The sequence below is a fragment of the Aotus nancymaae genome, unplaced genomic scaffold (genome assembly GCF_030222135.1).
Source record: "Aotus nancymaae isolate 86718 unplaced genomic scaffold, 86718_ANA_hifiasm-v0.15.2.pri h1tg000019l, whole genome shotgun sequence".
In the NCBI taxonomy this organism is placed as follows: Eukaryota; Metazoa; Chordata; class Mammalia; order Primates; family Aotidae; genus Aotus; species Aotus nancymaae.
The window spans coordinates 47,877,063-47,995,915 of record NW_026988431.1 but is presented as its reverse complement, the minus strand read 5'-3'; the positions used below and the strand labels follow the sequence as shown (position 1 = coordinate 47,995,915).

The following is a 118,853-nucleotide window of genomic DNA, read 5'->3' as shown; positions in this document are numbered from 1 at the left end:
GCAACACTTTAACCCAGCCTCTCTGGCCAGTGTAGCCTTGTAATTGCTTTAATTTTACTCTGCTGGCTTCCAAGTAAGATTATTCTTTATAATGAAAGGAAGCAGATGATAAATAGCAAGTAGACTTTTTATAGGGAGAAAGTTTTTTTCTGCCTTGAGAGCTGAAGAATTGCTATCTTATTAGAGGACAAGTGGTAGTTAAGAATAAAGGTCCTGGAATCAGGTTGCATGGGTTCAGATCTTGACTTTCACTATCCCTAGCTGTGACCTTGGGCCAGTTATTTCAACTCTCTGGGGTTTGCTGTTCTCTTCTGTTAAATAGGGTTAATAATAGGGCCTTCATATCAGGGCTGTTGGGAGAAATAAGTAGGATTTAGAAGAGTTACATAAAATGCTCAATAATATTATCTATTATTAAATGCAAGCCCTATTCTATGATGACCTCAATAAGGATTGATTTGAAATTAGCCCAGGATTTAAAATTTGCTATGTTCCTATGTATCAAGATCACCAAAAAATTATAACACAAAGCATAACTTCTAATGACTTCACCTAGTATTTCAATTAGGGAAATATATTCTTCTTCTTTTTTTTTTTTTTGAGACAGAGTCTTGCTCTGTCACTGAGGCTGGAGTGCAGTGGCACGGTCTCTGCTCACTGCAACCTCTGCCTCCTGGGTTCAAGTGATTCTCCTGCCTCAGCCTCCTGAGTAGCTGGGATTACAGGTGGCTGCCACCACCCCTGGCTAATTTTTGTATTTTTAGTAGAGATGGGGTTTCATCATGTTGGCCAGGCTGGTCTCAAATTTCTGACCTCATGATCCACCCAGCTTGGCCTCAGAAAGTGTTGAGATTACAGGCGTGAGCCACTGTGCCCGACCTGGGAAATATATTCTAAGAAGAAAGTAATTCAAGATGAAAACGTACTTAGGTACAGAAATATTAATCACATTAATTATTCAAAAAAGCAAAAAGCCACTTCTGGATGTAATTTTCATTCAGATAGTAATATACTTACAAGTATCATAAAAAATTTATACATTATATAAAATTAGAGAATTTCCACAAATGTAATGTCAATTATTTTATTTATATTATACAATAATTTATAACTTATTTAATAAACATTCAAACTGTATTTATAAAAATTCTCTAATGGATGGAAAAAACTTATGACAAAACAGGTTAAAAAAGACAATAAAATTGGCCGGGCGTGGTGGCTCATACCTATAATACCGGCACTTTGGGAGGCCGAGGCGTGTGGATCACGAGGTCAAGAGATCGAGACCATTCTGGTCAATGCGGTGAAACTCTGTCTCTACTAAAAATACAAAAATTGGCTGGGCATGGTGGCGCGCGCCTGTGGTCCCAGCTGCTCGGGAGGCTGAGGCAGGAGAATTGCTTGAACCCAGGAGGTGGAGGTTGTGGTGAGCCGAGATTGCGCCATTGCACTCCAGCCTGGGTAACAGAAACTCCGTCTCAAAAAAAAAAAAAAAAAGACAGTAAAATTGTATATATTGTACATGCTAAACCGAAAAATAACACACACAGAAGAAGAGAAATGCACCAAATTTATCTGAGCAATTAACTCTTTCTTGGTGGTGAGATTATAGGTAGTCTTTCTATTTATCTGCATTGAAACTAATATATTAATTTATAATATAAATGAAAAAATATTTTTAAAAGTTAACATGGATGAACCCGTTTTATAAAATGGCATTTGACCAGTGGGAATTTTAATTATGTTAGGTCAGAAAGGGAATCCTAAAATATCTGAAGGAGGGAGTTGCCTGTTTTTAATAATCTTCACTTAATAAAATGGTTTGTACTCTGTGAACAGTTATTTTGAGATGTTGACATACCTAGAGATTGGTTGGCTAAATCTTCAGACATCTAAATTTTAGTAATATCAAGCAGAGCAAACAGAAAAATTAAGAGCTCTTAATTATACATCTGAGTCTTTTTTCTGATTCCTTCTTTATTTTTATTTTTTATAAATGAGACTACTGGGTCTAATAAAAATCAGTGCCCTATATATTGTGTATTTATACAAAGCTAGTAGCAGAGGTAGTGAGAACAAGAGAGAAACCTTGAAGTACTGAGGGAGACAAATGTGAGGGTGAGGCCATCAGAGGTGATAGTAAGACATCTGACACTGGTAATTGGTAGCATCCAGGACATCTGGGGGCTGTGCAATTTCCAAGACCACTGAAAGTTTCCTTGGAGAGTGAAAGATACTAGATTTCTGCTCTTGGACCTAGAAGGGAAGGTAAAGGTTACTTGGCCTGCATCTACTGCAGCATCTCAAGAATAGACTCATCAGCTTTGTTGTCACTGCCTGACAAGATCCAAGATGACACATTAAGGTTCTTCATCATATTTTTCCTGGAACAGGAAAAATAAGTGGAGTCAGAAGATAGTCAGGAAGCTGCAAAACCACTGCTAGCTTTAACTTCCTCAGGATTCCAGAGCCCTTGTCCTGTCGCTCCCCTTTCTTCCAGGAATAGATACTGTCATGTTCAAAGGGCAGAACTGGGACCACCCCGATTCTGATGTATATCCACAGCACCGTCTCTGTGTTCTCCCATACACCGTTCTCTTTTCTTGTGCTTAGACTTCAAGCTTTCATTTAGAAGGTATGAGAGAACACAAAGAATGGCAGAAGAAAACTTCAATTTTGCAGGAAAAGGCACAACAATAGAGATTCTCAACAAAGATGGCAGAGACTCTCTAGATAAACCTGAAGATTTTAACGTGGACTGAATTCCTTCCCCTATATGTAAAGGCATCCTTGCTTCTAAAGTGATTTCCTTTTGCTGCTTTCAGTTTATCATTATGATGAGTATCGTCATCATTATTATCATTGTATAGTGGCTTACATTGGACAAAATACTTTCATATATATTATTTTATTTAATTCTTATAAGACCCCTATGTCAAGTTATTACTAGCTTTTTACAGTTGAAGCAATCAAAACTTAGAAATTACATGATTTTCTCATGTCAAAAAGGTCAAACTCATATGTTTTGACTGTTGTTCATCTGTTTGGTCCTAGAACTGACATACACTATCACGTCAATTGTCCCAAATGACAAAATCCTGAGACTGACTGTATTACCGTTAAAGCATGTCCCAAATTATTTAAATCTTCCTTTGGATACTTTGTTAGTCTAGTACTCAATGCTTATAAAACTCAGAAAAGTCTAAGTAGAATAGAAAGAATTCTACGTTTTTTTTTTTTTTTTTTTTTTTTGCTTGAGTTAAGAATACTATTTTAATTTATTTGCACTATCCTAAAGTGACAGTCTTGGCAATATTCTGCTCTGAAGTCTTTCTTGATATATTTTCCATAAATATACAGTTTCCCAAAATGCTTCTACTTTGGTAGCAAAAGAGAAAAAAAATGTTATTTTAGGCCCAGAAGCAAAGACTATGAAGGTTATGGGCAAAAAATATATATATAGATATTGTGCACAGTTCTCCAAATCTTAACATAGGTCCAGTAAACATTTCCAGTTCCCAGACTGCCTTTTGGCTCTCATCAAAGAACTCCGAGCCCTGTTTTTAACTCAAAAAGACCTCCTGTACCCTGATAACACCCTTGGTGTCAGATTCTAAAAACAGAGCTGTCAAGTGTCAACATTTGTGGAAAGGGGTCAAATTAGCATTTCCTCTTGAGAATTTGCACCAGCTTTTTCTGTTACTGGCTCTGGCACTCAAAGAAAGCAGGGATGTTTGTTATTCCTTAGACCTAGGTGAGAAAGAACTCAGCTCTGTTGCTTTCAGGGGATGGTAATATTTACTTGATGGCAGAAGTAAAAAAGATATGAAAACTCCTGACTTTGGGAGGATTTCGTTTTTTTCTCCATCTATGGTGTCTCATTCAGTATAATACAACAAATCTTAGAAGGGTTATTGTTTTTGTTAGGGCTGCTAGAACAAAATATCTTGGGCTAGGTAATTTATGAGTAGCACAAATTTATTGCTCACAGTTCTTAAGGCTGGAAAGTCCAAGATCAAGGAACCACCAGACTCAGTGTCTGGTGAGGGCTTGCTCTCTCCTTTAAAGATGGTGCCTTATTGCCATGTCCTCACATGGCAGGAGAGACAAGTTCCCTCAGGCTTCTTTTATAAAGGAGCTAATCCCATTCATTAGGATTGAGCTCTTATAACTCAATCAACACCACAAAGCCTCATCTCTTCATTCTACCACATTGGGGATTAGCCTCCAACATATGAATTTTTGGGAGACACAAACATTCAAATCATAGCAGTTGTAACAAAAATTAGTAAAACTGTATCAATTTGAGATTTACTGAAACATATTTTTGTAGGATTTTATGTTTTTGATTCAAACATTTATTGAGTACCTATTCTCTATAAAGTACTGTGGGAGGTTAAAAATATGACTTTTTCAACCACACTCCTCTGGTAAGCCTTCTCTACACCTACCCCAAGACAATGTAAGATAATCTGTACACTTCAATGTAGCCAACATTTACCTTGATCATAACAATCATTCAAAAAGTATTTATGGAAGGTCTTCTAAGTGTCAGACAATGTGCTCAAATCTTGAGAGCCAACATCTTTCCTACTAAGCTGTGAGCAACCTAAAGACTGAGATTTAAATGAAAAATATTAATACATTAATTGAAATGATGTTGGCTAACTCTCTAGAACAAAAGGGGAAATTGTAGACCCAGCGAGAGATAGGCACTAGAAGTTCAAGTGGCAGGAAATGGTGCAGTTGCTTCCATGTTTTTTGTTTTGTTTTGAGACAGAGTCTTGTTGTGTCACCAAGGCTGGAGTGCGGTGAAACCATCACAGCTCACTGCAACCTCTACCTCACGGGTTCAAGTTATTCTCTTGCGTCAGCCCCATAAGCAGCTGGGATTATAAGCGTGCATCACCATCCTTGGCTAATTTTTGTATTTTCAGTAGAGACAGGGTTTTGCATGTTGGCCAGGCTGGTTTCAAACTCCTGACCTCAGGTGATCCACCCACCTTGGCCTCTCAAAGTGCTGGGATTACAGGCGTTAGCCGCCACGCCTGGCCTAAGTTTCTGCCGTCTTAAAATTAAACCCTGTCAGGGTTTTAGGTCTTTGCATCTTTATTCAATAGTTCAAATCCTTCAAGGGAGAATACAATTAGCCTAACTTGAGTCATAGGCCCACCACTTGAATAGCGGCACCTGGACAAATAATCCCGTGAAGGCAGCACACACAGCAGTGGAGTGCAAATTTACTCCAGGGATTGAGAATGTGTTTCCAAATCAAAGAGGAACAGACACAGCTAAAACACAACAAATATACATTGTACGTGGCAACACTACACAAAAACCTTTTATGTCTAAATTCTGGAATTTAAAATGGAAATCCTTACTTTACGTTTTCTCCTGCTTTCTGATTCCTCTCATTTGCCTCTGGCCTTCATTCAGGAGGAATGTGGACATAAATGCCCACAAATGCATTGCTGGGATGTCCTACCAAACCAGGTAGACTAAGAATCAGTAAATCACAGAATTTGGAAACAACTATTGACACGTTTGATTCTGTAGTTATCTAAAGGCTATTTGCTTTTTATCTGGGCCGTATTTTATATTTTTGCTAAGTATAAACTTATTTATTTGTCCTCATAATTCAGACAAGTGAATTCCCTCATCTTAGAGTCCTCATTTTTTTTTTTTAGGTACTATGAAAGCCACATTACTTAACATTTTTGTCTCAATTTTTCCACCTACAAAACAGGACCTAGGTAGAATCATTATTAATGCTGCCATATTTAATGCTTGTCTAAATATTTACGATATTCAGACATAGTCATCTTTGCTTTTCCTTGAGAAGTGTCAACTTTCAGTCAGGTTGGCCCAGGTAAAAAGATGAAGACAAGTCAAGTCTGATTCTGGGGCTTTCTGTTCACAGTTCTGTCTGGTTTTCACTTGTTTTTTTTTTCATGCCCTTTTTCCACATTTCCATTTTCTCTCAGAGTGAGATAATTAGTGTAAAAAGTGAACTAAATGGTGCCTGGGGACAGTAAGTCTTGAGCATACTGACATTGTGTCCCGAGTCCCACTTTTACACAAGTTGCTCAAATCTCACTGTAAATGTCGTCAAGTTTTCCACAGCCCAGGATGGCTGGCTGGCTTCCAGCTATGAGAAATGGCTTCCTGAACATGGTCTGGTGAATCTGGTGATTTCAAGATTTGTGCAGCCTGCATCTTCTCAGCTTTGAGGATTCAACAGTCATTAAGTTCTCAGAAAGAAGGGGATTCTAGAGCTTTTTATATCACGTAGTACAAACCACATTTGATTATGTGAAACATCAGGAATTCACTTAACTCCATAGACAAATCAGGATTCCACACAGTATTACACTCATTTTTTATGACTCATGAGAACTCTGTTCTTGTAAATTCAAGTATGAGTGATTTAAAAAAAAAATTCCTAAATGTGTCTCGTTGTTCCTAGATCTTTTATAATTCCTTGTTTTTCTCTTTTAAGAAAAAATGGAAAACCTTGCTCCTTTATCCTTAGAATATCCTGCAGGTCCTGTTTCTCCTTTTCTCTTCTATCACTTAAGTGACTGATTAGGTTTCTTTAATATCAGGAGCTTCATATCTAGAAAAAAATTATTTTTCCAAGTGAGCTCTGGAAATTTCTGGAAAAGAAACAGAATTTCTTAAGACTGACATTTCATAATATTTATGATAGCTCATAACATATTATGAATGTCACAGAATCTCTAGCTTTACTTAGCCTCATAGAATTTTTTTAATTACTTGTTTAAATGCTCTGGCACCAACATCTTTATTAAATTGCCTTTGAAAATAATGTAAAGTTCTACACATTTAGGAAGATCAAAACAAAGCCATCTTCATAATGATACATATTGCTGAGCCAGATTTGGAGAAAATAGTAGTAGTTATCGAGAACCTACTCTTTTTACTTATTTATTTAGAGTATTTTTAAGTTCATAGCAAAATTAAGGAGAAGAACATAGATTTCCCACACTCCATGCCCCTACACATGCATAGCTTCCCTTATTATCAACATCTTTCACCAGAGTAGTACATATTGTTGCAATTGATGAACCCCCATTGACATACCATAATCACCCAAAGTCTGTAGTTTACATTACAGTTTGTTCTTGGTGTTGTACATTCTATGGGTTTAGACAAATGCAAATATGAAGATACATATGCATAATTACAGTACCATATGGAGTATTTTCACTGCCCTTAACATCATTTGTGTTCCATGTATTCATTTCTTCCTTCCTGCAACCCCTGTCAACTACCGATCTTTTAGTCTACATAGTTTGGCCTTTCCAGAAGATCATGTTGGAATTGTATAGCATATAGATTTTTCAGATTGGCATCTTTCACCTAACAATATGCACTTAATATACTATATATAATATGCATTCCTCCATATCTTTGTAGTTCATTTCTTTTTAGCACTGAATAATATTTTAATGTCTGAGTGTGCCACAGTTTATTAATTTCTTCATCCACTGAAGAATATCTTGGTTGTTTCCAAGTTTTGGCAACTATGAATAAAGCTGTTATAAACATGCATGTGCATTTGTGTGTGTATATGTGTGTGGACATAACTTTCCAACTCCTTTGTGTAAATGCCAAGAAATGTGTTTGCTAGATTGTATGATGAGTAAGTTCAATTTCGTAGAAACTCTCAAACTCTCTTCAACAGTAGCTATATGATTTTGCACTCCCACCAGCAATGAATGAATGTTCCTTTCATTTATTTATTTATTATATTGATTTTTATTTATTAGCTTGTTGATGTGATGGAATACAAAAATTGATTTTCAAACGTTGAACCAGCCTTGTATAACTAGGATAAATCCCACTTGGTCATGATGTATGATTTTATATACATTGTTTGATATGATTTACTGAGGATTTTTACAACTATTTTCATAAAATTTATTGATCTGTAGTTTTTATTTATTCTAATGTCTTTGTCCAGTTTGGGTATTAGGGTAATATTGGCCTCATAAAATGAGTTAGGAAGTATTCCCTCTGCTTCTCTACTCTGAAAGAAATTGTAGAGAATTGGTATCATTTCTTCCTAAATATTTTGTAGAATTCATCAGTAAACTATTTGGTTCTGGTGCTTTCTGTTTTGGAAGGTTATTATTGATTCAGTTTCCTTAATATAGGGCTATTCAAATTGTCTATTTATTTTTCTGTGAATTTTGGCAAATTGTGTTCTTCAAGAAATTGCTCCATTTGATCTAGGTGATCACATTTGTGTATGTGTTGCTCACAGTATTTATGATCCTTTTAATGTTTATAGGCTCTAAAATGATGTCACATCTTTCTTTTCTGATATTAGTAGTTTGTGTTTCTTTTTTTTTCTGGTTCTTTTCAAAGAACCAGGTTTTGATTTTGTTGATTTTTCTCTATTAATATCCTATTCTCAATTTCATTGACTTGATTTTTGCTCTAATTCTTTTTTTTTTTTCTTATAGATTACTTTGGATTTAATTTGCTGCTCTTTTTCTAGTTTTCTGAGATAGGAACTTAGAATATTGATTTTAGGGGTTTTTTTAACTAATATGTGCACTTTAATACCATAAATTTTCCTCTAAGCACTGTTTTTGCTCCATTTTATAAATTTCATATTTTAAATTTTCTTTTGAGATTTCTTCTTTGACCCACATGTTATTTAAAAGCATGTTGCTGACCAGCCTGGGCAACATAGCAAGACCTTGTCTCTACAAAAGTTATTTTAAAAATTAGCCCAGAATGGTGGTGTGTGCTTGTACTCCTAGCTACTCGGAGGCTGAAGCAGGAGGATTGCTTGAGCCCTGGAGTTCAAGGATGCAGTAAGCTATGATTATGCCACTGAACTTCAGTCTGGGTGACAGAATAAACCCTTGTATTAAAAAAAAAAAAAAAGCATGTGGCTTAATCTGTGTGCATTTTGGGATGTGGGATTTTCCAGTTATCTTTTTATTATTGATTTCTAGTTGAATTTCATTTTGTCTGAAAGTAGACACTGCCTAATTTATATTCTTTTGAATTTGTTGAGATGTGTCATATGACCTGGAATAAGATCTATATTCATGAATGTTTCATGTAAGTTTGAGAATACTTTGTAATTAGCTGTTGCCTGATAAAATAATCTATAGATGTCAGTTATGTACAGTTGGACTGATGGTGTTGTTTAGTTCAACTAGGTTGTTACTAATTTTATGCCTGCTGGATCTGTCCATTTCTGACAAAGGGATATTGAAGTCTCCAGCTATAATGATGAATTCACCTATTTCTCCTTTGCAGTGCTATCAGTGTTTGCCTCAGCTGTTTTGACACTCTCTTATTAGATGACTATACATGAAGAAATGTTAGATATTCTTAGCATTGACTCCTTTATCATTATGCAATGCTCTTCTTTATCCGTGATAACTTTCCTTGCTTTGAAGTCATCTTTGTCTGTCTGAATTTAATATACCTATTTCATTTTCTTCTAATTAGTGTTAACATGCCATATTAATTTACTTCTAAATTATATGTGCCTTTATATTTAAAAGAGGCTTCTTGCAGACAATATATATTTTGGTATTTTTTAAAAATCTACTCAATCTGTCTTACAAATGGTACATTTAAACTATTGATGTTCAAAGTGATGGTTGTATTAATATCTACCATATTTGTACTGTTTTCTCTTCAAGGCTTTCTTTTTTTTCTTCTTCAGATGTCTCTGTCACCGAGTGTGAAGTGCAGTAATATGATCACAGCTCAATGTGGCCTCAAACTCCTGTGCTCAAGTGGTCCTCCTGCCTCAGCCTTTCAAGTAGCTAGGACTACAGGCATGTGCCACCATGCTGAGCTAATTTTTAAATTTTTTGTAGAGATGGCGTCTCACTATATTGCCCAAGCTGGTCTCAAACTCCTAGCCTCAAGCAATCCTCCTGCCTTGGCTGCCCGAAGCACTGGTATTACAAGCATGAGCCACCATGCCTGGCCCCTCTGTCCTTTATTTCTGTTTTTATCTCCTGTTACTTCTGCTTTTTGTGGTTTTAATTGATTATTTTACAGATCCATTTTCTTTCCCTTTTTAGCTTGTTATTTTTCTTTTTGATTTTTAAAAAAGATTTTTCTAGTGCTTGCAATGAACATCTGCATCTAATCCAAATCCACTTTCAAATAACACGATAGCATTTCAGAGATAGTGTGAATAACTTGAAAAATAATTTGAATTTCTTCATCACATTCTTTGTATCATTCCTGTCATTCATTTCACTCATATATATCATACATAAGCATATATAATCAAAAACATTGTTATTTTGAACAAATTATTATCAGATCAATCAACAATCAGAAAAGTTCTTTTCTTACTTTCACTTATCTTCTCTTTATTGGTCTTATTTTCTTCATGTAGATGCAAGTTTCTGACCTAGGTCAGTTTCCTTCTTTCTGATGACCTTCTTTTAACATCTCTTGCAAGGCAGGCCTACCGGCAACAAATTCTCTCAATTTTTATTTGTTTAAGAAAATATTTATTTCTTCTTCACTTTTGAAGAATAATTTCACAGGGTACAAGGTTCTAGATTAGTGGTTTTTTTCCCCTCTCAATATGTCATAGATTTGATTCCATTTTATTCTTGCTTGCATGGTTTCTGAGAAGTCAAATATAATTTGCTCCTCTAAGCAGCAGTCCCCATCCTTTTGACATCAGGGACCACTTTCATGGAAGATAATTTTTTCACAGATGGGGTCAAACTCTTCCACCTCAGATCATCAGGCATTAATTAGATTCTCATAAACAGCGTGCAACCTAGATCCCTTGCATATGCAATTCACAATAGTGTTCACACTCTTATAAGAATCTAATGCGGCTGATCTGACAGGAGACAGAGCTCAGGTGGTAATTCTTGATTGCTGTCACTCACCTGCTGCTGTGCAGCTCAGTTCCTAACAGGCCACAGACCAGTACAGGTCTCTGGCCCAGGGCTGGAGACCCCTGCTTTATAGATAAGATTCCCCACTTCCCCTTTCCCTGCCCCGGCTTCTTTCTATCTTCCATTTTCTATAAGTTGAATATAGTAGGCCTAGCTGTTGCTTTTTGAGGCATTTATCCTGTTTAATGTTCTCTGAACATCCTAAATTTTATAACTTGGTGTCTGACATTAATCTTGGGAAAATTTTAGTCATTATTGTTTCAAATATTTGTTCTGTTTCTCTCCTTCTCCTTCAGGCATTTTTCATTATGAATGGGTTACATGTTTTATAGTTGTCCCACAGGGCTTGGATAGTCTGTTCTTTTTTTTTTTCTTTTTTCGCTTTGCTTTTCAGTTTTGGAAGTTTCTATGGTCATATCCTCAGGCTAAGAGAGTCTCTCCTCAGCCTTGTCCAGTTTACTGATGAAACCATTAAAGGCATGCTTTATTTCTGCAGATGCGTTTTTGATATCTAGCATTTCTGTTTGATTCTTTCTTAGAATTTTCATCTCTCTGCTTATATTATTTACCCCTTTTTGTATGTTGTCTACTTTTTGCATTAAAGCCATTATCATATTAATTGTAGTTTTAAAAAATTATTGGTTTAATTCCAACATTCCCACCGTATATGGTTGGTTCAGATGCTTATTCTGCCTCTTGAAACTGCTTTACTGCCTTACAGTGTAACTTGCAATTTTTCTGTTTAGAGGAAGACATGATTTACTGGGTAAAAAATAATTTGTTTAGTAGGCCTTAGTCATGTGGTGATAAGGTGTGAGGGGAGAAGTGTTCTGTAGTCCTGTGATTAAGTCTCAAGTCTTTTAGTGAGGCTGTGCCTCTGGGCTGTGGCTTCAAATTGCCTTCCAGTCCCCTTATTTAAATGGAACATTACGGATAGAGGAGGCTGGAGTTGGGTATCTTCCTTTCCCCAACATGGAAAGTTAGAGGATGCAGAGTTGGATATTTCCCTTCTCCTATGTGAAAGCCCAGAGCTGAGTGGATTTGGATATTTCCCTTCCCCAGGTTAGTTAGGCTCTGATATAATGCCCCAGAAGGTTAGACTTTTGTTAACTAGTTTCTCCTGTGGATCTTGTTATGAAGCGTGGTGACTCACACCCGTAATCCCAGCACTTAGGGAGGTCGAGGCAGGCAGATCATGAGGTCAGGAGATCGAGACCATCCTGGACATGGTGAAACCCCGTCTCTACTAAAATACAAAAAATTAGCCGGGCGTGGTGGCGCGCCTGTAGTCCCAGCTACTCAGGAGGCTGAGGCAGGGGAATCACTTGAACCCCTGGAGATGGAGGTTGCAGTGAGCCGAGACTGTACCACTGCACTCCAGCCTGGGTGACAGAGCAAGAATCCGTCTAAAAAAAAAAAAAAAAAAGAACAAAATACTCTGATAAATTTCAAAATGGTTCATTTTCTGCTAAAAGTGTGAGGAGATTCCCGCCCCTCCCCCACCACCAACCCCCGGCATTTACTGTGGTACCTTGCTTGATCTCCTGAACATAAATGTCACAATATTGCCGAGGCCTCCCTATGACTGGGTTCTCCTGGAGTTTTTCTCTCTCAGAAGTGTCCACCGTGAACCTCCAACAACTGGTCCACTGCCGTCTGTGTTCTCCTCCCCCGACGCTGCTTCCTCAGGCCTCAGCTTGCACATCTGCTCTGGCACTCTCTGTAGCCACCTGTCTCTCTGCTCCGTGTCCTCCTCTGCCGTTGAGATTCAAGAAGAGTTGTTACTTTTTCAGTTCAGTTTTTTTTTAACTTGTTAGGACACAGCCACTACTTCCGAGGTCTTTACATGTGGAAAAGGAAACCAGAAGTTAGACATACTCTTTTTTACATGGAAAAATAGATTTTATATGGAAATAATTTCAAACTTTTAAAAATAAAAATAGTAAAAGGAAAACTAATGTATCCTTTTACCTAGATTCTCCTGTTGTTACCATTTGCTCTGTTGGCTTTATTATTTTCATTTTCCCTCTCATTAACTACTCTTTTGCCAGGTTTTTTATCGTCTCCTTATTTCTGATCTTCAGACCAACATTATTCAAAATTCATCCATATTTTAGATATAAAGAAACTAAAGCCTTATGAGATGAAGTGGAAGTCTATTATTTTTTGCCTCTTGTTCTCCAAGTGTTTTCTAATTTTCCTCTGGAGAATTTTTTTTTTTTTTTTTTTTGAGACGGAGTCTTGCTCTGTCGCCAGGTTGGAGTGCAGTGGCACAATCAGGGCTCAATGCAACCTCCGCCTCCTGGGTTCAAGCGATTCTTCTGCCTCAGCCTCCCGAGTAGCTGGGACCACAGGCGGGTACCACCACGCTCGGCTAATTTTTGTATTTCTAGTAGAGACGGGGTTTCACCATGTTGGCCAGGATGGTCTCCATCTCTTGACCTCGTGATCCGCCCATCTCAACCTCCCAAAGTGCTGGGATTACAGGCCTGAGCCACTGCGCCCGGCCTCCTTTGGGGAATTCTTACTCTCCACCTGTGTGGTTCAGATAGATGGATCCTCTCCAGGTTCTAGGGGTGGGTGGGTGGTCCATGCTTAGCAAATGAAGGCACTGCATCCTCTTTGTTATAGCAGTTGGTTCGGATATGGGCATATGATTCAACTCAGATGAATTAGAACCAATCAACATTAGCCCCAGGGCATTTTTCTGAAACAATTAGAAATGCAGTTCTCTTTCCCTGGGAGTTGTTAAACTGTAGAATACAAGTTTGGAGCAGTTAGAGCCCTTTTTTTTTGCTAACACAAAGAGACTTACAGTGAGATTGAGAATAAAGCTAATAGAGAGAAAGGAGAGTTCTGAAAGCAAGAGTCATAGATGCCTGGAATCATTATTTGCAAGATAATGACACAGTCATGTTAGACTTAGATTTCACTTTTTGCCCAAACCTGGTTGATTTGAGAAGCTGTTACTTGCCACTGAAAACATTCTGACTAATTAAGACACTACACTCTTTCTCAATATTCCAAGGCTGTTAAGTGTCAGGAGCTGGAATTTAGACCAAGTTCTGTCTTAGACCAAACTCTTCCTCTTGCAAATAGAAGAGACCTCTCAATTGTACTAAGTGCTGGCGAATAACGAGGAGAGAATTGCACACATGCAGCTTCTTAAGAAGAATGTTTCAGTAGACAAGCTGTATTTTTTTTTTTTAACATTTCTGTCATCTATGTTTTTATAGAACATCATATTCAGTACTGTGGCAAATAAAGAAAGACATGGAAATCAAAATAACTCCCTGTGTAATGCTTATGAATTAATAGAAAATAAAAGTTTTTTTTTTAAGATAGGGAAAAAGACACATTGAGAGTTTGATCATTTTTAACTACATAAATGGATAAAAATTTCTGTCTGAAATAAAGAGTAAAGGGCCACATCATACCCTCGAATCATTACCCTTTTCTGATATTTCCAATACTCCCCACAAAGTCACTGGCTTCGGATCCTTTAGATACATAACACGAGTCGTTTTCAGCTCTCTCTTGTTCCCATCAAAAGGTCCCAAGACAAGTCATGATGGTTCTAATTATAGAATATTATTTTATTTTTATACTTCCACAGGCCTGGGCTATTTTTTTATATTAAGTTGGGACTGCTGCAACAATATATTATAATAACAAAATATAATATTTACCATGCTTCCGTTTTCAAGCAAAAGGACTTTGTCACCTAAGCATTTACTAAACCAGCATTTTTTTCCAAGCTATGGGCCTTAGTAGGTCACAATGGAATACAATGGAATGGAAATAATTGAATAGAGCAAGATAGAATAGAGAAGGACAGAATAGAATAGAATAGAACAGGAGTGTATTCCATGTTGCAAGTGTAAATATTGTAGCACAACAATTTTATATACCAAAAAATATGGGTATTGATATGGATATAAGTATTGATATAGATCTAGGTATATGCGGTGAATGTGTTTGTGTGCATGCTTATGTATACTGGGTTGCCACATATAAAATATATTTCATATGTGAGTTTTCAACAAAAATGTTCAAAATCCAACAAACTAGACAGAGTAGTAACTCGCAATCAATCAAAGAAAGTATATTAGCAGAATATCTAGCTTATGCAAATATTGCTATAGGAATAATCATTATAACACATAAGTTTGACCTTGCAATATCCTGTGCTGTGAAAACTACAGTGAATACAATCCTCCATAAGTTCTGAGCTCTTTCCAATGTGCTTCAAAGTTGGCCACAAAATTATGCTTCCTGTGAAGTAACCCTTATCAGTCATTGTTCTCTGAGCATTGCTTCTCTCTTCTCATCTCTGCCAAGTCACAGCACTACCTCCATTCAGAATCTTGTACAAAACATACTTTTCCACAGAACTGTGATAAATGTTGTCCCAAAAGAAACTTAGTTTAGGCCAGGCGCAGTGGCTCATGCTTGTAATCCCAGCACTTTGGGAGGCCGGGCAGGTGGATCACCTGAAGTCAGGAGTTTGAGACAGGCCTGGCCAACATGGCGAAACTCCAGCTCTACTAAAAATACAAAATTTAGCTGGGTATGGTGGTGGACACCTGTAATCCCAGCTACTCAGGAAGCTGAGGCAGGAGAATTGCTTGAACCTGCAGGTGGAGGTTGCAGTGAGCTAAGATCAGGCCACTCTACTCCAGCCTAGGTGACAGAGCAAGATTCCGTCACACACACACACAAAGTTAGTTTATATGTTATTTGATTAAAATATTTTTAACATTGCCAATTTTGTAGAAAGTTTGAAAAGTGCAGAGGAAAAAATGAAATACAGTATAAAGAAAGAAAGAAAGAAAAAGTAATCCATGTCAATCTAGTGGTAGCTATTCCTGTTAATATTTTAGGTAGGTTGAAATTGCCTCCAAAGGCCAAAGAAAAAAATATATATATATTTTGAGCTAGAGTCTTGCTCTGTTGACCATGCTGGATGGAGTGCAGAGGAGCAATCTTTGGCACACTGCAACCTCCGTCTCCCATGCTTGTGATTCTCCTGTCTCAGCCTCCAGAGTAGCTGGGATTACAGGTGCACTCCAACATGACTGGCTAATTTTTTTTTTTTTTTTTTTTTTTTTTTTTGGTATTTTTAGTAGAGACAGGGCTTCACCATGTTGGCCAGGCTGATCTTGAACTCCTGACCTCAAGTGATCTGCCTGCCTTGGCCTCCCAAAGTGCTGGGATCACAGGCGTGAGCCACCGCAGCCAGCCAAAAAAATTTTTATTTGAGATGTTGAAGAGGAATCATAATAATTCCCCCAAAACTATTCCATTTAAGGTTTAAATTAAATATAATCGATGTGAGCACAACACTTCGATAATTAAAAAATTATCACTCCTGAGTTATAAGAACAAGGATTTAACCAAAAGATTACTTGTGATTAAAAGATATTTATAAAAGCTGATGTAACTTACTAGTTTCATTAGTAGTCTGTGCCAGTTTCTCTTTGATTCAAAGTATTTTCAGAGTGTCACAATAATGTTTTGGGTTGACGAAAATATGATATGCACAGTGGTGAAACCTGATGAAGAAGGACTGAAAAAATTCGTGAAAACAAAACATGTGAGAGTGTTAGACTAAGTCCTGGAGAGAAAAACAGGAATGGATCTGTAATCCTAGTTCAAGTTTCTAGTCTTTTTCCTTGTATCTCTGCCAGCTATCTTTCTACATAAATTAATAATAAAGCTCGCAAGAATAACAAATGTTTTGCTGAAATGCTGATATATTTTTATTTCTCTATTTGAATATCATGGAAAGTACATTTGAGTTTATGAATATTAAATTTCATGTCCTCATTCACGATCTCATCCCTGCATCTTGTCCTCACATTTCTGGGCCAGACTTGGAGCTTCCATTAATGTCAAACAGAGTTTTGCCCTAAGGCAGGGAACTGAAAGGTTGTAGTAACAAGATGAGGATTTGTCCTACTGGGAATGAGTAAAAGAAAAGGAAGTTCACTTTTGTTAAAGAAAGCAAAAAAAAGTCTCTCTAGAAGTTGGAATAAAAAAAAACTTTTTCAGATATCTTTGTTGTTTGAGATACAAACCAAGGCTATGGTGAAGTTAGCAATTTAACTTTATTTGCCTTTCAGCAACAATGTCATCTGTATGCAGTAGCATCCTGTGGTCTCCAGTCTTTTCTTATCATGGGTCATGAAAACTTATGATAGGAATTTAACAAAACAGTGTTTAAGAAATTAAGATTCCATTTTGGGCTTTCCTAAAGAGAAAAAGATGAAAAAACGTTCCTGTGTACTTCAGCAATATGACCCATGGAGAACTGGAGAACAACTAAAGAAATGAAAAGATTTTCTTTTCCTCTAGAAAGTCCTGTAAAAGATAGGGCAAAGTCAGCTTTTAGTGGAGTATCTGTCAAAATTAATGAAAACTTGTAGTAAAGGCAAAAAGAATCAACCATCTTAGTTGGCCATCAAGGTAAATACCTTATACTTAGGTGCTCACCTTATTTTCTATGAGCTTTGCATGAAATAAGCTGCATTTAATCTCAGGCAAGCCAACTACCCTGCAAGTCCCTGCCCAGCCAGACTCTTCCCAGGGAAAACACAGAAGCCAGAATCTGTTGAACCCTTGCAATTGAGTTGAACCATTTGAAGTTGCTGGTAAGAAGTACTAGGCACATTAGATAGGTTATTGCTTTAATTACCACAATTCGGCTTTGAGATAGATAACATTCACATAAAGCTGATGAGAAAAGAGGTCAGGGAGGTAATGTTATTTGCCTAGAATAGGGTCACTTGGGTTGTCAGTGTTGGTGTTGGGGTCAAACAAGATCCGACTCTAAAGCTAGTGATGAGTTAATTTATCAGGAAACAAAAAGTTATAAAGACATTCCTGAAATGTTTTGTTTTTTGGATGGCAGAAATTAAAAGTGTTTCACCAAGATCGTTAAGGTAAAGAGGGGGTCTACTCTCCTTGGAAAGAGAAAGGGGGGAAATGGGGAAAAGCTATTAATAATGTAAAGGATTAAAATAAAAATTCATTACTACAATGAAGGACAGAGTTAACTGTATACAAGCCATATGCCTGGGACAAAATAAAGCAGTAATTTTCCTCTTAATAAATAAGAGCAAGATGTGCTATATAAATGCAATGATACTTGGCATACAAAAGGAAATTTAGAAACTTGAGAACAGATGAATTCATTGTGAGTTGGTTTATTATGGGTAGTTCCTTCACTCTGAGAATTAGACCAAATATGCTGAGAAAGATGTTTTTCTGTCTTTGAGTGAGACTAGTACGTATATATAATAAGCATTGAACTTTTTTAAAAGAAGAAAACATTCACTGAAAAGCAAACTTTCACTATATTTCTGTGTAGTTGATCCAGGCCACTTAGTTGAGTAAAATGTATTCAGTTAGTCACTTTAGATGTGATATGTTCCACTTGGCATAATCTATAAGTGAGGTTAACTGGGGCCTCTGTATCACTCAGTGGACTTTGACAGTAGAATGCACAAAATTTATTAAAAAATCTATTACTTTTGTCATTTTTAATGACTCAATTAAAAAACATTATTTCCTTTAAATCTACAGGAGGGATTTAATATACTCAACTAGGCTTTAAACAAAACAATGGTTATAACAATCTTTCTGAAAATATGAAAGAGTTACAGTATCACCAAATAGCAACCTCTTAAAATAAGATTAAACAATTCAAAATGCCACCAATAAATAACTGTAAAGAAAATATAGTTAACTCTCAAATATTTAGTATATTGTGGGGTTTTTTTTAGTTTTTTACATTATCAGTGTTCATCTCTTTTTTTTTTTGAGATGGAGTTTTCTCTCTTGTCACCCAGGCTGAAGTACAGTGGCATGATCTAGGCTCACTGCAACCTTTACCTCCTGGGTTTGAGTGATTCTCCTGCCTCAGTTTCCCAAGTAGCTAGGATTACAGACATCCACCACCATGCTTGGCTAATTTTTGTATTTTTAGTAGAGACGGGGTTTCACCGTGTTGGCCAGGCTGGTCTGAAACTTCTGACCTCAGATGATCCTCCCTTCTTGGCATCCCAAAGTGCTGGGATTACAGGCGGTACCGTGTTCATCTTTTAAGCTTCTTTTCCATTCATTGTCTGATGTTTTAATCACCTGACTGTGCCTCAAGAATCAGTCTTGGTTCAATGAACAGGCTGGATGAGAAAGAAGTTTTGAAACTGAAGTCAACATTAGATAAATTACAATAATGAACAGGGCTGAGCTGAGATCAGCATCACTACCTCAGAGCAAATTTAAGGAGGCACCAAACACTCAGAAATGAAAATAGTATTTTTAAAATTAATTTATTTATTTAAGTTCTGGGGCACATGTGCAGATCATGCAGGTTACATAGGTACACATGTGCCATGGTAATGGTTTGCTGCATCCATTGCCCCGTCATCTCCGTCATCTACATTAGGTATTTCTCCTAATGCTATCCCTCCCCAATCCCCCCACCCCCTGCTATTCCTCCCATAGCCCTCCAACCACCAGGCCCCAGTGTGTGATGTTCCCCTCCCCGTGTCCTTGTGTTCTCATTGTTCAACACCTACTTATGTGTGAGAAATTGCGGTGTTTGGTTTTCTGTTCTTGTGTCAGTTTGCTGAGAATGATGGTTTCCAGTTTCATCCATGTCCCTTCAAAGGACATGAACTCATCTTTTTTTATGGCTTCATAGTATTCCATGGTGTATATGTGCCAACCTGCTCCCGAATGACTACTGGATAAATAATGAAATGAAGGCAGAAATAAAGATGTTCTTCGAAACCAATGAGAACAAATACGCAATGTACCAGAATCTCTGGGAAACATCCCTCTAGAGGGAAATTTATAGCATTAAATGCCCAACAGAGAAGTGAGGAAAGATAAAAAATTGACACCCTAATGTCACGATTAAAAGAACTAGAGGAGCAAGATCAAAATTCAAAAGCTAGCAGTAGGAAAGAAGTAACTAATATCAAATCAGAAACGAAGGAGATAGAGACAAAAAAAAACCCTTCAAAAAATCAATAAATCCAGGAGCTGGTTTTTTGAAAAGATCAACAAAATAGACCACTAGCCAGACTGATAAAACAGCAAAGAGAGAAGATTCAAATAGATGCAATAAAAAATGATAAAGGGGATATCACCACCAATCCCACAGAAATACAAACTACCATCAGAGATTACTACAAACACCTCTATGCAAATAAACCAGTAAATCTAGAAGAAATGGATAAATTCCTGGACGCTTACACCCTCCCAAGACTAAACCAGGAAGAAGTTGAATTCCTGAATAGACGAATAACAGGGTCTGAAGTTGAGGCAGCAATTAATAGCCTACCAATCAAAAAAAGTCCAGGACAAGACGGGTTCACAGCCAAATTGTACCAGAGGTACAAAGAGGAGCTGGTACCATTCCTTCTGAAACTATTCCAAACAATACAAAAAGACGGAGTCCTCCCTAACTCATTTTATGAGACCAACATCATCCTGATACTAAAATCTGGCAGGGATGCAACTAAAAAAGAAAATTTCAGGCCAATATCCATGATGAACATTGATGCAAAAATCTTCAATCAAATACTTGCAAACCAATTGCAACAGTACACCAAAAAGCTTATCCATCATGATCAAGTAGGCTTCATCCCAGGGATGCAAGGCTGGTTCAACATAAGCAAACCTGTAAACATAATCCATCACATAAACAGAACCAAAGACAAAAACCACTTGATTATCTCAGTAGATGCAGAGAAGGCCTTTGATAAAATTCAACAGCCCTTTATGCTAAAAACTCTCCATAAACTAGGTATCGATGGATCATATCTCAAAATAGTAAGAGCTATTTATGACAAACCCACAGTCAATATCATACTGGACAAAAACTAGAAGCATTCCCTTGGAAAACTGGCACAAGACAAGGATGCCCTCTCTCACCACTCATATTCAACATAGTACTGGAAGTTCTGGCTAGGGCCATCAGGCAAGAGAAAGAAATAAAGGGTACTCAAATAGGAAGAGAGGACTTCAGATTGTCCGTTTGTAGATAACATGATTGTATATTTAGAAAACCCCATCGTCTCAGCCCAAAATCTCCTGAAGCTGATAAGCAACTTCAGCAAAGTCTCAGGATACAAAATCGATGTGCAAAAATCGCAATATTTCTATACACCAATAACAGACAAACAGAGAGCCAAATCATGAGTGAACTCCCATTCACAATTGCTACAAAGAGAATAAAATTCCTAGGAATACAACCAACAAGGGATGTGAAGGACCTCTTCAAGGAGAACTACAAACCACTACTCAAGGAAATAAGAGAGGACACAAACAGATGGAAAAACATTCCATGCTCATGGTTAGGAACAATCAATATCTTGAAAATGGCCACACTGCCCGAAAATAGTATTTTAATATAATATTTAAAAAATCAAAATTAATGCAAAAATTCATGACAAAAATAACAAAAATGTAAATAAAGACATCTTGTTGTTTGTTTGCCTGACAACCCTGCATTATTATGCAACAGAAACAGTTGTTTCCAATCAGCTCACAGTTCTCAGCCAGTGCAACCCTTTTGGCTTCTGCCAGGAGGGTCTACGAAGGTTGACAATTGTGTGTAAACTGTTTTAATTCTGGAATTTTTGTTACCTTTCCCATTTGGTTCAAAATACAGGAGGATATTTTGTTAGGTTTATGTAGATCCACACTTTTATTTTTTCCTTTTATCTCAGGCTCCTACATGGTTTCAGTTAACACTGATAACAGAGTTCAATAAGTGAGTCCCAGGCAGCTGGAAATTCAGAATTCATCAGCATTTGCTTTTTGGTTTCAAGACGGATGTGGTTCATGTTTTGGGAATTTCTTTCATACAGAGCTAGAAGTTACTTTGTGGAAACCTAAAGGAATTAAAACATTCTAGTTTCTCTGTCAACATTTTACAAGGCCAAGATCAATCTGAGCACTGTGCTAAGCAAAAAGATGTATGTCTAATTCCTAGTGTAATCCTTGAGATGGATTAATTGCCCAATACATGTTTGCTCTTTGAGCTCTGAAATTCCCACAGGTGGGATAAAAAGTTATTTTAGTTGTAAAGTAGAAAATAATAGTAATAATAATTAATAATTCAAATTTATTAAGAATATTTTAGTCCTTAAATTATTACACTGACTTAAAAAATCAATATTATTTCTAGTCTCCTATATTTATTTTCAAGGCTATGAATATCTTGCTTCCAGCTCTCAAAACACAAAATTAAGAATATATATTCCAACTTCTCTACCCTATAGACAAAAAAGACGTGGCATGTAGGTTTCTTTGACATTCTTCCTTATCTTGATGTGTGAAACTTTTTTAGGTCAGCTTCAATGTCTTGAACATCATAACTCTTTAGTAAATGCATATTGAATTAAATGCTGTGAATCTAAATTGTGGCAATAGCCTGACTACCAGTTTTTGTTTTATTTTAATCTAGGTTTCAAGGAATGGTGGTCTTCATGTGCTTGGCTAATTTGAGCCTGAAGCAGCACAATGCTTCATGTGCAGCTGATCAGAAGTACCTGGAGAAAGCCAAGTCCCCAGGTACCATGTTGTATGGGATCCTATGGAGAAGTTCAAAAAGATTTCTAGGCAAAATAACCTTGTTGACTGCCTAGATGGGTTCAGAGTAACCTGAATCCCTCTCCTACAGCTTATGAAAATCTTTTTCCTGCAATTCAATATCAAAATTAGAGAAAAATAGAGTTTCATATATTACAGAAACTCAGAAGTAGAAGGTAGCATCAAATTGCAATGCAGTTTCTATGAGTGGAAGATTAGGGAGAAATCTTTCATCTGGGTGGCTTGAAGATCCTCCTACAAATGAATTCTGAGTTTTTGGTATTTCTTTTTCTTTCAGTTTGTCAAATGTGCCCATAACATTAAAAAAAAAAAAGTCCCAATAAAACAAAAATGGAAGACATTTTCTATCTGGTATCAGGCTGGTAGACCACAGATTTGGGATGAAATATTTCTGCTGTCCTTCAAGATACCACATAAGCAACAATCTCAAGCATGTGTAGCGTTAGAAACAAGTCAGAAAATACAACCTAGATCAGGTAAGGTAGGAAATTTTTATATAGAGCATCTGCTTTTTTATTCTAAGGGCCATGGAGAAGTGACTAAAGGAACTGGTTGAGAATACACAATAGTTATTTTCACACAAATCCCAAAAGTGTGCAGCAAGCCTCTTGAGAAGCAAAAGTCCAACATATTTTGTTGCCCAAAATTTAGTGGGATCTTATGTGCATGCTAAATATTCAGTACTTTTGAAGTTAGATTTTGATGTTGGTTATGCTTATATGCAAATCTCTTAAAAACCATGTTATGTTGTTTTGAACTTGTTACTCAGTATGGAAATGTCATTTGCATTTCTTCAGATCAAAATAACATATTTTTTCTTTTTATTACATGGTTATTAATAACCCCACACATATAAAATGCATTCATTAATATATGAGCTATAAATAATAAATTTCTCACTGGTGTTTCTTAAGGTATTCAAAGCCTGTGATAAAGTACTATTCTGTTTGCTCACCCCAAAAAATAAATAACTATAAACCTTATAAAACAGTATTATACAGGACAAAAATTTGGCTTGAATTAATGCTTGTAGAGAGGTAATATTGGACTATATAGCTAAGTATGTAGCTAGCTTAGAGTGTCTTAAAACATAAAGTTATTAGAGGAAATATGTCTGATGTGTTGACTTGGATTTTGAAAGTCACAGAGCCTTGTTTAAAGGTGATATATAGTGGCATAGTTGGTATTACTGTTGCTCTAAAGGAGAAAAGAATTTTAGTAGTATTTTTTGCTTGAAATACATTGATTGAAATGGAAGGAGAGTCTGTGAGAGTGACGATAATAGCTAAGAATCACTTGCATTTTCTTTCAGCCTAGTTGTCTGGTACAATAATAGGTACACAGCATTTGAAAGTAAAACCTTCCAGAACTTCTAGATTTTTTTGGTTTATCCACAATGGAGATGTCTGCACTGTTAATCCAGTGGAAGAGATATGATAGAGCTTTCTCAGGCCAGTGTGTTGCTTCATGAGAAAAGAGAAATCTCAGGCTTTCCCATGTTGTTAAAAGAATTTCTGTGAAACTACTGACATTTAGCTTGGTATTCAGCTGGAGGTTGAGAAGTTGTCAATTCCCCAGATCAGTTTGAGTCATGTTAAAAATACTTTGGTATGTGTGGTTGGTTAACTGCAGGTGTTTGGCTATGAAAGTTGAGGAAGCACAAACATGCAGTTAGAACATTGTGGCTCACAATGATTTGAATGGAAGCTAAGAGAAAACATTGTTTATGACCAATTAATTTATTTCCTTTTTGGAAGTGTCTCTGTGATGCCAAACAGCTTAGTGAAAAATAAAAAGCACCAGAAAATCCTTTGCAAAATTTTTTTCTCTTCATCTATTCAATCATTCATTTATTCAACATTTACTGGTTGTTTATAATACATATGGCCTTATCACCAAGGAGCTTAGAGTTTAAAAGGGGAGAAAGTTATGCATGTATACTATAATTGTTATGGAAGTTATAAAGATATTAGAGTGCCACAAAAGAGATGTAAATAAACTCTTATGCCTAAGCAGATTACTCATACATAGGTGGGAGATTCAGGAATGCCTTCTGGACAACATGACATTGAGTTGAGCTTTAAAGTGAATATTTTTCATTCTAGCTGGAGGTTAGGCGATATAACAGAGAAGCTTTGATTGTAAAAATGCAGAAAATACAACTTAAATGAGGATATTGGAGAGAAGGGAGATTGCAATCCATTAGAACATGATGTTTCCCATTCAAATCATATATTGGAACGTGGTAGGAATATTTTTGGTTAGACTGGAAAGGGAGAAAGTGTGGAACACTTGCCCCAGAATGTGAGAAGGGATTGCTTCATAAAATTGGTATCCAGTAAACAACAGTCTGAGATGTAAGGCTGTAAAGGTAGCTGGAGCTGTAAATGTTAAATCAGGGATTAACAGTAGGCAAAGAAAAGGAAGCAGGAAGTTTGCACTAGTGAGGGCAAGGGATGATAATTAAGATTTGAATTAATATCATGAGAATGAAGTTAGGAAAGGGTATGTATTTTAGATCTGCTAACTGTAGAGTCAATGTCACTTGGCATTCAATTTGAATGTGAGTATTGATGATTTTCATGGTGCCATAAACCAAATTTGTATGTACATGTGAAGGAGTCTATGTTCAAGGGATGAGAATATATTAATTTGATGCATATTGAGCTTAAAGTATAAGTAGACTATCAAAGTGGAAAGGTAGAGCAGGGTTTTTATTAGTGCTGGGCTGATATCAGGATAGAATCATAGATCAAGGAGTTCTATAGCGGTAATAACAGAAGCCTAGTGATTGTTAAGAGAGTATATGCTGAGAGAAAAGAGGGAAAAAGAGAAGACGGTCAAAATGTTTAATGATTTAAGTACTAGGACATTTGAAAAGTTACGGATATTTTATATTCCTCAACTACCCAAAAGCTACTTGGATTTTCACTTTTCATTTATATGGTTTAGTAACATGGGGATGTTTATATTAAATTTTTTGGTGATTTTAAATTTAATATTATATGTGGAAAGGTGTGGGTGATTTCTAACATATAGGCTTGATGTCACGGCCTATATACAATTATCATATCCCCTTTCAATCTTTATTTCTTCAATTGGAAAAGTCTGAACAATCAAAGGGCATTTTTTTTTTTTAATTGCATTTTAGGTTTTGGGGTACATGTGAAAAACATGCAAAGTTGTTGCATAGGTGCATTCATGGCAGTGTGATTTGCTGCCTCCCTCCCCCTCACCCATATCTGGCATTTCTCCCCATGCTATCCCTCCCCACCTCCCCCCTCCACTGTCCCCCCCACTCCCCCGCAACAGACCCCTGTGTATAGTGCTCCCCTCCCTGTGTCCATGTGTTCTCCTTGTTCAACACCCTCCTATGAGTGAGAACATGTGGTGTTTGGTTTTGTGTTCTTGTGTCAATTTGCTGAGAATTATGGTTTCCAAGTTCATCCATGTCCCTACAAAGGACGTGAACTCCTCATTTTTAATGGCTGCATAATATTCCATGGTGTATATGTGCCACATTTTTCCTGTCCAGTCTATCATCAATGGGCATTTGGGTTGGTTCCAGGTCTTTGCTATTGTAAACTGTGCTGCAATGAACATTCGTGTGCATGTGTCCTTATAGTAGAACGATTTATAATCCTTTGGATATATGCCCAGTAATGGGATTGCTGGGTCAAATGGAATTTCTATTTCTAGGTCCTTGAGGAATCGCCACACTGTTTTCCACAGTGGTTGAACTAATTTACACTCCCACCAACAGTGTAAAAGTGTTCCTATTTCTCCACATCCTCTCCAGCATCTATTTTCTCCAGATTTTTTAATGATCACCATTCTGACTGGCGTGAGATGGTATCTCAATGTAGTTTTGATTTGCATTTCTCTAATGACCAGTGATGATGAGCATCTTTTCATATGTTTGTTGGCCTCTTGTATGTCTTCTTTTGTAAAGTATCTGTTCATATCCTTCGCCCATTTTTGAATGGGCTTGTTTGTTTTTTTCTTGTAAATCTTTTTTAGCTCGTTGTAAATTCTGGATATCAGCCCTCAAAGGGCATTTTTTAAAATGGCCTCCTCCTGTCTTCTGTGTTTTGGTCGTATTCAAGCATATTTTGATATTTTGTATGTTGGTCTTCAGGCTTACTCATTAAACCTCTACCTGACTTCTTTATTGGAGACTTTTGGAAGCTGCTCTGAAAATGCCTTTTTGGTGAGCATTAACTAATATTTTAGTTTTTATATCATTTGTATTGATTAATACTTGGGATAAAGGATATTTTAAAACCCAAAGTCAGAAGGGTATTTGGACACATGCAAATTTTTACATAAGCTTACACTTTCTTTTGTACTTCGGTGCCATTCATAAAATTGTAGTAAATAGTTTTATTATGTAATATAATCTCATTCAGGACTATTTGTATACTTGTGTGTGTGTGCAAACAGAAAGCAGGATAACTCACATATAGTAGACACTTAACAAATGCTAGTTCAAGTTAAATCTAAAGCGAGTTAAAAAGGAGGTTGGCATTAGTACCTTATGTCAGTCTTGTCTAGCTCTGTAAGTGGAGCAACAGATCACCACTGAGTAACAGACTGATGGAATCATAACTCCCATGGTTAGAAAACAGTATTTTTGTAATGACAGATTCTTTATGTGTAGAAATATGCCTATACAGATACAATGCAATCACTATCAACAGACCAATGACATTCTTCTCAGATAGAAAAAAAAAAAGAAATGCCATCAGAAATAGAAAAAACAATCCTGATATTTATATGGAACCGCAAAAGACCCAGCATAGCCAAAGCTATCCTAAGCAAAGGAAACAAAGCTAGAGGAATCACATACCTTATAATACAGGGCTATAGTAAATGAAACAGCATGGTACTGCCATAAAAACAGACACATAGACCAATGAAACAGAATAGAGAACCCAGGAACAAATCCACACACCTACAGTGAACTCATTTTCAACAAAGGTGCCAAGAACATACACTCAGGAAAAGACGGTTTCTTCAGTAAATGTGCTGGGTAAACTGGGTATCCATATGCAGAAGAATGAAACTAGACATCTATCTCTCGCCATACACAAAAGTCAAATCAAAATGTATTAAAAACTTAAATCTAAAACCTCAAATTATGAAACTACTATAAGAAAACATTGGGAAAAATCTCTAGGCTATAGATCTGGGCAAAAATTTCTTGCACGAGCAAAGGCAATGAAAGCAAAAATAGACAAATTTTTGTTTACACACTACATCAAGTTTAAAATGTCTGTACAGAAAAGGAAACAATAAAGTAAAGAGACAATTCAGAGAATGGGAGAAAGTATTTGCAACCTATCCATCTGACAAGGGACTAATAACCAGAATAGATAAGGAGCTCAAATATATCTATAGGAAAAAAATCTGATAGTTCAATGAAAGAAATGAGCAAAATAGTTAAACAGACATTTCTTTTTCTTTCTTTTCTTTTTTCTTTCTTTTTTTTTTTTACACAAATTCTCACTCTGTTGCCCAGGCTGGAGTGCAGTGCCATGATCTCAGCTCACTGCAGCCTCTACCTCCCAGGTTCAAGTGACTCACCTGCATCAGCCTTCTAAGTAGCTGGGATTACAGGCACCCACCACCATGCCCAGCTAATTTTTGTATTTTTAGTAGAGACAGGGTTCACCATGTTGGCTAGGCTGGTCTTGAACTCCTGACCTCAAATGATCCGCCCACCTCAGCCTCCCAAAGTCCTGGGATTACAGGTGTGAGCCACCTTGCCCGGCTGAATAGACATAGAGAGTAGTAGGATGGTTACCAGAGGCTGGGGCTCGGGATAGGGGTGGAGATAATTACTGGGTATAAAAAATGGTTAGAAAGGATGCATAAGACCTACTATTTGATAGTGCAACAGGGTGACTATAGTCAATAATAACTTCATTGTCCATTTAAAGCGATATTCTAATGGATTGTTTGTAACTCAAAGTATAAGTGCTTGAGTGGATGGATACTCCATTCTCCTTGATGTGCTTAGTTCACACTGCGTGCCTATATCAAAACATCTGATGTACCCCATAAATATATGCATCTATTATGTATCCACAAAAATAAAAAAAAAAAATAGAAATATGCCGATGAAAGTGAGATAAATTCAGTTAAAGCAATAAATGATTTGACATTTGTGCCGGAAAACCTGAAAAAGCACTAAAGAGATTCACTTAAAGATTTTTAAGACAGTTAAATGATGAACATATTTCATAGACAGCAACATAAAATGAAATGTATCTGAGTGTATTTTATTTCCTAGAATATTTTGTTGAACAGAACTATAAAGGTTACATTTTGGGGAGAATACCTGTAAGTTTGAGTAAAGAAGAAGGTGATTCAGTGTAAGAAATGGAAAGCAGACGAAAGTTTGTGTGCATGGATGCCTCTAGTTCTGTGGATCTATAGAGTTTATGTGAAGAAATCTAGAACCTTTCATGACAGAAATGATTAAAAGTTAAAGCAATTTTATTTATGCAGAATAGAGCTACAGTTGGCCATTTAAGAATTCATTGCCCTTTCCATTTAATATATTTCTTTAACAAGACAACTTTAATTTTGCACTTGATATCAGTGGCTTGAAAACATGTAAAAAAAACTTCAGTACTCCAATAAATTTGTTTTCTGAACTACCTGTCCGCAGCTTAATCTCCATGTCTGAAGACATTTTTGCAGAACACAAAGAAGAGTAAACATTTGGGAAGCTTACTTTGTTAATAATAGTATATAAAAAAGTAAGTTTCACAAAATATTGCACTATATATATATATTTAATCTTATAACTTCAATCTCTCTGCCACTCTCTTCACATAGCCTCCTCTTCGGTGTCTCTGTATGGGAACAATAATTTTAAGTGGAGCTGCTTACATGCTCTCAAGGAATAAATGAACCTATTATGTGAATAAACTCTGTTACCTTTCTCTGTAGGTAAATCCTGAAGACAAATCATAATCCACCTTCAACAGAAATCACTTTTGGCTAAATGTCTTAATTTTGTTTGTCATGAAGCATTCCATCCTATTCTTAAAAATTCAAAGTAACTAGCTCAATGTTTAGAAAATATTTCTCCTCTAATTAAAAACAAAGGCGATGAACGAATGCTTATTTTAAGGGAAATTTAATTATGTATTTTTGGATTACTTAGTTCTTTATTCACTCACGTGTTGTTTTGTGAAAACTATAAGGAACTCATTGAGCCTTTTGTCTTAAGAATAAAAAGTTCTAAGTTGCCAAGTAGGAGTGCCAAGGGTTTCAAGTTTTACTTAAAATTAAATTACAACTCATATTTGAGGAAACTTGGCAAAAACCTGGCAACACGTCATCGTTAGAAAACAAAAGCGATTTATAAACTGTGGATTTCTTGGCACCTAACAAAATAACACAAAGACAATAGAGTAACGCACATGGAGACTGGGCTTCTTCATGACTGACTGCTGAGCCGTCATGGATCTCTGAAAAAAAAAAACCTGGCAAATTGGGAAAAATTATTTTCTAGATACAACATTTCACCACAATTATAACAATAGCTATAAGCGCTTACATTTTTTAAGTGTTTTCAGAGTGCCAGGTACTTTGATAGGGGCTTTGTGAACTTAATGTAACTTAATCCTCTTAACATCAGTAGGAGGAACATATCATTATTATATTCATTTTATTAATGAGAAAACTGAGCAGGAGAGATGTTAGGTAACTTCTCTCAGCTTATGCAGCTGGTAAGAGGAGGGTTTGGGATTTGAACCTGAGGATCTCACATCAGAGCCAGGCTCTTCTTCAGTTATGATGAATTCCCACTAAAATATAAACGTATGCTTTCTAAGGAGAAAGTATGAATCGTAACGACCAGTTTAACCTCTCTCTGGTGAAAATTCTTTTTGATATCCCTCCAATTCAGTGTGAAATATTTAGTAGACACAGCAAATTATAAACTTGAAAAAAATCTAACTTATTTTCTTTTTACCTGTGGTTCTTGGTCTTTTCTGGGTTCCAGACTGCTTTGGCAATTAAAAATAGTTAAACATATTTTTCCATCAAAAAGCATATATACATAAACCAGAATTTCAGGAGATTGCTGATTCCAGGTAACTTAGAAGGTTAATTCCTTCCCCTCACCATCCTCTCCCTCTATAGCACCACCTTCCTAGAAAATTAAAATTTTTGTTATTTACCAGAATAAAAAATTCCCCATTACTCTGTCACATACTTCACCTATTTATTAGATGTGTCACTTATTTGATAAGTAAAACTGTAGTGCATAATTTCTCTTTTTTTCCAGATATGAAGAAAACTCATTGACTTGAGCTGGTGTTCATGGTAGTGGGGAGATGTTTCAATTGAACTGGATGATCTCATATATCACCTGGAAAGTTGATCTAAATTTGAGTGACATCTTAGAAATATTACTACATAAATGCCTGCATCCCAGTATCTGTGTGTCCTTAAACTTCAAATGGAATTAAATAAACTACTTGAGGAAGTTTAAATTTACCTTGTGTGAGTCACTCCTTGCTTAGTCTAGACCTGTCCCTCTAAGATATTGGTAATTTTCCTTCTTCCTCAAATGGGATTTTGCTCCCAAAGGTTATGGCATTTGGAGCAGGATTATTAAGACTGACTTCTATATAGGGGTAATCATGACCTTTCTAAATGTCTACCATTGAGGTGGCCCTATGCTCCTTTATGATATCTCGGGAGTCCAGGGTAATTCCTAATCTTCCTTACTGTATGCTATCAGAATTGCCTGTACCAATGACTACAGTGCTAATTCCTTTGTTCCATATCCTCTATTCTTGGTGTCTCATGTTTTGATGACCTCTAACTGTTAATGGATGCATTTTCCCTGTGACTTGGTAATTGTAAGTAGCCAGATCTTCCCCAATAAGAGTTTAGGATGGCGGGTGGGGGGATCTTGCACGTCTCTTTCATTCTTCCATGTCTCTCTATGCCTCAGTTTCTCCATCTACAATATTAGGATAATAATAATTACCCCACAGGATTATCAATGGTTACTAAATGAGCTAATACATATGAACAACCTACAACAGTATCTGGAACTATGTAAATATTGGTGATGATTATTACAAATGGATTGGTAGTATTTTGACTGCCCCAGCTTGAGCTCAGGCCTTTCAAGAATGTTTATGGCCAGTTCTTAGCCACAGTTAATAGTAGCCTACCGTTTATAATAGTCACTTTGAGAGTTAAAATTCAAGTATATTTATTTAATAACTTTTCTGGTATCTACTATGTGTCAGCGTATGTTATTTGCTAACAACTCCCCATAATCTAACACAGTCAGAATAGTTTCATTCAACAAATAATTCAAAGTGTCATAAAGGTAAACCCCAGAGTTTTATGTAAAGCATACCTAGAAATCTGTCTTGATTGGTAGAGTGAATGGCATTTCCTCATGTACCATGGCTGAAGCATGGGCCCCCTTGCCAACTGAGCTCTTTTAACTGAACACATTGACTCTTTGTTCTCTTCTCTGGTGGAGGACAGTACTTCTCTGCACTGTCAAATAAACACAAACAACCACATTCCCCCACTTGTTTGGATAGGGTTAGTCATTTCCCAGGTATGGGCTATGCTATGCTTTTCTTCACCTCTTTAGGATGACAACCCCTATTGCTTATAAGTTCAGTCTAATAGATTTATTATTTACATTATGTCAGGTATTGAGGTTGAAAAATGAGTATGCTGCTGTTCTTGTCCTTGAGGAGCTTATAGTTCCGTGGAGGAGACAGACGGCAGAGTAGGGCGACATAATACGTAATGCATTGTGGCAAGCCTGAGCTCACAGGATGTGATGGTACCCGTTCACATCACAACTTTCTTGGGTCCCCATTTCTCACTACAGTATGCATCAACCAACATGTGAAAACCTGGTGTTCCTGACTCACAGTCTGTAGAAGTTGTACACTCCAATTTTTTCCAGTACTGATGATGGATTGTACTAAATCATTTGTTTACTCTTTCTTGGCCAGTGCATTTTGGCATAAGACATGTATTTACTAACAGAGAAAACATATGGAGTTTGTGAATGAGTATAGTGAAACATTTTTCCTCTGGAAAGAGAAGCCAGTGAGACCTCATTTAAGTTTTACTAGCTAGATAGTTATCTTTATGTTCTAAAATTAGTCCAAAGTAGTATATTCTACATAATTCCTTCCATGTTTAAATACCTGTGTATATAAACATCTTATGAAAAATGGGAGGGATATGGCACCATCCAGCATATTACTCATTTGAATTCTTTTACATGTTTATTACGACTTTTGTATGTTTGGACAAGTCACCACTATCTTCAATAATCCTTAGTGGTTGCCTATAAAGTAATTTCTTATCCCATGCATTTTTATCAATGGGATGTAGGTTTGGTCTATATATATGTGTGTGTGTATATATGTATGTATACATGTGTGTGTATATATATGTATATATATGTGTGTGTGTATATATATATATACACACACACATATATATACACACACACACACACACATGTATTTTGAGATGAAATTTCATTCTTGTTGCCCAGGCTGGAGTGCAATGGCACGACCTCAGCTCACTGCAATCTCTGCCTCCCACATACAAGCGATTCTCCTGTCTCAGCCTCCCAAGTAGCTTAGATTACAGGCATGCACCACCATGCCCAGCTAATTTTTTTTGTATCTAATAGAGACTGGGTTTTACCATGTTAGTCAGGCTGGTCATGAACTCCTGACCTCAGGTGATCCACCTGCCTCGGCCACCCATTACTATAACATTATGGTAACAATAGTCCATGATACAATTTCTTACACAATGCTTCTTTAGCTAAAATATAATGCTATTGGTTTTCCACCAATTTCTCTGACTGCTTCTTCTTGCATGATTTTGTTGTCTCCAGTCCCTGTTCTGGTGTTTCCAACGTCTCAGTGTTCCCCAGGAGTCTATCCTTGGTCCTCTTCTATTTATCTTTTTCCTACACACACTTCCTTGGTCATTTCATTCACTGTCATGATTTTTAATTAACACCCGTAAGTCATTAAATATCCAGTCTGGATCTTTCTGGCTTCCTAAAAAATTACCAGGACTTCTCACTGGTGCTGCAAGCCCTGCCTGTCTTAATAGAAACCTGTCACTTTCTCCTCCTCATCAGCGCCTTCATGATGCAATTTATCCCTCTAGAAAGAAACCAAAGTCATGCTTAATGTTCTCTCTCCTTTACCATTCTCATGGAGTCCAATCATTTAAGCCCTCAGAGAAGTATCTTTTTTTTTTACCGTTTTTTTTTTTTTTTGAGACAGAGTCTCGCTCTGTTGCCCCAACTGGAGTGCGGTGGTGTGGTCTCAGTTCACTGCAGCCTCTGTCTCCCAGGTTCAATTGATTCTCCTTCCTGCCTCAGCCTCCAGAGTAGCTGGGATTACAGGTGCCTGCCACCACACCCAGCTAATTTTTGTATTTTTAGTAGAGATGGGGTTTCACCATGTTGACGAGGCTGGTCTCAAACTCCTGATCTTGTGATCCACCCATTTGGCCTCCCAAAGTGCTGGGATTATAGGTGTGAGCCACTGGAGGCAGGAGAATCCACTGCACTTTTTCCTTCCCTTGGCTATGTGGAGCTCCGTCACTCAGTGCTGTAGCAATTTATTTCTGTGTTTTAACTCACAAAACTTTGAGTTCCTTTGGAATAGAAACCTTAGAGTCATCCAACATTCTCCTATGACCCAAAATAGTGCCTGCCATTTACCACTGTGAACCAGCTGAATAAACCTTATAGCAATTTTTTTAATATCAAAAAAATACTACGTGGATCTTTTCTCACACCCATATTCAACTGTGTCAATCATTGATTAATCAAGCTTTGGGCTTCCTTATTCTACTTTAATGCTGATCTTTATCTTTCACCTATTGGATTTTAGTATGGCAAAGCATTGGAACTTGATATGTTTATAGTTTTCTGGTGGTTTAGCGTCTTCATATTTTAAGCACTTACATATTTACTAGCGTTTCTTTTTCTTTCTTTCCTTTCTTTCTTTCTTTCTTTCTTTCTTTCTTTCTTTCTTTCTTTCTTTCTTTCCTTCTTTCTTTCTTTCATCTAGCTCTGTTGTCCAGGCTGAATACAGTGGCGTGATCTCGGCTCACTACAACCTTCACCTCCTGAGTTCAAGTGATTCTCCTGCCTCAGCCTCCTGAGTAGCTGGGACTACAGGCACCCACAACCACACCTGGCTAATTTTTTTATTTTTAGTAGAGATGATGGTTCACCATGTTGGCCAGGTTGATCTTGAACTCTTGACCTCAGGTGATCTGCCTGCCTCAGTCTCCCAAAGTGCTGGGATTACAGGCGTGAGCCACTGCACCTGGCTAGGGTATCTTTTTCTAAATCAGGCGCATCAGTGAGTATTAGGTGTCTTTTCAGTGCTCCCACCTTTGATGTGCTCTAGCTATTCAATCCTTGTCCAGATCATTTTAAAGGAAGAAGATACTCTAACTTTCTGTTAATCTAAGAAATAACTCTGAATCACATTCACCTGCCTTAGGGTTTCCACAGCTTCATTTTTTTATGCTTAAAATTCATACCTAAAGATCAGGACACAATTTTTCTCAAATCTTCCTAAACTGTTATAATCTTTTTTCCAGCCACAACAAGATTTTCCTTGCAATTTTGTTTATCCCTCCACCAACTTCTCCCTCATGATAGAAGCTTCATTTATGCTGAAGGGGCTTCATGTATTCAGTTTCATTATTATTTTTAAGCCAGACCTTGTCAGATACCTGCTTTCTGTTCACAAAGCATTACCATTTTCTTTTGAACTTAACATGAGGGGAAAATATTCTTCTAAATGAAATCATAAAGCAATCTCTTTTTTTTTTTTTTTTTTTTTACATATTCTGGTATAGAATATAATCCCAAAAGGTAGTTCCTTTTGTGATAAATCAAACTCTAATTCGTACATTTAAACAATTATTCCTACCTGCTGTGAACATGGGATTCTGAAGTGTTTGTAAAAACTAATTATTGGCAGAGACAGAACTAGAACAAATTATGGCAAAAAATTCTTTTAATAATATCTATGTCCATGTCTTTTTCCTCTTCCCAATCCTATTTCCTTATTATTTACTGCTAATGCGTAAATGTGCCTATGCTAAATGTATAAATGTGCCCATGCTAGATCATCTTTTTACCTGAAAGGTAAAGGCTGCGAAATATAAGCACACTTTTAGGTTAATAATAAGCTAATGTTCACTGAACATGTCCCATGTACCAGACCCTTTAGCAAGCACGTCACATGAATTATGCCATTTTCAGCATGACTAATAATCAAAATGGAAACACTAAATACTTAAAAACAAAGAAGTATGACACTTATAAAACATGGAAACTACTTGAATAATTTATCTTTACATAAGCACAATCTGCATTTAGTCCTTCTTTATCATAAACACATTAATCTCTCTCTCTCTTTTTTTTGCTTTCATTTTATTCAAAGAACATTAAGGAAATATTCAGTATTTCTGGGATATCAGTCCATATCAGTCATTCTTAGAGTATCAGGGTGCCACATACACACAGGGGAATTGTCAGTAGATACGGGAAAATAGACCTGTAGAAACAAGGTCTCAATTCATCCTACTTGACTATTTTAACCTTCTAAAACAGGCGGTATTCAAATAGTACTTTGCTGTTTTTCACTGGTTCATTATTGTTAAATTTTCAGTGGTTAACTCTAGCAACATAGAAACAAAGAAATGGAAAAGGTCTTCTCTGAAATAATTTGAGAACTTGAAGTGGGCTTACATTTCTGAAGCAAAAGGGATCTTACGGAGGTGGAAGTGATACCCAGATAGAATCATTAACCTACAGAAAGTCACATAACTAGTGGTGAACAACAAGTGAGACTAGACCTGTGTGGCTTCCATGCAACTCCCTTTTAACTCCAGAGAATACCTACCTTTTCTTGAATGTCTCTCTTTTACTTCGACTCCCTTGTGCCATGGATTTTATTTTTCTTGGCGAGAACATTCGTTTTTACTATCTTTTCTCTCCACTTAAAATTTTTCTTGCTGGTTTTCTTATGCTCTCTTGCTTTTTGCCTCTTCTTGGTTTACCAAAAGGTTTTATTTGCCCTACAGAATTTCTTGACTTTCTTTAGTTGGATTTTTGTGAATTATCCCTTACTTTTTCTATTTTTCACTCAGAGAGTCTGAAAGGGATTTAGGAGTTTTAAGATGTCCAGTGTCAATTGTCCAAATCAAATCAGCTAAAATAACAACCACCAGAAACCAGCAATGAACATCATGGGTTTGAATTTCCTATTTCGTTTAATGGTACAGCTGCTGCAGCTGAATTCCATAGGTTGAAACTGGATGGTTTTCATTTTGGAAGATAGTAATAAATCTAATAGACTATTATTCCAATAGAAATGTTTTTTAAGAATGCATTTACATAAGAGAAAATAAAGGTATTAATTAGTTGTTTTTAACTAATAATTTAGTAGTTAATTAACATACAATTTTACATTTATTCTCCGGTTAGTCTATGTTGGGTCTGGTTTTTTTTTTTTTTCCAGCTAGAGTATAATGGGGCACTACTACACCTAGTTTATATGCTGACTTTAAGTTTTAAATGTACTGACACTGTTTATATGCATTTTGGAAAAAAAAAAACATGTATCTACCAAAATAAATTTCATATCCTATTTTGTCTGAATCACTTGCCAGCATCAATTTCAACTAAGAGGGCAGCCTGACCCATATACTCGCTTCACTGAAGAAATGTTTCTACACACAAGAGCTGAGAAAGGGTAAGATTCCCTTTATCTTTTTCTTATTTCCTCATGGTGGTCTCCTTTGACTTAAACCTGTGACTGCAACACAGAAAGGCAGAGACAGGAGAAGGATAAAGATGGACTTGGGAGAGGCCTTTGTTGAGCACAGGCACCTTCATGTCTTAGTGGCCACCACTATCACTATTAAAATACAGTAGTTTGTTCAAACTGCCTTAGAAACAGAAAAGAAAAAAAAAAAAAACTAACTAAAAGCAGGGACATTTAAAACCATTTTAGCTCTGCATGCATGTGCATTTGGTCATTTTGTTTAGCCCAAAGAGGATTCAGGAATCAAGAACATTTCACTTATCCTATCCAAATGTGCCATTTTGCAACAAAATGTCATTTCTGATCATTGTCTAGTTAAACATGTGCACAGAGCACATAATTGTTTTCTGGGTTCATCTGAATAACACTTCCCGAAATTTCTGGAATTATGACCAGAACACAACCGTGATAAATTAGCCCTGGCCCACAGCAGGCTCAGTGCTGGAAAAAATCCAGGTAGTGGGTTTAGTGAAAATGAGGAAGTGGCTCTAAAAAACAAGTCATGTATTCACCTCTTCATTAGTCTTTTCCACAGTGTTTTCATAGGCCTCTTACTTGGTTTCCTATCCACCTGCCTTTAATAATGCCTTCTCACCTGTTAATTATGCACTCGATCTACACTATAAGGGAGCCAAATAATGAGTATTGAAGTGTCTAAAGGACCTAGCTGGGAAAAACAGAATTTACAAAGATAAACTAAATAGAAAACAATATGTTGCAATTCAAGGAAACTTTCTCCACTACTCCAGGCCACATTGGTTTCACCCTTCTTTGTTCTCTGTGACATTTTAATCTGCCCTGCCTGTATTAGTCTTCATTGTTTGCTCTATTACATTTGAGCCAGTTCAAAATAGAACAGTGCATAATCAAGGTAATGATCAGGGCTATGCTCTGTGTATTTAAATTTATTTTATATCTTACTTCTGGCTTTCAATTTATGGCATAATTACTTACAAATTTGTTTCTCTTGTTTAGCACTGTGCTGGACAAGAGGAAGTTCTATGTGTTGGCTCACTTAATAATAAACCGTTAACTTTTGAGAAATATAATTAATTGGAGAGCATACTCTACTCAAGGCTAATGTTCATCAAAGATGATTCTGTTAAAGCCAGATACAGCTTCTGAGGGACACATCAAATTTGAAATGTGAGTTAGTTTCCCTTATCATTAACTTCACATTTCTTTTCTCCCTTGAGTAAATTAATTAAATTTTCTCATATAAGAATGATTATTTCTATATTGCTACATAGATTCCAGAGATAATGAAAGATTTTACTACAAATAAAACAATTACAAAAATGGAATCTAATGATTATCAATAATCCCTGAATACTCATCTCCTCGAAGATAGAGACACTCACATTATCTTTGCATTGCTCTCAACATCTGGCATAATATAGGGGCTTAATTAAGGTATATTGAACAAAAAGATAAAGGTCTGTTATAGAGGCTTAATTAAGGTATATTGAATAAAAGGATAAAGGTCTGATAGATAGGACGTTTGTGACCAGCAGACCTTGGCTGTAACTATTGCTGTCAATGGAGAATTAACAGCATGAAAAGTATCTAGTCATTAAGAGAGAAATAGTCTGGCAATGCCTTTTAATTAAGGAGAGGCTCCTGTGCTAATCACTAAACATAAATTTGTCTATAATAGAAAAATATTTCCTGTGAAAATGATTAACATTCATTCCACGATGGAGGTTTTACATTGCACAATACTTGAAGTTTGTTCTGATAGGGATTTCTAGTTGGAATTGTCACCTTATAGAAATGTTATCTTACTAATGGAAGTATGCCTAAACGAACTGGGAAAGACAAAGCACGTACAAAGTGTAAAATGAAGAAATGATAGTGATAGCAGGAAAGACCTATAACTCAAAGAATTTCTTGATATTAAACTCAATTAAAAATACATCAAATGAAACACTCCTGTGCAACACTTTATCAGTTTCCTTTCTGTCTCCTCTGCTGAATCCTGCTCCTGTTCCCTCTCTGTAACTGTCTCCCAAGATATTATTTACTGTTTGTTCTTTTTATCCCATTTCTCATTGAAGCCAGTTACAGAATTTGAATGCAAGCCCATATTTGCAGCTATATGCAGGAAATTTCTGCTTTAACTTCCTATTTTCATCTGAAACCCAAGAACAGAAAATCTTAATTTATTCATCTTAACTCTTATACCTAACATCCTTATTTTCCTCTTTATTTAGATACCTAGTTGGGTATGTGGTCTCATTCTTTGTTTGCAATAGCCAAATCATTTATTCTTTCAAACACATGTGGAAAATGTCAAGACATTGTCATGTTTATAAGAGTTTCCTCCTGATAGCAATAAACTTAACAAAATAACTAAATAAGAGTGACCAAAACTATCTATGCTGAACTTTAGAAAGGTTTTAACCTCATGCTACAAATCCAATAATTATCAACAAGGCACAACTTCAGTTGAATGTATATAGGACACCAGTTTTGCAACACAGCAGAAGTATCGCAAGTAAGAGAAGGAAATAGAGACATTACAGAAAAAACAAATAAATATGAGGATCCCCAAGAACATCCAACAGGTAGAGAGACATGGGCAATAGGCATGAGTCTATTGTAAGGCAATTTCCCAACTGCTGCTCAGCCAGACTAGGAGAGACAGCTCTAAGCTAAGCAGCTTCTTACTTGGGAGGGCTAAGATCTGGAATCAGGGCTAATGTGAAACAAACTTTAGACCAGAGGTAAGCATACACTCAAGGACCTAGAAACAAAAGTACAGTATGTAAGTCTGGTTGACTTTTTCGTCCAAGGGCTAATACACTGAAGCGGGAGAACAAACCTGTTTCCAGCAACACCATATGTGCTGTTATGCTGCCAATTGGGCCCTCATCCAGGTTTGCTGGCTGTAGGGGCAGAACTTCCAACATATTTTAAGAAAAATAGCAGGAAAAATCTTTTCAACCACACTGCCCAGTCTCTATCTTCCATTCTTTGGTGCTCAGGAAAATGAATGAGAACGTATGCCAACAGCAGGCAGACCACCTTGTTTTTGAAGGGAAAGTTCTAAGTAGAATCAGAGGTGTCATCCATATTAACTTTGGGAAAATAGTAGAACATGTATTTGTTTTCGGTCAAAGGTAAAGAAGTTGCATGAGGCAACCACAATACTGGTTTTGTTCTTTACTGTTAAGTCTAATACCTCTGGCAGTGCCTGGCATAGAAGCAGCTCGGTAAATATCTGACAAACTAGTTACTGTTGGGGAAGGTAAGGACATATATGGACTTACTTAAGTCAGAGAGACTTGTAAAGAGGTCCAGATCTGTAAGCTTTTAGCTCTGTGTTCTTGTGTACATTTTATAATACTTTGTATCTTCATATGTAAAATTAAGGTAATAGTAACATGTATGTCTTTATGGAGATTAAAAAATATATATTAAGATGTCTGATGCATGACTCTGCAATTTATTTCCTGTTTGGCCCCCAGCTTGGTTCTTCAGTAAGAACCACCTCTTCCTGCCTATGGAGTGGTAAAAGTAAAAGCACCCCGTTGTTGCTGATCTCTGGGTCCCTCGATATCCTCTACTGGTTCCCTTAATTGTGACCACAACTCTGTAAGTTCCTACGTTAATGTTTCTTGAATCTTCTTATTTGTCTTTTGTTTTGTGCTAGGCTCTTGAGTGATACCGGGTCTATAAAGGAGTAATAGTCAAAAGGGATTAATTTTTGGTGGTGTTGGTGGGTGTAGTTGTATTTGTAGGAGTCATAGCAGCAGTGGTAAGAGTAGTATCAGCAATAAGAAGACTGACAACTTCTTCTACTGATGCTATGAGCAGAAAGACCCAAAATATGAAAGAAAAACAGCTACAGCCAAAGAGTGCCTAAAATGAATACAGCATTCCATAAGATAAGAGGCAACTTTAGACTATAACAGTACTGCATTATCAAGAAAACTAAAGAAAAAAATTTCTGAATACTAAAATTTAAAGTTTTGGATACAAAATGATTAGTTGATGAATTAATTAAAAATAGTAGTGACAAGAAAAATAATAATGGAAAAAATAATATTACTACAAAATATAAGAACTTTTAAAACCAGAACCCATACTGACAATTTTTAAAATAAAATTAGTAATGTACTTCAGAATCTAACTTTTAAAATACTAAGGATGTTTTAAAAATAAGAATTGTAAAATAGATGTAAGAATTCAACATATGGATAACTGATGATCTGAAAAACAAAACAGAAAAAAACTATTCAATGAAATATTAGGATAAAAATACTTCAGTTAATTAAAATGGCCCTATAATTTAGAGGTCTCACTGCCCATAGTTGGAAGGGGAGAAAGATTACACTGGTGAATCTGATACTCAATGATTTAAAAAATCATACATTCCGCAGTAGAAGCAGCAGATCCCTAAAAAGTAAGCAAATGAGTTTATATTAGACTTTTCAGCAGTTTTGGGTTAAAAAAAAAAAAGCAACAGAACAATATTATTAACAAGTATTGAATATAAAATTATATCCAATTAAATATTAAATCAAGTTTTTTGCATGTGAAAACTTTGAAAATGAGCTCCAATACATGATTTTAAAAGTTCATATGCGTCTTGTAAAAAAGAAATTATTTGAAGATATACTCTGGACAGAAAATCATGCATCAAAATAAGGAATTCACAAATAGGCAAGCTAAGGAACTAAACACGTAAATACTGGTGAGTTTAAGATGTCCACAGAAAATATAGAGTGGAAGGATAAAAGGTGATAATATTGCTTTAATTTCTTTGTATTTCATGGTAAGAAACTATATATATATATACATATATATATATATATATATATATATATATATCTTTACTCTCAAATTCACAGAGAGCTATATTGAAATTTGTATAGGTAACCACCAATGGAAAATGTTAAAAGAGTTTGTATCTTGCAGATTACTTATATGAATGTGTAGGGATATGGGCTAGCAGTCGAGGGTGTCAATGATGCACACACAGGGTAGAGAAAAAAAATAAAATATAGTTTATATAGAAAACTATCAAAAACAAAGGAAACACAAAATGAGGATGTCAAATGAAATATGCCTCTTTAATAAGAATTGGAAATGAAATAGTCACCTTTAAAATAATTATTCTCATTCAAAAAATGAAAGTTAATTATATGCATTTTAAAAAGAAGAAACCAGAAGTGAATATTTCAGAAATAAAATGAAAGAATGCTCCAAACAAAATCAAATGAAAAACCAGTAAGAATCATGCTATATTCAACAATTTGATTATGATATGCTTCAATATAGTGTTCAAATTTCTTCAGCTTGGTGTTTATCAAACTTCTTGAATCTTGGGTTGGCAACTTTCATCAAATTTAAAAATTTTCTGATCATTAGTTCATTAAATATTTCATTCTGCTCTTTTCTTTTCCAGGACTGAAAATACACGTTAGGCTGTGTGATATTGACCCACAGTTCACTGGCACACTCATTTTTGTTTAGTCTTTCTTCTATCTGTCATTTTAGTAGTTTTTATTGTTATGTCTTCAAGTTTTCCAGTCTTCTGTAGTGTACTATTTATTTTAGGTATTTTATTTTTCATCTTTAGAGTTTTTATTTGGTCTTTTTATTTCTTTCATTTCATATCATGTTCATGCTTTTCTTTACCTTCTTGACTAGATCTTTACAATAACTCTTCAAATATTCTTGCTTAATTTTGTCATCTGTGTAATTTTGAAGTCTGCTTCTATTCACTTTTTTCTTTCTGGCTATGGGTATATTTTCCAACCTCTTCGCATGCCTGGTAAGTTTTGATTGGATGCTGCATATTTTTCCCTTTCTGTTTCTTGTGCTGGATCTCATTTTTTGTGTGTATGGTTGTTGTTTCTTTTTAATAAAACTTGGTGCTGGAGTTTTTGCATTCCTTTAAATATTTTTGGTCCTTGTTTTGGAACCAGGAAGTTACATGAAAACAATTTGATCTTTTCAAGTCTTGCCTTTAAGGTTTGTTAGAGCAGGTCCTGGTGAACCTCTAGTCTAAGGCTACTACTGAGGTAATGATTTTTTGAGGACTCTTGATTGATGCTCCATTTATTACAAAAACTTTACACTCTGGCCTTTGGGAGCACAAAACTATGCTTGGCCTTTTGTGAGCTCTGGGGATTATTCTGTTTACTCCTTTCCAGCAGTTTTTTTTTGTCCAGCCTGTGGCTGTTTTCTTCTACACAGGTGCAGATTAACATTGAGCCAAAGACTTGAGAGGACCTTTGAGCCGACATCAGGGCTCTCTCTACACAGCTCTCTTCTCTCTGCTTGTTTGCCTTACAAATTCTATACTTTCTTGAACATCAAATGCTATTTCTTCAACTCAGCAAGACTGCCAAGTTCTATTGGGGTTCCCCTTCCTTCTAATACTGTTCAGAAACTTGCTCGATGTTGGGGTATTTAAAGATCTAAACTCACATGTTTTCCTTCTCTCAGGAATCACTGTCTTAAGTTGTCTGTGGTTCAATGTTTGAAAACCATTGTTTTATGTATTTTGTCTGGTGTTCTAGTTGTTGAATTTGGGAGATAAATCTCCATCTATGTTATTCTATCATGTACAAAAGCAGTTCTCATGTTAATATCAGACAAACTTGTATTTAAGGCCAAAAGCATTAAATTGGAGAAAAAAGTTACTTTTTATTATTCAAATTTATAAGAAAACATAACTGTCCTTTTATTTGCACTTTACAGCTTTTATTTATTACACAAATATTGAATGTCTACCATGTGTCAGGCACTTTTCTGTTACTGGACAATTTGAAAAGTGAGTCAATATTCCTGCTGTCAAAAAGCTTCTAGTGGAGATGCAGAAAGACATATGAAATTAGCAATAAAGAATGCTGTAGGAAGATGTAACGTAGGGTGATATAATACAATCATCTATCAGACAAGGGATTTCTGGGATGCTATTATTAACCATGCATAAAACAGGAAGTAGTACATTCCAGAAAGTGGGACTATCTAGCAGAGATGCTCTAATATGTGAATGAGCTTGTACTGTCTGAGGAAGAAAGAGATGACCAGTGTAGTTAAGTGTACTGGGGAAGGGGGAGATGGTCACTGCTGCCAAAGAAAGGCATAAGTCACATCTACATACTTTGTAGGCAGAGTTAAAGTGTGGACTTACTCTAATTGAGGCTGGGACAGAAATCTGTTGGGAGGTTTTAACAAAGAGGGCTGGAGAGTTTAATGAACTTACTTATTTTCTACAGCTCATTCTGAGTTTTATGTGAGAAGCAGGAGTAGAATCAGGAAGATCACTTGAGAGTTGATTTTAGTAACCTAGGCAAGAAGAGATAGTGGGCTTAGATTAGTATGGTATAAGTAGAAAGAGTGGGAAGTAGATAATTTGGAATTTGTGTGGAGATACAGTTATCAAGACTTAGTGTTGGACTGGATGGTAAAACTTTTGATTTTTGGTTTGAGGAGCTAGGTTCATGGTCTTACCATTCATTGAAATGGAATAGAACATAGAAATAGAAAGGAATGAGAGAAAAGTCTGTTTGAGAGATATCAAACAAAGAATAACATTAAATACAATGAGAAATATAGACACAGCAAATGAAGAACTCTAAAAGATTTATCTCCATATTTTATTGACCAAGAAAAAAATAAGTGAAACTATAAAGACCAAATTCTAGCTAATATAACTTAATTTAATATTTACTTAACTCTATACTACTTCAAAAGAGAATAAACTTTTTTTCCAAAGGCTTATCTTAGATAACATTCATGTAAGTTAACTGTATATCAGACCTGAAAGGAAACATCAAAAAATTTGAATGTATAAAACTAGTAAAATGAGATTTTCAAAAATCATAGCATAATAAAATAAAAATAAATTAGAAAATTAAATTAAATTTAATATCAAACACTTGGAAGTTTTAAAAGTATTTTCTAAATAAACATTGGATCAAAAATGATCTCATGATTGTAATACAAAAAGAAATAGAAAAATATTATTAAAAATCATCATCCACCTATGGGGAATTCATAGATGTACTCAGAAACACCCATAGCTTTGAATATGTTTACTAAAAAATAAAAAGAAAAGTATATCAATTACTTAACTGAAAAAATAGAAAATGATCAACCAAATAAATACTAGAAAAACACCATAAGGAAAAACTCATGGCAAAAAAAAGGGGGGGTGTGTGGCTAAAAAAGAACAAAATGGCCAGGTGTCTTAATTCACACCTGTAATCCCAGCACTTTGGGAGGTTGAGTCAGGCAGATCACCTGTGGTCAGTAGTTCGAGATCAGCCTGGCCAACATGGTGAAACCCCATCTCTATTAAAATCCAAAAATTAGCTGGGCATGGTGGTTCGCACCTGTAATCCCAGCTACTCGGGAGGCTGAGGCAGAAGAATCACTCAGGAGGCAGAGGTTGCAGTGAGTTAAGACTGCACCACTGTACTCCAGCCTGAGAGAGAGCAAGACTCCAACTCAAAAAAAGAAAAGGACAAAATGAGAAATCTAAGAATAGTTTATTGGAAACGCCAACACATACACAAAGCATGAGCTGAAACAAAAATTACAAAGTTATACGGTATTAGAAAATACATAAAAGAGATGAAAATATGCTTCACACACCATATAGTAAATGAAAAATAACTGGTCTAAACATACAAATTTCTAGGAAAACATGAATTACAAACTTGAGTCACAAAGAAAAAGGAAACAAATGAGAAAATTATCTAATAATAATCATCTAACTTCTGTCCTCTAATTTGTTTTACAGCTCCAAGCCACAATAACCTCTAAGTGATTTTAACTGTTCGGTACCATGAAAAAAGGGAGCAGTCTTCATAGTGTTTTGAATGAAGTCCGCCAAAACCTACAAACAATATTTTACAATAAGAACTGAAAGGGGCAAACTTTTAGTGCAGTCCTGCTTATATATATTGATGTAAGTATCTACCTAAAATATTAGCAATTAGAATTCAAGAATACATGAAAAACCTTACAAATCCATAGTCAACAAAAGCTCATTCCAAGGATGCTAGTTTATTTATTATTAGGCAATCTGTCACTACAAATGACTATTATTATAATGAGTGAAGGAAATACGATTGCTAAGGTCTGAATATTGGTGTCCCTCTAGAATTCATACGTTGGCACCTAATATCCAGTGTGACAGAATTAAAAGGTGGGGCCATTTAATCACTTTTAAAAGAAGTGGTTAAGTTGTAAACCCAAAATAGAATACTAAGCCCCCAACCAACTGAATGGACTCCTTCTTGGCCAGAGACCCCAAAGAAACCTGAAAATCTGAATTCCCAGCCATGATGGTGAGAAGGGAAGTCAGACATGTCTTGTTTTATCCTCTCCCTTTTGGAATTTAGCATTAAGGTTAAAATGGAGAGCATATTAAAACTAACAAAACAAACTCTTTGTGGCAACAAGACAGCAAATTATAAAAAAGACCTAAGGCCATGCAAGGCCAAGGTTAAAATCACACCCTACAAACCATAAAACTGTGTTTTTTGTTTGTTTTAAATTAACCTGCTATAATGTAAAGTTTACTTTCCAACCTGACTCTGTTATAGCATCACATGATAGATAGCAGACCTTGAAGGAAATAAAATATTTTACCCCAAAATATATTTATTTGACATATTTTTAAATGGCCCTACAAAGCCATCTTCTGGGGGTAACTTGCATCTATAGAGAATCTCTATTAATATGACCAGGCCCTTCCTTTCCAGGCCTTTCAGAGATCTAGAACACATTAACTGAGAGTCTGACACATTTACAAGTCTGAATAGAGACATTTTCTACTTATTCTCTCTGAAGGCTATTACCTATGAGGCTTCATCTACATAGTGAGGGCCTTGGCCCCTAAAATCCCCTTGTCTTAACTCAAGCGTTCCTTTCTACTGACTTCAGGTCTTCAGACAATAGCCACTCTCAACCAGTTGTGAACAAAAGAATCCCTAAAATCCACCTATGACTTGTAAGCCCCCATTTTGATATGTCCTGGCTTTTCAGGCTGAACCCATGTATACCTTCCATGTATTGATTTATGTTTTGGCTGTAACTCCTGTCTCCTCAAAATGTATAAAATCCAACTAACCTGACTACCTTGGCATCACTTACTCAAGGGTTCTTAGATCTGTGTTTACTCCAAGCTATGGTCACTATTATTGGCTCAGAATAAACCTCTTTAAAATATTTTACAGTTTCTTTTGTTTTGTTTTGTTTTGTTAACGAACCAGTGAGGGCTCAATTAGTGCCATTATAAAAGAGGTTAAAGGGCACATCCTTGCTCTCTTTCCTGCCATGTGAGGAAGAGAAGAAGCCCTTACCAACCACCGAATTGGCTCCTGCATTGATCTTGAACTCCCCAGCCTCCAGAACTGTGAGAAATACATTTTCATTATTTATAAATTACCCCGTCAAAGGTATTTTGTTATAGTAGCAGGAACAAACTAAGACAACAATCACGCCCACATATTTCCCAAGAAGGATTTGGTAACACTCAATTTAAAACACTCTCATTAAAAAGGCAAGATTTTAAAAAAAAGTTTAGTAGGATAAAACTACATGGATTATATGGATCGGTGCCTGACACACACACGTGTGGTATATATTCTATTCGTAAAACTAATAGTCTGTGTTGGGCTTAACTGTGTATCTAAAAAGGCTAATTATAGGAAAGGTGGTCAAATAAACTTAAGAAATTATCCACTTTAAATGACCTTCTTAAAACTGATAAAATATAAAAAACACAATGAAAGCTCTGAGACACTGTATAAAAGAAATTTGTTCAATTTAACATAAAAACTAAAAAAATCTGAGACCATTTTTCTCAGCACATCTATTATATACTGTGAAAGACTGTTCTGTCATTGTTTAGCATTAAAATTCTGTACCAGAAAAGTTTCATTAAAGTTAAGAGCATCATTGCCATGACAATTGGATTAGAAAATAAAATAAATACCTCACTATTAAACAAAAGAAAGTGATCACTTTTCTAGATAAAATGTTAAATATGCTTTCTTGAAAAATAACAAAATGAACATACACAAATATAACTTTTTAAATAAAAGATAACTTATTAGAAATAAAAGTAAATATATAAGCTACAATATTAAAAATATGAAATCATCTAGATAATTATAAACTTAGAAATACACAGAACTATATACTTTTATATAGTAAAATGTATTAGAAAAGAATAGTTATAAAAATAACTGAATGGTTCAAGAAGAGACTTACATTAATGAAAAAGATGATTATTCCAGAGAAACCATGGAATATTCTCATATGAATATTCTCATATGTATGAGAATATAGTGACATAATAACTGGATAGCTATTGGGAATAATAAAAATATCCAAAACAAATTTTGAGTGGATCAAGTATTTAAATGTAGGCAATCAAGTTCTAAAGTTATTAAATTAAGTATAAGGCAAAATTTGTATAATATCTTGTTTGGGAAGTTCTTTCTAAGCTTCTAATCATGTTGCAAAAAGGAAGAGAAGAAGAGAGAAAGTGAGAGAGCGGGAAAGAAAAGAGCGAAGAACTTTGCCTGCCAAAATACAATAAATGAGTTTGAAGATAACCTCTAGGAAAAGTATTTGTAATTTATGTGACAGATGGAGAGTTAATTCTCCAATTTTGGTAAATAGATTAAAGATAAAATACAAATAATACACACCATGATAGGAAAAAAGGCAAAGGAGTTGAAAGGTATATCAGAAAGGAAAAATGTAAATGATCAATAAACATGTGAAAGGATATTCTACCTTTTAGTAATCACATAAATGAAAATAGCAATGAGTATTTTGAAGTATGACATACATGACAAAACTCAGTATTTGTAAGGTTTGGGAGACTTAGATCTAGACCCACTTAGTTGAGATATACATTTCACCAGTTTTCCTAACCACCTTTAAAATATTTATTAAAATGCAAATACAATCTTTTTAAGTCTAACAACACAATCACTATGAATAAAACCAAGAAAGCAATTTCGTATGTCAACACGCATATGTAAGGAGGGTGCATAGTTTTTTGTGGTGTGTTCTGTCAGTTTTGACATCAGCATTCTGATGTCTCCGATCAAAGAGTTTTAAAGATTTTTTCTTTCCTCATGTCCCAAAATATTTTAGTGAAAAAGTAAAAAAAACTAAAATAACCTATCATTAACATTGATGGTGTAAATATTGACATTGTTGAGTGAAAAATAGCATATGAGAAAAGAGTATGGATTGTGCATTTACATAAAACTGCGTATTCTTTTCTATGTGTGAGTGTATATCCATGGAAAAATATACTAGAGATCAAGAATCATAACCATCTAATAATAGTCTTCAGCTTTTTACCCTGAGCTGTCAATTTGAAGTAACTTTTATTTCTTCTTAGCATTGTTTTCTTAAACAATGACTATGTACTACTTTTATAATTAGTAATTAATAGTGAAGTACTTTAACTTTGGGAAAAAAGTGATATGTCTATATAGCTTCATTTTTAAATGGAACAGAAAATGATGATGAAAAAGGCCTTTGGATTTAGAAATTTAGAGGCCACCAGGGACTTCTGAAATAGTTTCAGAAGAATGATGAGAAATGAAACCAGATTTTAAGATTTTAAGGAAACACTTGTCAGAGAGGCAGTAGAAGAGAGAAATTTATCAGACTATTTTTATTTTTCTTCTATTAACTCCTTTACATTGCTTTGATGTTCTCATTTCTTTTTTGTAGTTCAAAATTAATGTCCTCTTCTTCCTTACCTGTGAGCTGGCCTCTGGTGAAAAACGTCAAGCTTCCCATGTCTTTACTTACATCTCACTAGATGATCTATGCCACTTCCCCACAAAAAGAAAGGCAGACATAAGAAATATGTATTATGTAGTTTAAAAATACACAAACAAGGTCTTGCATAGAAATATCATGCATTGGGGTATGAAATATACTCATTTAAGTGCTACTTTGCTGTCCATTCTCAAAATGGAGCCCTGATTCTTTAATACTGATTATCATCCTTCATTGTTTTTGTCAAATTCCCTCAGTCCTTCACTGATTTCTCTATGACCCGCTGGCCTTCTTCCATCTTTTACACTTAGCCCAGCCATTTTCCTTCTCTCTTTTTATCACTGTTTCTTCTTTGCTGCACCTATAGTAATGTAATAAAACTGAAGGCCTTGAGTTGTCCTTTGAGTACAAAGGTTATGAGGTAGAATAAATTATTGTAATATATGGTAAACATAAGACATTTTAAGAAAAACAACAAAGGGTGAACTGAAGAAACAAGACTACACAGAATCAAGACACCATTGATTAAAAAATGATATGCACTGTGAACATAGCCAAGTCATAAATGAGACGTGTTTATCCTTTTTAAAAACAATATTGAGGTAAGGATGATCCTTTTGGCAAGAGGAGACTGCATCTGTATTAGATAACAGTAATTAGTTTTTACTGATAGTAAATTGTAGTACATTTTCTGTTTCCTCCCTATTTCCTCCAAGCCCTATTGATTATATGAATTCTGTGTGACTATTTGAATCAGTTCACTTCACTCCATCTCCACCAAAACCACTCACAGAGTCTACAATAGAAGCCTCCTGAAGCTTTCTCTGACTTTAATCTGGATCCCCTCTAAAATCCATTCTATACACAGCAGCCAGTTATCTTTAGCAATGTTAATGTAACCATAATAATTATCTGCTTTAAACCCTTAAAAAGCTTTTAATATTATTTAGAAAAATATTTAAATTGTTAATAGGGCCTACGAGTTTCTGCATGATCTGGACTGGGCCAGCTCCCTTACTCACTGATCTTACTGGTATTCTTACAAGGGCTCCATGGCCAAGTACTGCTCACCTCAGGGTTTACCCATATGCTGCTCTCTCTCCCTATGATTCTCTTCTTCACATCCTTCAACTGGCCCAACTCTCCTCCCTCAAGTGTAAGCTGTTCCATTCGGAGCTCTTCCCTTTACACCTGTGGGAGATACTATGGGTTCTCTTGCTCTGCACCTCTTTCAGCCTCCTTTGCTGTGGCCTCCTGAACTCAAAAACTGAAAAGCTCCAAACTGTATCTCCCATACTTCTGTGCTGCTGAGGTTCTGAAAGTGACTTAATTCTGAAAGTGAAAGTTTGCCAAATAAAGGCCCTCATTAGTGATTTGAATTCCAAACTCAGTTAACCAGAGAGAAAAGCAGGGTTTAAGCCATTCATTTTTATAGTGCAGATCTCAGCAGAGGGGATGTAGTTCTGGAGTCAGCAGCAAGAATACCAGCTCTGATTCTGGCAGGAGTAGTAGTTTCCTTCATTGTCTAGTTATGTGGTGTGGCTTTAAGAACCATTCATGACAGCTCATTGTAGGGTCTGTGGCTTTTTATACTCATTCTGAAAGCTATTTAATACTCGGCAATGAATTCCTTTAACTTTAGCTGGTGCATGGCTCCTCCTTAATCTAAATCAGATTTCTCTGTTCTAGCCTGGAATACATCAGACATTTCTTAAAGAGCACTTGTCATCATTTGTAATGTACTCATGTGATTATCTGTATCTGTCACTAGATGCTCAGCTTTATGAGAATTTAATAGATGCTTAATACATATTTGTTGAAGAAATGAACAAAAAAGCAAAACATATTAAGATCCCTTTATATTTATTACCAGATTACCTGCTTTCCTTTGGTTCCAGAACTGTGGGTACAATAATTGGCTGTGGCTATTATTAGTTAGTGAATTTTCCTATTATTCATTTTGATTATATCCAAAGTAATCTTATTTCACTTTAGCAAGACAAACTCTACTAGAAGTTCTTTCTTGAAAATGATCTTATTACAGTGATTAAGGTTAAACTAAGTTTCCTTAGCATCCACTCTTGGATAGAAAAGAATGTGTGTTGCAGAGAAAGTGTGTAAATAGTTAAGCTCAATAAGTCAGGAATGAGATTTGGACAACTAGATTAGTGTGTTCTGATCAAGCAAAGTGTTCTTCAAGTTTTCCGATATTCAACTGGAAGAAGGAGAAAATCATTAGTGACAGGTAAGAGCAGAATTATTATGGAAGCATGTGTATTTTCCTCAGTTGTATCATATGCCTTTCCTATTGGGTAAGTCTCAAAATATATTTTATATTAAAGGATAAAGCATATTTAGATTTAGAAAGTTATACGATGCATTCCATCTCATATGAAGATTCAATGGGCAGACACCTTAAAATAAGATGAAGCAAGAGTAAATGAGACAGCTGAATCATGCGAAGAATGAATTACTCAGGCTTAGGATGCTTATCTTGGATGACTGGTATTCCCTATGCAGATCTAACCCACCTCTTAGTGATGTTTGAAGACAGCAAACTTGCTCCTCTTCCTGGGATAGAAGTCAATAAAATTATCCACCTAGGAATTCTCTATTCTGTAATGTTTCACTTGTGATAACAAGCATATTTTAATGTTATTATTAAACAAGAGTTTATTTTATTTATTTAATTTTTTAAATGTTTGTGGATACATAGTAGGTGTATATATTTATAAAGTACATGAGATGTTTTGATACAAGCATGCAATGTGAAATAAGCATATCACTGAGAATGGGGTGTCCATTCCCTCAAGCAGTTATCCTTTGAGTTACAAACAATCCAATTACACTCTTTAAGCCATTCCAAAATATACAATTAAGTTATCATTGACTGTAGTCATCCTATTGTGCTATCAAATAGTAGGTCTTATTCATTCCTTCTATATATATTTTTGGACCCATTAACCATCCCCAGTTCCCTTCACATTTTAAAGTGGTGACTGAGGGCTGCCTGTCTGATGTCAGGGGCCTGTCTCTTTTGTGTTTGGGGTTTTGCACAGATTCTAACAGTTAGTGGGAATTGTATTATTTGTTTTGATGAACTTTAATCCAGTGTGAAATAAATAAGTTATATTCATCACATTCTGTCTACTCAGCAAAGAAGTATATAAACAAGAGTTTTAAAAACAGAAAACCATATTCAACTTCAGTAAGGATTGAAAATACTCTTTAAGGCAATACTCATTATGAAGAAAAGAGATAACAAACTTTTATGGGGTTGACAGCTTAATTTTTCCAGCCTAGAAAATTTTTGTGCTTCTGTGCACTAAATATTACCTATTTCTGATAACCCACTGATTAAATATGTATTTTCTACTGATTGAAATACATATTTTAAATAAGAAACCAACTGAAACATTTTTGAGAGAGGCAAATAAAGTTAAATCATATATATATATATATATACACCTTCTCTCTAGGAGAGAAAAAATGTTCAAGGAAAATTAAATCAACCTGTTCTATTATTGTGACTACATGGTAGAAGTGTTTCAAAATAACACATATTTTCTACATTAATGTTCTTTGTTGTCAACTTTTCTTACAAACATGCAGTGAGAATTATAAAAATATAAAATAATGATAATTTGAAGTTGCTTTTTGTTCACAAATGTCTAACTTCAAAGACTAAGATCTGTTCTACAGAGAAAAATGTTAAAAGCAGTATAAAATATTATAGGCTCCCCTGACCCCTTAGGATTATTAATGATGCTATTTAACTGTTAGCATATTACAGGTACTCTTTTTATCAAGTCTGAAGAAAGAAGTAGAAAAGTCACTCAGTATTTGTCATGAAGGCTATTTACAGTCTTGGGTGAATAACTGACATTTCACAGAGTTAGCTGTGTTTTAACAAATTGATATTCTTCATATAGATGATGAAAGAGTTTAAATGTTTAAAAGTGAATTTAATCAATGTAAGCAATCCACTCATTCATGAAAATTTAAAAAAATTGGTGTTTACTGTGAGGTGGAGTGTATGCTTTTTCCATCCTCCCTTGCAATTGATGATTTACTTTATGGGGGTGTGTGTTTTATCTACAGTAGCAAATTGAACATGGAATCAAAATATGTAATTTTAAGTGTTAGATGTGTCATTAACTAATAAAATAATCTTGAGTAACTAATTTAAAACTTTCTAAACCTGGGATTACTCGTATCGAAAATAGGAACACATTGTAATCCTACCTACCATGTGAGATAAATGAGGGCTTAAGAATAATGTAATGTTTTTCAAAGCAGTATGTACACCATCAAGTTCCATATCAACATACCCTTACAGCTCAAACATCATTGCACCATTCTCTATCAATGAACTTTAAAAAATCCACTTTCTTTTCCATATAAGGATTTCTATGTTATGCATGAATGAGGAAAGCCATATTGCAACTCATTCCTATAAATGTTGAAGAGTAAACAAAATGAAACAAAGTTTGGGTTTCACATTTTAACATGTAGTCTAATCAATAGATGAAATTTGGGTTTTCTATGAAGACAACAACTCACCCTCTTCATTATCATCTAGCTAAGACTCTTGTCTTTCTCCTCCAGCAACACCTACTAGTTTTACCTGATCACTCCTTCACCCAAGTCTTTGCACCTGCCAGTCTGTTTATTCTGTCATCAGATAATCTTCCTAAGTGTGATTAGATTATTCTCGTATTTATAAATGTCCATTAATTTCCATTTGCATAGAAGGTAGAAGTTGGTTTTAGAAAGTTCGTCTTAACTTGCTTCTGATTTTTACAAGATGAGAATTACCCAAAGCAGAAATATTCAAGATTGATGTAAAATGTCAAAGAAAAATTGACTTTTATTTATACTAGTCTGAAAAATTTAAGAATGTTGTAAATTATTTCTTAATATCTGACACTTTTTGAACAGTACTCTTTGCCAACTGTGTAATGTTTTTCATACCAATGCCATTTTTGTTATGTAATATATTACTTCCAAGTAAGAAAATTAAAGCATAAGAGGATCAAATCGCAGGACCTAGAACATACAGCTAATAAGCATTAGTTATATGTGCTAGATTCCTGAACTCTACCATAGTACTTTCCCTTTATTATTTTTTAATGATTATAATCCTTAGGATTTTTTTTCTAAATAAAAAAGTTATGAGAGGGAGGTGGAACAAAATGGCCAAATAGAACCCTGCAGCAATTGCCTGACACCACAAGACAACCAAATTGAACAACTAGCCAAGGAAGAAAGCAGCTCCATAGAAACAAAAATTCAGATGAGTGATCACAGTATCTGTGACTCTTGCTGATTCACAGGGGTACAACTTTGGTGGTCTTGGATAAGACACAAGATTCTCTCTCCAAACCATGTGGCTGCTGCTGGTGGTGGGAGGAGGAGTGGTATTCACAATTTAAGACTGTCTTTCCTACCTTTTTCACTGCCTCTATCCTTGATATAATATTAAAACTAGATAATGCTGCCTTTGTGAATGCCAGCATTACATTTGAATTCAGTGCTGCCTGTCACAGTGGAAAGCGACTCAGTGCAGAATTCAGCTGGCATTCACAAAGAGAGCATTGGGACCAGCCATAGCCAAAGGGAATCATCCATCCTAGCAGTCAGATGCCGAGTTCTCTCTTTAGGCCTACTACCTCAAGCTAAAGCACTCTGGGGTTCTAAATAAACTTGAAAGGCAATCTAGGCCACAAAGACAACAATACCTGGGCAAGTCCTGGTGCTCTATTGGACTTAGAGCCAGTGGACATGGGTTTGTGTGACTCAGTGAGACACCAGCCAGGATAGCCAAGGAAGTGCTTGTGTCACCACTCCCCCAACCCTAGGCAGTGCAGGTCACAGCTTTAGGAGAAACTCCTTCCCTTTGCTTGAAAAGAGGAGGACGGAAGAGTAAAGAGGATTTTGTCTTGCAACTTGGATACCAGCTCAGCTACAGTAGATTAGGGTACTAGACAGCGTTTTGAGGTTCCCATTACAGGCCCTAGCTCCTGGATGATGTTTCTAGATACACCCTGGGCCAGAAGGGAACCAGCTGCTTTGAAGGGAAGAACACAGTATTGGAAATATTTATCACTTGCTGACTAAAGAGCCCATGGGCTTTGAATAATCAGAAGTGGTAGCCAGGCAGTACATGCTGTGAACCTTGAGTGAGACCCATTGCCATGCTGGCTTCAGTTGTGACTCAGCACATTCCCAGCTGTGGTGGTTATGGGGAGAGACTCCTTCTGTTTGAGGAAAGGAGGGGGAAGAGTAAAGGGAACTTTGTCTTGCACCTTAGCCACAACAGGGTAGAGCACCAAGAGGGCTCTTGAGGTCCTCAGTTTCAGGACTTGGATAGCATTTTGGACTCATCCTGAACCAGAGGGAAACCCACTTCCCTGAAGGAAGAGACCCAGGCCTGGCAGCATTTACCATAAGGTAAACGAAGACACCTTGGGTCTGGAGTGAACATTGGCAGTAGTCAAGCAGTATTCTCCATGGGCCAGAGGCAGTGGTGCATGGGGAGAGCTGTTTTCTGCTTTAGGGGCGAAGAAGGAAGAGTAGAAGGACTTTGTCTTATGGATTGGGTTCCAGATGAACCAGAGCAGAATCTGTGCTTAGAGCACTAAGTAGATTCCTAAGGTTTCCAACTCCAGGTCCTGGCTCCTGAATAACATTTCTGGACTAAATCTGGTCAGGGGAGGAGCTCGCTTCCCTGAAGGGTAGGACATAAACCTGGCTGGATTCACTACCTGCTGACCAAAGAGTCTTGAGCCTTGAGTGAACACTGAGGGTACAGGCAGTGGTCACTGGGTGAGATCAGGTGCTGTTCTGTCTTTAGATTTGACCCAGCAACTGGGGTGGCCACAGGGGTGCTGTATCACCCCTTCCCCGGCTTCAGGCAGCTCAGCATAAAGAGACTCCACTTGTTTGGGGGAAAGTAAGGGTAGAGAACAAGAGTCTCTGCCTGGTAGTCCAGAGAATTATTCCAGATCTTATTCAAGATCACCAAATTGTACCCCTATGAGTCAGCAAGAGTCACAGTGTGACTAGCTTTGGGGTGCCCCTTAATGTAGATATGACTGCAGTGACCAAAGACTTAAATGACAGCACTCAAGTTTCTTTGAATACCTGGAAAGCCTTCCTGGGAAGCATGGGTACAAACTAGCCCAGACTGTGAAGATGACAATAAATATTTAGTTCCTCAATGCCCAGACAACAACCAATATCCATAAGCCTCAAGACCATCCAGGAAAACATAACTTCCCCCAATGAACTAAAGAAGCTACCAGTGATAAATCCTGGAGTGACAGAGATTTGTGAAATTTCAGACAACAAATTCAAAATAGCCATTTTGAGAAAACTTAATGAAATTCTTTATAACACAGAGAAGGAATTCAGAATCACATCAGATAAACAAAGGAATTGAGATACTATTTTTTTAGATTTTTAAAATTAATATTAAAATTTTATTTTACTTTAACTTCTGGGATACATGTACTGAATTGCAAGTTTGTTACATAGGTATACATGTGCCATGGTGGTTTACTGCACCCATCAACCCATCACTTAGGTTTTAAGCCCTGCATACACTAGGTATTTGTCCTAATGCTCTCTCTCCCCTTTCCCTGCAACCCCCAGCATGTGTGATGGTCCTCCCGCAACCCCGAGTCCATGTGTTTTCATTGTTCAACTCCCACTATGAGTGAGAACGTTCAGTGTTTGGTTTTCTGTTCCTGTGTTAGTTTGCTGAGGTTTTAAAACTCTAGCAGAAATCGCAAAGCTGAAAAATTCAATGCTGTACTGAAGAATGTATTAGAGTCAACAGCATAATTGATCAAACAGAAGAAAGAAGTAGTGAACTTGAAGACAGCCTATTTGAAAATACAAAGTAAAAAGAGATAAAAGAAAAAAGAATAAAAAACAATGAAGCATGTTTACAAGATCTAGAAAACAGTCTCAAAAGGGCAAACGTAACAGTTATTTATGTTAGAGAGGAGGTACAGAGAGAGAGGGGTAGAAAGTCTATTCAAAGGGACAATAATAGAGAACTTTCCAAACCTAGAGAAAAATATCAATATTAAAAAGAAGCAGAAGAAAAAAGAATCTGCTTGGTTAAGAAGAAAAAAAAGTATTTTTCTAAAAGCAGCAAGAGAAAAGAAACAAATAACCTACCATGAAGCTCCAATACATCTCAGCAGACTTCTCAGTGGAAACCTTATTGGCCACGGGAAGGTAGCATGACATATTTAAAGTGCTGAAGAAAAAGTACTTTTATCTTAGAATGGTATAGCCAGTGAAAATATTCTTCAAACATGAAGAAAAAAATAAAGACATTCCCAGACAAACAAAAGCTGAGGGAGTTCACCAACACCAGACCCGTCCTATAAGAAACGTTAAAGGAGTTCTTTAATCTTAAAGAAAGAGATGCTATGAGAAATAAGAAATCATTTGAAGGTACAAAACACATTGGTAGTAGTAAGTACCCAGACAAATACAGAATATTATAATACTATTTGTGGTGTGTAAACTACTCATATATTGAGTAGAAAGACTAAAAAATAAAGTAAACCTATCAAAAATAATAACTACAACTTTTCAACATAGAATAACAAAATATAAATAGAAGAAACAAAAAGTTAAAAAGTGAGGAGAATGAAGTTAAATTTTAGAGTTTTTAAAATTAGTTTTTCTCTTTATTTGTTAATTACATTGTTTGTTTTTGCCACCAGTGTTGTCATCAGTTTAAAATAATGGGTTATAAGAAGTTATTTCCAAGCGTCATGGTAACCTCAAATCAGAAAACCTACAAGAGATACATAAAAAATGAAAAGCAAGAAATTAAAACATAATACCAGAGAAAAATCACCTACACAAAAATAAAGACGAGGAGAAAAGAAGAAAGAAAGGAAGAAAAGGAGAGAGGGAGGGAAGAAAGGCCACACACAAAAAAAGAAACCAGAAAACAACAAAATGGCAAGAGTAGGTCCTTTCTTATCAATAATAACATTAAACGTAAATGAATGAAACTCTCCAATGAAAAGATATAGAGTGGCTGAATAGATTAAAAAAAAAAGATCCAATGATCTATTACCTATGAGAAACACACATAACCTATAAAGACACGCATAGGCCAGACACAGTGTCTCATGCCTGTAATCCCAACACTCTGAGAGGCCAAGCTGTGTGGATCACTTGAGGGTCAGGAGCTCAAGACCGCCTGGTCAACATGATGAAACTCTCTCTCTACTAAAAATACAAAAATTAGCTGTGTGTAGTGGTGCATGCCTGTAGTTGCAGCGACTTAGGAAGCTGAGGCACAATAATTGCTGAAACCCAGGCAGCAGAGGTTGAGGTGAGCCCAGATTGCACCACTGCAGGCTGGGTGACAGAGTGACACTACATCAGAAGGAAGAAAGAGAAAGAAAGAAGAGAAAGAGAGAAAGAAAGAAGGAAGGAAAGAAAGAGAAAGAAAGAAGAACGAGAGAAGACAGAAAGAAAGAGAAGAAAGGAGGCAGGCACATATAGAGTGAAAATAAAGGCATGAGAAGAGATATTCAGGCAAATGAAAATAAAAAATGAACAGGAGTAGCTATGCCTGTATCAGACAAAGTCGATACCAGCAAAAACTACAAAAAGAGACATAATAGGTCACTATATAATGAAAAGGGGTCAATTCGCCAAGAAGATATAATAATTGTAATTATATATGCACGTAACACTGGAGTACTCAGATATATAATGCAAATATTACTAGACCTAAAGAGAAAGATGGGCCTCAACACAGAAATACCTGGATACTTTAACACCCCATTTTTGCTTGGGAAAGATTATCTAGACAGAAAAATCAACACAGAAACATCAGACTTAATCTGCACTATAGACCAAATGGACCTAACACACACGTATGGAATATTTTACCCAACAGCTACAGAATACACATTGTTCCTCTCAGCACATGGATTATTCTCAAGAATAGACCATATGTTGGACCATAAAACAAGTCTTTAAAAATTAAAAAAATTTGAAATTATGCCAAGTATCTTATCTGAACGTAATGGAATAAAACTAGAAATAAATAACAGGAGGAATTTTGGAAAGTATCCAAACACATGGAATTTAAAAAGTATGCTCCTGAATGACCAGGGGATCAGTGAAGAAATTAAGAGGAAACCTGAAAATGTTATTGAAATGGTCATGGAAACACAACATACCACAACCTGTGGGATACAGAGAGAGCAGCACTAAGAGGAACATTTATAATAATAAGCACCTATACAAAAAAAGTAGAAGAACTTCACATAAACAACCTAATACATCTTAAAGACATAGAAAAGCAAGTGTAAAACAAATCCAAAATTAGTAAAAGAAAAAAAATTCAAAGAAATAAGTGAAATTAAAATGAAAAAACAATACAAAAATCAATGAAATAAAAAGTTTTTTTTAAAAAAGAGTGACAAATATTTAGCCAGACTAGCCAAGATAAAGAGAGACAAGATCCAAGTACATAAAAACGGAAATGTGAAAGAAGGCATTTCAATTGACACTGCAGAAATTCAAAGAATTGTTAGTGGCCACTATGAGCAACTATATGCCAACAAACTGGAGAAATTAGAGAAAATAAATTCCTAGACACATACAACATAACAAGATTGAACCATTGTTCAACTGAAGAAATCTAATATATCATAAAGAATTCCTGAACCTGAAGACTGCAGTAACAAGTAATGAGATTGAAGCTGTAATAAAAAGTTTCCCAGTAAAGAATACCTAGAACCCCATAGTTTAACTGCTGAATTTTGCCAAACATTTGAATAACTTATACCAATCCTACTCAAATTATTCTATAAAAATAGAGGAGAAAGGAATACTTCCAAACTCATTCTATGAGTTCAGTATTACCCTGATACCAAAAATAGACAAAGACATGTCAAAAGAAGAAAACTACAGGCCAATATCTCTGATGAACATGAATGAAAAAATCTTTAATAAAATAGTTGCAAACCTAATTCAACAACACATTAAAAAAAGTCATTCATCATGACCAAGTGGGATTTTATCCCAGGGAATGCGAAGATGGTTCAACATACACAAATGTATCAACGTGATACATCTTATCAGTAGAATAAAGGAGAAAAGCCATATGATCATTTCAATTGATGTTGAAAAAGCACTTGATAAAATTAAACATCCCTTCATTATAAAAGCTCACAAAAAACTGTGTATAGAAGGAACATACCTTAGCATAATAAATGCTGTATATGACGGATTCATAGCTAGTATCATACTGAACGGAAAAAAACTGAACACCTTTCCTCTAAGATCTGGAACACACAGATGCCAATTTTGACCACTGTTATTCAACATAGTACCTAAACTCCTAATTAGAGTAATCTCACCAAGAGAAACAAATACAATTTGGGCATCCAAATTGGAAAGGGAGATTGAAGCCAAATTATCCTCATTTGCAGATAATTTCATATTTGGGAACAACTAAGGACTCCACCAAAAAACTATTAAAATAGATAAATAAATTCAGTAAAGAGTTATTAAAGATAATATTTTGTTTTTACTTTTTATTTACTTAAGCTTTACCAAATCTTTTTATTAAATACCAGTTCATTTTTTATGGCTAGAACATGTGTTCAATTTTATTTCCGCTTTGTGGAATTCAAAAAAGTTTTGTCAACATTTTAAGATCACCTGAAAGTTCCATGTATTTCATTTGTATGATAGAATCTTTTTTCTTTTTAACATACACATTGGCCGGGCACTATGGCTCAGCCTGTAATCCCAACACTTTGGGAGGCCAAGGTGGGGGAATCGCAAGGTCAGGAGTTTGAGACCAGTCTGGCCAACATAGTGAAACCCCATCTCTACCAAAAATACAAAAACTTAGCTGACCGTGGTGGTGCGTGTCTGTAATCCCAGCTACTCAGGAGGATAGGCAAGAGAATCGCGTGAATCCAGGAGGCGGAAATTGCAATGAGCCGAGATTGAGCCATTGCATTCCTGTCCGGGCGACGGCGTGAGACTCTGTTTCAAAAAAAGAAAAAAAAAAAAAAGAAAGAAAGAGAAGAAAAGAAAAAGAAAAATTTAAGTGCTTTTAAAAAATCAATAATATTAGTAGCTACACTGAAATAATAGCAGTCTATTTCTTATTTTTCTAACAGTCTAATATGGCTGTGATTGGTCTGGTGGTCTGTTCTAAGAAGTGACTCAGGGATCCAACTTGCTTTTGCCTTCCTAGGGCAGTACTATTCAAAGTGTGACAGTCTACAAATTGCCTGTCTGCAGCAAAGAAAAGGAGCTTGTGGCAGAATATAAATCAACTGTATAACTAAGCATACTGCTTAGTTTTGTTGATGTATTATTCATAGCCAGACTTTCTCAATGAAGGAAGCAGTGCCTGCCTTAGGACCTTAGAGTCCTCTACTGTTTTGTCTACATCTTATTTGCAGACTAGGGAAAAGAGAAAGCAGAGATCATCGTCAGGAGTCTTCTTTTAATAGTAACCAGGCTTAGACATGACATGTATTGTTTTGCCCACCTGTCAATGGTGAGAACTCACATAATCTCATGCAACTATAAGACAGGTTGATTAACCATAAGACAGCTAATTGCCCAGGAGGAAAAAAATTGATTTTTATGAACATAGTAATCTCTTTCATGACCTTTTCTCTATTTTTCATTCTCCATGCTCATTACAGAAATATTTGTATCACTTCTCTCTCTGAATCATATTAGTAATACACTGTACATATGCAATTACTTCACACTCAAGAAATAAGGGTGACTTTCAATCAATACTTATTTTAAGACACATAATTTGTTCTGTTTTCTTCATCTGAAGTATAAATAAGGAATCTCATATACTCAGTTTATTTGTACTTAAAAAAAAGATTGGCTGGGTGCAGTGGCTCACCCGTGTAATCCCAGCACTTTGGGAGGCTGAGGCAGACGGATCACGAGGTTGGGAGTTGGAGACCAGTCTGGCCGACATAGTGAAACCCTGTCTCTACTAAAAACACAAAAAATTACTCGGGTGTCGTGGCCAGTACTGTGCTTGATCTGTATTGTTTGGTCAAAGTCTTCAACTTGTCAGGGGATTTTGAATAGCATACATCAATTTTCAAACCTTTAATCTGACCCTGATTTGTATCTTTAGTAGTTCTACTTTATATAAAATTGTGTATTTTGCAATAGATTAGAGAATTTGGGTTAAAAATATAATTTCTTGATTGTTCCCCGATGTGGCTGACATTGATCTAGAAAATAATATTTCTTTCACTCATTGAAGACATATGGTTTAATTTTTTCTCTTTCAATGACCAGCATGGGTCTTGCAAAGCAACTTGAAGCAATACATTTTCAAATTTATGATTCTTAGAGAGCCACTTCAATTATCTCCAGACATACAAACAAACCCATATTTGCGGTAACTTAGCTTACCACAAATCTCTTTGGTAACCTAGCTTAAAGTCAGGAACAGAAACAGAAAAACTAGTGAGCCATAAAGATCTGAGGGAGTGAGTTTGTTGCCACCGGCCTTACAAGGATGAATAATTTATTTTATTTCTCAGTTCAATTCAAGCAATTGTGATAATTTATGATTGATTTTACATTTTAGAAAGTAATTGTAATCATTTGTCTAAGCCTCTTTGCTGCAATATAATGTAGTAATTAGCTTGCCATATTTGAGTAGCTTTGCCAATAATGCAAATTTCTGATTTGTGGCAGAATTCATGTCACGATGGCAAAACCCAGGCTTGGCTTCTAGAAGATGCAGTGAAGCTCCCTTATCTACATTTTGGAAATCATAAGAAAGAAAAAGTAATGACTCCATAGTAGCTGAAAGGCTAATACTTGGATACTATATATTGCACATTTTCAAAGGTGTGGTTGTATCATTTATACAAATTCTTTTTTCTTTTTTTTTAGTTTTTACTTGTGTTCATTTATTGACTGCTGGGAGTACAACTTATTGAGAATACATGACATGCATTTGGGGGAGAAATTAAATCTGAAATGAAGCCATTCAATAAGTCTGCTGTGAGTTAATAAGGTAGCACAGATTAGATGTAAGGACAGAGTGGTAGCAACTAAAACAGCCACTTACAGTTGTTATTAAGATTCCAGCTGCAAATTCTTTCGGAACTTATTTATTCTTAATTACTTAGGAATTACCAGGAAAGAGGGAAGATCAGTCTGCCTCTTTACCTTAAACTAATGCTAAGAGGGAATCTGGGAATCACTGAAGACCTCTCCCCAAAATTATGCTCTTACTTCAACACCTTTAAGGCCATTCTGTTTTTACAAATTCTTCCATAACAATTAGTATGCCTCAGACTCATAAGCAGCTACGCAGACTTAGAAAAGATTAATAACTGATGCAAAAGACTGTATTCATTTGATTCCAGTGTCTACTGCTGAATTATACTGTGGTCTAATATGAGCAAATTTTTATACCATATTGCCAATTTCCCCTCCAAGATTTTTGTTTTAACTCATTGACGCAATAAAATAAATCAAAGAATTCCAGGTACACTTAAAAGGACAGAAAGATTAAGTTACTGGAATATCTTAGACCATGATCTAAAACTGTTGAATTACACAGATATAACTTGAATAAAATGATTAACTTGAATGAAATGAACAAAATGCTGAAATGTATCCTAACTACAGTTTCATGCCAGATATTTCTCCCAAACTTTGTAATGGATATTTTTTCTTAAGATGACAACCTTAATATCACTCGATGTTCAGGTGATTTGGGGTACTTTTTATGGTAGCAGAAAGAAAAAAAGAAAGAGAAAACCCTAATGGAATGAAAAAAGGAAGATTTTGGCTTTTTGTTTTCTTTTTAAAAGAGGCAGCCTGTTTTTTTTTTTTCATAATCTTTCCTCTGCACTTCTGGAGAAACGGGCTATGGCTTGCAGCGCGGGACAAATCGAGGGTATAAGCACACGTCTCGGATGTGATACCTATTCAGAACTCACGTTAAGAATCGTTCCAGGCCCAAGCCATAGCCTCCATGTGGACATGTGCCGTGTTTTCTCTGATCTGTATACCAGTAATAGGGCGTGGGGTCGATCCCTTCCCTTTTATAACCCGCCAGTATTTCTTCACTATTCCAGATACGCATTGAGCCTCCCACAAACTCACCAACATTGGGCATCAACACGTCAACAGATTCAGTAAGACGGGGATCCTCAGGACATCGCTGCATGTAGAAGGACTTGATCTCCACAGGAAATCGACACAGCAAGATTGGTTCATTAATGGTGTCTGTCATCAGTCTCTCAGGAGCTTCTGGGATATCTTCTCCAAATTCATAGAAAGTTCCATCTTCTTTCTTTATATCGTGTTCTTTTAGCCACACGATAGCATCTGAATAGTTCATCCGTTTGAAAGGCCGTTTGGGGGGCTTAAAGTTCGGGTTGAGCTCATGCACTATGCTGGCTACAGGTGACTTCAATACTCAGTCTTGAATCACAGACCAAATCCTCCAGCCGGTTCAGGAGGTCCTCAAATCTCAGGAAAGGATACTCGGCTTCCATGTGAGTGTACTCAGCGAGATACCTTCGTGTTCTGAACTGTTCTGCCCGGTATGACTGTGCGATGCAAAAAACATCTCCCAGGGCTGGGAGGCAAGTCTCCAGGTACAACTGAGAGGACTGAGTCAAAAATGCCTCTTCCCCAAAGTAGTCAAGCTTGAAGAGTGTGGAGCCACCTTCTACTTGTGTTTGCACTAATGTTGGAGGAGCAACTTCACAGTATCCCCTATCAAAGAAGTGACCTCTAAAGCACCTGGTGATTATGGATCGTGCTCTGAAGATTTTGGACATGTTTTCTCCTCGGAGCATCATGTGTCTGTTGTTGAGCTGGACGTCAATGTCAGACTCCTCATCGATCAAGTTGTCAGCTCCTCCAGCGGGGGCCAAGCCAGTGAGTTCCCAGAAGTCACAACTCAGCTCATGGCCACCTGGAGCCTGCTTGCCCTCTGGGGTAAGATTCAGCGTTACACTGCAACGCTACTCTCCGTGGACAAGAGTACTCCATTGTAGCACAGACACAACTCATCCGCCAAGACACACTGAAGAAAACCTGTTCCATCTCGCAACACCAGAAACATTAAATTCTTTCCTTGCCTACGTAGCCTGTGGACTCAGCCAAACACCTTTACTCTTTGGCCTCGATATCCTTCTAACGCATTAATCTTCACACATTTTGGCTCTGGGAGACTTGGATCGTTTTTAATGGTAATCTTCTTCGCTTCTTCCAGGTTCTTTTCTCTTCGTAAATTATCTTCTGCCTCTTTCTTATCCCGGGAGTCACTCTTCATTTGTTCCCTATGCCACATCTTTTTATGCTCTTCATCTGTGATTTAGAAATAACATCCCACCTCTCATTTTCTTTTTGTGAATCTACGTAAATGGTAGGAAATGGTTCTTTTCCTACTGTCATCAAAGCCTTTAGACCTGTTTTAAATGACTTCTCCTTGGTTCCATCTCCCGTGGCATCATCGCCCTCTCGTTCAGAGATGTACAGCTCTGCTGGCACCATGCCTGCAGTGGCCGTGATCACCTCCAAGGACCTATACAAATTCTTTTTTAAAAACCTGACCAGGGTGTTTGTATTTAGGTGCCAATCACTGTTTCGCTTCTGTTTTTACTTATTAATCCTAGCATCAGAAACAACCAGTCTTTTCAATATCCCATTAGACCTATTGTATAATGTCAGTGTTATTTAGAAGCACTTGGGACTATTTCAAAGCTATTACAAGAACTCAGTTTTCATTTAATTTATCATAATATGACAATTTTCATCCACAGTTCCTGGGGTATAACTCAGAAACACTTTTGTATTTTCAAACACAAAATACTTTTTCAGTAGGGGAGAGTTTTAAATTGTGAAAAGTGCTCCATATTAAATATTTAATTAATGAAAAAAATTACTGGGCAGTCCAGGTATTCATTCCTACATATCTGTTCCACACATTGAGTATTCTCTGGTGAAGGGACACAGCCTGTCTAAACCATTGAACTCATCTACAAAGGTTTATGATAGTTTCCTGTATAGGCAGTTGACATTTTTGGTCCTTTTAATTTTCTATTCCGACTTTACTGTACCCTAACATACCTGAGATTCTTAAGAACACCCTGTATTTCAATCCCCCTAAGGATCTAAACTGAATATTGGATGCATATTGGGGGTATAGCTTACACTTTCATTAAGGATAATGCCTAGGGAACATAAGTACATATATACACACATAAATCCCTCCAGATCAGTCACTTTAGTTCCTATTCCTTCTTTATCTCATTCTTGGCCCCACCTTTGAGTCTTAAAACTTTTTCTAGTTCATTTTCTGCCTTTCAGAAACTTAAAGTCATGTTGTCATTTGCTAAGATGTCTATTCTATTTTTAACATTTAACTCTAAAATACTTGCCAGTTCATGCCCCAAAAGAGAACTTAATTTATTGCACTTTAAAGTTACTATCTCCTTTTTTCTCTTGCTTGGCTTGAATACCTCTACCTTCTGGTTTCCCTTTCTCCAACCCAACCACTTGTGGAACCCCCTTTCTGGCTTCCCCAGCCCTCCCCCAACCCCCAACTTAGTCTGTCAGTTGCCAACGTGGCAAAGAGCTCTCATCTGTTAGCTGACAGCTGTGACTGATTAATAATGACCAACCATCAGGAGAAGTGTGTGCAGAAGGCTGTAGAGGCTGTGTCCAGGATCATGAGGTAGGAGTTGTAAAGCCAACAGTTTAAGTTTGCTGAGGGTATGGTCAGGTAGAATGAAGAGAAGGTACGCATTTGCACTCAGCCTGCCCTGCCCTGCCCAAGGGCTGCTCTCTGATATAGTCTAGTCCAAGTGCCTTAACAAACAGTGAAATTTTATGCAATGTAAGATACCATTTTCATTATTCATCTTCCTTTGTAATACAGAAGGCCTACTTCTTGGCAAATGGAAGATTTTAGTGATGATACATCCTGGAATAAGTATTGTTTCACTAACATAGATAACAAAACTAGCAATTTGAATATAACCTGACCACTTGTGTAGGAGGATGTATATGCGACAAGAATCAATTATATCTAAGGCATTTTCTACCAGTGTGATACAATGGCTCTTAGATAAATTTGGAGATATATTTCTATTATTAACCCAAAGGTAGGGAAGATCAGGAGTTGGCAAACATTTTTATGTAAAGGGCTAGATAGTAAATATTTTAGGCTTTGTGGCCACATATGAAATTTTTATCACGTAATTCTTTATTATTAACAAATCTTTAAAAATGGAGAAAACATTCTTAGGACATGTGCCACACAAAGTCTGCCAACTTCTGTTTTGATCACAAACATCAAGAAAACTGTTCTACATACATCTTCATGAACTTGCTCCCCTAGACAAGAATATTCTCACTAAAATGGACTAAACTTCAAAATGTCAACAAAATTAAAAATATATCCCAAGATAATATGATAGGAAAAATACAGTTACAGTTAACAAAGCTTTGATTTTTGTCCTCATTATAAGAATATATATAAAGAATAATATATAAGAAGAATGTATAAGAAATGGAAAAAAACTATTTTAAGCATATTCCTATCTGGACGCATTCCAGAAAACTAGGAGTGTTGAATTACAATGTAAAAATTGTAACTTTCAATCTAACTCAGCTTACTTTTTACTTAAAACTCATTGCTGTGTTCATACCTACACTATCTTACCATAAACATCTCTTTCAACAAAAAGCGGTTTCTTAAAATGTCATTCTAGGCATAAGAAACAACTAGCATGTATCAAATCCATGCTTAAAATACTGATGGAAAGTACTGAGCATCAGATATTATAAAGGAGTATTCCCTTTGTTGTTATCAAAGTATTTTTCAGTAGGGGAGAGAAAACAACAGATGCCTTCAGAAACTCCATGATTACTTGGTAGAGCCCAAGTATTCATTAGATATGACCTAAGCTAGCAGAAAGCTTGATTTATGGCCAACTTTAACATTATGTTCAATTAATTCATAATTCTGAATAAGAAGAATATACACGTTTTGTAAATCACATATAAACTAACACAGGCGATCAGTTGGCGAGTGATTCCCTTTAAGTTGCTAACATCGCATTTTCTGAAATTCTACCTCCTCGTATGTGGTGCTGAGGTAAACGATTTAGTGATTCTGAGACCGAAAAAAAAATGGTTTACATCTTAATTCTAAGTCATAAGGTCTTTTTAGATTAGCAGAATGTTCATAGGAGGATGAACTATGATTTTTCCGTGTAGTATGAGTAAGGCTAAGAGACATTTATCACTGAATCTTTCAAACCACTTGGCATTGGAGAGCCTCATCAATCATTTGTGTACATGGTTCACTATTTTGTTTTACTTCTTTTTTTCCACCTACAACAAAAGTAAAGAATTTATAGGTAATCTGAATGCAGAGTCAATATAAGTAAGAAATACACATTTCAAAGTGGGAACTGCATGATATCGTTTTGCAAACTCCTGAACAGAACATTTCTATTACCTTTATGTGCTTCTACGGAAACCTGATTTACTCATCTCAAAAGCCTTTCGGTGCAGACTTGTGTTTTTAGCAAGTAGAGAAAAATCAATTGCATATTATATTTTCTAAAGGAAACTTTTACATAATGCTTTCAATATTTCATCTCAACTTATGAATTGCTCTATTTGTGAAAGATTACTCTTGGCCAAATACTGAAGCAAGCATTTAATATGGAAAGGTAAGAAGGTGTCAGTCTCATTAATTTTCTGATTTTCTTTTACTTGGAAAATTATATTTTTGTTCAACAAATTTTAATTATTTGCCACTGGATGTAACGCCCTATGCTGTACCAGGTAAATTATGGAATACCAAGATGGGTCAAGGATGATTCTGTTCCTAAAAATACTTAGCTGTAGGGCTACTCAGGAGACGGAGGCAGGAGGATCACTTGAGTCCGGGAGCTGGAGGCGAATCTGGGCAACACTTAGAGATGGCGACACCCCCATGTCTAAAAATAAAAAATAATAAAAAGTACTCAGCTCAAGTAAGAACAACAAATAAACCTATCATTTGAAATATTACTAAAAAACTGTTTTTATCCTGGTTATTCACTGGATACCTTTGTCTTACTGTACAGTGATTAAGCAGCTGTTATCTAAATGTACCCTTCATAGCTTTCTTGTTATATATGTGAAGATAAGAAAGCTTGTTCTTAAAATTAGCTGCTTAGACATGAAGGAAAGACAGGCACACAGATATATACAAAGCAGGAACGTCGTACACTATAAATAGATAGGCATGCAATTCTGAAGCCAATTAAATGGAAAATTAATAGTAGTGCTTTGCAAACATGTCAAATTTCTAGAGTAAATCAATCTCTTTAAAGATATGCTAGTTCTCTTGTGCTTCTATACAAGTTATTTACATAGATAAGGAATCTGTGATAGCATTTTATGCTTCTCTTATTTGAAAATTATTTGCTATGGTTGGAATGTGTAAGGTATGATTATACATTTTGGGAGCAATTTAAGCTCTGCTTCATCATTACATAGTCCTTTTAGACAGAACTATAAACGAACAGCCTATTACTCTGTGGGAAACAAGGATATACATGTCTGATTAATGGTTGGCATTAATGACACCTGGAATCCAAACAGTTGGAATTGTACCTCAGGAAACGCTTCAAGGACATGAGGAAGCACCATCTGAAGCAACACAGATGCTGATAACAGAGAAATAGAATGAAAACTGCAAATAGAGGATGTAGCTGAATTTAGATAGAAACCAGAGGGCAGAATGCAGACCAGGAAAAGGGCTAAAAGAGAACAAAGGTAGTGGGCCTAGCAGCGGGCACCTGCTCTCATGAACCATCTGTAGTTCTGCCTCTGTCCCCTCCTCTTAGAGTCTCCTGGATCTGTCCACTTTGTAGTCTCCTTGCTTCCAAATGGAAGAGCCCTCACCTCTGATCTCTGCTCTTACATATTTAAGGGAAGCGTCTCCATGCAAACTCATTTAGGTTTTCTTGCTTCTTTGCTTGCTTGCCACTTTTCTTTATTCCTTTTTTTTTTTTCCTGGAGGATGAGTGCCATGTTTCTAAAATTAACAGCAAAAAAAAAAAAAAAAAAAAAAAAAAAAAAAAAAAACCTAAAATATATTTATGAATATATTTTAAAAATCTAAATATTTATTTCTGAATAGTGGTGTTTACACTGACAACATTTTAGTCAGCCAAGACTTATTTATAAGGAGGGCCTATTACTGTGAGCCCCCTGTGGCCATGATGGTCATGGCAGGATTTCCATGGAAATAGAGGTCACAGTTGCTCATCACGTCTTATGTTCAGAAATCTTTTCTGAGGCTCACTTTATTTGTATCTAAAGCAGAGCTGATAGTACATTTTTGAGGGTGGAAATTCATCTTGCTGAGAGCTGAGATTCTGAAATGACTACTTATGAAGAAATTGCTTATATGTAGATTTTTTATTCTTTCAATATGTTTTCAAAATTATGCTCTGATATATCTTGGACATGTATTTTCCAGTCCTCAAAGAAGATTTATATCAAAAGAAAGAGAAGCACATAAGCCTACTCATTATGGTTACTGAGGAAACAGAAAAATATAAAGCTACTTCATATGACTCTCAGCTAAGCCATTGCTTTGAAGACAGAAAGGAAAACTTAAAGCAGTTTTCTTCAAAAACTAAAGAACAGAGAGGTGTCCTTGCGGAGATTAATGGTACTTTTATTAAAAGATGCACATCCTACAAATAAATATTTGTGTTGCTGATGAGCAGATGCACAACATAGCCAAGATTTCTTGTTAGTCTCATGGGTAAAAAATATGGCTTCTGTTTTTGTTGTTGTTGTTGTTGTTGTTGTTTTTGAGACAGGGTCTTGCTGTGTTGCCCAGGCTGGAGTGCAGTGGTATGATCTCAGGTCACTGCAACCTCTGCCTCCTGGGTTCAAGTAATTCACCATGTTGGCCATGCTGGTCTTGAACTCCTGACCTCAAGAGATCCGCACACCTTGGACTCCCAAAGTGCTGGGATTACAGGCGTGAGCCACTGCACCCAGCCCAAAATGTGGCTTCTCTTTGCAAAAGAGTTAGAGAGAGACTACGCAGTAAATGTTAATAAAGCTGGTTAGGTGAGAAAGCCTTTGCTGAGGAAACTCTGGTTAAGGGAGCTAAAGCTCATAGTAAATAAAGAGTTCTGGAATCAATAAGGTGCACAAGCTTCAGGAAGACCTATAGTTACGTAGCTGTACTCAACAATTGGGTCATTCTGTACTATTTCATTGATAATAGGAAAATATTTATGACTTTATAATTACAGAAATTTCTGTGATCTATATTTTAATATATAAGTCATTGAGTTTAAATAGTAATTCAGTTTCTTAGCCATTGGAGGTCATGCTCCACTTGGTAGCAGCATACTGTAATTGTGATTACTGTACAGCGGGTAGTGGGGGTGAGTCACCATCCAACTCCCTAGGCATTGCTGTGCAAAACCCAATTTATTTGTTCAGTCCATTGTTAACAAAAATTTATTTGCACTTATGTAAAGGCATTGGGGATATAATAATAAACAAGAAAAACATATTTATTTTCTTATAAAGAGGAAGAAATAAAATAAAATTACAATTGAATTTAAGAATATCTAGATTGATGAAGAATACCTAATTCTGCTCTGGATGACTGACTCCCAAAGTGGTGTTTTGACATGGGTTGCAGTATTATACAATGAAAGTGTTTTAAGCAAGAGAATAGAGTGGTTACATTTTTAATTTAAAAAGACATTGTTGGTTGCAATGTGGATAACAGAATAGAGGGTGACAAGAAGGCAATTAGAGATATCTTTTGTAGTTTTTCAGACTCTTTATGGTAACAATTTAGAATATTGATAGTAGACAGGGAGAGAAATGAAGAGATTCAAGAATAGTTAGAAATAAATCAAGAAGCTTTAGTAATTTATTAGGTGTGAGAGGTGATGAAAAGAGAGTGTATAAGAAGGTTATTCAAATATTGAGTGGATGGTTTATCAGTAAAGAGCTGGATCTGTAATCTACAGCAAAAATACAGATAATAGAGTAGCCATCACAGAAACGTGGTTACATAGTTATGTCTATGACAGAATTTAACACAAGGGCACTTGAAAAAGTTCATGGAAAAAAGAAAATTAAAAGATAAAAATGACAAATATAAACATTTTTTGACAATATAAGCTTCATCAAGGTCAAGATACTTTTGTACATGATGATACCAGCCATTTAGCTCATCCCTGAAGAACTGAGGATGCTGGGACTTTAACCATGTCAATACAGTCTTTTTAATATTATTATCTGAAGAAAAATGGATACCCTCTACAGATTTTTTTAAGATTAGAAAACAAAATGAAGACAGAATAAGCCAGATTAGGACTTTAAGGTGGATGCCTAATGATTTTCCATTGAGACTATCACAAAATTGCACTTGTTTGATGAAAGGAATGAGCAGAAGCATTGTTGTGGCAGAGAAGGACTCTGGTGAAGCTTTCTTGGACATAGTTTTTTGTTAAAGTTTTGGCTAACTTTCTCAAAACAGCTCATAATATGCAAATGTTGTTTGGTCCTCCAGAAAGTCAACAAGCAAGATGCCTTGAGCATCCCCAGAAAACTGTTTCCATGACTTTTGCTCTTGACTCGTCTGCTTTTGCTTTGACTGGACCACTTCCACCTATTGGTAGTCAATGCATTGATTGTGCTTTATCTTCAGGATCTTACTGGTAAAGGCATGGTTCATCTCCTATTACACATTTTTAAAAATTGCTTCAGGATCTTGATTCTACTTGTTTAAAATTTCCATTGCAAGCTCTGCTATTGTTTGCAGCTGATCTGGGTACAATGGTATGGGCACCTATTCAGTGGAAAGTTGGCTTAACTTTACTATTTCAGTCATAAGTGTGTAAGCTAAACCAATTGAGATGTTGATAGTGTTTGTTTCTGCTGTTAATCGTCAATCCACTTTAATTAGGATACAAATAAGATGAATTTTTTCCTTAAAAATTAATGTGGATGGTCTGCCACTAGGGGCTTCATATTCAACATCATCTCAGGCCTACTGAAAATGAATTATCCATTTATAAACTGCTGACTTCTTTAGGGCATTTTCCCCATAAACTTTTTGTAAAGCATCATTGATTTTATCACTCTTCCCCAGAAGCTTCACTGTAAATTTGATGTTTGTTCTTACTTTAATTTCAGCAGAATTCATGTTGTTCTGATAGGCGCTCTTTTCAAATTAATGTCTCCTCCTTCTTAGTATCTTAAACTAGACCCTGTTCAGACATGTTATAGCAATTTAGTACAAGTTTATTCTGGTGCAAACAAATTTTGAAATCATGTATAGTTTTTTTCTTAGTACACATTTTCCATGAACTTTATGAAGTCCCCTTACAACCTAGAAAACTTTTCACTGTTGTTGGTTTCCAACAAAATTCTTCATAAAAGAATTTATTTATACGAGTTTATTTAAATACAAGTTATTTAAAAATAATTTTTAATTTATGAAAACTAAGCTGGGTGTTGAGGCTCATGCCTGTAATCTCAGCACTTTGGGAGGCTGAGGCAGGTGGATCACTTGAGGCCAGGAGTTCGAGACCATCTTGGTCAAGGTGGTGAAACCCTGTCTCCACTAAAGATACAAAATAATTAGCCAGACATGGTGGTGTACACCTGTAATCCCAATTACTTGGGAGGCTGAGGCAGGAGAATCTCCTGAATCCAGGAGGTGGATATTGCAGTGAGCCAAGATTGTGCTACTGAACCCCAGTCTGGGTGAGAGAATCCTTCTCAAAAAAAAAAAAAAAAAAAAAAGAAAATTATAAAAACTATTAAGCCGATTATGTGTCTACCCTAAATGGTAATACAAATCATATAAAAACACCATTTTTCATATTACTTTTTCTCAGTTTTCATTTATTTAAACATAACATTTTAAAACCATGCATACTGTTAATTTTAGATGATTTCATTATAGCAGGAATTCTAAAAAGGAAGTCAGTAAGTATTTATTTAAAAACCGCTTGTCATCTCCATGAATTTAGGCCCAAACAGGTTCTATAATAACTATATATAAGCAGTTCATTAAAAAATGAATTGGAGAGATAATAAGATGCCCTGCCATAGCTTTTTTAACTTTCCTGATTGGAAACTTTTTTGGGCCAGTGTTGAGCAAATTATAGTAAATGAGCTGTCCAATAAGGGGGCTTAATTAATTTTAGTTTATAGCATTTACAAGAATCCTTTTCATACATTTTACTTTAACCTATCATCAGTTTGCTTATGACTTCCTGATGTTTATCTTTGACCTATGTTTATCTTTTGGAGCTCTGGACAAATTGGGTAAGATAATATTTTGAGATTTGATTTAGTTTTCTCCTCAACATTTCTTTATAATTTTTGCTTTTCACCAATTCTGTCATCACAATTTATTATCTCAAGGGAGGACTAATGCAACAGAAAGCAGAAGTAAATCTTAGAGCTTTTGGATTTCAAAAGCCTCTCTCTCAAGACAGTATAGGAGAAAACTCAGAACATAAAAATGGATTTGAAAGAATTGATTAGTCAAAGAGCACAGGTTTTTTCCATTCTGGAGACTGTATTTTGGCTGGGAAAGAAAATGACTTAGAGAAGAAGCAAAGAAAACTGAGATACTTATTGGTCCCTAAGAAAGATCTCTTGCCTCCCTCTCTCCCATTCACCCAAACACACACAAACCAGGACAGTCTCAAAGCAGGATCTAAATCCTAGAACAGAGAGAATCTGCTTTCTAAACCCTCTCTAGACATACAGGGTTATGCATCAAGACTTACTAGAAAGCAACATTAATTAAGAGAATGAGGTGTTGATTTTGCAGATTTACAAACAGAGGTAATTACTTCAAATATTTAAGGGGAAAAATCTTAAAGCCACATGGAAAGAGAATTTGGGTAAGGGAAGTCTAACTTTCTGAGATTCAGGAATTCTGTTCTATCCTGCCTCTGTGGTTAGCTGAAAAAAATTATCATTCAAAGGTCTAATATCTAGAATCTATAAGGAACTTAAATTAACAAGCAAAAAATCAAATAACCTCATTAAAAAGTGGGCAAAGGACATGAACAGACACTTTTCAAGAGAAGACATATATGTGGCTAACAAGCATATGAAAAAATACTCAACTTCATGAATAGTTAGAGAAATACATATCAAAACCACAATGAAATACCATCTTACATCAGTAAGATTGACTTATTAAAAAGTAAAAAATAACAGAGGTTGTGAAGCCAAGGTGCCGATGAAAATGTAAGTTAATTCAGCCATTATGGAAAGCAGTTTGGTGATTTCTCAAAGAACTTAGAACTACCATTTGACCCAGCAGTCCCATTATTGGATATGTACCAAAAGGAATATAAGTGATTCTACCATAAAGACATATGCATGCCGATGTTCATTGCAGCACTATTCACAATAGCAAAGATATAGACTCAACTTACATGCCTATTAACAGCGGACTGGGTAAAGAAAATGTGGTACATATACACAATGGAATACTACATAGCCATAAAAAAGAACAAGATAATATCTTTTGCAGCAACATGGATGGAGCTGGAGGCTGTTATACAAAGTGAACTAACACAGAAACAGAAAACCAAACACTGCATGTTCTCACTTAAAAGTAGGAGCTAAACATTGACTACACATGGACAAAAAGAAGAGAATAATAGACACCAGGGCCTACTTGAGGGTAGAAGGTGGGAGGAGGATGAGGATAGAAAAACTACCTATTTTGAACTATGCTTGTTATCTGGGTGAATAAATAATATGCACACCAAATCCCCACAACACACAATTTATCTATATAGACAACCTGCACATGTACTCTGAAACTAAAATAAAAGTTTTAAAAAGTCATGTTGCTGGGCTTAATTTTGTTTATAACCAAACGGGGGATCGTAATATCAATTTATGCTTTAACACTTAAAGGCTATGTTAAAGATAAATCTAATGTTAAAGATCTGTGAATTCTTAAGAGGAAAGAAATGTAATGCAAATCCAGCAGTGCCATGATTAAAACATGTTTTATTTTCTATATATTTCTAGAAATAAAAGTTGCTCACATGATTCTTCTATCTTGTAGTACAGTTTATGACTGAGCCATTTTACTTAAGTTAGTTCTGTAAGGAATCCACAGACACCCATATTTTGACTGATTTCTTTAGTGACAGAACCATGACAGCCCAATCATAATTTTTTGGAGGAAGATAATTTTAAAGCATCACCTTTCTCAAATGGGCTAAGTTTTAAGTCTAGTGAATGAAATTTCACAAAAATTACCATGGAGTCATTCAGTACTGCGTTGGAAGTCATCAGTATGATGAAGTAAGAAAAATAAAGAAAGATACAATATTTGGACTTTCACATGGTATGATTTTATCTATAAAAATCCAAAATAATCTGTGACCAAATTATTAAAACTGATAGGTTAACAAGCTTGCTGGATACAAAGTTAATATTGGCAGAAATTAACTATATTTCTGATACCAGCAACAAATACATAGTTAAAATTTAAAAACAGTTCTTTTGCAAGAGCATAAAAACATGAATGCTTAGAAATGAATTTCACAAATGATGTGTAAGATCTATATACAGAAAAATATAATCATCACTGAAATAAACTAACACAGATCTAAATAAATGAGGGAGGGAGAACTAAATAAATGAGATCTAATCAGTGTTAATGAATTGGAAGATTCAAAATTGTAAAGAGATATAATTTCTCCCCATAGTGATTTATAGATGTGATGCAATCCCAATAGGGTGTGTGTGTGTGTGAGTGTGTGTGTAAACTAAGCTGACTTTAAACAAATAGAAATGCAAAGAACCAGGACGTATTTGAAAAAGAAAAAAGAGGCAACATAGAACACTAGTTTCCTGGATTTCAGATAATTGGGCTTCTGTTTCTCAGACTCACTTTGAAAGTGTCTTTAAGATTTTTCTTCCAAACATTTGAAATAGTTATATCTGTCCCTGAATCTATATAAACGCAGCCTTTGCTACACCGAATGATGAAATCATGAATTTGTCAATGAATCTGTACCAATAGCTGCTGCAATATTGCTTATTGGGAGGTGTCTTTCCCCACAATGATGGACATATGTGTGCCCAGTGGATTGGAAATGCCAAGTAGTGAAAGTCCTGCTGGAGAGTGTATCATTTGAACATTGGTAGTTGTACCACTAGTTGTCACATGTGTTTGAATCCCTGTCTTTCACACTCAAAGTCGGTTTTAAGCATTTGTTCCAGAAAGTATATCTCTGTTGCTGACTGATTCCCAGTATACTTGGCTGTCTATGTAATGCTGTTGCTTCCTAATTTTTCCTGCTTGTTTTGTCAAGCTGCTTCAGATTTGCTGAAATGTTTTCTGACACTCCTTTCTTGTTTTTGGTACAGGATACTCAGAATCTGTTGTGAAATCTAAAATGTTTGGTATCTGTAGTCTTGAGAAAGCTTATGGCAGAGATTAAACTGGCATATAACTGGGATACTTCCAAATGTGAATTTTGAATTGGCTTCTAATTATATAATAAGACATTTTGCTTTATTTTCTTGAAACTTACATTTTTTCAGCTTTATATTTTAATTTTACTTCTTTACTCAGAGAAAATTAGTGATGTGGTGATGTTGTCCAGAAAGGAAACTCCCCATGAACATGTACTCCAGTGACATCAAATATATCAGGTGAAACCACAGAAGCCAGGGACACTGTTAGCAATATGCGTGTGAGATCTGGCTTTAAAAGGTCGACAAAGTCATCCACTCTCACTATGGTTTCATGTAGCAGAATAAATCAAGGGCCAAGATGATCTGGGCTTCTGTTTTCAGTGTATAATTCTGATCCTTGAGATGACTGAAACATTTATATAACAAACATCCAGACATTAAATCAATGCAACTTTTCTGTGGTTGTAGTTATTGTTGCTGTTGTGTGGTTAATGCTGGGAGAGAAAAGTTGTACATTAACATTTTCAGAAATCTAATTCTGTACCAATAACTATGTAACAACATCGAACAGTATCTTCCAATATCATATTTGTATCATTGTGTCATCTCAAGATGTAGCATGATATAAACTCCCTGGGGTTTACTCCTGATGGTTTCCAGACACCCATTGGTATGGTGTTTCACCAGCCAACTTGCAGGAGATACCAGACAGCATCTGAAGGAAAAGTAATTTCTAGATCAGAGTTAGAGAGGGTGTAGCAATTTTGCATTCCAGGGAGTGTCTGTCTAGTTTTTTTCTGGAGTGGGGTGGGTGGGAGATGGGGAAGAAAGGACGAAGACAGTTAGTGAAAAGGACTGCCAGCCGTATAATAAAACATAATTTTAAAGCAGTTGTCTCCTTTTTCATGCTAAAATTAATCACCTAGGCATTGATTTGGAAAATGCAAAGGAGGGTCCTTTACCATTTGTGGTCCTGGAGAAGAGCTGACATTATGCAACAAAGCAGAACATGGGAGTCTGAGCAGAACGTAACACCATGTGCCTCTTGAACAGAGCACTTCAGCACTCAGGCATGACCTCAATAACCAGGGGAGAAACAGTCAAGACATGGCTTCCATACACATGTGTAGTCTGTGGTGCATGGCAGAAAAAGTCAAAAGAGAAAATTATTGTTTGTTTCTGCTTCTCTGTTTCTATTTTTACTACCAGATCAATGTGACCTGGGAAATGCAGATTGCACAAAAATTGAAATATTCTCTTGAGAAAAAGCAAACACACCTTTCAACTTTCCTTGGCCCAGCGGTTTTGGTAATTTTTTATCTTCTTAGATAATGTTTCTTATATCAGAAACATCTCTGTGCTTTTCTGCTCCCTGTTTATTCACATCAGTCAAGGCATAGTTGTCATGTAACACTTAATTCTAAGTCACATCCTCTATCACAACGTTGATAATTTAAATTCATTTCTTCTTCTGTGAACACCAATTTTTGTTTCTTCTCCCTGTTAATTCCCTGCCTCTGCCAAGATACCAGATGTAAGGATGTTAGAGTCAGCCAGGACTCTTCCTTTTGCTTCACATTCCACACATTTCACCTGTCCTTGGCTCTTTTGCTGAGATTTAGTCCACTCTCATGTTCTCAGTGCCACCCAGATACAATTATGTCCTAGATTGCTAATGCATATACTTTCCTAAAGCCACTCACCTTCTAGCCTATTCTCTGGTAGCCACCAGAATTATGTTTGCAGAGTGCAAATCAGATTATGTAATTATTTAACTTAAAATTTATGGGTCTACAAATAATATAGCTAGAGTTCTCAAACTGGGGGTGGGAACAATAAAGAGAGACATGGATGGCCTTCATGGACCTCTGTGAATCCTCTGGAATTATACTAAACAGGTTGTCTAATGAGCATTAAGTATTTTTTTATTTATTTTTGAGATGAAGTCTTGCTGTTGTTGCCCAGGCTGCTATGCAGTGGCCCAGTCTTGGCTCACTGCAACTCCGCCTTCCAGGTTCCAGCAATTCTCCTGCCTCAGCCTCCTGTGTAGCTGAGATTACAGGCGCCCGCCACCACACCCAGCTAATTTTTGTATTTTCAGTAGAGATAGGGTTTCACCATGTTGGCCAGGCTGGTCTTGAATTCCTGACCTCAGGTGATCCACCTGCCTCAGCCTCCCAAAGTGCTGGGATTACAGGTGTGAGCCACCATGCCTGGCTGAGTATGTTTTTTTCATGAGAAGAGTGTCATAGATTTCAATACTGTGTCATGTCCTCTCTTCCTCCTCCCAAAATAAAAGCCTTTAAAACTCATCTTTGTGACAGGCAAGACCCTTCCCAATCCAGTTAACTGCAGTAGAATAGCGTAATGAAAGATGTAGTAGCATGTGAGGCTGAAGCCATTGTAAAATTGTAGAGTCAGGCAGTGCTGGGTGTCAGTTCTGTTTTGATTACCTGACATTGAAAATGCATTTTCTCTGAGCTTTATTTGGCCTGTCTAGTAAATGGGATAATGTTTTTATTCTCATAGGACTATTTTGGGCATTAAACTTAATAACAATGTAAAGTGATTGAGAAATAATTAGCACTCAGCAAATTATTGCCAATAATTCTTCACCATTATTAAGTCCTTAGACATCAAAAGATACTATTTGTGAAAACAGTACCGTCATAGTACCATCATCCTCTTTAGTGATAAATCCCTCCATTATCAGTTGGATTATTTTTGTTTCAAGTTACAGAAAGCCCCTAATTACAAAAAGGAATATATTAGCTCATGTAGCTCAAAAAGTCTAGAGGTTGAGTAAGCTTTAGGTGCTATTTGTACAGGACTGCTTATAATTTTCTATTATACTCTCAATTCTATCATTCTCTATGTATCAGCCTCCCCTTCAGACTAGTTTTCCTCATGGTGACAAAATGATTGCAGACTTCACAACCACACATCACACCATCCAGAACAAGAAGGAACATTTGTGTCCTGGAATTCCTAACCAAAGTCTGAGATCCCCTCTGGCTGGACTGGCTAAGGCTACTTGCCCATCACTAAACCAATCCCTGTAGCTGAGGTTACATCATCAGTCTTAAGTGTCTCCTAAACCACTTGTACTCCAAAGGAAATTCAGGGCCTTGTAAATATTTAACAAGGCCAGGTGCAGTGGCTCACGCCCGTAGTCCCAGCACTTTGGGGGGCCGAGGCAGGTGGATCACTTTAGGTCAGGAGTTCGAGACCAGCATGGCCAACATGGTGACACCCCATCTCTACTAAAAATACAAAAATGAGCCAGGCGTGGTGGTGGGCGCCTATAGTGGTCTCAGCTACTCGGGAGGCTGAGGCAGGAGAATCACTTGAACCTGGGAGGAAGAGGTTGCAGTGAGCCAGGATCACGCCATGGTACTCCTGCTTGGGTGACAGAGCAAGACTTCGTCTAAAACAAACAAAGAAAATTAACAACCAGTATGACACGAGCAACACCAGTGTGAACATATACCAGCCCAAGTAGAATGGACACTGACTATAAACAACCAGTATTCCTAAACTGGTGCTGCTAGCTGAGTCTCAGTCCTATTAGGAGGGGAAGGATGAATGTAACAATGGTTTGCTGAGGAGTCAGTTCTCAGGGATCCACTGATCACACCTACTCAAGAATGAGCTAATCCTCATCATCTTTCAGCTCATCCTCTGCAGCTAGAACATCAGAATTCAGCTTGTGCTATGTGCTAATGAGCTTCACCTTGAAAACAAAGTATGTAAAAAGAGACGAAAAGGCAGCTATCAGATTTCTCATTCTCTATGAAGGAAGAAATCATCAGAGAGAAAAATATATAGTATGGTTTTCGACTCTAAAAGTGTTTCTTACACACTTCTACTTTAAAACTTTGGGTTAGTAATTCATACTACTCATATACACAGAAACACTTAGAAAATGCATTATTTGATCTTAAATTATTTCAACCCATTTTCAAAAGTTTAGCAATTTTTATCTAAAATCATCTTTCTGAATCTTTTTTTTTATAACAGGAAAAACAATTAACCAACACTGTTTGTCATTCTTTAGTTTTATTTCATATAAAATTACTCACAAACCACTTCTCAAACCTAATCTTGGAATTCAAACTGTGTAATAAAACAAAGCTTCACATTATGCTGTCTTGGAAACATAACTGGGTGACTTTGTTTCTTCTTTGCCTCTCAGTTCTGTTTTCCTCAGCCATGGGTCTGGAAGCTCTCCAGACACCAACGGGGTGGGGGAGTTGTAATGTGGGGTTGGCATGTGAACCTCACCACAAATTCTTCAGGGATACGTCAAAGTAATAACGTCAGTGTGCTGAAATATGGGGGCGAGGGGGAAGAGTGGCAGCTGTTCCTTAATCCTATGTAGCTGTTTTATTTATTTATTTTTTTTGAAAAATCAAATTAAAAAGAGATTGCATATCCTGATTAGTTGTTTTGGGAACACTGAATTAATTTGAAATTGGGAAAAGGCATTAACTTATTCCAGAGGTGTGGAGTAAATCTTTTACTATTGTACTTGTATCCAAAGATACAGTTACCCAAGAAAAGTTAGATAAGAAGAATAGCCTATTTTAGAATATCACATTAAGGGCACAGATCATTGTTTCATTTCATTTATTCATTCATTCATTTCATTCAAGAAATATTTATTGAGTATGTTAGGTGTCAGGCAGTGTTCTAACTCTTGATGATATAGAATGTATATAGCATATAACCAAATATGCAAAGTCTTTGACCTCTTGAAGCCTGTATTGCAGTGCAAGGTAGGAAAGAAAAACAAATTTAAAAATCTCAAACAAATACAAACTATATCAGGCTGTAATAAGTGAGATGAATTAACACTAGCAGAGTTATAGAACACAAAAAGTGATGGAGGGTGAAGTGATATTTAGAAGGTCAGGGAGACCCAGAGTTTCAGCATGGAATAGGAGAAGGAACCCTAAGGGGTATCTGAGCTAGAGTATCCAGGGCACAAGGACAGACGGCATTCTCAATCTTCACAGAGAAGCCTCCCACAATGCTGTGAAGGGGATAGACGGGTCATGAAATCTCCAGAAGACAGATGAGGAAACTGAAACTCAGAGAACTGTGCGATCGTGCTGTCTCCTAGTCCTTTGTCTAGAAAGAATAAGTGCTAGACAAGTGCTTTTCAAGCATTTCAAACTTTCTTTTTAGTCGAGATGCTGTTTTCAAATTAAATTTTATGTAGAATCTCAGTTTGTAAAATTAATAAAAATGGAATTGCTTTGGAGGAAGTGGACAGAAAGAGACTTTTTCAGGCTTGGCCCATGCCTCCACCCCAGATCTTGCACACTTCTGGGTCTTGTCCTGAAGAATTTTGTGCAGATCTCAAAGCTTCCAAAGCTCCCATGCATGCCTTGCACTATGTACTACTCCATACGTATCTCCATATGCCTGGTGGAAAGAAGGAACTAGGAGAGTTGGTAGTAAAGTATACAGAAGGAAAACCGAAGAAGCAAGGAAGATTATGACAAGATAAATTATCTTCACATGCTCAGAGACTTGAAAAACCAACTTTTTATTTGTTTTTTTTTTCTTTTTTTTTTTGAGACGGAGTTTCGCTCTTGTTACCCAGGCTGGAGTGCAATGGCGCGATCTCGGCTCACCGCAACCTCCGCCTCCTGGGTTCAAGCAATTCTCCTGCCTCAGCCTCCTGAGTAGCTGGGATTACAGGCACGCGCCACCATGCCCAGCTAATTTTTTGTATTTTTAGTAGAGACGGGGTTTCACCATGTTGACCAGGATGGTCTCTATCTCTTGACCTTGTGATTCACCTGCCTTGGCCTCCCAAAGTGCTGGGATTACAGGCGTGAGCCACCGCGCCCGGCCCCAACTTTTTATTTCTTTCAAGATTCAATTAAAGGTTGAAGCGGGGGAGCCTTACATATATATTGTTCCACAACGAATTGCCCCCAAAACATAGTGATTTGAGACCATAAATGTTTATAATCAGAGAGTTTCCATGGAGCAGCAATTCAAGTAGTTTAGCTGGATCTTCTGGCTCAGGGCCTCTAATGAAGATGCAACCAAGGTGTCATTCATGTCATTCGGGATTGCAGTCACCTCAGGGCTCAGCTAAGGGAGGATGTGCTTCCCAGCTCACTCATGGTTGTTGCTAAAATTGAATTTCTTATGGGTTTTTGGACTCAGGGCCTCAGTGTTTTGCTGGCTGTTGGCTAGGGACTCTCTCAGTTCCTTATCACATGGGTCTTTCCATAGGGCAGCTGACATCATAGCAGCTGGCTTCCCTCAAAGCAAGAAAGCAGAGACTCAAGCCCAGCCCACACTCAAGAAGAGGTATGAGTACCACTCGCAAGGGTGTGAGGACCATGAGACAGGGATATTGGGGGACATTTTAGAGATTGTCTGTGACAGGGAGGAAGACACAAACCTACGAGTTACATAAATGTACTTAATCGTCAATACGCTTAATGAGGATTAATACGCCTTTGGTCTTTTCGTACATTTTTCTTCCTTTCCTCACAACAAAAGATTCTGTTCAAACTTTTCTTGCTTATATGATTATTTGTAATTCTATGTAAATACAAATAGAAATGCCAACTATAGATATTATTAAAATCCTTCACTCCTCTTTTGACATCCATGTAAAACCTCAGTAAATTGTCTTCAATAATGCTCACATGCTAGTTTTGTGGCCAAGAAGAAAAAATGTGCTTCCACATTTCTGTGTTTAATAATCTACATCAATTTGCCCTTCTGGCATTGCCTATAAAATGAGGTGGATGTGCTGAAGCAGTTTGTCTACTTGTCTGCATTTTCACTAAGATGTAAGCTCCTTGAGGGTCACCCTTGTACCCACAGTGTCTGTCACATACAAGTGCTCTGCAAGTATAGGTTGAATGAGCAATGCAGCAGTGGCTCCCAGAAACCAGAGAAAACTCTGCCACCAAAGCCCCATTTTAACAATTTTTAGAAAACTTATTAGAGTCTTCATGTGGTAACATACTTCAAGGAAGCATTTGAGGATTTATATACTTGCTAACATTGCTCCCAAATTCTGGACATCAGATATCAGTTCCATTGGTTGGTCCAAAAGTACAGATTAAGAGCTCAGTGACATGTCTTCTGTGAGTCCATACTGGGAATAAAATGTGAAGACATCACGAAGACAGAGTAGAGGACCTGCCATCCAGAAATGCAATAGAAGCATTTCTAAATGGTTTTCCTTAGTTTACTACCATGTTAATGAGGATTGTGTGGCTTTGGGTGGAGTCAGAGGATTAGGTTTGACTTCAACAGCACAGCTTTTGAAATGCTAGAAGCAGGCAGGAGAAGAATCTGCAGGGAGGGAGAGTTAAGAAACTGAAAGAGGTTCTGAAGCAAATGTGTCAGTCCAATCCACTGAATTTCCTTCTCTTTTCCTTTCTCTCCTAGAGAGGGGTAGGTGAGGGGACTGTACCTGATCCACTTCAAAGTCTTGGATCTTATTTATTATTCTGCCGTGCTATCAGCCTCTCTCTATCTCTTTTCAGGTATTTCCTGTTTCTTTATTTTAAATAAAAAGACTTTGAGGGATGGATTTTGAGATAGCAGGGATAATCATCAATGGCTAATCTTTGCTTTGCCCTCTAATCTCATGACGTCCCCTTGTCCTGCTGTGACCACCTGCCAGACACAGGGTTTATTCAAGGTACTCTAGTAACTGACTAGGTTAGAGCTACTGTTTTCTTCTTAAAACAGTATTTTTTTGCAACGTTTTAAAAAACAATCAGGTGCAATATATTGTAATCACATATTCTGCAAAGCTTTCCCTAATCAACTTCCAGCTGACATAAATGACCTTCCTTTTCCTGCCCTGGATACCTACATCACAGCACTCATCACACTGCATTATCCTCACTGATTTTCCTGTCCCTCTCCCCACTAGGCTGTGAGCCCCAAGGACCCTGGCCTATTAGACATGCTGGGTGCTAATGGATTCAGGACATGTCACCCCAAAATAAAACTGCAGGAGACCAGAATATGGCACTTCAAAATATGTCTCTTTGGCACAAGGATTATTTTGAGCTGATTATTCTAAAAAAATTGCCAACACCGGAGAAGCTTTGAGAAGTTACCTTTTTGTAATAGAAATGTACTTGTACAAAGAAACTCTCCATTTGTAAGGATGACTCTCTCTGCACCAGGAAAAGAAGGATGACTAAACTACTAGAGACTTTTTAATAAATGGAGATGGCAAAACAAATCTTACCTTTGTTTTACAATACTTTTCTTGGCAATTTCATCTTAACTGTCTTAACCAGGCCTTTCCCTACACCCTTCTTTTTTTTGTTGTAAAGAATGATAATATTTAAACTTGAAGTCAAAGCCACTTCTTTGAGATCAACTCTAGAGATTTACTCATTCTTCTGGATTATGTTCCATGTACATAAAAGGGATACATGTTATTAAACTTGCTTATTTTCCTCATGTTAATCTGTCTTTTGTTACAGAAAGTCCTAGCTAAGAACTTATTTTTCCTCCCCTATACCACTAAACATTTAATACTACTTAAGTAAAATAACAAATAATGAATAGAAAAATGAGAATTTAATTAAGATAAGAATGTTATTCTTTTTCACTCTAAATCTGCTTATAAACTAAGTTTAAGAAACATGTAAGAATTTCTGAATTTTTTTGCATTATTAAATTATTAGAAAGCAATATCTAAACCCAACGTTATCATCACCACACAAGGTCTTTAGGAAATCCAAGGGTTTAAAACCTGTTGCTCGGCAAGCTATGGACTCCACTGGTATGTATTTTGGTGAGCTGTTAATTGGGCAGAGGCTGAATACAAGCTGACCTCCTACTTAAGCCAGTGTGCTGTGACTGTTTATTATTTAACTAATAGTGAGGATTTTATAGTATTCACAGGGAGAAGACCTAAGTATAAGGCATACTTCTCTACGTTGAATCATAATCTTGGTCAGACCATTTAACTGTGTCTGAGTTTCCCAATTTGTATAATGAAGATAATAATAATAACAGAAGAACAAGAACAACAAGAACAAGAAGAGGAGGAGGAGGAGGAGGAGGAAATAACCTCAATCAACACAACACACTTGCTTTTCCCTTGTGATGCAGTTGTTGTGAGCACTGAGATAATACAGATTGTGCAACTACTCTCTAAACTATAAAGTGCTGTGCCCACTTTTTCTGCCAAGAGCCTCTTTGGGGAGCAAACACAGGAAGCAAGGAGTGACTGTCTGATTAGAGTGAGTCTGAGATGTCAACATTCTTCATTTTAAGAAAGAGATTTCCAAAATTCAAACTTTTTTGTATCAGAAAAGTGCTCAAATCCAAACCCTCTTTTCACATGTGAATATGTTTCATCTTTGTTTAATATCCTAAGAGGTTGATAGAGAATACATTCTTAGTAAATACACAAAGTGGTCTCTTATCTCTAAGGTCATTAATAGAGTTTAGCTTCCCAGTAACTCTTAAGATCTTACAAAACCTAAAAGCTCTTGATTTAATTATTGTAAATAAATAATTGAAGTTTACTGCCAATGTTTCCTTAAAAAGACATTACATAATCTACATCTACATCACTAGATATGTTTGCTTCAATAATACAAGATGCTAAACAGCATAGTTTCATGGCTTGCTATCGACACCTTCTACTGAACCATATGCATCTTTCTTGCTGAGGTGCACACTTAATCCTCAAGGGGACAAGAGTCTCTTAGAAGGGAGCCAGAAACTCTACGCTGTTTTGAATCATTTAAGAAAAAATTGATTTCCCATAGACTCACTGCAATAAACATCTCTGAAAAGGAAAAGTAGGAGTGGGCTTTAGAAGAGAGAGCCTTCCCACTCAGAAGTGGTTTGTGCTTTAAGAAGAATATCTTTTTTTTAAGCCCAGGAGTTGAAGGTTGAAATAAGCTGTGATCATGCCACTGCATTCCAACCTCGGTAAGCCCAGGAGTTCAAGGTTGCAATAAGCTGTGATCATGCCACTGCATTCCAACCTCGGTGACCTGTCTCTAAAATTTAAAATTAAAAAATTAAATTTTAATCATTTAAAAAGGATAATAAAGACCAAGGTAGGAACTAAAAAAAAAAAAAAAAGAATAATATCTTGAGCACTTTTAGGCAATTTAAACACTACCTTCCATTGCCTTCTACTCTCCGAATTGGGGGAAATAATAAGAAATGGCTTTTACTCAGGAATACACAATTAGTAAAAAGAAGAGCCTCATCAACTCCAAATTATCTTTAAGATGTCAGCAGTCACTGACCAGTTTCCCATCCACCCAGATCAAGTGTTGTATGTTCTTGTTGCAGCAGATTGCTCTACTTTAAAACACTTAGCATAGTGGTGATTTACGGTTGTTTATGTGATTGTTTTATTTAAGAGCTCAGGTTGTGAAGCCAAACTGCGTGAGTTAAAATTTTGACTCTACCACTTACTACCTGGGTGACAAAGCATCTTAATAGCTCTGTACTGCAGTTTCCTCATCTGTAAAGTGAGATTGATGATAGTCCCTACCACATAGAGTTGTGAGGATTAAATGTGTAAAGGAGATGACATGTAGGACCCTTATTAAAATGGCTTCCACATACAAAGTGCTCAAGAAATTTTAACTTTTTGTCTTGTTTTGTTGTAGCTCTAATAGCTTCAGGCTTTATGAGGACAGGCATATCATCATCTAACATCCATCATAACATTATACCAAAGAGCCTCCTCAGTAAATGTTTGTTAAACAAATGAAAACAACTTAATTTGTAAGATTTCATTCATGTGTTTATATATTTCATTTTGGCAGTATACAGAAAATAAAATAGAAAGCAAAATCAATATAGAAGATTGCATGGAAGTTGATTTTGAAACACTTCATATTGGATCTCAATTATCTCCTAGAATAATATATGGCAAAATGAATAAAACTTTAAGCACTGTAAACTAAGGATAGTAGTTCAAAGAAGTTCTAAGTATGTCTTAAATGGTATGTTGTAGCTAAATAAACAATCAGTTTAGGGTCGAATGAAAAACAGTAGAATACATTTTTAATATCAATAGATGATATATCCAGGGTCTAGTGCTAAAAATTTATGAATAATTAAAAGTTATAACAGCACATATTTAAGATTTGACCTTGCCCAAAACAGCCTTTGATCACTTCCACAGAAAGGGCATTTTAGAATAACAGTGAAAATTGCCATATTTTGGTCATTAAATAAAAAATTATGAGCTAATTTAAAAAAATCTTCGGTTATAGTATCACCTTGAAAAGAAATATTTCTCAGATGTAAAGGCTGAGAGAAAACAGGTTAGTCTACTAAGAGCATCGTGCACAATTCAAAATGAGTAATTAAAAGCAAGTGAGCTCTCAAAGGACCAACTAAAGGATTATATTATTTTTAAAGCTTTCCTGAAAGTATCCTCTTTACATTATGCTATTTTTCTGAGCAAAGAGCAGCTGTATAAACACTACTATCCCATTGTAGAGGAAAGGAGTAGGCAGTTGGGATATCTGACTTTCTGATGGCATAATAATGGGGGCTCTGGTAGGCTTATTTGAAGGTAGTTGGGTTTGTTTCTTACCTCCTTAATGATACTTAACACTTCTTAAAGATACAAGACTTCTTTATTTAAAAGTTGGAATGAAGACTTAAAATGAAAATATTCTTGCTGACTTCCAGCTAAAATAAAGTATAGATGACTAATGTGACCATTTTCTGAATAGATTTTGGTGGGTGACAAAAGAATAGGGAAGCATTTTGGCTCAACCAGTAGATTAAATGAGAAAAACAAGGTTGTTGATGCCATGACAAATGTCAACATCATAAATCTAGCTAATGCAACTTCTGACTAAACCCAAGGATAAAGCCATAAATGTTCTCTAAAAAAAAACCTCTTTATTAGAAAAGAACTTTTTTGGTTGGGGTTTTCTAAGTTTTCTTTTCACTCTATTATTTTTAATCTACATTATGGGAAATAAAACATAATATTGTTATGAATCTTCAAAGAAAGTTTTGCCATTTGGCTCCTACTTCTTTTGACAGAGATAAAAGATATTTAACTTCAATAACATAAATATTTTCATTGAATTACTGAAAGTAACAAGCAGAAATGACATTATAACTCTTTAGTTCATGAATAAAGGAATGGATGGATGAATAAAAATAATGAAGAAAGAAGCAGATAAACAGTTTTTGAAATGGGCACAGGTTTTTACATTGAGAGTTACAGAAAAAGAAGAGCACTTTTCAGAAAGGAATTGGCATAAAAAAGACTAAAGGTAAACAGTTGTTTTACAGTTTTTCTTTGGACAAATGTTGGTTTATATTGGCAAAAGGGTTTAATTTGTGCTGATTCTTTTCCAGTTTATAGTTTAAGTCTACGAATATTTTTCTATTTAATCCAATGAACTAAATAGTGGATGATTATGATGCAAAGCTTAGGCACTCTGCAAAAGTCACATTCTTAAAGATAATTTCTTATTTCCTAATTGACAAGTTAATTTGTATTTTCTCAATTCTTACTCTCCTTGACTTTTTTATAAAAATTGACCCTCTTGAATTCCTCATTATTGAAGACTTCCGTAGTTTCTGCATCACTTTCCTCTCCTGCTGCTGTTCCTTTGATGACTTCTCTTTCTAGGCTGCCTCCAGTGAAACATACAGCTCTGGTTTTATTCTATCCTGTCCTTTTCAGTTCCTTGAAGCTTCCATTGGCTTCCACCCTTTCGGCAAATCCTCTAGATTAAAGGCTATGTTTTGTGTCCTTGTTCTGTTTCCTGAACTTCCGTTTCACATTTTCAACTCTGGAATGAGCATTTCTGACTGGAAACTACATTGATGATTCACATTGAATAATAAAAATTATTAACCTCTATGAATTGGCTGCTCTATTTGGCTTCCTTTGTTTTATAAAGGCATCTCCCAAAAAATATACTTGTTGAGTAGTAGAATGAGCTGCATGGGGATTGACCAGAATGTGAAGACTAACTAGGTCTTTGAGGGGTTAACCTAAAAACAAATAGCAATAAGAAGTCTGGCCAAATCTCATCCTATATTCCAGTGATATTAAAAGTTCTAGAAGATGGTCTCATATTTATAGTACTGTTTTGATTATTTTGTTCTTTTTTTTATGTTTCTGTTGGTCCTGAGAAACTTATCAATCCAAAACACAGAGAGTAAGATAAGAATGCAGTCATAGATAAAATAAATCAGGTTCTAAGTGAAAGCAAGTGACTTAACTTCCCTGAATGCCACACATCATGGGTTAAAAAATACGGGGCAATATGTGAAGCCTTTGTAGGGATTAAAAGTAATATACACACACGTGAGGAGACTGGATGTTGCCACTTCTTTCTAACAACAAGTAAAAAGCTAAACAGACTGAAAAATTAACAACACTTTTTTGGACCCACAAGAGAGGTGAGGACACAGGGCAAACCGCAAACATTAAGACTGGAGAGAGAGACAGGTGAATACAAGGAACCATGCCTTATGAGAACACAGACTCACAAGCAGAAACTGTCATAGGAACTAATGCCAGAGTAGGAAAACCTGAACTGTAACTGATGAATCACTGCAGCTGAAGTGTGGACAAGACTGAAAATTAAAAATAACTCCAGGGAGACGCAACCATAGAAGGGTCCTTATGCTTTTGTGAGTTTTACTTCTAGAGCTCAACCAGGTTCTCATAGTTAATACTGGAGAAAAATTTCCTTTTACTTATGCAGGGCAGAGGTGAAAAAAAAAACAATTACACAATTTCAAAATACGCCAGAGCACACCACTCTTATTAACAAGTACTGCCCTCAAGAGAACGATTTATTTGGAACTAACCTGCTTCAGTTTTATCAGAGCCTAACTGACTTGGGGAAAAGAAAATATCCAACTTCAGCCTACTGTAACTATCTGTTTCCTCTGACGGGGTGGAAGAATTGAGGAGCACTTATGAAGTCCACTGTCCAGAGTCACTAAAAGACTGAAGCCTAATCACAGGACTTATTCATGTACCAAACACCACCTTCCCACACCATACCACTACATTACTAAAGGCCTATTAATAGCAGTTTCTTTTACCAATATATCATGTCCATCTATCAATAAAAAATTGTGAAGCATACCCAAAGGCAAAAAACACAATTTGAAGAAACAAAGCAAGTATTGGCATTGGACATTGAGAGAGAGAGAGAGAGAGAGAGAGAGAGAGAGAGAGAGAGAGAGAGAAACCACATAAAACACCCAGCTAGAATTCTGTACCTTGTGAAATTATTCTTTAAAAGTTAAGAAAAATAAAAACTATCTCGAACAAAAAATGACAAAATTTGAAAACTGTTGTCAATTATCTGCCATTCAAGAAATGTTAAAAGAAGTTCTTTAGAAAGAAGAGAAATAATCTGGGTTAGAAACTCAGATTTTTATAAAGAAAAGAAGAGCAAAGAGGGAATACATGAAGTTTACACCATAAGTTTTTATTTTCTTATCCTTAATTGATTTAATAGATAAAAATTTGTTCAAAATATAATAGCAACACTGTATTTTGTTATGTATGGTTTTATATATATTATGCATGTTATATACAAGTGAAATGAATGACAGCAATGATATATGGGACGAGAGAGAGAAATTAGAATTGTTTTATTATAAGTACTCATACTACCTGTGTAATCTTTATTTAACAGTGGATTTGGATTATTTATAAATGTTATTGCAAACTCTGGAGCAACTACTAAAAGAATTCTTTAAAAAGAGGTATAGTGGCAAAAACCAACTCAAGATCAATCAAAGACTTAAAGCTCAGATGTGAAACCATACAAATTCTAGGAGATAACATCGGAAAAACCCTTCTAGACATTGGCTTAGGCAAAGACTTCGTGACCAAGGGCCCCAAAGCAAATGTAACAAAAACAAAGATAAATAGATGGGAGTTAATTAAACTAAAAAGCTTCCGCATAGCAACAGAATGGGAGAAAATCTTCACAATCTATACATCTGACAAAGGACTAATGTCCAGAATCTACAAAGAATTCAAACAAATCACAAGAAAAAAACAAGCAATGCCATCCAAAATTGCAATAAGCACATGAATAGACAATTCTTAAGAGAAGACATACTAATGGCCAACAAGCATATGGAAAATGCTCAACATCACTAATGACGAGGAAAATGCAAATCAGAACCACAATACTGCAAGAATGTTCATAATCAAAAAATTAAAAAATAATAAACGTTGACAGGGATGTGGTAATAAGGGAACACTTTTGGTAGGAATGTAAACTATGGAAAACAGTGTGGATATTCCTTAAAGAACTAAAAGTAGGCCTACCATTTGATTCAGCAATTCCACTACTAGGTATCTACCCAGAGGAAAGGAAGTCATAATATAAAAAAAAAAAAACTTGCACATGCATGTTTATAGCAAATTATATATGTGTGTGTGTGTGTGTGTGTGTGTATACACACACACACACACACACACATATATATACACATATGCCATGAAATACTACTCAGCCATAAAAAGGAACAAAATAATGGAATTCACAACAACCCGAATGGAACTGGATGCTGTTATTCCACGTGAAAGGAATAAAAAACAATACATCATGTGTTCTCACTCATTATTAGGAACTAAGCTATGAGGACACAAAGACATAAGAATAATACAGTGGACTTTGAAGACTCGGGAAAGAGTGGGAGGGATGTGAGGGATAAAAGACTGCACGTTGGGTACAGTGTACACTGCTCAGGTGATGGTTCCACCAAAATATCAGAAATCACCACCTAAGAACTTATTTATGTACCAGACACCACCTGTTTCCCAAAACCTATTGAATAAAATATAAATTTAAAAAAGAATAAACTGTATTCTAACTGAAAAAGAGAAGTATAACTGATATACTTAGAAAGGAAAGAAAATCAAATTATATAAAATGCTCAATTAAAACCACCAATGGCAGGAAAAAAAAAGTGGAAGACAAAATATAGGAGCAATAAACTAGGGGTAACAAATAGAACATAGTAAGAAATATGGTCGATATTAATTAATACAATTATGTCAATAATTACTTTGAATGCCAATGTCTTAAATGTACCAACTAAAATAAATTGAGTGGATCAAGAGCCAGGCTCATTTATGTCTATGTTATATCCCCCTGCTCCCCCTCCACACACTCCCACAATGCTTCTAGACTGAGACAGAGAGCAATCTGAATGTTTTTCGAGGGCAACTCTTGAGTCCAAGGGGAACTTTACAAATCTTGGGCTCCAGAGCAGACCAACTCCAGCACCATAGCCCCAGTAGAGGCCACAGCTGTGGTGTCTGGGAATGGTAAGACTGTTCCACCACCCCCACCCTTGTTCGACAGGGCTTGGTGCCAGCTTATGACCCAGTGCCCTGCTTCATCCTGAACTCAGCCAGTCACTTTACCCCCTCCCTCACTGGTAGCTGAGCTTCCAGCTAAGCAGTTTCCCTTTTGTGTGAACTCAGCTGGAGGGCCCAGTCTCCTGATGCCCCAAGAAACACCCCAATGGCAAAGCATGTGACTCCACCCACCTGCCACTGATACCCAGGAGGAACACTTGCTAGAGCTTTAAGAAGGAGCTCCCAGGGGTGGGCTACCATCTTTGCTGTGTGGGTGTGTTAGCCATTCTAGCCTTCAGCCTTTGGAGAGTCTGAGCTGACTGGGGTTGGAAGGGATTCCTCAGAACAGCACAGCTGCTCTACCAAAATGTGCCAGACTGCTGGTTTAAGTAAGTGTCCAATTCTGTTCCTCCATACTGGGTGGGATCTTTAAACTAGGGCCTCCAGCCACACTTATTGGTGTTACCTGGCTAAGAGAGATTTTTAACCTCCCTGGGACAGAGCTTTCAGGGAGAAGGGTGGGCCACCATATTTGCTGTTTGGGTGGCTTTGCCATTCCAGGCTTTGGGATTTAGAGTGTTTGAGGGATCTGGGAGCTGAAGTGGACCCCCAGCACAGGATAGTGCTCTACCAAAACATGGCCAGACTGCTTTTTAAAGCAGGATCCCAATGCCATTTCCCCTCACTGGGTGGGACATCTTAATTAGGGTCTCCAGCCACCTCCTACAGGTGCTTTTGGGCCAGCAACAGGCCCATACCTCTCTCCCAAAGGGAGGAACAGGCTGCCATCTTTGCTGTTTCTCAGCCTTCACTGAGACATTTCCAGGTACTGGAAAATTTGAGGCAACTAGGAACTGAAGAGGACCCAAGCATACCGCAGCAGCTCTACAGAAAAGTGGTCAGACTGTTACATGGATGTCCATTCCCATATATCCTCATTGGGCAGATCCTCCAGGCCTGGGCCTCCAGCCAGCCTTCACCAGAGCTATCAAGCCAGTAGCAACTTGGCAACATGCTGGACAGAGCCTACAGGGGCAACAGAAAGCTTTTCTGCCACTGCCTCTGCAGTGGAACTGCCCTTGCCATCCTCAGAAGGAGCAAAAACCCTAAGCACCTTATCCACACCTCCAACAAGCTGCAGTTGACCCAAGGAGAGGAGGCCAGTCTGTCTCCCATGGGTCCCACACACCCCCACTGCTTGTCACCATAGAGAAAACCCTTGGCTTGGGCCCACAGCACAGACCTCCCCCACTACCCCTGCCCCGATCCTGGGCTGATTACACTGAGTGATTCCTGACCTGCATCTTTCTGGAGTGGAGCCCCCAGGAGAAAAGCAAATGACCCTAAGCCATAACCACTATTAAGATCCCTAGCTCTGCTACCTCCAAGTTGAGAAAGAAACATAAACATTGAGATTGCTCCACAGGTGCAGTGGGTATCCCAGGAGTGCCACGTTAGAATCTATAGCCAGCACTCAAGAGGGAGACAAACCCACACTTGGAGAGCATTAAGAGGGAACACAGCTGCAACTGTGAGGAAACACAGGGGAGCCACACAACCAAGAGTCTACCAACCGATCAATAAGCCTATGTGCCACCTGCTAGATCACACTTCAAAGCTTCAACACCAAAAATACCTCATGAATAGCCTCCCACTCCATGAAACCAGAGACAAGAAGTCAGCTTCAAATAAAGACACTGCACAAAGCCTTGGCCCAGTGAAAACATCGAGAAAAGAAATCTATTGACTGTACTCATCTACAGTACAGTTAAGGAAACACTCACATACAGATATGAAAAAGAACCAACACAAAAACTCTGGTAACTGAACTAGCCAAATGACTGCACCCATTTTCCAACAAGAGTTCTTAACCAGGCTAAACTGGCTTGAATGAGAGAAATACAGTTCAGAATACAGACAGCAACAGAGATCACTGAGATTCAGGAGAATGGCAAAACTGAATGCAAGGAAAATAAGAATCACAATAAAGTGATAGAGGAGCTGAAGGACAAAATTACTGGTATAAAAAGGAACCTAATGGGTCTGACAATTGAATAACACAATACAAGAATTGCACAGTGCAATCACAGTATTAACAGTAGAATAAACTGAGCTGAGAAAAGAATCTTAAAACTTGAAGACTGGTTCTCTGAAATAAGACAGTTAGAGAAAAACAAAGAAAAAAGAATAAAAAGGAATAAACAAAACCTCTGAGAAGCATGGGATTACGTAAAGAGGCCAACTCTAGGAATTAATGGCATCCCTGAAAGGGAAGGGGAGAAAGCAGACAACTTGGAAAACATATTTTAGGCATCGTTCATGAAAACTTCCCCTAGCCTTGCTAGAGAAGTCAACGGTGAAATTAAGAAAATACAGAGACCTCCTGAAAGATTCTACACAAGAAGATCATCCCCAAGCTATAGCATCAGATTTTCCAAGGTCAAAATGAAGGAAACAATGTCAAAGACAATTAGAAAGAAAGGGCACATCACCTACAAAGGGAACTCCATCTGGCTAACAGTGGATCTATAAGCTAAACCCCTACAAGCCAGGAACAGACTGGGAGTCTATATTCAACCATTCTTATAGAAAAAAATTTTCAGCCAAGAATTTTATATCTGACCAAGCTAAAATTCCTAAGTAAAGGAAAAATAAAATCCTTTTCAGATAAGCAAATATTGAGGAAATTCATTACCACCAGATCTGCTATACAAGAGGTCTTGAAAGGAGCACTATAGAAAGACCAATATCAGCTAATACAAAAACACACGTAGACACACATAACAGTGTCACTGTAAAGCAACCACACAAACCAGCCAACACAATAACCAGATAACAGCACAATGACAGGATTAAATCCACACATATTAATACTAACCTTGAATGTAAATGGGCTAAATGCCTCAATTAAATATACCCAAAAATATACCCAAAATATACTATAGGGCTACAGTAACCAAAACAGCATGGTACTGATACAAAAACAGGCTTATAGGCCAATGGAACAGAATAGAGTGCCCAGAAATAAGGCTGCACATCTACAACCATCTGATCTTCCACAAAATGGACAAAAACAAGGAGTAGGGAAAACACTACCTATTCAACAAATGGTGCGGGGATACCTGGCTAGTCATATGTAAAAGATTGAAGCTGGATGCCTTCCTTACACCATACATAAAAATCAAATCATGATAAATTAAAGACTTAAATGTAAATCCAAAACCTGTAAAAACCCCGCAAGAAACACACCAAAAGCAATTGTAACAAAAGCAAAAATTGACAAGTGTGATCTAATTAAACTAGAGCTTCTGCACAGGAAAAGAAACTATCAATGAGCAAACACAACCTACAGAATTGGGGAAAATATTTCCAAACTATGCATTTGACAAAGGTCTAATATCTAGCAACAAATTGTTCAACAAATTTACAATAGAAAAACAAACAATTCCATTAAAAAGCAGGTAAAGGATATGAATAGACACTTCTCAAAAGAAGACATACATGTGGCCAACAAGCTCAATATCACTGATCATTAGAGAAATGCAAGTCAAAACCATGAGATACCTCTATACCAGTCAGAATGGCTATCACTAAAAAGTTAACAGTTGCTAGTGAAGTTACAGAAAAAAGGTACACTTATACACTGTTGATGGGAGTGTAAACTAGTACAACCACTCTGGAAAGCAGTATGGTGATTCCTCAAAGAGCTAAAAGCAGAACTATCATTTGACCCAGCAATTCCATTACTGGGTATATACTCATACAAATATAAATCATTCTGTTATAAAGATACATGCACGTGTATGTTCACTGCAGCACAATTCACAATAGCAAAGACGCAGAATCAGCGTAAATACCCACCAGTGACAGATTGTATAAAGAAAATTGGTATGTATATGCCATAGAATACTATTCAGCCATAAAAAATAATGGGATCATATCTTTTATGGGAATATCACTGGAACTGGAGGATATTATCCTTAGCAAACTAACTCAGTGACAGAAAACCAGATACCACATGTTCTCACTTATAAGTGGAAGCTAAATGATAAGAACTTATGGGCGCAAAGAAGGAAACAGCAGACACTGGGGTCTATAGGAGGGTGGAGGGTGGGAGGAGCGAGAGGAGCAGAAAAGATAACTGTGGGGTACTAGGCTTAATACCTGGGTGATAAAATAATATGTACAACAAATTCCTGTAACACATATTTGCCTATATAACATACCTTCACATGTACCCCCAAAACCTAAAATAAAAGCTAAAACGATTTTTAAATATATACGTTAAGTATTTGACACATAGTAGTACTCAATAATACTAATTATTTTTAATATTACCACTATTACTTGATCACTTAAGTTTAATACTGTGTTGTTTTTATTTTTTATTCTTTAACCAATAGTCCATGTCTAATGAAACACTAACTCTGTCAGTTCTCCTACAGTCTTTTAAAATACATTTTCACTGGCTTCACTTGAGGTCAGACCCTAAAATGCTGCTGAAGGAGCCTTCTGGTGGTATCCCTATCAAAATATTTTCTTCTAATAGCACAACTTATATTATAAAATTCCCCTTCTCAAATGCATTATTAGGGCTTACCCCTGTTGTCTAGATATGGTCTATGATTCTCAGTATGACACTCAGATCCACGCGTACTGTGGCCACATTCTAATTTTCTGATCTAGCATAATGTGTCAAATTTGTCAACTCACTCTTCTATGAACTCTCTTTATCAACTCTTCTGTCTCTGTGACTTTGATTATACTTTCCCCCTTTTCCCAATGCTCTCTCCTTTCCTCTTTACCTCTTAAATCCTAAATACTTTTAAGGCTTAGCTTAAGTTACTCCTTCAAAAACCTTTATCAGATCTCTCCAGTTCAAACAGGCTCTGTTCCTGAATTCATAGCACTTACTGTCTAAAGCAGTTAGCTGGCCATTAGTTATGTATACAGCTTTTTTCATTTTGCATCCCATATTATTAATTAATGTTCCCATCATCATTTGCTTCTATCATAGGAACTAATTTAATTCATCGATATTGTTGATGTTCTTTGATTTAGGGGATCAGTGATATACATTTGGAGTCAATAGTAAACTTGTATTTGTTATTCAATATACATTTATGAACAAACTAACAGATCTCCAAGTATAATGAGAATTATAGACAGGGAAATAATTAAAGTTCAACAGAAATCTCATAAAAGGCATATGCACAAAAACAATGGTATCATAGAGATAGGATCCTTAATTCTATGTAAGCATCAAGGAAGGCCAGAGGAATTAATTCTATGTAAGCATCAAGGAAGGCCAGAGGAATCTTCTCAGAGTAACTTATACTCAAGTTGCAGTGAAAGGATGAGCATCAGTTCTCAGTAGTGGGAGGGCAGTCAGGGAGAGCTTTACAGAAACAGAGAACAAGAAAAATATGCAAAGACATGGACCCCTGGAAATAATTTTGTGTGAATGATAGGTCTACAAGTTATATAAAAATGAGGTCTAGATATAAAACTCAGAAGGGCCCTAAAACCAAATCATGAAGACACTACTTGCTAAGAGGTTAGGTCATTATTTCAAAGGCAATAATTCAGAGGAAGAAAACAATTAAGGACTTTAGATCATAGAAGGAAACAACTAATTTGTTTTTTTAGGAAGATCATTTGAAAAAAGGGAGGTGTGAGCAAGTCTGGTGGCAAGGAGAACAGACAGAAATCAAGTCAGTACCCCAAGCAAGAGACCGAGGCATGGGTAGTGCAGAGAAACTCTCAGGTTCAGGAGATGTTTTAGAGACAAGTAAAATTTGGGGTTATGTGATGTCGTGGGACAATGGTAGTGGCAGTCCTTGTGGACCCCATTTGGATCTTGGAGCAAAGTTGGGGCTGAGCTTGGGTGTCATAAATGGCAGCAGGATACAGACAGATTCCTGGGTGGAAGGGGGTGGGTTCCCAATGAGGCCCACCTTCAGGCCAGAGAGGGCCTGCAGGGTGGGGGCAAGGATACCGTCCCAAGGACTGGAGTGGGAACTTGTGGTGCCTTTTCTGGGTCACCTATGGCCACCCATGGACCAACTGGCATACATTTTCTCCTCTCTGAAGCCCATAAAATCCCGGGCTCAGCCATAGTTAAGCAGATGACAGACGACCAGCTGCAGAGAGGAGCTACCCTATCTGCTGATAGCAGGAGACACTGGGATGTCCAGCAGCAGAGAAGAGCAACCCACTCCAGGGCCTCCTCTCTGCTAGGAGCTGAACACTCCTAGCTGGGACACCCTGGCTGTGGAAAAGAGTTATCCACTGGGGGTCTCTCCTGTGAGCTGTTCTATTGCTCAGTAAAGCTCCTCTTCATCTTACTCACTCTCTACTTGTCTATATACTTCATTCTCGGTTGCAGGACAAAAACTAGGAACCCGCTGAAAGGCAGAGCTAAAAGAGTGTAAGACAAATGGCTGAAACATGTCCCTTGCTTGCCACATTGCAGGAAAAGAGAAGAGAGAAGACCTGCAACCCTTTAGGGAGCTCAGACTTGAGAGCTCCCCAAGACAGGGCTGTGACTTCTTCTTTGGGGTCCTGCAGTGCCTGGCATCTCCAAGATTCTGGGTGCCAATGCATTCCCAGGTGCCAGCTGAGGAAGCTGCTTGTGGTGCACCTGATCCAGCTGCAGCCTTGCAGAGACCTGACACCCATACTGGCACCTGGAGCTTCCTGCTTCGCTGCAACAGCCTGCGTGCCTGACTGCGGAGTGGCCTAACCCCACACTCACTCACATACCCCTTGCTGTTCCACACTTGACTTGCCCTTGGAAGGTGTGGGATCCAGGTTGGTAGTGTGAGCTGAGCATAGCCTGCCAGGTCAAGTGAGCAGAATGAGACCAGTGGGTCCTAGCAAAACTCAGCAAAGGCACCACCAGCCAGAGGTTTCAGGCCAGAAAAGTGACACGCCAAAGATCCTGCAACATAACCTGCCAATAAATAATGATGCCATTATCCAAGGAAGGAAAGAGGACACTCATAGTTTAGTGTTTGTTTTATAACATGTTCAATAATCTTTCTTTTAGAAGGTTGTATGGAAAGAGAGAATCCAAAGCCATCATGTGAAAAAGGCAATACTTTATGTTTTATTCACATTAATTATTGGAAACAGCAGGAAGCAATTATCAGTTGGAGAGAACGTACTAAGCATAAAAGTTTTATGAGTGACTTTGTATATACAATAACTTATGACCTTAGATTCTGGCAGTTCCAATTTGCAGTCCTCCATTTTTAATTGAAACAAAAAATTTTATGGGAATGGAAAGCAAAACATTTGGGAAAACATCAAGGGTTTTTTGATATCATATTACACTGTTACACATTCTCACACTATTATTTGAGATTCACTCAGTTATACTTAAGGAAACACAATTTAGGAAATAACCTATTTCCTAAACAGGTTACTTAGGAAATACAAAAAAAAAAAAAAAAAAAAAAAAAAATTAGCTGGGCATGGTGGCATGTGCCTGTAGTCCCAGCTACTCAGGAGGCTGAGGAAGGAGAATCACTTGAACCCAGAAGGTGGAGGCTGCAGTGAGACATAGTGTGTCACTGCACACCAGCCTGGACAACCAAATGAGTCTGTTTCAAGAACAAGCAAAGAAACAAACAACCACTATTTAATCCAGTGACACTTTCTCAAGTGTTAATATAGCACAGTTGAATGGGAAACTATTTTAAATCAAGTCCTCAAAAGTAATTACAACAAAACCACAAATTGACAAATGGGACCTGATTAAACTAAAAAGCTTTTTCATGGCAAAAGAAACTATCAACAGAGTAAACAGACAACACACAGAATGGGAGAAAATATTTGCAAACTATGCATCTGAGAAAGGTCTGATATCCATAATCTATAAGAAACTTAAGTCAACAACCAGAAAACAAATAACCCCATTAAAAAATGGGCAAAGAACATGAATGGACATTTCTCAAAAGAAGACATATAAGCAACCAACAAATGTATAAAAAATGCTCATCATCACTAATCATTAGAGAAATGCAAATAAAAGCCTCAGTGAGATATTGCCTCATAGTAGTTAGAATGGCTACTATTAAAAAGTCAAAAAATAACAGACGCTGGCTGGATTGCAGAAAAAAAGGGAATGTTTATACACGATTGGTGGGAATGTAAATTAGTTCAGCCCCTGTAGAAAGCAATTTGGAAATTACTCAAAGAACCTAGAACTACCATTTGACCTAGCAATCTTTATATATATATAATACTGAATATATGTATATATATTTAAAAGAAAATAAATTGTACTACTAGAAAGACACATGCCCTAGCAGAAATCAACTTAGGTGCCCATCAGTGGTGGACTGGATAAAGAAAGGGTGACACATATACACCATGGAATACTACACAGCCATAAAAACAATGAAATCATGTCCTTTGTGGCAACATGGATGCAGCTGGCAGCCATTATTCTAAGTGAATTAATGCAGGAACAGACAACCAAATACCACATGTTCTTACCTTTAAGTGGAAGCTAAACATTGAACCCGCATGGACGTAAACATGGGAGCAATGAAGACTGGGGACTACTGGAGGTGGTAGAGAGGGAGGGGGGCAAAGTCTGAAAAACCACGTATTAGGTACTATGTCTCATACCTGGTGACAGGAGCCTCTGTATCACAAACCTCAGCATCATGCAATATTCCCACGTAACAAACTCGCACATGTATCCCCTGAAACTAAAAGTTGAAATTATTTAAAAAATAAAAATAAGCCTCTTTGGAAAGTCTTAGAAAGGGGATGACCTATGTATGTATTCATTTTGCAGTTTTTTGCTTAACTATGAAAATGTATTATATTAATACTCTTATAAGTAAAGCCAATTTAAAACTATTTTAAAAGTAAACATATAAAAAAGAGGTACTGATAATGAATGAAAAGTAAATTTAAATATTAACAAAATTTTCAAAATGACATATATTTCAGTCCCAGATCTGAAAGTGTGTAGTTGAGGGCAAACCATTTAAACATCATTCACAGTTTCTATATCGGTAGGATAAAGATCATAGTTTTTGTTTCACAGAATCATCATGAGGAGCAAATCCAATGATGTATGTAAAAGTTCTCTGTGTAAACTGTAAAACACTCAAGAATATAACAAATTATATTTATACAGTAAATTTTTAGCTATAATTTCATGAAACAAATTGGCATTTATTGAGCAGCTGCTCTCTGCTAAGATATATTTTGTATGCTATTTTATTTTACCCTCCATCAACCCTTGAAATAGATGCTATTTTTTAGTTTGATAGATAAAAAAGACAATGAAGCTCAAAGAAATCTATTTAAATTTCTCTAGATAATGTGACAAACAAGTGGGAAAACAGGATTCAAAACTACATTTCTTGGTAATGATTTTACCAATGGACTTTACATAATGCATTTGGTAGTCACAGAAAAGAAAACCATTCTCCTCATTTGTGATAACTTGGATGAGGAAGACTGAGAACTAGGAGACAGAAAGAACCTAATGGACTGGAATGATGACATGACTTCTGTTCCAGGCAATGAGGTAGTCCAGGTGAGACAGAATTGTATAGCAAAGGTTTTATAATCTGTGATCAGATTTGGGGCTAGATGAAGACTTTGAGGGCGATCAGGAAGGATGCTAAGCTGGTCACCTTGTGTAAGTTAATAATTGGTACCCCTTCAAACATTTATTCTTTAAGTATTTGGTTAATAATTTCAGGGTCTTGCAGCTTAACAGCTGTGTAGAGAAGAGATAAAGAAACCTCTTATCATTAGGTGATAGGGATCACTCTCTCCTGTCTTGTCCAGAAAAAATTGAATTTGCCACAAATTTAAATATTCCTTTTAGCAAAATGAAAGCACTAAAATTTGCCAGAGCAATTTGGTTTGAGTTTGTCTGAGGGGTATGTGTGTGTTTGTGTGTGTGTCTGTGTGTGCATGTGTGTACGTGTGTGTGTGTGTCTGCACATGCAGCAGGAGGGAAGGAGTGGGTGAACTTCTCTCTATCTCATTTTAAATTACTCTCTAGGAGAGCAGTTTGGATAAATAAATTTACTTTAATACTGCATTAGTAATCCACCACCTCTTACAGATTAGTGCTCCAACAATTCCTTGTTTTATTCTTAATCCAACTCTTGTCAGGAAATTAAAACTTGATTCAAACCAGATAACAGGGAAATTTTGAAGTTTTGAGAGCAAAGTGCGGTGGAAGATGCATACAAAGTGATTTTAGAAGTACAACATTGGACAGGGTGGGATAGAGCGGAAATGGAAGCTAAGAGACCACATACACAGAACTTATCAGGGCCAATGATTAGCAGGGTTTACATGGAAGCAAAAGAAAACAAAACAACCCCTCTGAATTTTAGACCTGTTTCTTCCTCTTACAAGCAATGTGATTTTAGGCAAAACTCTTATCACAGTTTCATCATCTAAACCCTAGGGATTAACATGCAGTGTTTTTCATACACACACACAAACACACACACACACAGCATTTATCTTGTAGCAAGGACTAGGTACTTTACAAATACTACCTCATTTATTCCTCATAATAACCCTATGAAATAGGTGCTATCATTATTTCATTTTGCAGATGAGGTAACTGAGGTACAGAAAGTCAGTTCATATAGCTAGTAAGTGGCAGAACTGAAATTGGAACTCTGGCAGTCTGTTTCTAGAATCTGTATTAACCATTGGCATTTAGCCAATCTACAGAGGTGCTGTGAAGATTAAGTGGAACAGCTTACATTTTCCAGAAGATAATTGGTTTTAATAGCCTTTTTAAAAAATTTCTTTCTACATATTAAGTTTTTGTGGACCCTTTGAGACTCTGGTAAAATCATGAACATTATATACCAGCAATATACACAGATATACATAACGTAAAAATTTACATGCCATTTCTAAGACTTCAAAGACCTCCAAAACTTCACTCATGGACAAGAAGTTAAAAAAAAAAAAGCCTGAATTTAACTTGGTTGGGTTTCCTTAACCTCACTCTCTTCTAACTAGAAATATGACAGTGAAAATAGTGATCAGCTTCCCTGCTTCCAGTTCTAAGGGCTGAGAGGCCTACATATAATTTGAGGATAGGTTCCTACCACTTCAAATTGCTTAACTATGTGTTATTCTGAAGTCCTGGTTTGAATTTGCTTTATAAGTATAAATTTTGAGCTAAAAATGGAGTGGAGAGAGAAACAGTTTGGTCAAAGTCTTTGGTCTTTGTAAAATCCAAAATATTTGGAAAATAGTCTGGAGGGGTTGGTGGTATTTAGCCATTCTTAGTGCCACGAATCACATCTTGTCAGCTCTTGCTGATTCTCCATTGACCTCAATGACCTCTATGTCCCTTCTTCATCAGAGCGCACTGGGAGAGTGAAAGGATGGCACCATTTGGGACCACACTAGAAAAAAACATTTCTACAAGTTGTACATTTCACCATTTTTTTCTTCCACTTAAAAATATTGACAAAGATTTATCAAGTTGCATGAAACCCCCCTGTGATTCAAGTCAACAAGTTCTATAGAGAAAACCCACTGAACAATCTACTGTGGCTTGCAATAGCTGTTCATGTTCTTCTTAGCAGACACAACAACAAACCTCATTGTTAACCACTGGTTATTGAGACCAGAAGAGGCAAGAAAGAAAAGGCATTGTCAGCTTTGTTTTGGCTTCTTCCTTTGAAAGAAAAACAATTGTCTTTTAAATAAAATCTTTACCCTTTTTTCTACTTCATTATTGATAGGTCCAATTATAATTAATGACCAACTAATGAACATTTGTGTAACTTAATAATATTTTTAGTTTTCTCTAGTTGATTCAAGAACAGTGGCATGGATATTTACTCAAGATTACGAATTTAAAAACTTGACTAAATGTGAAAAGTTATGACATACAAGAAATGCCAAAAATCTTTTTTTTTAGAAGCGTAAAAATACTATCAAGCAAGGGCATAATCTGAATTTTTAAAAAATTGATATAGATCATTGAATTCGGCAAGAAGAATTTGTGTGTGTGTGATGGGCAGAGGTTTAATTGGTTCAATGAGGCCGGGCATGGTGGCACAGGCCTGTAATCCCAGCACTTTGGGAGTCTGAGGCGGGCAGATCAAGGTCAAGAGATCGACACCATCCTGGCAACATGGTGAAACCGTCTCTACTAAAAATACAAAAATTAGCTGAGCATGGTGGTGTGCGCGCATAGTCTGAGCTACTCGCGAGGTTGAGGCAGGAGAATCGCTTGAACCCGGGAGGCGGAGGTTGCAATGAAGAGTGAGTCGAGATCATGCCACTGCACTCCAGGCTGGTGACAGAGTGAGACTTGGTCTCAAAAAAAAAAAAAAAAAGTGGGGGGATCAATGAATTAACAAAGGCCAGTTTATCACTGTCTGAAACAATTTACCTATTAAAACTCCATTCATCTGGTCAAACATGTTCTACCAATTACAATCCTGTTTTGAAATTACAGGTTTGCTCAACTTGAAAGGAGATTTAGAAATAATTTATAAGCATTGATATCCAAGCATCAGAGAAAGTGTAGAGAGATGAATTAGCTCTATTTTAAAACTTACTAGGTATAGTTCCAACTAAAAATTCTTTTTTTTTTTTTTTTTTTTTTTTTTTTTGAGACGGAGTTTCGCTCTTGATACCCAGGCTGGAGCGCAATGGCGCGATCTCGGCTCACCGCAATCTCCGCCTCCTGGGTTCAGGCAATTCTCCTGCCTCAGCCTCCTTTTTTTTTTTTTTGAGACGGAGTTTTGCTCTTGTTACCCAGGCTGGAGTGCAATGGCGCGATCTCGGCTCACCGCAACCTCCGCCTCCTGGGTTCAAGCAATTCTCCTGTCTCAGCCTCCTGAGTAGCTGGGATTACGGGCACGCGCCACCATGCCCAGCTAATTTTTTGTATTTTTAGTAGAGATGGGGTTTCACCATGTTGACCAGGATGGTCTCGATCTCTTGACTTTGTGATCCACCCACCTCGGCCTCCCAAAGTGCTGCCAACTAAAAATTCTTAAGGAAACACTGTGGATTTAGTAAGTTTCCAGTTAGCCAAAGCTATTGGCTATTGGCTGAATGTCAATGGTCAAGGAGATGATATATAGAAGTACTTTTGCCTTTGAGGAAATATTTACTATGTCATACTGACTGAGCTGACAGTATGATTATGACATTTATTTAAAAATAGGTATTTTATCATGTACGCCAAAATGATAGAAACAGTTACAAAAGAGTAAACTTGCTTAGCTGAACGTATGCCTCAGATTCTCTAATATATTAGTGCTTTCCCTCTGCCACACATTCAGGTCAACTCAACTTGTTTATTCATTCATTCATCCATCCATTTACTCACTCAACATGTATTTATTAACTATAATACTTTAAATTGGAAATCTGAAAACTTTTTTTTTAAAAGGAACAGATAGTAAATATTTTAGACTCTACAGAGTCTAAGGTGTCCAGCACAAATACTCAATTCTACAATTGTAGCCTGAAAGCAGCCACAGACAATGCTTAAACGATTGGGCACGGCTGTGTTTCAATAAAACTTTACAAAAGCAATGGCAAATTGCCTGCAAACCATAATGGCAACTCCTACTTCCAATAAATAGATGCTTAGGCTCTGCATATACTGAAAAATTATTTATAATGTGTAACTTCTGGTCAACACATTCACAATCTCCTTGGAAGAAATAGAGGATTCAGTTCTTCTAGCAAGAATTACTGGTTGTAAAGAAAGTACAGGAAAACTCTAGAGAACCCTGATTGCAACCTACTTAGATTTTGCATTGTAATGCATTGTGAGATCCAATACTTCATCTGGTTCTCATGTATGTTTACTCTGAATGTGACCGATGTACGTTTACGTAAAGTTACCTACATAAGCTTGAGACTGCTACCAATACAATAATACTTACCTGTAAGAAAGTACTTAAGTTAAAGCAAATACTTAATGATTCTTTTCATTTTTACACTCACTGAAAATCAGGCATTTCAAAGTAACACAGGAATGTCAATATCTTTTATATTAAATTAATAGACAATTTAGCCAAAATCTTATTGTGAAACTCTGCTTAGAATATTGTTCAAACTAATGAAATTCTTTTTTAAAGTAAATTAAAGTAGGATAAATTTAAAGAACAATGAAAAGACTACAAACATCACTACTACTATGTGAAAATTAAGTGATACCTCGTAGAATGTTTATTCTGTTTCACAGAGTATCAAAAATTCTCATGGGAACAGAGATTACAGTACTTTGAGGAAAACTTTCAGTTTATAATCTTTTGACAAGTGCAATTTATTACCAGAAAAAGAATATTTTGAAAAGAATTTTGTTATTTTTCTTAACATGAACCACAAAGTGTTTTTGTCTTTTTCTAGATACATTCCTACATACAATTAATTTCATGTAAAACCAGCTCCCTCTAGTGATAACAATAATGTTTTCACCAAGAAACCAACAGGCTTCCTAGATTATTCATATAAAACCCTTTAAAATTGAATCTCAAAATAAACACTTGAGAAGATCGACTTTTATTACCAAGGATAAAAATTCTACTAACCTTCCAAGTCATTTGTTAATGGTCTTTCTTAGGTTAATGCTCCTTTAAAACATGGCAATATAGGGGGCAACCTTGGTGTTCAACATGTTTGTTTTCTTTGCTCACTGGGAAAGCCAGGCCCCGAAATATAAATTCACTCTTGTATGTTCGATAAAAATCAGTCTACGGTTTCTTTTAAAAAATCCAATAAATGAGTTTATGATTCAATGGAAAGATATGAATTTTTAAATGCTAGTTTTTGTACACAGACACAAATATCATTATTTAAATTGGTATTTTAAATATCCAATTGCTTTCTTTGATATCACTGAAGATTAAACCTGAATTGTGTAACTTCAGCAATGTAAAACATCAAACAGCTGTTGGAGAATGAAGTCCTCACTGGAACTCCTGAAGTTTGGCTATGGTTGGTATGATGTAGAACAGTAGATGATAAATTTTTCTGGAAAATACTAGTTAGCAAATATCTTAGGCCTTACAGGCCATGTGGTCTCTGTTGCAAAAATTCAGTTCTCCTGTTGTAGCATGAAAGCAGACACAGGTAATACGTATATAAGTAAGAATGTCTGTATTCTCTTAAAAGGTAATTTCCAGAAAAAGGTAAGCTCATCACTCTTATACAGATATAAAACATGTGTTAAGTATTTTGTTTTACTCATATGAGGGAACAGGCAAATGCTGCTATAAATGACTCAAAGAAAAAGTTAACAAGCACCAATTTATATTGTGTAAAGGAACTGAATTGCAAATTAAAGCAAAACGTTTTTCCCAGGAAGGGATAAGATGTCAACAAAACTACACTGGATATGAAAGTAGATAGAAAATCAGTAAGGATATAGAAAAGTAAATAATCAAATAACTTGACTTAGTTCCACTTAAAAGAATCTAACCAAACACAGCAGAATGCATACTTTGCAGGGGCACATAGAACATTTACAAGGATAGAACATACACTGAATCCTATATTTTCAAATAGCCTATCTCTAGGCTTACTAATTCTTTTCTCTGCTTGATTCATTCTGCTATTAAGATACTCTAATGCATTATTCAATATGGGAATTGCATTTCTCTGATTGATTATTTTTAATTATTTTATTCTCTGTGTTAAATTTATGTGATAGAATTTTGAATTCTTTCTCTATATTATCTTGAATTTCATTGAGCTTCCTTAAAACAGCTATTTTGAATCCTCTGTCTGTAAGATGACATATTCTGGGATACTGACATTGGTCTCTAGTGCCTTATTTAATTAGTTTGGTGAGACCATGTTTCCCTGGATGGTCTTGATGTTAGTGGATTTAATTGGTGTCTGGGCATTGAAGAGCTAGATATCTACTGTCTTCACAGTCTAGACTCCTTTTACTCATTCTTTTTGGGAAGCTTTTTAGGTATATGAAGGGACTTGGGTGTTGTGATCTAAGTTTTTGGTCACTACAGCCAGATCTGCATTAGGGGCACCCTGAGCCCAGTAGTGATATGACTCTTTCAGTCTTGTAGAGGTATTGCTTTGGTGGTCTTCAGTAAGATCTGGAAAAATTCTCTGGCAGAGACTCTTGTTCTCTTTCCTTACTTTCTCCCAAACAAAATGTGTTTCTCTCTGTGTGCTGAGTATCCTGGAGCTGGGATAGAGGTAACACAAGCACCCCCATGGACACCACCACAGGGACTGCTGGGTCAGACCTGAAGCCAGAACAACACTGGGGCTCAGACAAGACCTGCTGTAACCCCTACCTGGCTACTGCCTATGTTTACTCAGGGCTCCAAGGCTCTGCAATCAGAGGTGGAAAATCCAGCCAGTCTTATGTCTTTCCCTTAATGGCAGCAAGTTACCCTAGACCCAGGCTGACCCAGAGATGCCACTGGGGAGCCGGGGCCCAAACTCAGGAAATTAGAAATCTACCTGGTGCTCTATTCTGCTGTGGCTGAACTGGCATCAAAACCACAGGATGAAGTTCTTTCTACTATCCCCCTTTTCTTTCCCCAGGCAGAGGAGTCCCTTCTCATGGCCACCACTACCACAGGCCTATGGGAATACTGCCAGGCTACTGTTTATGTTCATTTAAGGCCCAAGAGCTCTTAAGTCAGGTGGTGGTAAGTTCTGCCAGGCCTGAGACTCACCCTTCAGGGAAGTGGGCTTCCCTCTAGGTATGGCAGGTCCAGAAATGCCATCTAAGAGCCAAAGCCTGGAATCAGGAACCCCAAGAGCCTGCTTAGTGCTCTACCCTACAGTGGCTGAATTGGCACCTAAGCTGCAAGACCAAGTCCTCTTTATATTTTCCTCTGATTTTCTCAAGCAGAAGGAGTCTTTCCTCATAGCCACCATAGTTGGGAATGTTCTGGGTCATACCTGAAGCCAGCACATTTCAGAATCTCACCCAAAAACCATGGTGTGAACTAGCTCACTACTGCTGCTGATTATCAGGGCCCAAGGGTTCTTTAGTCAGCAGGCAATGCATCCTGCCAAGTCTAGTTCTTCCCTTTACAGCAGCAGCTTCCCTTCTAGCCCTGAGTATGTCAAGAAATGTCATTCAGGAGCTAGGGCCTTGAATGGAGGCCTCATGGCTGTGTCTGGTGCCCTGTCCTACTATGGCTGAGCTTGTATTCAAGTTGCATGACAAAGTCGTCTTTATTCTCCCTCCTCCTTTCAAGCAGAAGGAAGCAGTCCCTTTTGGAGCTGGGAGCTGTACTGCCTGGGGTTGGGGGAGGGGTGGCATAAGCATTCCCTTGGCCTCACTGGCTGTCATCTTCCTAAGTCATGTTCCTCCCCAAGCCCAGTACCAGGTCTTACATAGGAGTGCAGTCCTTGCTGCTTGGACTGCCTTTGAAGTTTATTTAGGGCCCCAGAGCACTTTAGTCTATGGAGGTGAGGCTTGTGGGAACTCAAGTTCCAACCACTGGGATGGACAATTCCTTTCTGGCTAGGGCTAGTTTAACTACTCGTGTGTGTGTGTGTGTGTGTGTGTGTGTGCGCACGCGCGTGCGCGCGCGCACGCTGAGTTTTACCTGGGTTCCTTTCTGCAGTGAAGGGCAGCACTGAGTTCCAATGCAAAGTCCCACAATCACTGCATTCTCCTCCCCTTAAGAACTGAAATTCTGTGTGCCACGCAGCCACTGCTAAGGAATGAAAGAGCAGTGATGTCAATAATTTAAGACTGTCTTTTGACCTCTTTTGTGCCTCTTTCAGTGATATAAAATTAGTATTAAGCACCGTGATCACTCACCTGATTTTTGGTTCTTATGAAGGTGCTTTTATGTGTAGATGTTGTTAAATTTGGTGTTCCTGTCAGGAGTACAATGAATGGAGGTTTCTATTTGGTTATCTTGCTCTGTCTCCATCTCTATAATGTTTTTTACCTTCCATCTTTTACCCATCACATTGGCAAAAACAAAAAAAAGTAGGACAGTGCATTCTATTTGTAAGGCTATAGGTATGCTAAGTTATCACTGACAGAAATTAATCACATACTAACTTTTTGGAAGGAAATTTAACATGTCTAACCGAATTACATAAACATTATGTTTTGACCCAGAAATTTTACTTTTAGGAATTTACCATAAGGACACACCCTCCAGCCATAAAAAAAAAATGTATAAAATTATCTGTTGCAGTATTATTTGTATTGTAAAATATTAGAAAGGATCTAATGAACATAAATAAGAGAGTGGTTGAATAAACTGTGATATAATATACATAGTATACAATGGGATACTATATAGCTATAAAGAAAAGGAAGATCTTCAATGAACTGATTTAGGGGATTGCTACAAATATTAAATGAGACCATGCAAAGTGTAAAAGAGTATGTATGATTGCTACATTTTTGTGAGAAAGACTAAGTAAGAGAATACACATGCATCGGCTCATTTGGCCAGAAAGAAACATAGAAAGTATAGTCAGTAAACTATTGAGACTGGTTACCTACAAGATATACGTGAGAAGAAGGGGAAAGTGGGAAAGCGAGAATAAAGCTTTTGTGTTGAACAAAAATTTGAGTTATCACTTGCTCTCAAGAGCTAGTAAGTTCCACAATGTTCCTAATAGACTTTTATTTTATTTATTTATTTATTTATTTTTACATATTATTGGTAAGTGTTGTATCACATTCATACCCAAACTAGTCTCTTCCAAAGGGAAAAGAATTATAATTGGGTTAGATGTATAAGAGTTGATGTCTAAACCTCGGGAGTTCAATGTGAAACTCATGATTTCCTAATACCAGAATTCCATTAGCAAGAAAGATGTGGGATGATAGCTAGTGTTGAATAGATCTCTTTGAAGACTTCTTTTTTTTTTTTAATTATATTTTAGGTTTTGGGGTACATGTGGAGAACACACAAAATTGTTGCATAGGTACACACGTGGCAGTGTGATTTGCTGCCCTCCTCCCCTTCACCTATATCTGGCATTTCTCCCCATGCTATCTCTCCCCACCTCCCCACCCCCCACTGTCCCTCCCCTATTTCCCCCCAACAGACACCAGTGTGTGGTGCTCCCCTCCCTGTGTCTGTGTGTTCTCATTGTTCAACACCCACCTATGAGTGAGAACATGCGGTGTTTGAAGACTTCTTAATTCATTTTTAAAAGTGTAGTAGTCATTACTGCAGTCATTATTATGTTTATTCTGTATCAACTATCAGTGAACCTAATTTAGTTTGTTTTGTCTTTTCTTAGCGTTGAAAAATATCAATTACCCACCAGATGAAACAGTTCTCTTCCAATTAAAGGGCAGGTTATACAAATAATAATTTACTTTTTTGAATTTCTGGTTTTGTTAAGGGAGGGATAGAGACTGCTTATTAGCTTGCTTGTTTTATAAAATGACAATGTGTTTAATTCATTTAAATTAAACACTGCATGATTCTCCTTTGCAATAGTCTATTTTAATAGATTGCGAACTTGCCTTGAATTAGTAAACACAAAGTGTTTTGGGAGGACAGTCGGGTGGTGGAGGCAGAAAAATCTTGCAGAGGAGGTGACATTTAAATTGAGAGCTGAAGAATGAGTTAAAATTAGGAGTCTTGGGTAATCAGTAGATGTTAAGGTCAGGAGGTGAGACTGAACATGAAATATTAGGAAGGCAACTGGCAGGAGTATCAGTGGTTGGAGAGCTCATCTAGGCCACAGTAGGAGTATGCTAGGCAAAATAATTTTTTTGTGTGTGAGAATGGAAAATCAGTCATCCGTCTACTGTAGGAGAGATGATGATCAACAGACATTTATTTCTCATAGTTCTGAAGGCTGAGTTCAAGATCAGGATGCCTACTGATTCAGTTCCCGGTAAGGGCTTTCTTCCTGGATTGCAGATGGTGGCCTTCTTGCTGTGTCCTTGCATGATGAGAGAAAGAAAGTATGCTGGTCTCTCTACCTCCCATGACCTCATCTAAACCTAATTACCTCTCAAAGGCCCTACCTTTAAATATCATCTCTTTAGTGGTTAGGGTTTCAACATATGCATCTTGAGGGGACGCACTTCAGTTCATGGCAGGGAGCAAGAACAAAAGAAAGAAAATCTGTATAGAAACTATATATTCAGGTAAAAAACACAGCAGTTCAAACTAAGTGAAATGCAGTAAAGATGGAGATAAAGAGACATTCACAGGAAAGAGATGCCGAGATGTAGTGCTATGGTTCGAATGTCCCCTCCAAAGCTCATGTTGAAACTTAATCTCCAATGTGGCAGTACTGAGAGGTGGGACCTTTAAGAGGTATTGGATCATGAATGGATTAATCCACTTATGGATTAATGGGTTGATAGATGAATGGGTTATTATGGGAGGGGAACTGGTGGCTTTGTAATAAGAGAAAAAGACCTGAGCGAGCATGTTATAACGCTCCACCCTCTCACCATGTGATGCTCTGTGCTACCTCAGGACACAGAGAGAGTCTTTACCAGCAGAAGACCTTCACAAGATGCACCTTTTAACTTCGGATCCCCAGGCCTTCAGAACTGTAAGAAATAAATTCCATTTCTTTGCAAATTATCTAGTTTTAGATAGTCTGTTAAAAGGGACAGAAAACAGACTAAGAAACCTAGCAACTAGTAAGATGTCAGAATGAGATGCATCGAAGAGTGCTTTTTAAAGATTGAAAAGCTTTGAGCATTTAAATTGCTGATGGAAAGGATCTAATTGGGGAGAGAACCTGAAATTAAGATAGAGGTAGAGGATGGCTTATGGAGAAAAGTCCCTGGGAGGTTGGGAGTCTGTGGGTTCACTTAATTGTCATTGGTTAATTTATCTCAAGTCTTTTTAAAGCAATAGCTTCCTCTTCATTTGTTTTTAACTTTGTAAGGTATTTATTAAAGACATCCAGGCATTTGTCCTATAGATTGTCCCACAAACTAAATTTTGCTGATTGAATATTCATGGTAAAGTTTAAGCTGTTCCTTGGGTCCATCTATTTTCTATAACTTGGTAGTTGAATATAGTAGCTGTATCTTTATAAGATCTGAAAAAGTCTGAATTCTGAAACACAACTGGCTCTAAGAAGCTTAGCCTAAGGATTGTGGGCCTATACTTGTGTGTACTGGCAAATTGCTTCTGCCCCTAACCCCTGGAAAGTCTACCTGTTCCAAAATAGTTAATGGCTATGCCAGCAGGGGGCCTCTGGAGTCCAGCTCAGATCTGAGGCCATCTTTTCTTTCAATAACCAGTGCCTGTAACATCAGTTGTTATATTTTTAATATCACCACTAAAATTCTCTTCAGAAAGATGTTCTTTCTTCACTTCTTTTTTTAAAAAAAATCTTTACTGAGATATGCTTCACATACCATAAAATTCATCATTTAAAGTATACAACTGTCAATTTTTAAATCCTTTGTCAATTTTTAAAATTGGTTTTCTATTGAATTGTCGAGTTCTTTACATATGTTCTGAATACAAGCCTCTTATTAGATATATGATTTGCAAATATTTTTTCCCATTGTGTGGGCTGTCTTTTCATATTCTTGATAGCGTCTCTTGAGGCACAAAAGTTCTTAATTTTGACAAAGTTCAATTTATTATTTATTTATTTCTGTTATTTGTATTTTAGGTGTCATGCCTAAGAAAAGTTACTTAATCCAAGGTCCTAAGATTTACTCTTATGTAATTTTCTCCTCAGAGTTTTCTATTTTTAGCTCTTACATTTAGTTCTATAATCCATGTTGAGTTAATTTTTGCATATGGTGTTAATAAAGTAGGGGACCCAATCTGATTCTTTTGCATGTAGTTATCCGGTTGTCCCAGAACCATTTGTTAAAAGGCCTATTTGTGCCCATTCAGCTGTCTTGGCACTCCCGTCGAAAAGCAATTGATGACAAATATAAAGGTTCATTCCTAAAGTATTGGTTCTATTTCATTGACCTATATGTCCATATGAACACCAGAGCCACATTCTCCTTTTTATTTATTTATGTATTTATTTTTGAGACAGGGTCTCTCTCTGTCACCCAGGCTGGAGTGCAGTGGTACAATCTCAGATCATTGCAGCCTCAACTTTTCAGGCTCAGGTGACTCTCCACGTAAGCCACCTGAGTAGCTGGAATTACATGCATGTGCCACCATGCTCAGCTAGGTTTTGTATTTTAGTAGAGATGGGGTTTCACTATGTTGGCCAGGCCTGTTTCAAACTCTTGGCATCAAGTGATCGACCTTCCTCGGCCTCCCAAAATGCTGGAATTGTGGGCGTGAGCCACTGCGCCCAGCCACACTGTCTTGATTACTTTAGCTTTGTACTAAGTTTGGGAATTGGGAAGTGTGAGTCCATCAACTTTGTTCTTTCTAGATCATTTTGGCTATTTTGGATCCTTTGGTTTTTAATATATTTTATAATCAACTTCTCAATTTCTGGAAATTTTGATACGGATTATATTAAATCTGCAGATTAATTTGGGGAGTACTGCCATTTTAGCAATAGTAAAGTATTCTGATCCACAAACATAGGATGCGTTTCCATTAATTTAGCTATTTAATTTCATTCAACAAAGTTTTGTAATTTTTAGTATAAAAGCTATGCACTTTTTTCCTTGTTTATTATGTACTTAATTCTTTAAAGAAATTGTAAATGGCATTACTTCTGCAAGTATTCTTGTTGCTGCTGCCCTTTCCCTCTTTCCTCTCCTTTAGTACTCCCATTACTCATATGTTGGTGCATTCAATGGTGTCTCAAATTCATCTGAGAATCTCTTCTCATTTTTCGTCATTTTCTTTTGCTGGTTTTCAGATTGCCTAATCTTTTTTTTTTTCTAAATCTATGTTCAACATTGATGATTCTTCTGCCTGCTCAAATCTACTCTTGAGCCTCTGTAGAGAATTTTTCATTTCCATTATTATTGTACTTTGCAACTCCATAAAGGCTGGTTTCAAACTGTTGACATGACAAAAACAGGCTTGCATATTCCTAAAAAGCTAACAATTGGCTCTCTGAAGCCAGTACAAGCTAGTTCTAGCACATTAATTTTTCTGATTCTATTTGAGGAGAGATCAAGGTGAGCCAGGACACTTCCCCAAAGTGTGGGAAATCTTTCTTGTAAGCTCTTATTGTTCTCTAATTTTATGCTACTTTCTGTAAGTTTCTATATTCTGTGCAGTATTCTAGAAGCCTGTGGGTAAAAACCAAGGCCTGAAGTTGCATCCACTGTTTCCCTTATTGGGTGGAAAGGCCTAAGAGTAAGGCGCCTTTCTGTTTGCTTGGTTCAGCCTTTGCATGCAGGAAACAATCGTGCGCCACCTCACCTCCCATGGGTAATGATGCCTGACATATTAGAAAGTCCCTCAGATCCGTGGTTAGACTCTTGAGAAAGAAATTTGCCTCCCATGGTTTGTGTTTGCTGTCTGTTGGCCTATCCCTGGGAATTAGCATCTCTCATCTGTCTCTTGGTCTGTACTTTTCTCTATCCTTTATCACTCAAATTAGGAAAAGTTACACATTTTCAGTGATGATCCCATCTGCCTCCCCAGGACACACACAGTTTTCTTACCCTCAATTATTGTGTCCCACCTGCCTTATCTTTATATATAGAGTCAATATTCTTTAAAGTCTGTGGTATCTAGATGGCATATTACTCTTGAGCTTCTACTAATGACAACAGCTTTCTTCTATTTGTATTTTCCTTGTCATTTCAGTCAAGTCTTAGAGACAAAG

General features: G+C 36.7%; 1 pseudogene; it reads right to left on the bottom strand.

The window, feature by feature from the left end:
• Positions 1 to 6,934: 6,934 nt before the first annotated feature.
• On the bottom strand, positions 6,935 to 67,803 carry LOC105706615 (asparagine--tRNA ligase, cytoplasmic-like; annotated as a pseudogene).
• Between the last annotated feature and the right edge of the window lie 51,050 nt (positions 67,804 to 118,853).